We start from the raw sequence: 144,179 nt of genomic DNA, 5'->3' as shown, positions 1-144,179 counted from the left end.
AGCCTTGATGCATGCAGCTGAGAGGGATCTCAGGTTCTTTCCCAGGGGACTTCCCTAATGCTCATGAACTGGACACAAACACCTGGTAGCTTTTTACTCATAGAAAGCCAGGACTACGTGTCTGCTTGAAAGCTTCAAACCACATTTATTGTAAATTCATGGAAAAAAAAAAAAAAGGAAGAAACCACAGGTTGGTAAACTATTACATCTCAGTGTGAAGAACTTGTCCAGTGATGTGCAATTAGATATTGAAAAGAATATCTAAATAAGCAGCAATTTTTCAATAGAAATCTCCTTAAATAAAAAAAAAAGTATTTCCATATTTACAGATTACAGGGCAAACATATCCTTAAAGCATTGTTGCATATTTAGCAGGTTCACTTCTTTGAAATAAAAGAGAAATGGTTTGACTCTAAGAGTGTACTTTGGAAGCAGCTTGCTAGACAGTCTATGTTACCACCAGTGAACGGACAAGTAGCCTCCCCTTGACCACTGCAGTGCTTTGCTTCGGCTGTCATCCAGGCTTTCACCGAAGGGCTTCTGGTACCTCCACCTATGGAACAGGGGTGGGGTGGGGAGGGAGCTCATGATATTTGCTGTACAGTCTGGATGGCAAAATTCCTACCAGAGACACATTCCCAAGGGCCCCTGTTACACACCACCTCCTGTAATAGGCCTGGACCTGGGACAGTGCCCCAGCTCCTCTCAAAATCACAAACAGAAGTTGACGTGCTGAGAAAAGCCTAATCAGAGGAAAGCCTCCTCCCAAGCGCTTTCTTATGCTCACATTTCTACAAATGATCTGGGGGGGAGTGGCAATTAAATGTATTTGTACTAAAATTAATTGAGCTCGTGCTACATCTGAGCCACAATCACTTACTGAAGTAGGATCTCTGACTTACCCGCCTTAATTGCTTTATGCTGCTTGCCCGGATTGCTTCCATAAGGTTGTCATGGAGAGATCTTTGTGGGGTGGAGGGACGGGTGGAGGGTCGTGAACCTTCCTCTGATTTTCTGTCCGACACTGATTTTAGAGAATCTTTAATTTCTTTCAATATGCTGTTCTCATGTTTTTTGCTTTTTTTGCCTTTTTTCTTTTTCTGTCCATTCTGTAAGGTTTTTTTTGAGCTTTCTTGCTGTTTGATGACTTCAGCTATATTCCTGGTTGGTGCCTTCTTCTCTGGAATAACTGGAGGAGGAGGAGGAGGAGGAGGAGGCGGCGGTGGAGGAGGAGGTGGGGGTGCAGGAACTGAAGGCTGACTCTTCACTGCTGCTGCTTTCTTAGGGAGTTTTGGAGAGGACCAAGGTGAACTCTTAGGGGACACATAAGGTGAGGATCGAGGTGTCCCCTTCTGCAAGACTTTGGTCTTTAGATTGACGGCTCCGTCACACCCGGACTCTTGCTGCCGCTGCTCCTGCATACGCTTTTGCCTTTGTTTATCCATATTTCTTGTCAGGATACTTGTCATGCTCATTCTTGGGCCAGCAAGGTCAAAGTGGTATCCAAGCTTGACCAGAGTGGTGTTCTCTTTCAACAGTTTAACTATGTCCATTTCCACCTGGCTGCCCATGATGTGCCTTTGATTATGGAACCGCAGCTCTGTTAGAACCGAGTTATTCTGCAAAGCTCTCATGATGGCCAGCACTCCTTTGCCCGTGATAAAATTTGACTCAATATTCAGACTAGTGATGTGCTGATTTACCTTCAGCATCCCGGCAATGGCTATTGCAACGCTGTCGTCAGCGTGCGTGTTGGCCAAGCTGAACGACTTCACCACTGTGTTGTCCCTCAGGGCTTGGGAAAAATGTATGAGCATCTGGGAAGTGATGTTCTCAATGTTGTTCAGGTTGACCTCTGTGGTGTCAGGGTCATTGCTCCTAACTTTTTCCAAGGCATCCTCAATAACTGTTGGATTTCCGCAAGGGTGGATGGCACTGCTTTTTAAGCTCAGATTATCAGTGTCTTTTCCATCGTGGCCATTGAGTAAGTTTTCACTGTCCTTTGCGCCGTTACACTTTTTGCGTCTGATGTGGTCAGGACTCCTGCCATCCTCAGATCTTTCACCAGCTGCAGCATTTTGCTCTTCCTCATCCTCGTCATCACTCTCATCTTCATCTTCCTCCTCATCATCTTCTTTTTCTTCATCGTCCTCTTCAGTACAAGCCTCCTCAGACACTTCACTATTGCTTTCTGTGAAATACTCTTCTTGAATGTCTTCTGAGTTGTCTTCTTCTTGCTCAGAATCCTGAACAAGAACGCAGGTGTGGGTGTTAAGCATAATTGCAGTACTGTAGCTACTGCCTTTTTGCACAAAAAAAAATATCTTGAAACTACATAAGTTAATGTTGAGAGCTAAAAATAAATCCCCAGAAACACAGACAATTAGAAGAGCAGAATGTTTTAGCACCTAACACCGTTTTTACATTATTTCTTCCGTAATCTTTAGAAGACAAATGCTTAGCATAAATTGGAACAGTTCTACCGACTTCAGTGAGTTCTGCCAGGAGAAAATTTGATACAAGATATTGCGACGTGGGCATACTTGATGTTTTCTATGTGTTGGCATGCCCACAAGGGGATATTATTTAGATCCTTGCCAGCAGAAACACAAGGCAACAATTTCAGAATGGACGTGATCTATGAACGAGTTTCTCCGTTTCATAAGGATCAGACATCTGTGTCAATGCTCTGAGTCTCTTGCACATGTTAGTACCTCTAAAAAGGCTAAAGACTGCCACGATTTAGAATAGAAATAGTGCCTGCACTTGTAGACATGCATATCGACATGGAAAATAATACAGAATTGAAATGGCTCTTGTTAAAAACACTCTGGATGCACTACACGGCTATAGACACTTAGAAGCTATTTGTGAAGAAAAGATCCAGACACATTCCCACAGGTAGCAAGTAATCACAGGTCAATAATCCCCAGATTGCTTCATGTTTGCCAAGAGCTAAGACTGCGCTCACTGACAGCTGTCACAGGTCAGCTGCCATTCTGTAACTTGTTATAACTCATTGCCTACAGAGTAAATTGATTGCTTTTCTGAAAGCTAAGGTTATTTTTGTGTTTGGTGGGCACCAAGAAGGCAAATTTGGAACTACTCCTCAAAGCTCTGTCTGGTGTCCGTTGTAGTTACAGTGGCAGAAGGCAGTTCTCTGCGCAGTTCTCCTGCACCTCAGGAAAGTCTCACTCTCCAGCTGGAGGGCTCCTGGAGCATAGCAGTATTCTATGTGCCATGACTGAAACCATACACATGCTATGACCAACCTTAAACCGCTTTCCCAAAAAGATCTCCCAGGTCCTGTTTTGCCTCTTTATTTACATTTGTAAATGTTTATAAAATTTGGGAACATATATAATTGTTCTGGATGCACTACTTGAGTGACTTTCATATTTTAGTCTTTGTAAAATACTAGAGGGCATTTTAGAAAGTAAGTACACTCTGTGAAGACACAGCCATTTTGGTTTGTGCTTTGGAAAACACGAGAATTACTAATATGACAGCCTATTTTCGAAAACCTGTGCTTGATTATCTGGCTCTAAAAATGCAGGGAAAGGTTAAAATACTAGTAATGACAGACTTCATGGTATTGTTTCACAATCTTAAGCAGATTTCTGTGCTGCGAGACACACAAAACGGGGGGTAACTGTATTGCTGGCAGAAGTGTGACCCTCAGGAAGGAGGAGATGGAGCTGTTCCAGACTGTCACTGCTGCGCGTTGGGCTCCCAGAGCCTGGCCCCACAGCCCCACACATTGAGGGCTTGCAGAGCACGGCTTTACTGCCCCACACATCGAGGGCTCGCAGGGCCCAGTCTTGCTGCTTGACACACTGAGGGCTTCCACGGGCCAGCCCCGATGCCCCACACATTGAAGGCTCCCAGGGACCAGCCCTGACACCCTACATTGGGCAGGCTCCCAAGGCCCGATGCTTCTAATCCGTGGATTTCTGGAGGAAGAACCTTAAACTGAGAGATGCTGCGTTACATACAGAAATGGGGCTTTGCTTAAGTCGTGTTTATTATGGAGCTATGTTTTATATCTGCAGTTTCTATACATAAATGCAGAATTATAAAACCTGAAACCACCAGGAACATCTCAGCACGGCTATGCTTTTATCTATCCAGGAATATATACTACAGCCTACAGCAGAGCTGCAAATAAGCAGAAGTTGGTGCCTCTGACCAGGCTGCTAATAAACTTAGTGACACTAAGTTTATGAAAAGAAATATTTAGTTTCTTTTTTTGAGTAGCATTTCTGGGATAAAAGGGAGAAGTCAGCTTCCTGTCACATGCATTGTTTGATGTCATAATAACCTGCATGATAAGTTTTCAGTCGAGCACTCTCCTCTCTGCAGATCCCCTGAGGAACACTGTTACTGCAGCTGCATTTCCATACAGGACTACTGCAGGCAGCCTGCACGGCTTCATCTGGCTTTGGAGGAGTAACGATGAAAAGTTAAGGCTACAGTAGTCAATGCAGAGAAGTAAGTATCTTTGGAGGGCAAGTAATTCACCCTAAAAGGCTATGATCAGGATCTTTGCCTTCTGGAGGGGCTGATCTCTCACCACTAACTATAGAAGGAGCACAGATAACCATTTTAGGTAAGGTGTATAACTTTCAGACAGTTGAAGGCAAGAAGAAAGTTGCTTTCAAGAAACTCAGAAAGAACTTTCTTAATGCCTTCAATTTAGAGAGCCTTTGTGCCTTCTACATCAGCCCATCAACACTTTCATATTTACAGGTGCATTTGGGAAGTTTCTTCTCAGATCAGAAAGTATAGAGGCTTTTGCCAGCACTTTTAGTGTTAGCCAGTACCCATTGTTAACGCTGTATACATACAGAAAAAAGGAAAAACAGTAATCCTGCCATTATTTAAGACACCAAACTAGCCCTGTTCAGAAGGGTTTTTGGAACTCTCCAGGTTTCGAGTTCCAGATCTAGCTGGAAATAAACATTAATCTTGCCATTGCCTGCCTAGGACTTGACAAACAGGGAGTGAAGTTAATGTTTGCAAGCTGACACTAATGGTCTGATGACAGCTACTAGACTGTGCACTTGCCTGCAAAGACATTACACCACCATTCACGAGCAGGAGAAAGCACAAGTAAAGAAATCCTGGATATTATTATTGCAGGCTAATTTCATCCAGGTGATTTTTCTGCAGAATATTTTATCTAATACACAAACTGCCATTATTTCCTTGCAAATGAACCAAGCTGTTTATAAGTTCTGAGTTCAGTTTTGCTGTCTTTGCATTTGTTGTATAATTTTCTACTTAAAGATGGGAAAATCTGTCCTTATAAACAGAATCAGAGCTTGGTATGAAGCAGTGCTTAAAAATCAAAAAGGTACTCACATCTCCAAGTACCCACTTTGCTTTGAAATTTCATGGAGCAAACACAAAAACAGAAGTGGCTTTTTCATAGAGCTCAGTCTCACAAATTGTTTTAGCAAGAGCCCGGGGGATGCCAACGTGGACATTAACTTAGACTGAGAGCACTCACGGTCTGCTGGGATTGAGCCCTGAGCCCTGTTCCTGCCCAGCTGTACTGTTCATTTGCAGTTCAGGCACCAGCTCTTATTATTAACGTTTTCATTCTGGAGGGAGAATTGCATAACAAGCACTCTTGGTTGTTTTTTGGGGGGAATACAGATAAATGGTTTGGCTGATGACTCTACCCCAAGACACTTTTAAAATAACTTACAGCTACCCTCCAGCAGCAGTTGCTGGAAGACTCCTGAGCCGTGCCAGGGATCCTTTGCAGGAGCAAAGCAACAGAAGCTGCTGATTGCAGTACAGCTTCCTCCTGCTGAGCACCAAGCCTGGCGACCGCTTACCCAGCTCCTGACAGAAGGAGCATTCAAAATTGTCTTCCTAACATCTTTCTCAGTAGTCAATAATGATTTTTCTGATGGAAAGTAAAAGGCCCTTTTAAAAACTTTTAAACAAAGTCAAGTGTTACCCAAAAGTCCACATCGTTACCCAGCAAAATTTCTAACGTGTTCTGTCAATTCTTTTTCTATTTGAATCACTGATAGTAGTTTTTACGGTACTTTCTTCTGTTCTCAACTTTTAAAGTGTTAAAGTATCTCAACATTTAAAGTACCTCCAGAGGGAGCAAAAATTCTCTGAGCTAATATGCAGCACTTTATCAGGCACAAAATTGTGGCTAGGAATGTTCTTAAAAATGCTACAAGAGACTGAAAGACAATGAAAATAGTGAAATCATGCAGGGGAGGAACAAACCCAAATATTTCTAGGAGTCAGCCAATGTCTCAGTGTCTTACCTTGTCACACGCACCCAATCTTTCTTTTTCTAAGAGTTTCCTGGTCTCCCTCTCCCAATAGGCCATCAACGCTTCCCTGCTGAAAGTCCCTGTTGGTGTTTTCTCCGTCAGGCTCTTCTGACGCTGTCCCACTGGGAGGTTACGGTCGGGCTCAATGTCCTCCAGCTCCCGCTCCAGCTCCTTCAGCTCCTCTTCAGTGAGAGAAGCGAGGAGCTCATCTTCATCAATATCTTCATATTTACTGAGCTCTCTTCTGTAGCCAAAGGTAGACATGGTCCCGCTTGGTCAGGCCAGTACAAAGCTGGAGTGACTAGGCATTCAAGAAGGCTGAAGCAAGCAAACTGTGTCTCGTTTGGTCAGCAACTGTTTCCCTGCGTAGCGGAGGCACCCTTTTAAGAGTAATCATCAGGGGCTTACGACAATGCACGAAGCGGTGAAAGCATGCTCTGTTTTAAGCATCAGACGTCAGCTAGACATCTGAACAGTAAGAATGTCCCAACACTAGTGTTTGCAGGTCCCCCAAAGAGGGGGATTATTGACACACTGGCTATGGCCATATTTAGAGCAGGCGGCTAGCGGGAGAATACCAGACTGAAGGACGGGGGGGCAGCAGCAAATGAAACCCTGGGTGCACTTACACCGACGTCGTGTCCAAACTGCAGCAGAGAAAGAACAATGAAAATCCATTTAATCCTGAGCTGCCACAGGGGCTGGAAATAAAACACCCTCGCTGTTGCTCAGCGGACTTCCTCTCAATTTCACAGTTTTTGAGTAGAACGAGACTGTTACCCTGCCGAGGTCTGCAGGAGGTTGGGATCGGAGGGAAGGCAGCCCAAGGGGAGGAGGCCAGCATGTGGGCACCTACAAGGAGCATGGATCCTGCAGTGTCATGCCTTGCCTGTAACAAATCACACAACTGCTTTACTCAGTTCCCTCTTTTTTTTTTTTTTTTGCAAGGATGATGGGAGAGAGAATCAGCTTGACAGGTCCATTTGTAAAGCTTGTGAGATTTTTTCTTCCCCAAGGAGAACAGCAGTCTGCTGGGACTGAGAGCAGAGTGCCCAGAGCATCAGGGGCAACCAGCCCTGGGTGAGCAGCAAGGCTTCAACAGCAGCAAGCTCTGTCCTCAACACTTGGGACAGCCCCTGGCAAATGCAGGCCTCTAGTGGCTATTTCGGTTAATGGCTATTGCTTGCTGATGTGCAGCTGGAGAGTGCTCTTCAAGTCTTAATTTTAGATCTATATTATCATGTCTGATAATAAATGATACATTATTCTGATATTATTTGTATAGGCAGGTATAGTCCAATGTAAGAAAATACAGAATGAGAAACTAAGAAGGGAGTGATGTTGAAGTAATGTTTTTTGAAATGTACAGGCCAGCAATATCTGCAAAGCCGTTATTATGAGCGAGAGGGAGTGAGAGGAAGAGAGAAAGACAGAAGGTTGGGTTTGGTACAGGGAAGTAGGAGCACTTCTATAACAACATCTATCAGCTTTATCAAATGATAACACAGAGTGGGTTTATTTTTAGATAGGCGAGTCAGTATTTAATGGGAACGTAAGTGAAAATAAATGAAAGTATCATTGTTGTTCAATGTCATCTTTTTTTAGTTAGTATGAACTGGACACCTGAATGTATGACGTTTACCAAATAGCTCATTTTGTTTTATTCTCATGCATACTGCTTTATTGGCAATAGAGAGAACAGATTGAGCAGGATTTTCATTAAAAAGATTTTATAAAGAAATTACATTTTGCCTTCAATTATTCTTGTAAATTAATTTCATGCAGTTTATCTTACTCAAGAAGTAGGAGAAAAGCTTAAAAGGCTTAGTCTTCCCTTACACGTGAAACACATTTATAAAAGCAGACCAAAGAATACTGGGCATCTTAAGTAAAACAAATATTTGCAGGTCATTTACACTGACCAAAACTTTGCATAAAATAAAAAGGCAGAAGGCACAAACCCATTTGGCTTATGTAGCTAAGAGTGTTACCTTCATGGTATAAGATACTATGGTGAGTCACCTGTGTCTAGGCAAGGCAACAGGTCAGTGGAAGTTCTCACTCTGTCAGCTGTCACTTGCGGAAATAAAGCTTAAGCCAAAATCTGTATAATAGGAAACACCAGAAAGAAAAGATAAGTACCTTTTCCCTTTTAATTTTGCATTGTGAATGCTGACTTTGGCATTAATTAAATGTCTATAACAGAATTCCAAGCAATCTTATTTCTTCAGTATGTCTAGAACAAGGGTTCCCTTTGTTATCATAGGAGTTAGTCAGAGAAGCAGCACAAAGAAATTCTCTTCCTTGGGTTCATTTTTTGCAGACAACATTTTGCTGAGAACATCTTTAGATGGAGTTGGTTAGAAAATTTGTACTGGACAGGTTTTCTGTTAGAAAATGATGACTGAAGCTGAAATGTTTTTTGAAATGTGATGTGTTTTTTTAGAACAATGTTGACATGTGCAGCGCTGATATGTCCAATATTAAAAGCAAAAACATGTTGTTAAAAATGAAACCTATTGAAATATACCTTTTCCCCCAAAATTCTGACATTTCTGCTTTTCCTTTTTTCCTCAGATACAACAAAATTTGTAAGCCTCTTAAATTCTCCTGTGCTGACAGTCCGTAAGACAAAGTACAAACATACAGATACCTGAATTGTCTATTTAAAGTTTTCTATGTATAATTCAAATTTTCCAAACTCAAAGAAACTCCAAAAAGCAACATGCATTACTCACTCATAAAATAATATTCCAAAGGAAGATTTAGTTCAGTCCTTGGCAGCAACAAGAATATTAGCTTTGATGCTACACCTTGCTGAGGCATGATACAACACTGGGCCAGAGGTGACTTTTTCTATATATAAAATGTCAGTGATGTCTACTCCAGTCATGAGATAATTTAAAGATATTACTAAAGATAGGCAAGGTATTTTATTGTAAATGTATCCCCCAAAATAAGGGGCAAACTGACACAGTAGGGTGAGGTTAGGAGAGGTTTGGGTCCTTTCTTAATCCTGTACGTGTCACTGAAGGTAATTTAGTACCCATTCTTCATATGAAGATGGCCAGGGTGAAGACTCATGAACACTCTCTAGAATAATTGTAGTAAAAGTAATAAGGCTGTAGCACATGGCAAATCACACACACACACTAAAAGAGGATGATAAAACTGTAATGTAAAGTACTCAGAGGTCAGAAAATGAAGGGATAATATTTGTCCTTGCCTGTTGATGAGCAGTGAAACTACTGCCCATAATTCTGTAATCAAATACTTTCACCCTAGACCCATGAGTCCCCAAGACTTTTACCCTTGTTCAGCATATGAGAGAGATGGTGTGTGTTTAATAAACACCTTGTCAGTATTTTTCTTTGCCCCTGCTCTTCAGCATATCCAGACTACCAATGGCTTTGCTTGTCCAGAAGTCCATTCAGGAGATGTGAAGGTGTTACTGCCTTTGCAAGGAGGAGGAATAGAGGTACACACACCTTAAGACTGAAAGGACCTGTTATTTTGGAGTTTAGCATTCCCTATTTAGGGGTATTTGGCACTAGGCAGCACTTCAGTTGGGGAGGGCTCAGTTCCTGTGGGCACCAGCCACTGCTGAAGTTGCCCATCCCTTTGACAGTTCAGATCAGAGGTCAGCACTCAATGATTTAATTACGATTAAACTGGACTTGTCCAACATCTGAGAGGAACTCTGCTGCAAAGACAGGACTGATAGCATTTTCCTGTTATTAACATTCCTGTGTGACACTTTTTTTGTTCAAGTTCCACAGTCCCATTTCCCAGGCATCATACATGTTTGAATTTCTACAAAAAAACCCCAAGCAACAAACCCCCAAAACAGCATTCTGAGAATCCTGTTATACATCCCAGGCTATGCGCTCAATCGCACCATTATAAACAGCTTAGGATGGAACCATGTGCTAGTGAGGCAGCACAGTGAACTTCCTTTTGTCACAGAAGGCAGGGGACAAGAGTGTGAGCCATATGTAGTAAGTGAGGTTTACATTGTTTGTGTTGACAGCTGTTTAGGATGAATCCTCAGAAGTGCTTTGCCACCTCTTAAAGAAAAGCCAAATTCACCTCCCAAACACCTTACTGTAACCCTGTATGCAGGGAATAAAGTTTTTCATGTGTAAGTCATAGAAACTCACCAGTCAATCAACAGAAATATTAAAATGTTTGTTCCCTTCAGGACCTAGGCTAAGATGAGAGAAAATAAGGACTGGGTGCACTCATTTAATAGGAGCAGGATTCACTATGCCGTTGGAGATACTTGGCACCTAGGTTGCTGGCTTTGAGTAGATGTAGCCCACTCATCATCAGGTAGATTGCAGACAAGACTTTCACTTTTTCTACTCAGTTGATCAATTTTCTTGGTTTTAAAAGAAGTAACACCTGCAAATGTTTTCCTTTTTCCTTTACAAGCAACTATTTCAAGTAGCACCCTAGGAAACTGTTTTGCTTCGTGCATGTTTCCACATTTTGGGCATGTTGGTCCAATGGCTGAAAGGCTGCAAACAACACCTGAGGTGTGGTACTCACCCCCAGTAGAGCAAAACTCACCATGAAAATTCTACTTCCTTTTGGGTGAGGGCAGGGAAAACTCCAAGAGAGCAAAGAGAGGGCTGCACAACCTTGTCCTCAGGCATAGGACAGCCGTTGCTGGCGTGGTGGCTATTTCAGTCCTGGCTCCCAAGGACAGCCTGTCAGACAGATGCATTGGCTTGTACTGAGCTGCAGTCCCACGTTGCAGGAACAAGTCCAATTGCCATAGAGCACATGAAAAACAATGCACCACAGCACGTCTGGGCTTTCCTCATCTCTCCTGCTGCCCTTCTGCCTGCAGTACTCACTTCCACCTCCCCGCACAGCTTTTGCCCCACTCATGCCTCAACCAGTCCCTTCCCTCCTACCATCCCCTGATGCAGATCCCAAAGTGCCAGCCCCTGTGATCTCCCACCTTCCCACTTCCTGCCTTCTTGCTGCTTTACTGCCTTCTCCACCCCAGAGATCCCTCACCTGCCCTGCCTGCACAGCCCCTTGCTCTCCTTACCCACCTCTGCAGCCTATTTCCTGACCTCTCCTCATCTCCCTGTACATCCCCTGTCCTGCCCCCATGCTCCTCACTGCCTGCCTTCCCCCTCCTGCCTATATCAAGATAGATACCTGTGTGTGTGTGTTCATTTGAGCTTTTGTGCGCTGCTTGTCCAGGCCCAGGTTGAATGCAGAGGCCAAATCAGCCTGCAGAGACAAAGGGTCAGCCACCTGGCACCTCAGCGGGGCTGCGAGGCAGACTGATGGGACAAGCTGCAGCTCTTTCCCCCAGGAGACTCGTTTAACTTGTCAAAATTGTAGACACGGTACAGTTCCTGAAAAGGATGTGTCATCACCTACATTTAACAGTGGTATCAGCAGAGCAGATGGGATAAAGCATGCACTGAAGGCGTGTGAAGGAACAATTTTTCAGCTGCTTTTCGCTATGCCAGACGATTCTGTTGTCCAGTCCATCTCTCCTGGTGATGCCGTAAACAGAGAGTCACATGGGAGAAAAAGATCTTTCCCTTTATCCATGCTGAGGAAACAAGAAGAGGGGCCAGTTCAAAGATGATTCTGATCCAAAACTAGTCTTTGCTTGGGAATCAGACTCAGTATCCTTACTCAAAGATGCATTTTTCCCACTGATCCCCTGCAGCGCACCCCAGGCTATCAGGAGGGCAGATTCCATGTCAAGATTGTAGCTTAACAACTTGGACCCATCACAAACAGTGATCAGCTTTCACACAAAAACATGTGCATGTGGGCTGCCTTATTGCCCAGATTAGTTTTGAAAACAGCATTCCCAACAGCTGCTGAGGACATAACCAAAGTTCTGTGTACAACACTATATACCAAAAAGCCATGGGGCAACCACTAATCTCATGTGTTTTGATGGTGGGAGTGTTTGGATTGCCTTGCTCATCAGGAAGACAGACAAGTCATAGGAGTAAAGAAGTGAATGGGCTTTGAACAGTGCTGTTGATGGGAAGGGTGTAAAGATGCATCTTGGAAGGGGAGTCAGGATCTGCAGGGAAGCACCAGGAGAAAAAATTATCTAGGTGCAAATAAGAATGTTTCTGGAGTAGCAAATTCCTCAACCTTTGGAAAAAAGAAAGAAAACTCACTGCCTGCGTTGCACAGGCACACAGTGTCTTTTGTGCATGGATCCTGAAAGTCTGTTTGATTATGCAGACAGGCATACAGGTGCCATGAGTGCAGCCCACTTGGGGTTCATTGCCCCATTTGCCTATCCAAATCACATCAAAATAGGGAAGGCAAGAGGGCCAAATATATTTTACTGAACAAACATCAGTCCTAGTCCCAGTTTTCTTTCCCTCCTACACACTTTTAAATCATCTTGTGTCAGTACAATGTCATGTTCTGTAATAACAGCATGAGGTGAACCTGCTTATCTTCAACAGCACAAACTATCCCTGCCAGGGTTTTGCTCTGTGCAAGTGCTTCTCCACATCTCTGCAGACTGCCCATTTCCTCAGTGGCAGTTTTTGCCACACCGAAAAGATAAACTGCTTTGTACACAGTGATGATCCTAATGCGCTTCCTTTCAGATAAACCGTTCTCATCCCTCAGGAAGAATCTCAGTGTGCTTTACAAACAGTGCCAACAGATTTACAAACTATATATAGAAATCATTTCACTTGCTACTGATGTACAGACATAGGGTGACCAGAGCAGCTGTTTGGAATTACATTGTGATATTGCTCAACAGGCTTGGACAGGAAGTAGAGGCCAACGTATTGCAAAGAAAGCAGCAGAGAAACTGCTGCATGCACAAAAAAATGTGAGCTTTGGAAGTACAGTTTGAATGGGATGCTGTTTAGGCATCTGCAATCTGCCTACTCTTTCACAAACAAGCATGATAAAATAGGTAATGTCTGCCAACATCTGTGGTGGTTTTTCCAAATACACCATAGATGTGTGTCTAGGTCCAGTAGTTACTATGAGTGATTATAATGGACTTAATCCTTTGTTGAATGCCTTAGTCCCAGATGGTTCTCTCATGTAGCTGAGGCAAACCCTATGGTTTGCCATTCAGATAAAACATGTGCTGTATTTATTTATACACAGAGCAATACAGGTACTTACTTCTATATTTAGCATTTCCTTGTTTTTTGTCACTTTTTTAACAGTATGTGTTTATGAAGATTTTTTTTTAAAGGATATCCCAGCAATATAAACAAGTGATGTCATTCCTAGGGAATTAAATACAAGCAGCAGTACCACCTAAGTACATTCTCTACTTTCTTTATGTCTATTTTTTAAACAGTCCGTTTAATGATGATGAGAGTTTTGGGCATCATATCTACCACGTGCAGAATATGCAGAGAAAAGGCAATAGTTTTGCCTGATAAAAAGTAGAGAGTTCTACTGAAAATGCACATTTTGAACATTAAATGTAAATCCCTTGTACATGTCACCAGAGCTACAGATATACCAATCTTACGACTACCAACAATTTACTAATATATTTGTACAGCTTTTCAGGAGAACCACAAAACACAAGTTCCTCAGGGAATATTTTTCCTGATCTAAGTACCTCTTCTGCTGGTGTAAGTGACACTTAAGGGAGCGTTTCAGAGACAAAATGCTTCCCATAGCAATATATACCCTTAAATATTTATACAGTAATTTGCTGCACTTACCCATGTTCTTCTTTCTGATTCATCCAGCACTTGCCCTGGTGAAGAGTCAGTATGGATTTCTTTGAAGACCACTTCATGCATTTGGAGACAGATGGTGTATTTTTGAAACAAAGTCGTTATCTCTAGGGTGCAGACAAGACTCCTGAAGGACAGACATCTTGGGTGGCAAGGTGAGAGTTTTAATTACTACAGACTAAACAAGCAATTTGCAGTGGAAATGTTGGGACAGCCATTACGGTTGAAGATCACTTTGGCTGTAATTGCTTTTCTTGATACTATTTTCCTGAGCAGAGATCTATCCATTTTAGGAAAAAAAAAAAAACTTTGGGGGAAGCCTTAAAAAGACTGATTCAGAAGGCAGGGTACACCAGAAAGGCAAAGCTGGCTACACAAGACACAGAGGTGAGGGCAAGAGGCTGTTGCTGAGGTGCCTATTGAAGGAGTGATGGAAATGCAAAAGAGGCAAGACCTGTTCTACAGAGGTTAAGTGCTCATGGATTTATGCCACTTTTCTCCATGCAAATCATGAATATCTGGATATTTTAGAAGCCTTTTTCTACTGCAATGAAGAGTAAGAAAATTTCCCTTTTCCCTACCCCAGTGTAGATACAAAAGGACTTTGTGATTGTTTATCCAGGCACAACTGTCAGCAATAGCCTGAGAAAGGTCAGCTCAGGCACAAAGAACCCAAGACAGAACACCGACTGCTGCACTGAAATGGTAAAACTGTTCCCCCTTGACACCCAGCACAAGGATCATCTGTGCCAGCTCCCAAGATTAGAGGGTAGCCCATGCATGGAAGTTTTATGGAAGGCATCCAACATTATAGTGCCTCCAGGGAACAGCTGGTTATATACAGAGATCACTGCTATGGTTTGGTCCCTCACCCAGCTATGAAAACAGCCACAGAGTCCATCTCTCCAGTGCTGCAGAGGCTGATGTAACCACTGTTGAATGTCTGGCTCCTTGGAGAGCTCTTTAGTCTGGTGCAGCTGCTTGTGTCAGATTTTATGAGAAACAGAGACCAAATGATAGCCCTGCTTTCAAACATTGTCCCCAAACCAATGGGAGTCCCTACCCCAGAATATACATACCTGAATCAGTGCCAGAGCATTTAATTACTTCTCATCCATGTTGCCCATGGGGTGGGCACATCACAGAATTGGGTTGCAGTGGAACACCCCATGAGTCACAGCCGAATAGCAGAGAAAATTAAATCCCCGTGCTGCAAGGGTTCAATCAAAGTCCAAGCAGGATTAAAAAAGAGTAGTTTTTTCCTACCACTTTTTTCTTTCAGCTGGGACTGCTGCCTTTGCCTCTTTCCATACAACCACCAGTCCTCAACCAGTTACATTTCCTGCTTCCACGAGCACGTACTGAACTCATGAAAATAGCATTCAATGATCTGGCTGCAGAACATCCAAGTCAAAAGGCTAGTGTTCAATTCCTATCTGTGCCATGACATAGGCTAATGTCATGGTTCAGCCCCTTCCCTGCCACCAGAAATGGCTTCACACAAACCAATGACAGCTAAACAGCTCCCCTTCCCTGTCTATCTCACCTTGTATTTCAGTTAAAGTGAACTCTTTTCCCTCCTGTCTCCATTCAGTTCACAGATGCCTTGAAAGCAAGAAAGAAGCTCTCTCATAATGTTGTACTTCCTTTAGCATCTAGGGGGGAAAAAGTCTTCAATAAATGAACAACTTCAATGTTGAAGGACAGAAATGATTCAAAACAGGATTAGGCCACCTTTTGTATCAGGCTATCAAACACAAAGGGCACAGATGTATTGTTTAAAAGTGCAATAATATCATGTCTTTTTAGCTTACCTAATGATATCTTAAGCACTACTTTGTGGTATTTTTAACACTTGGCACAAACTGCTCTGTCCTACAGCCGAATGCTTTGATGCCACAGGCAATCTAACTATTGCCTGAGGTGTGTATAAACTCCTAAATATAAACATTGGCCCATGAACTAAAATTACTAATGGAATTTGGCTCTAGCCACAGGAGACGTTTAACGTCTCCTGTCTAAAGTCCTATTTGATCATGTTTCCTTTGCTGGTTGCAGTATACTGTATCAGATATGTGACTATCCAGATTCTTTGTGTGGTCACTGTATTCATTAAAATTACTGCTTTTGAAGACATTGTCATTAAGTCTGTATTTCTTTTCAGGAATTCCCAAATAGAAACATCAGTTTCTAGATGTGTCCTATGCAGGACACATACGTTGATGCCAGTATGTCCAGGATGTACTGCCCAGTGGAGCCTTGGCTGCGGACAGCTGTGCTGGGTTCACTGGGCACCCTGTGCTCAGGCCATGCCTGGAGTCACCAGTCCCCTGCAGCACCCTCCTGACAGAGGCCTGGCCCAGATATTTTTCACTAGTGATCAGGTTGTTTATCCTGGTCAAAATTTCTGACAAAAAAAACAGCCATCATGTCTTGGAAAGCCAGAAGAACCATAGCCATAGTGAGAGCAGGAGCAATTAAGCCTTCTGTTCAACCCTCTAAACATTCCAGATCAGTAATTTGTACTCCTTCCATTGCTCTTTTAAATCTGTTGTGAGGAAGGATGGACCCACAAAGGACTGATCATAAAATGGTAGGGTTGGAAGGGACCTTTAGAGATCATCTAGTCCAATCCCCCCTGCAGAAGCAGGTTCACCTAGATCAGGTCGCTGCTTTTGGAAGTGGAATTCACAGCTCTGACTGAGGTGTTAGTAAGTTATATATATGAGATCCAGCAAGTAAGAAGTTTTGAGGAACAGAGTGCCAGTGTTGGGAGCAGGGCAGAAGGATGCTTGAGCTGACTTTGGTTACGTGTGTGTATGTGTTGGATTCCCAGCATATCTCTTAAATTACATGTTTAGCTAAACTATTGACTATGCATGATGTAATCCACCAACTGAAATCTCCTCTCAGTTTAGGGAGTTTGGATTATTTTTTCCACAAATGGAAAGGATGGTTGAACAGTAAAGGGAGTAAGTGCAATTCAATTTTAATACAATAATGTAATCAGATGTGGCTTTCTTTAGAAGACCAGAAGCACACTATCAACTGCATCTCAGCATGACTGAGGGTGTCTGGTTGAGAAGTGATCCATCACAACTCTATAGGAACTATAAAGTATTACCTTGCAACATTTTTCAACCTGGGGGATATGCTGCTCTGGGTCCTGGTTGGTTTGTCCATCTGACTTGAAGTCCCTCAAGTTTTGCCAAGCCTTTAAACATGCAGTACTGGCACACAGAGCAGATGTACCGGGAAGAAAACCGCTTGCAAAAATAGCTAAAACCAATCTTTTAAAAGCCTGGAGAATTTTATCATAGGACCATGGTCTTTAGGGTAGAAAATGTGCTGCATCTCATGCCATTACATGACACAGATGTGCATTCAGTAGTTTAATTTTCTTTGCCAAGCTAAATTAGACACTTTTACAGATAAACTAATGCCATAACCTGAAAGTAGCAATTGTGTTTACCATCTCCATTGGGAAGTCCATCACAAAAATTCTTCTTTTATCCTTTATTCATCTGAATTTCCATTTAGAGTCTATGTACCGTTCTACGTAAATATTATAGTGTCCTTACTCTAATTTGAATCTATATTTGGATAGTACAATGTTGTGTTAAAACATGAACTTAAATGTACTAGTTTTGAAGAAAAAATTGTTCCCATAAAAGAACTATTAACAACAAATATCAGAATGTTGTGTTTATGAAACACCAAGCAGCTCTTTAGCTAGTAAAAAAAAGGTGAAGAAATTAGTCCAATTACAGACTGAATGTGGTTGTTTTAAAAAACCTATTCTAAATGTATTCCTTTCCCATACAGATCATATTCTTTATAGAGGATATAGTTCTTGAGAACTGTTGGGAGTGGAAGCTTCTTCATGGACGGCAGTTTCTGGAGTCTCCTTAGCCCCAAGAGCTTACGTATTTTCAGACGACACAGATGTTTCAGTGGGCGAGCATTACCTAAGAACAACAGAGAGAGAGAAATGGAGGAAAAATCAATGCCACTAACAAGGACCGTGGCACAGTTCACAATCTCAAAACATGCTCTAATAAAATCCGTATCAAAACCAATCACCTTGGGGCATTATTATTTTGCAACTTCTGCATAAAATACCATTCTTTTCACTTCAGAATTGTGATACACAATGCTGGTATCGACCACACTTCTGGCAGATATCTGTTTAACATTATTGTCTCAACCGTTGGAAATATGCACACTGTACTCTGTCTACAAAGCACCCATCTGAAAATCTAAGCCAGAACTTCATTTAACGTGAGTGGTAACTGGTACATAACAGTAATTGGTGGTAAGTGATGAACCATTTCTTCTTTCCCTAGGTGCAAATTTGTGAAAAACTGCATATTGAGGCCCACCATGGCACTTCCATTTCTGCTTTAAGGCACCAGGATCAGACCTTTACCATGCTCGGGACTGCTAAGTCTTCTAAACTAACTCTTCCTATCAGAATTTACATCAGTCAAAGAGCTGGGTATAATTTAGCCTTCCTGAACATAACAAAAATTTCAATGTACTTAAAATACCAGTACTTAAGACTACCAAACCACGTGCATGTTCCTGTGACACTAACAAAAAGCAATGTAAAATACTGAAGCAAAAAGGGTACCAGTTTTAAACCTAAATATTTAGCTTTTTAACAGACTATGTTAAATCAAATCCTATTTACAAGAAAAAAAGGCAACTAAAATTAATTAATGCAAAAAGAATATTTAATACATTCCCCAGCAGATTTTTTTTCAGTTAAGGTGGGTGAAACCCATCTCTGGTGCCACCAGTGGTGGAAGGTTCAACCTGTAGACTTTAAAAAGTAGAGCATATATAAGAAATATTATTCAATTGTACCTCAGTGGTCTTGCTTAGCTAAAAAGGCTGCCCACACAGCGGTGATATTCCTTACGAGATGAATTCCCACCAGGAGCACGTTTGCCATATTTCAATTCAATTAACTAATCCATGACTAGTGGCAATAAGTAAAGATTTGTCTCCATCTGAGGACTGGATGACAGGCACAATCTGGTTCTTAGCTGGCATGCATCCAGACTGCTAAAACACTTTGGATGAACGTGACCTGACACAAGCAGTTATAGTCTCTTATAATAAACCAGAACACCATTAACTGGAAGTTAGATATTTACCCAGTATCTGACAGATCTCTGTCCATTCTTCCTGCGTTTCTAAGACAGACTTAATTTTTGTGCACAGAGGAACATAATCCATGTAATCTATAAAAACACGAACCACTTTTCCCGCTAAATGTTTCAACCAAGGAACAGCAATAAAGTCACAGAACTGAAAGGGAAAACACATCAAGTCATAATTCCAAAATCTGTGCACAATAATGCCAAAATAACACACTTTAAAGCAATTAAAAAAGATAATTTAAAGTATTAGCAACGACCTTTAACAGTCATAAATTGATGCCTAGGTTATTTTAAAAGCCATTTTCTTCCATGTTTGTCTTATGAGATCCCTTAATTAATCTGGACAGGCCTGAAGGGCAATAATTATTACAATATTGCTAGAATTTGTGGCACTGTTTTGTTCAACAGTGATATCTCTTTGGAAATGCATCGACTCCACTGGTTAGCATAGGAATAGAATTCCCAGAACCTTGCCTCATTATTTCTTAAAGCTTTCTTCCCAAACTCATGAACCCAAACTAAAACCACTCCAGGTACATAACTTTCTCTTATCTCAGAGTAGAAAATTAAAAATGGCTCTTTCTCTTATCTCAGAGTAGAAAATTAAAAATGGCTGGTTTATTTTCAGGATGTTTTTTGAAAAAAAAAAAAAGGATTCTGCCAGTATGTTAATCTTAATTTTGCACAATCATGTGAAATGCTTAAAACTGGCTAATGAAAAGAGCAAAGTGAAGGAAGGAAGACTTTGTATTTACTGGATTATCCTTTATTACAGAAGAAGTCCACCCGGGGAGAATCTCTTCTTCTGGAGTTGACCATACAAAAGAATTTCCAAAGACATCTTGGTGCATACAGTCAAAACACATCTCCACATTATACCCATGATTGAGCAACAGCCTGAGCATCACCTCATCATTCAAGGCATACTGAATGGCGCTGGGGAAACGTGTATCGTTAACCAACATAAAGTAGCAATTGACGTTTGCTCCGTAAGATAGGAGCAGCCTTACAATTTCATGGTGTCCAGCTCTCACTGCCACAAGCAGACAGTTTAAAGGATCCTTGTTTGGATTCGCTCCTGCTTTGAGTAATATTTCAGTGCAAAGAATGTCATTGTTAGAAACAGCAAAATAAAGTGCAGTTTTCCTTCCGTCATCGTAACTATTTGAAATGTATTGAGCCAAGAGAGCATTGACATCAAACCCATTTTCAATGAGGAGCTCTAGACACTGTGAATTCTGGCCATCTGTCGCTGAGTGAACAGGGCTTAACCCACTTTTCTGGATTGCAGTTTGGGATGTGACTGGAATAAGATACTTCAGCGCCCTAAAAAACAGTGAATAAAACTAGTTAGGCATTGTTTCCCTGCATGAAGACAACAACTCTCATCTAGCTATATGATAAAGTACCAGCTGGATGTTTTACACATGAAGAGCCAAACACACAAACACCAGGTATGAGCACTGCCAAACAGGACCCTGTGTTTCAGTTGCTTCAGCAGTTTTCACTTGGTTCTAAGGAGCGTTTCACATTTTGCTTCATTTATGCTCAAAACCACTTAAAAGTTAATCCAACCTGATGTAACATTGACACTTCTGAAACAGAAATGATCGATGCATCTGCAAGTTTACTACAGTCATCTTCAATGTGACCTTGTGCCACACTGTATCTTAAGAAAATGTAAAGTCTAAGCTCATACTCACAGGTAATGCCCCTCATAAGCTGCTTTGTGTATGGGAAGCAGTCCCGCCTTATTAGGGACGTTGCCACTTCCTCCATATTCCAAAAGAAGGGCTATGCAGTCTGGATTACCTCCTCCAGCTGCTTCAAACAGTATCGACGCACCATCATCTGCTAAAGCCTGGACATCTCCACCTTGAAGGAGGATACAAAGTTTATATTTATATCCAAAGTGATCTGTAGATAAATACAAGCCCAGAGTACTTTCTTCTTAATTCTCAGATGTATTTCAGTTAAAACTTTATGAAAACAAGAAATATTCCTTGTGGCAAATTTAAAACTCAAAGGCAAAGCAAGAGTTGTACAGATACTAGTTAAAATGCTTACCTTAGTGAGGTCTATAAATGAGCATTCACAAAACCTCCAGCATACTTCAAAAATACTTCACTTCATTAAATAACACCAATATAATTCTGTACAAAGAAGGGAAGGGGAGGAGGAGAAGGAAGAGGGGGAAAAGAGGAGACTGAGGGGAGATCTTATTAACATTTACAAATATCTAAGGGGTGGGTGTCAGGAGGTTGGGACATCCCCTTTTTCTATTGTAGCTAGCAACAGGACAACGGGTAATGGGATGAAGCTGGAACACAAAAAGTTCCACTTAAACATAAGAAAAAACTATTTCACTGTGAGGGTGACAGAGCCCTGGCACAGGCTGCCCAGAGGGGTTGTGCAGTCTCCTTCCTTGGAGGTCTTCAAGACCTGCCTGGACATGTTCTTATGTGACTTGATCTAGGTGAACCTGCTTCTGCAGGGGGGTTGGACTAGATGATCTGTAAAGGTCCCTTCCAACCCTACCATTCTATGATTCTATGATGTATAGCAGTAAGTTCCCCTTTGACTGAAATGGATTGGTATGAACTCTGCTACTCCTCTCACATGCATTATGGAAATGTGTAAGCATCACACCAATCTAGCAGAAGCACTCATATGTTTGCTTCCCTTCCAAGAAACCAAATCCCATTCATCACTATTCTTTCCTTTTCCACGATCACCCTAAAATACCTCAGCAACCAGACAAGATGTATGCCAATGCAGAGGTGCATTCCCTTTTACATACCCTTATGGATAAGATGCTCCAGCACATCACAGTGACCATACTCAGCAGCAACACCTAATGGTGTTACTCCATATCCATCCTTAAGGTTCACATTTCCACCATTCTTCAGAAGAAAAGCAACAATGTCTTTGCGTCCCTGTTTTGCAGCTTCATGCATTGCCGACCAACGTTTGACGCACGGCTGGTGGATACTACAGTTGTGTTTAACCAGAGTGGACACCATTTCAAAAGAGCTCCTTCTAACAGCTTGAAGGAAAAAAAATAATATAATTACATTTTCAGGTATGTTGTCTTGAAAGTTAAAGACATCTAACAAGTTTAGCAAACGTTTTCCTTGTGTACTGACATGAGGAAATTAAAACGATTTCCAGTCCTAGAAATCTGGGAATCCAATTCACTGGTAAATAAATGGTAATGTCAGTTTCTTGCCAAATGAAGGTAAACCAATGCAAGCTAGAAAATATGTCAGTTTGGGGCACAGAGGGCAAAAGCAGCACCACTTTGCTTACAAGAAAGCAGAAACAGCTGCATCACAAGGAAAAGCAATAATAAAAAGAGTATGGCCCTTAGTTCTAAAGTTGGTGCAAACATTACAGTCCCTAGAAAATTACACCTGTGACTGTGTCACCTGGTAACTCTAATCCTTGTGTGGACTCAGTGGCTGCTGTCAGCCAAAGTACAGTTGACAGCTGTCACACTTGGAGGTCACGCTCTGCCCTTTTGAACTTTCAGATATGAAATTTTCATGGATAACTACACCTGCAAATTATTTATACATAAAACAGTGATCCTGAGTAAGAGTCTAATTTTACTCCTGAGGTACATTTTGGGATAGAAGTTCTCTCCACTGACTGGTGGGGCAGCTGAGGGAGATCAGTGTCATAGGGTTAGCAAATTAAACTTCTGTGAATGTCCCACTATACAGGTAAGAACATCTTTAAGAGGCAGTAATCTTTTTAATTACCCACAATTGCTTTGAAGCAGAGTATTACCAAATGTACCTGGAAGCAGCAATCACCCCACTATACAGATACCTTTTTACTGAAGAGTCCTTTAACCCAGAGTTTTAAAATTGAAAGGAGTAACTAAATCATGAACATCATCTATTTATTGTTAAGTACCTCATCCTGTTTCACTGAGACTAAAACTGTAATGTATGATCTACATCTTCACTGACACAAGCTGTAGTTACTCTTTGCAGGATTCATTAAAAGCAAAGTCAGAAAACAGCTCAGAAGTTTCATACACTTTACAATTATTGAAAAGAGCTGAAACAATGCAAAGCAAGACATTACAGAGTCTCTAGAAATGACTCAGGGACTTCAAGTGTAAACATTGTAATCACACATGATAGAAGTCTCACAGATTGATTCTCTTCAGAAGAGTGGAGATATTTTGACATTCAACAGAAACTAGAAGCTAACACAGCTAAGTTACTCATGCTCAGTAAAGGTCATTTAAGTCCACCAATAGCATAAAATCTTTCATTAGATTGGAGTATTACTTAGAAATGCAGTTGAAGGGTTTTTTCCATGCAAGAGGGGAAGGAAATGAGATGTGAGATTTTGAAACTGAAAATACCTGTCTACTCCTGAAAAAATCATCTAATAAAATGAAAAAATCTCCAATAACCTGCAGACCTCCAGAAAAAATACATTTAAGTTAAAGCAATAGCTTATTCTTGTGCCATACTTGTACCTTAAGACAGTCAAATAGGACCAGGTTGGTAAAGGTCTTAGAGCACCTGAAGATACACAGAAGATACCTTGAAATAAAAAGAATAAGTCTCATTTTCTTAGGAGCAGCTCAGCAATCACCTAAAGCATAAGGAGCATCTTTAAGATCTGCTCAGTGACCACCTAGAGCACAAAGACTGCTGAATTGAAGACTGGGTACATTTCACCAAGAGCAGGGCCTTTAGTTTAATCTAAAAATCTGACCAGCATCTAAACCACAGATGCCAACAGGAGTACTCAGGTGAGTAAGTAGTGGAGGGGAAGTGCTGCTGTCCACCCTGCTTAAATGCAGGGAGGAGAGAATTACCAATGAGAAGTGGAGTTTCTCCTTTGTCATTTGTGGTATTGGGCCAAACACCCTTTTCCAGCAACGTTCGCACATTTTCCACAAAGCCAGATTTTGCTGCCAAAGTTAACGGTGTTTCTCCATCGCATGTTTTGTATTCCCACATTGCTTTGTAAGATGCTAGAGGTAAGAAAGGGATAAAAGATAAAGCACAAAGCTGTTAACACATACACATATATGAGACATCCTTAAAAGCTCATCTTTATGAAAATTATTTGTAATTATGTTTAACTTTACCTGACTCCTATTGCCAAACACACTGAATATGCTGAACGGTAATTTTTGCTGTCTGTAGGTTTCTGAACAAAACGTTAAAAGCAGTCCAAGCTCTTTGCTATTGTAAATGGATGCAACTTTCTCAAAAAGAAAGTCTGCTTGAACATTTAAACAAAGTAATCCTCCATGGAGCATTTTATCACACTCTGTTCAGTAAGGAGTTCTAGTATCTTGTGGATAGATGGTTGATGTTTCTTTGCTGCTTCCCTTATCTTGTGGGACATTGCCACCTTACTCACCATCTAGAACAGTTTCAAGTATTTGCTGAATTGGCTGAGCTACGGCCTCATGCAGTGGAAACCACCCTCTTTCATCAGCTTCATCCAAAGCATATTTCTGCTTCACAAGTTCTTGGAGCCTAAACACTTGACCTGAAAAAAAAAATCCAACAAATAAATGAGAAGCAGTTGGAAAAATAATATACAGAAAACTCAGTTTTGCAAAGGGATTCTTTCATTGTAGGGCTTTTACCTTGCCTTATGGATGTTACAATTTTCCTGTTTTCCTCACTAGGTGGTATAAAACTATCCAAAAAGAGAGCAGAAAACAGAAAACATAAAAAAAGTACGTGTTACATATTTCTTCAATATTTTCCATTAGGTTCTCGTCTGAGCCAATGATCCTCTGAATACACTAGCTAATCTTGATCAGACTCATGACCTCCGAAGTTATATCTGCTCTGTGGACCTACAAAGTATCCAAAATTCTTAAGTTGGACAACAATTCCTGCTGTGGACTGACCTGATAAAACTCCTAATTTGGTAAAGAATTCTGATGTGGACTAAAAAGCTGCACTTCCCCACACTACAGGCATGAGCCCTTCAGATTCATAAACCTTCGACAGTGAATGAGAATGTGATGGTGTCAGAATGTCAGTATTGACTAATGAAGAAGAATTTGTGATACCATTTGTGCTACCATTTTCCCTGAAAAAGAATTGTGATGTTTTAATGATATAATTTAAATATCCATGAGATGGAATTGAAATGGTAGTACCTGTTCGTTCCTTGAGATATTTTGGTGATAAAAGCATATTTAAAACACAGATCAGACTTAATAAAAACCCAAAAGTCAAATAACAAGAGTATTCAGTGGCTCTGCTGAGAGCTTTCAGCAAAGCAGTCCTACACCAGGAGCCCTGTGAGGACCCAAACATTCCTGAGAATGTTAAATAATGGCCTAACCTCTAACACATACTGAATTGACAGTACCTGTCATAGCTGGAAGACACTGGTGGTTTGGACTCATTCAATTCTTGACTGCTAAGCTGTAGGGCATACTCTGTAAGTAGATCTTCAACCAAACCTTCTTCATCCATCATTTTTTATGGAGAGCTGTAACAACGATTTATTTTGAAATACACACAAAAATATACTGCTAAGGATCGTATTTTGCTTGAGGTATTTGTTATAACAAAATCAGGTGTTTCCATAAAATTCTTTAAATTTAAAAATGTTTTGGTAGGTTTAGTCTTATTTAAAAATACTGGACAATTTATGAACCATAAAAACAAACTCTTCCTCTTTAGAAAGCAGTGGTCATCAAGTCAGTGAATATATGCTTTCCATACAAGCATGAATAATGAACAATAAACAAAGTTATCACCTCATGAATGATTCCCATCAAATACAGGCATTCTCCAGGAATTCATGAACATCAACACAAAGACAATTAAAAATTAATAACACTAAACCATTTAAATTGAGAACTATTTACAGAGAGGGTCTGCAGTTCAGAATGCAACTCATGACCAGATCTAAGGGTGATCACACATTGTACGTGTTTGGGGATTTACACAAACATCAAATTACTTCAGAGAAGCTCTAAGTCACTTGACTCTTGCACATGGAAAGAACATTTTTCCTGCTTCTCTCACCCAGGGTGGCACTAGTAGCATATACAAGATGGATCCACCAACCTGTGCTGTTTGAACACAGGATTTCAGTATGCAAAACCTACGGTATTCATTAAAGTCTAGGTACTGACACATTCAGATCTGAATTCAGAACTTTGCTATCTCGCAGTACTTAAAGGAGGCTCATAAGAAAGATGGGGAAGGCCTGTTCTGAGGGTCTGCAGCAATAGGTCAAGAGGTAATGGCTTTAACCTAAAAGAAGGGATATTCAGACTAGATAGAAGGCAGACTTTTTTTTTTTTTTTTTTATGAGGGTGGTGAAGCACTGGAATGTGTTGTCCAGAGAGGTGGTAGATGTCCCATCCCTGCTAACATCCAAGGTCAGGCTAGACAGGGCTTTGAGCAACCTGATCTAGGGGAAGGTGTCTCTGCTTATTGTAAGGGGTTTGGATTAGATGATCTTTAAGGGTCCTTCCAATCCAAAACATTCTACGATTCTATGAAAGGTTTTGAGCTGTAACCTATATTCACCTCTCCTCTCCTGGAGCTGGATGGGGATGTTTACTCAAGTAAAAAAAATAAGGTATTTGAGAGAGACAATAACACATGCAAAAATTATTATATTAAAATAATAATATACAAGACTTTTTGGACTTCACAGACAGGTAGTTGTACAACAAAACATTACAATGGTCTTGGGTCATTAATTATAACTTTTAATAATCTTTAGTGTATTTAAAAAAACCCAAACCAAAACAAACCACTAACACTTCTTGTGTTATTTAAACACTGTCGAGGCATGGTCTGTCAAAGCAGACTAAGGTCTTTGGAGTCTCTGCACTACTTCTGCAGTCATGAAGTGTAATGGACATTCACAGGAGTTTGCTACATAAGCCCAGGAGATGTCAAGCCATGTCAGCTTTTATTTCCAAGGTGTGAGAGTAGTTGGAAGGCTCAGTGGATTAGTAATGGAGTATGTCAAGCCTTTTAACTATAGCCACCAGCTTAAATTCCATCTGCTCATCCCGCCAACTTTAACTATGCTTTTTGCCTGTGACACTGCATCAACTGAAGGCCTTGCTAGGAAATTATAATTGCAAAATCAGGAACGTTGCTCTTTACACATCTTCCTGAAGGTTCTTTAAGTGTAAAATGTAGTATGTACATATTGTGAAAGATATATAAGGAACAAATACTTCAGTAAATACATGCCAAGCTGTACCTATCAAAGTTTTTACAAGTGAGCTTTGAGTTTTGCCAAAATTTCTGTTTGATTTGATATTAGTGGCTTTGTCATTTGTCCTTTAATCCCACTGGGAACATCAGATGTTGAATTGTTTTTTAAAAAAAGTTTAAAACTACTGCTTCCACAATTTATGCAGCAACGTACTGTATCTACCACCCAGAACACCTACCATCTCAGTGTTGCACAAATATTCAAAAACCCTACTAAGCATCTGTTAGATGTTTCTCATGGCACGATGATTGTGGGGTGTCCTAGTCATTTTGCAAATAGAAAGGGAACATTGCAGAAATTATGTAGAGGCCATTTTCTGACAATTACCTTCAAGAGGAAGTGCTAATAAGATTTCTTTTTAGGCTAATTTCTGCACTGATCACATACATAAAAAAAGTACATACATCAAAGTACCATAGCCAATATCATAATGCCATCCACAAATATTTACTACTTAGTATATTATTATAAAGCTTGCAAATCAAATTTAAACTAGTAAGGGCTCAGAGTTAGATTGACTCAGAAGCTAAAGGTCTCTTGGATTCACATTTCCAAATAATGCAGTTTCCCACCTCTTCCAATATAAACTGGAACTGTGGCCTGGGTTTTTAACTGCAAGGATGGACAATCTGAAGGGAAGTGGAAAAAATCTCCACTTTGGTCCCATTTTCTTTGAAGCAAAAGAGAGATAACCTTGGTCTCTGAGAGGAGTGACATCTCAGATTGAAAAAAAAATTCCAAAAATAATAATTACAAAATATTCTCAGATCCATTTGAAAGAAATGTTTATTATTCACAGAATAAATCTTTATGTTATTGTATAAAAGACAATGCTTTTCTGAAGGGTTCACTGTTCCTGCAACTCCAATCAAGGCTTCAGTGTAATAGTTCAAAAGAAGATTTCACATACAGGCTAGACTCATGAACTGGTCAGCACAGTGCAGACACAGGTACCAAAATCTTTCACATAGTACATAATGTTAAATCTGCTGCACACCACATTAAGGCTTAGAAGTTTGCAAAGTTATCTTCTGGCATACTGAAGTTCAGGTAGAACTTCTCATGCACAAAAGAATTTTGAAATGACCAAGAAGGCTGATTGACTGACATCAGGATGGACAATATAAACCTCTCCATAACTCTAAAAAGACATTAACTTGTTCTGAAACTCTTATGATAAAAAAGCTTACAAAAGGCTATCAAGTTTGCTGCAGCAAAAAGAAAATCATAAGAAATTGTAGGCTTTTAAAAAAAATCATCTGCTTTGTGCAGAAAGGAAGGCATCTCGTGTCAAACTCCCAAGGTATAATACAAAATACAGTGACTTCAAAAAGCTACACAAAACAAAGCAGCTCATCATCCTTTTTTATTTTTCCTCTAAATATTACCACAAGTTTCTTATTAACCAGAATGTAAAATTCTCATCATCAGACCATGAAACAGAGCCTCTGCTCCTCCGCTCCTGTTGGCAATGCACTTCATTGACAGGCAGGAGAATTCTGAGTCGAGGTTCTTTTGAGCATGTATCTTCACATTTTCATAAACACTTTTCTAAATCTGATGGCACCTTAAAACTTCCATCACTTAACCCACAAACACAGACTGTTCTCAAGACTGACAAATCTTTTAGGCAACAAAGATAAAATCTCTTGAACTAGCAGTTTTAGAAGTACATCTCAATAAGCATATCTACATCCTGAACCTGCCATCATCTAAAAGGAAAGTACATTTTAGAATAAATGAACATGTCACTGGCAGGTGGGAGGTGCTACTAATGAGAGTAAACCACTAATTTCCATAAGATAACTAAGGAAAAATCTGTAACATTTATAAACTCTTGTTTTCTCAACAACAGCTTAAAGGCAAACAGAAGCTACATTCCCTTTCTTCACACATTTCATTTTGAAAAACCTCCATTTGAAGACGTCATGCCATTGCTGCAATTTCTGAAGATTCTTTTAAATGAATATTGTTCACCCATCAGATTCACATGGACGGACCTTCATGCCCTGCAAGGCCTACTGAAGTTGTCATCCATGAGAGAATTGAGACTGAAAATTATTATATTATAGCCCATCATATTATATTTACCCTAGAGCCTGAAGCAATTAAATTAGACCCCCACATGACAAACTCTCTCTCTCTCTCAAAAAAAAAAGGCTGTTTTGGTATATTACAGTATCTTCATGAAGTTCACATACTGTTTAATCTTGTGAGGTGCTCAACACCCTCCAATGTCACTGATTCCAAGAAGAGTTAAGATCACAAAGCACCTTACAGGACAGTAATTTAGCAAGAATATCCTTTATTTTTTTGAAAAAAAAAAAAAAGCTTTTCTACCTTTTTTATCTCCAAAGGACTACAGTAAGAAAACAGAAACTTGGTGGTTTTTTATCTTGTCATACAACATCCATATCCATTTTATCAGCTATCTCCTCTTTTGCTGTATTGCCTGGAACTGACTATGCCACAGGTAACACAGAGCTCTGCCTTAACAGATTTAACCAGAAAGGTCAGAAGTGAGAAGGGTTTCCGAATTGTTGTGTGTACTGTTTTCAAACTATCTTCTCCCACAAAAATGAAATATACAATAGAAAATCAGAAAGTTAGTAAGGTAGCAAGTGACTGTGACATGGTAGAGTAAGCATAAGGCAGATAGCTCCCTGCAGCACAAGCATTGGATGGGTTGCCAGGGGTTTATACATGCTCTGAGAGCCTGATTTGCTATATCACTACTGGTAATACACTGTGCTGAGGTGACAAGGTCTGGCTGAAGTGTGGATATTCCACTAGGATCACAGAAGAACAGAACAGCATGGATGGTACACTGAGCAGTAGCAGACACATCCCTGCTACATTACGTGATGGGGCAATGAAAAGGCTAAAAAGCTCAGCAGTAAAATCTTCCATTCGGTTATGGCAGTTTCATCTATGGAAGTTACCAGACCCAGGCACTAGAACCTTAGAAACAATGTCAAATGCTTATTCTAAATCAGTTTTATTTTTTGTATTACCACAAATATTTTCCTTAAAAGACATTTTTTGTACAATTTTTCCATTTATGCCTGAAAAACTAGATATTACCTCTTGCTGTTTCCCTTAAAACAAAAAAAAGTTTTGGTCTCTTGAATTAAGTTACCTTTTCTTTTTCATGGATCAGAACTCCTTGCTAATCATGGAAGTTGTGTCTTCCCTTGTAAAGAGTGTATCAAGCATTCCTTACTTATAAACACATAGGTATAAAGTTATGTGAGTGTTAATGTTATTCTAATTTCTTATCCTTAAAATAAACTAGACAATCCTAGCTTTGCCCTCTATAAATAGAAGGCCCTAAGGCATGCAACAAGGTTATTCATAGTGACAAAACAATTAATAGCAGTCTAAATTGGGCTCAGTCTATTAAACATTACAGTTTTCAGCTACTTCTGTTAGTCTAATCAATGACCACACCACATATTCTCACCTTTTCAACCCATTATCTTGCTAGTGTTACTCTGAGGCCTGCATTTTGAACAGCCAGGAATGGTGTCCCAAAAGCTGATGTGTCCTGTGATACTTCTAAAATTAAATACACAGTTGCTAGATAAATTAAGGCCTGACCTTGTACAACTGTAACATAAGCAGACTGGATCCACAGGAAAGTATTACACATGACTTCTCTAAAATCTCGTCAAATGTAACACGAGTTCTGGACGGTATAATAAGATTACCTGTGCCCTCATTGGTTCATCAACTCTCATTAAGAAAATAAATTATTTGCCAACTTAGTCTCAAGGGCTACATTAACAAAATCTGGCAACATGTTTACAGAAATTAAAACAAATCTGAGAAGGTTTAGCCTTTAATTAGCTGCAGATCCCATCACGTTACATCACCAAACACCTCTCTGAGGCTGATACAACACAGAGCTTTAGAGATCCAGGGACAGCCAGCTATAGCACTTATTTGACTGGATTCAGTAACTTGAAATCTGGGTGGCATGGCACCACAGACAGCAGAGATGCAAAAGCAGAGTAACCCAAAAGTAATGTAAAGAACAGCAGTGCCCAGCAAGTCAAATCACAGGTATAGGATGAGGAAGGAACTGGATACATATCACTGATGTAATACCTCTACTTTGTTCTGGTTTTAACTAATTAGTTACTCTCTTTACCAAAACAAACAGGCAATAAGGAAACACAAACTGAAACCTCCAACTTCTCTTAGATTGCTCTGATGAAATGAAATTGCATGCTCTGAACTCTTCCGTGCTCCGTGATTCACTTGCACTTATAGGACCATAAAACAGTAAGGCTTAACTAAGGCACCACATTCACCTCATCTTTGGCCGTAAGATTAAGAAAATCATTTAATGATGATAAATAATATTTGCTGTGTCATCTTGCCAGTGCAACGTAAGTGTTGGGAGTCTCCAAGAAACCCTCAGTACAACAGGAGCAGACACAAGCACTGCTGAGACCCTGTTCTACGGCTGCCTAAGAGATGGCAAGAACATAAATATATTCTTATATCATAAAAAAGAACTGAAATATATGTTTATAATATGAATTTATAAGAACAGAAATGTTTTAATTGCTTACCTTGATTTGTTATTTCCTTTATATAACCAGGACGCTATCAGAACTAGCACATATCCCCATTACAAGCACGGTATTGTTTTGCTTTTTAGGTATTTTCAATAATATTTTGCATTGCTAAGTAAACAGTGACCTGCTCTTACACAGTTACTAGATATAAATCCATCAGTCAATTATGTTCCATGCACGTAAAGCCAGAATAAACAAGACTCTTGCCCAGATACCAAATCATATGCCAATCTGCAAGACTTCATCATGAGTTAAGTTCATTGGTGAGACAAAAAAGGGAAGTCACAGCTATAGCAAGGCCCTCTTAGGGTGCCTACGCCACTGTGTATCAACACACGGCATAAAGCTTCTCACAGAATTCCCAGTGTTAAACAGATAATAAACTGTGCAATCCTATGTGGGTGGTTTGGGGGATTTTTTGGTTTGTTTTTAGAAATCACGTAATTATTGAATGGACTCTGATAAAATACAATTAGACCAAGACATAAGAAGTATTTTTAAATAAACTATGTATAAACATAAAATAAACTACAAAACAGTGTTTAGCAACTTCGGGAACCTCTCTATCACTTTGGAATTGATTTCATGAACTGTCTTACCAATATGGTTGTTTTTTACTCTTTGTATTAGAATGTGACACGAACACCTACATATAATCATAGAACCATAGAATGGTAGGGTTGGAAGGGATCTCCAGAGATGATAAGAGTCCAACCCCCCTGCAAAAGCAGGTTCACCTAGATCAGGTCGCATAGGAACATGTCCAGGCAGGTCTTGAAAACCTCCAAGGAAGGAGACTCCACAACCCCTCTGGGCAGCCTGTGCCAGGGCTCTGTCACTCTCATAGTAAAACAGTTTTTTCTTATGTTTAAGTGTGCTTAGGTTGTCTGAATAGATCACAAGAACTACTGTTTAAATGATATTAACTGAGCTAATTTGGCTACAAAAGATCTTCAGGCACAGGAAAAGTTGTGTTATGCTCAGTTAGTGTGATTATAATATAGATCATCTGGTTAGACTTTCACAGAGAAGGGGAAAATGCAGGGATGATCCAATCAAAAAGGCAGAAATTTTTAAAGAATGTTCTTTTCATAGGACAGAGATTCTCGGTGCCTTGGAAAAAAGATCCCAGCTTTCTCTGATGCAGTCTCAAAGAACACTTGGAAGTAGAGAAGCACAAACCCCCAATTCTGATATAAGTTGCATGAATCACTTTATTTTAGTTATGGAATGGCAGCAGTGTGTACCTTATTAAATGGCTTTCAGGGAGAACTCTGGGATATTCTGAAACTCGGATTATTTGGTTTGCTTACCAGTTACAGAAGAGATGAGTTCAAGAGCAGGCCAAAGGAATTATAAAGAAAACTTTCTCCTGAATAAATACTATCTCAAGTTGTCACACAATTATAATCAAACTTTATTTACTATGCAGAACTCACCCTTCAAATTAGCAGTTGGGTGATAAAGACAACACTTAATAGAAGGGCAACTGGATCTTCAAATGTTTATCTCTGGTAATAATTTAAACTGTCTTTTTATTGCTCTTCTCTCCCATTCTATCTTGACTCCCTTAATTAAGTTTTCAATTTTCCATCAGTATTTTACAGCTTTTAAAAAAATATCTGATCGTGTGACCTGAGAAATTACCTATGTGCCGTGTTCTGTTACACTGAACCTTATTTTTGACTCTGCAGTTAATTATCTACTTTTAACCCAAGTTCTTGGACAAACCAATTTCACAGTTAAAATTCACAGACGGTATAAGCCTGCTCCTGCTTATTAAACAAACTCCAGAATACTTATGACTATTCTCCAAGGCAGAAAATAACCAAGCTTAGGAAGACTTGATTGACAAATACATGGATGCACAACCCTCTAATGCAATAATTTTGCTAAAAAAAAAAAATAATCGTTTGTAAGATTCTGCATTATTTCTAAATTAGCTCACTGCTACACACTGCATCAGTTATTAATGGGAAAGTATTTCTTATGTATCTGTTGCAGAAGAATAAATTCATGTACTAGAAACTTCTGCAAACCCTAAACATGTAAGTATTTCAGGAAAGAATGACAGAAGCTGAGACATATTAAAATCACACCTACTACAACAAAATCTCACCTTGAGCATATATAAACAGCTTCATTTCCATTTACACATTATACAAAACTGCTCCTGGCAGCAGCCAAACATATTTCTGAAGCTTTAAGGCTTGATATAGTTGACTCAAGAAACCTTTGAAATCAGCTCTGAAACTCGGACCAAGCTTGGACTCTGCAACACATTTTGAAAAAGAAATAAAACACCTGTGATAGTTCTGAAAACTCATTACTGGTAGTTAGTTAGCTATCACTTGGCAAAATCAGGTCAAGTACTGCCACCAGCCATACAGAATGTATCTTCACTAGAAATGTGATGAAAAACTAAATGCAACATACAAGACTCAGGACTTCTGCAAGACGCATTTCCACTGATCTATCTTTCAACTGAGTATTTCTCATTTAGAAACTGCCAAGTTCTGCAAACCAACCACCTTTAGCAACTTTGTGTAGATGACTTCGCCAATAGAAACCATGTTTACAAGGGGATATTCTAATCCATGCATTTTGTCGGTGGAGCCATTATGAACTGTATCGTAACATCCTATCACACCCAGCCTATCTACTATCACTGCGCTCCAAAGCTCGGTCTGCCTTCAGGCCGGACACCGCTCCAGCATCAACACTACGCATGGCCCAGCGCGGTGGTTTCAGGGGCCAGGCTCTCACAGAACAGGGTAACAGCTTATGCCCTGGACGAGCCGCGCGGGAGAAACCAGGCCAGGCCGCCCCCCGCCACTGGAGCACCGGCCCCGCCGCTCCCTGCGCGGCTCCACGATAAGGGGCTAGTCGCCCGCTGACCACAACAGCCGCCACACTACGGACAGGCTTTCCTCAGAGAGGCAGACGAGACCGAGTCAAGCCGAGCCACAGCTTCTTGCCTCAATACGAAGCCACCACCGCCCAGCGCATGCGCACTCCGTACGCCTCGCGCCGCTTCCGCCCCTAGCCGGGATGGGGAGCCGCTGCGACGGCGGCGCATGCGCAACTCAGCGTCCTCGGCCCTGTCCTCGAACCAGCGGCCGTAGGCGCCGCGTCCGCGCATGCGCGTGGCTGCCCGGCGGGCGGCGCAGCGCGGTACTGCGCTCGGCATGGCGGGGGTGCTGAGGAAGGTGAGGCGCTGTGGGGGCCCTTGGGCCGGGTAGGCAGCCGTGTCCGCGTTTTGCGCGCCTTCTCTCCCTCGCCTACCCGGCCCTTGCGCTGCCCTGGCCGGCCTCCGAGGAGAGCGTCGGGGGTGCCCGAGCGGCGGGGTGAGAGCGAGCGGGTGCCCCGTGCGGGAAGGGCGCGGGGAGCGCAAGGTCACGCTTCCCCTCGCGGGGCTGCAGCTGCTGTTAGCGGAGGAGGCGGGCCCGTCGTGTGGGGAGGAAGGAGGCGGGTAAGCTCACCCCTGCAGGAAGGATTTCCAGCAGCCACTGCGTAGCGTAAGGTGCACCCTCTCTTTGCCCTTGGTTCGCATCCTGTGCGCTGGGCAAGAGACGGGAGGTTTATGGGATCAGGTGTGTGTGGTGGGAGGCAGAGGCTTATGTCACAGAATAGGCCCCGTCAGGTTTATGTTGAGCCAAAACAAAATAATGTCATAGCACGGAAGTGTATGCTTAAGTACCTCATGTTCATGCTCTCTGCAGACCACTGGACTCGTAGGACTGGCTGTAACTGAAAACCCTCATGAGGTAATGCTACGTCTCTTGCTCTGTGTTTAATGAACATTGCCAGTGATATCAAAGGTTATTGCTGTGTATTTGCATATATAGGTACACTATGTACCTTAAAGTGATGCCAGGTTAATGAAAGTATAAAAATGTTTCTTAGTGATATAGGAAAAAATTGAATTCTTAAAGGTTTAATTCATATCATTAGGAGTTATTTTGCACATGTACTTCATGTTGCACAGACTGATTTCAAAAAACACCCTTTTATTAACCAGTTGTTGATTTCTCTCATCTCCAGTGCAAAAGCAAAGAACTCTTTAAATTCAGTTCTTCACAAATGTAATTTCTGTTTCACAAGCATGCGGGTTTTTGCTGCCTTGTTGTGTTACCAGTAAGTACTGAAATAAGTTACACTCATGCTAAGGGGATAGGTTAGTCTGACATGATAGAGGCTGTGTAGTGCAGAGCCACATCAAGGCGCTGTGATGGAAGGCACCGTTGAGGTTGGAGTACTCCACTGGTTCTCCAGGCAATTTCATAGAATCATAGAATGGTAGGGTTGGAAGGGACCAACCCCACTGCAGAAGCAGGTTCACCTAGATCAGGTCACACAGGAACGTGACAAGAAGACCTCCAAGTAAGGAGACTCCACACCCTCCCTGAGCAGCCTGTGCCAGGGCCCCGTCACCCTCACAGAAAAATAGGGTTTTTTATGTTTAACTGGAACTTTTTGTGTTCCAACTTCATCCTATTACCCCTTGTCCTGTTGGTAGCTACTGTAGAAAAAAGGAATGTCCCAACCTCCTGACACCCACCATTTATATACTTGTAAATATTTAATGAGTTCCCCCTGCAGTCTCCTTTTGTTTTTCACCTTCTCAGGTTAAAGTCTTGTGCTTGCTTTTTACCTCCTCTAGCTCAGTGATGAAAATGTTTGAAACGTCTTACTTGCTGATTCAGGAGGCATAAACTTTGAAAGGATTTCAGTAATTCTTTAGTTTCTTCATGCTTCAAAATGTCACACTATGCAGTGATTTATATTTTAAAAAATGCTTTTGTCTTCTAAAGTTAGGAATAGTGTCAAAAAGAACCATTGAACGTGTCATAATTGTGCTGAACAAATGATTCTGGCTCAGTCTACAGCCTTGTCATACAGCTTCTGAGTGAACTTCATAAATTTGGTTTTTTTCAGTGACTTAAAGCCAAGAGTAAAGAAATCAATGGTACTGTATAGATCCTGCGCCAGTCCCCGTTACTTTTCCCTTTTTTTTCTGTTCTTTGTATTTTTGACATCTGTATTCTGCTTCAATTTCTTATTATTCCTGTAGGACATACATTGCTCTTCAACTAGATACAGTTACCCAGGCAATATGTGGTCCAAAAGCTGTGATTTTTTTTTCCCCTCAGTTATCATTCCCTTTAAATGCACCAATAAAAGTTTCACGTTTTACCTAAATCTGTCTGTCACTCAGAACTTTGCACCAGCATGAGGAGAAGTGCTCAAAAAATTGAATCAGGTTACACTTTGGTAGTTTACCTGCTTCTTTCTGTTTTTCCCAGGCAATTTTTCAGAAGCTGGTGGTTTAGACATAAATTTTTATCATTTTTAAAAGCTTGGTTAGGGTTAGAAACACAGCTTTTACGGTTTCCATTTTGCATCAAATATACTTCAGATTGCAGCCTTCTTTTTTTCCCCTTCTTTTTCCTTTGAGGAACCCAACAGTGGTAACTTCCCAGTCCTGATAAATCCAAGTCATACGTACCCAAGACAGTTACGTGGTTCAGATTTAGTTATTTTGTTAATCCCACCTTTCTGGCTTGAGTACCACAACCCTCCATATTTTGTATATAGACAGTTAGCCTAGTAGTTTAAGCAGGACAAGAAGTTAAAGAATTCAAATAATTGTGTATTTGTGTCTTGTGATCACTTCAGCGCCTGCGAATACTGTACACGAAAATCCTTGGTGTCCTGCAAAACATTCCCAAAGATGCAGCATACAGGAAATATACTGAGCAGATTGTAAATCAGCGCTTTAATCTGGTGCAGACGGTAAGTGCAGCGCAGCTGCAGAAGAGTTGCACATCAAAATATTTCTAGGATGAGAATGACTGTCCAAAGGAATAGCTCCTTTTAAGGAGTGCCTGTCACTTTCAGGTATCAGTTCAGAAGGAACTGAAGCCTTGAGGTTTTTGGTATTTGTTATTGACTGGAATATTTTGATGGCATATTAAAAATAATTGTTAATTTCTTATTTGTGTTTTCTGTGAAAAACTGTAGTTTCTTTGAAGATTGATGGAACAGTGGTAATTTCCATACACTTGCACAAAAATTGCATGTTTTCATACCCATGTAGTTTCTTAGCACAGTCCTTGTCTTCTACATTTTAAGACCCTTTGGCGTATTTAAACTATACAATACTGGTGTTGTGTAATTACAGTGATAATTAGAAGGTTGCATAATATTTTATAAATAGCTAAGGTCAAAATTTTCTTTCAAGATACCTACTCAAGTCCTTAGCAGCTGATGCTTCTTTGGATGTCATTAAGTAATACTGAGGTTTTTTTGTATTTGTCATTGAGAGTTTGATGTTTGTTTCCCAATAACAGAAATGTGTGAGATTTCTTTGATAATGTAAAATGACAAAAGCCAGATAATTTGATGGCAGTTTTGAGGAGGACTGGAGTGTGATCTGGTTAAATTATTGTTTTCATGCTTTATTTGGGCTTTATAGTTCTCAGTAGAATTAAACAGTCATTTATATGTGTTTGATTACACAGGAGACTGATGTGCAAAAACTACAGGACAAACTGAATAGTGGTCACATAGAAGAAGTCATCGTACAGGTAAAGCAGGGAGACTGAAGGTCAGGTGCAAAAGGGACCAGTGGTTGTCAGTGTTTCTTTGGCTGAGCTTCTATTCAGGAAATAAAGACATTTTTCTGTATCTTCCTTCACTGCAAAACAAACAGAAAAAAAAAAATCTGAAAATGAATTGTCATGTAGCAGTTGGGATGATCATGCTAAAACTGACCACAGTTAACAAGTTCACTATATCATGCTTGTATATATATCATGTATACATTGCTTTAAATCAGTGGAGAGGGCAGGAGATGATTGAATAATACTGAAGGATAATCCAAATGGACTGGAAAGTATCATGAAGTTGCTATGGGGAATGACTAGCTGAAGAGACTGTCTCTTTAGGTCTTTGAAAGTGATTCAGTATGCTTTTTAAAAACAAAATCCCCAGACCACTGAGTTCCTTTTGATGACATTTGTAGCGGTTCTTGACTCTGGTAGGTAGCGTCATCTCTGAGACAATGGATTGAAATAGAAGTAATGTAATACTCTGGCAATTGTATAGAATTAAAGAATTTGTATATGTTGTTTATTATATTAACAGGCTGAAAATGAGCTTTCCCTGGCAAGAAAAATGATACAGTGGAAACCATGGGAGCCTCTAGTTGAAGAACCTCCTCCTGACCAGTGGAGATGGCCAATGTAATTTTCCAAATGGTATGACCTATTGAAAGTAAAAAAAAAAGAAAAGTTAATAATTAATCCATGTTACTGACAGTCATCTTTAAATTAAAGATAATAACTTCATAAAACCAGGTTTTGTCCTAATTTCCACTTAAATATATTTAGCAACCTAAAGACTCCTTCCAATTTTTTGCAAGAATGGTTTTAAGAAAATTCTTTTCAGCTGTTGCACAACCTTTGGTTTGTTTCCTTTTGGAAGGGTTTTTGTGCCACATTATTTTTAAAAGTTATTTTTGTAATCTGTATATTTATGTTAACAAATACAGATAGTATAGGCTGCCTGAAATCAAAATCAAAATTGTAGAAAAGTGTGATCCTGTCTTTCTCTCCCACCTTTTGTTTGTCTATTGTTGCTGGCCACTGCCAGTGTCTGTGACGGTGCAGATACTGAGATCAGGCGTCTGATGTAATAAAAATGAGGCCTACAAAAAGTAACAGCTTTTTAGAATCATGGAATCATGTATGTTGGAAAGACCTTTAAAATCATTGACTCCAACCATTAATTGTGTCCCTGGGTGCCACATGAACGTGTCTTTTAAATATTGCCAGGGATGGTGTCTCCCCCACCTCTCTGGGCAGCCTGTGCCAGTGTCTAACAACCCTCTCAGTGAAAAAGTTCTTTCAATGTAAACCAACCTTGGAGCAACTTGAGGCCATTTCCTCTTGTCCTGTCACTCATTACTTGGGAGAGATCAACCCCCACTTTGCTACAGCCTCCTTTCAGGTAGTTGTAGAGAGTGATGAGGTCTCCCCTCTGCCTCCTCTTCATCCCCAGCTCCTTCAGCCGTTCTGCATCAAACTTGTGCTCCAGACCCATCACCAGCTTTGTTGCCTGTCTCTGGAACACTCCAGCACCTCAGTGTTCCTCTTGTAGCGAGTGACACAAAACTGTTAGATTACATCTGAACCACTGTATTGATCTGGCTGACTTTGCAGCCCACACACATGATAATTCTGGCTCAAGGGAAGCACTGGGAAGACCCAAGATTGGGAGGAGTGAGGGAGAGAAGGAAAGACCACCCCTGAAAGTGACATCAGAAACTGATTTCTTGGTTAGCAGGTAGGTTACCATGCTTATAGCATGATACACATGGCCCAGACTTTAGTTTCGGGGCCTTAACAAAGTCTTTACAAGTAAGCACGTATACTTAATAGATACACGTTATTGATTCAGATGTTGACTATTACATAGTAATATGAAAAAAATAGTGGATCTTTCTTGACACATCTGTCTAGTTTCTTTCAGACAATTAAATGGGAATAGTGTCTGTTCTGAGAACTTCAGTTTACAGAGACAAGCTTACGCTTCTCTATTAAAATAGCCACACTGGGTCTAAGGATACTGTCCAAGTGGTCCTTTCTTTTCTACAGGACTACTCTTGGAAGTTTAACAGTATATAATCTGCAGTTTTTTAAGCATTTATGATAGATTATAGATAGATTACATAACATACTTTGTCCTAGCTGTTTCTTCATCGTCACTAGACCTATAAGTTTACCAGTAACATTTGTATTATTAATGATTCATTACATCTTTATGTAATATTTAACATAATCAGGCTATTGGGGAGTAGGATGGTAGAGAACAGTAAGTATATGCAGGGTATGAACTAGTACCTATTTTCACTGCGTTCTTTAGGGTTGTTTTTTTTCAACTGTTATTACTGTTATTACAGATTATGTTAGATTTTGAAAATTGACAAATTGGAGAATATTTTGCTTTGTTGGTTTCAAAGGCTTTTTCGAAGAAGGTAGAAGCTGGTCACTTCTGAGGTAAAGCCACTAGGTGGCATTCCAGAACAGGCCGTTGCTGAATGTAATTTTCACATGAGAAATACTGAAGGATTACAAACTTGAAGGCAAATGATGTCAGGTGAGAAATGAAGATTAATGGCTTAAGGTAATAAGGATTGAGCTTATGTGAGAGGAAGCAAACAAAAAATAAACAAAACCACTTCAAAGTCTGATGTGAATGATACTGGCATGAAATACTTGGGACGGGGAAAGTTGCCAGAATATGGTGACAACTATTGCAGTACTTTCTACTGTCTCATAACTGAGACATGAGCTGAACTCTCTTTTTGCTCAGTTATTTTATCCACTTCTATAGCTGTATTTGTCTTGTGACAATAGCTCTCCTATAAGCTCATCGGTTGTGTTTCTGAGGAAGTTTTTTTCCTTGGCCCATTGCTGCTGAAATTTGATATCTGTTGGTTTAAAACTGAGTTTCACTGATCAAAAGTGTCCTTGCATCTTCTGTCTTTCACAGAGACACAAATACATCCCTGGCACAGACCCCAATACAAGTTGTTTACTACCTTGAGGGGACTTTTTTCTTCTTAGAGCTATCTTTCCTAATTTATGTTCTCCGTCATTTTCCTGGACTATATCAGTATCTTTCTTTTGACTGAGCATCATTTTCTAAATCCTTCTATCCGAAACACGGGATTAACTTTCACAAATGCTTTAATTTAGGAATCAACTTGAATCTTTACTGAAGCCAACTCTAGGAATTATTAATAAGATTTTTACAGCTTTTTGATCTTTTAATCAAATTCTTAGAAGGTGTTATGGCTTATTTTCATTATTCTATCATTGGTTAAATTTGGTTTCATTATCTTAGCATAAATTAATCATCTGTGCTACATAAGATTACAAAATTAATTACTATTAAGTTGTAACATCAACTTTAAATAGCAGTCACTGAGAATAAAGGAAGGAAACAAAATGGATTGCAGTTTTGAGATGTAACAGTGTGTGCCTTTTCTACAGTGTGGTGTAGTTCATATCATCCTTGTTCATGGGTAATTTAAAAATACGTCTTTGCTAAGAAGAGAAATAGTACTTTTTACCTTGCTGTTAACTCTGTAACTATGTATGTGATCTTTAAATTCACACTGCAGCAACAAAAGAGTATGCATACTCTGCAGGCAAGAGAGAATCTGTATTAGGAAGAAATTATTTATTTTAAGATAAATATGCTAGCAAGGTATATTTTGGAGACTGACTATAATGATTTTGCTTGATTTTTCTCCATTAAATGTTGGAAATATATGATGAAGCAAAAGATTATATCTACTGTAATTTGTTAGGTAAATCACTGGAAACCTGCCTTAGAGTTAACAAACTTTAGATTTTTAAAAACACCTTGAGGTCCTCTGATTGAAGTCATTACTGGATGTGAAAAACACTGATCCAGGGGACTTCAAGGAGACAAAGCCTGTTAAACCAGAAAAACAACTTCTGATGGCCAGGCAGCTGCAGTACTGAGCTTTTTGGTTTTCCTAACCTGCTGGCCTGCTGCTTAACCTCTTCTGAGTGGCTGTGATCTGAACACCGTTTTCATCTTTGACATGTGAGTGAAAGCTGCTTTTTTTAGTTAAAGCATATATGCTGTTTCGTAAGGAAAAAAAATCCTGCAAACTGAAAATGAGTTTGAATGTTTAATCAAGTTCACTCCAGAACAGTGTCAAAGTAACACTATTCTGTAATAGTAATAGAGTTACTATTGGTCTTATTCTACCTTGAGTTCAAGTTCATCCAGGTTTTAGCAAAAAAAAGCATAAACATCAGTAATGGGAATTTTCTGTCCTTGGGATTAGAAGCAAGCTTGTGTTCTTCAGATACCTAACCATGCCTGTGAAACTTGGTAACAGTGGTCATGGCATACTGTTAACTGAGTATGAATATTTCAGTGCCTGCTGACATGTAACTTTTCTCAGGATTCAGCCAGAGCTGTGACACAGGACTGTGTATTTCACATCTAAGATAGTTGTGTTGAAGTGAGTGTAGTCTCAGTTTTCCTGTAGCGTGCTGAAACACTCAGAACAGCATCAGGAAATTCAGCTTCACGTGGTTTTAATTCTGGTGTAATTGTGTTCATTTCCACTTAACAGCCTCAGCCTTCACACCAGAACCACACTTTCCCAGGTTAGCAGGATGCTGTTAGGCTGAACCTATTACACAGGGTAGTACTGACATATACCGTGGCTAGGAAGCCACGGTTCTTACAGCAAGGGCTGTCAACATCTTTTCACAGCTTCAACACTCATAGTATCTAGGAAACAGTTCTGGGTATTGGCATCGTTTCTGATGCTATCTACACTGTAAACAGGAAACATGATGTTTTCTTACATGGTGTTTCTGCTAAGAGTTGATCTTCACCCGGCTATGGATAACCGCATAGGATGTGGCAGCTGTCGGGAATATTGGTGTGCCAACACGGCCATGCCAGAGCACAATTACCAACCCAAACACGGCCGGGCAAGGCAGTAGTAGCAGGCAGAAGGCGCTGCAAGTTCTGAGGTGCTTCTGTTAACCGCAGTAGAGTAAACGACACCGGAGGAGGTCTCTCAGCCATTGTCCTTTTACATCGCTTTTCCCCTATTTCTGGCCTTCCTCGTCCCGGGTTCCTGCAGAGCAGCGAGGGTTCGCAGCAGACGGCGGCCCAGCTAGTCCCGGAACAGGCGCTGAGGAGCGCGAGCCCGCCTCCCGGCCGTCCCCTCCCCACAGCAGGCTTGCGCCTGCCCTCTGCCCTCCCCACCACTCCCAGGCCCCGCCCAGGCCCCGTTGCCATAGCGACCCCCAGACGCCGCCGGCGCGGAGCGGCCTGGAGCGGGTGGCTCTACGGGAGGCGTGAGGGACAGTAACGGCCCGGGGCCGGGCGGGGGATGCTGGTGGAGCCGGGAGGTCAGAGCCGTGCACCGGGACGCGCGGCCGCAGCTCTCCCTCCCGTTTTGCGTCCGGTGCCGACGGCCGCTGTTCTGGCACGGCGGGCGGTGCCTGCGCACCGCCACGGGCAGAGCAGCGGCCCAACGGCCCGCGCGGCGCGGCGAGGCCAGGCCAGGCGAGGCGAGGCCGGGCCGTGCCGTGCCCGCTGGGATTTGCGGCCGGTGGGGAACGCGCCATCGGACGGGCTCCTGCCCGCGGCCGCTTCCCGGCTGTGGCTGGGTGTTTTCATGAATAGGGGGTTTGGGTTCTTCCGGCCCGTGTCTTCAGCGGCAGCGCGGGAAACCTTAAGAGAATGCTGTCTCTGAGTAATAGTCCTCAGCAAAGTCATGTTATGTAGATGTGTATAAAGAATTATGCTGATTGCCTGCTGGCAACGCTGTGGAGTGTTATGCTTGTTAAACACCAGTGAGAAAATGTGAGGTATTTTACGTTTGGTGGAAGCAAATATCTCATGTTGTTCTAAATAGGGTGTTTCGGAAGAAGCTTTTCAGTATGTTAAGTCACACGGATGTTTGGTATTAGTAACATGATAGTATGCAATTTTAAATAGATACTGTGATTATTCTTGCAGAAAAGTACAGATGTGCAACTGATACCTTAGGCAGATACATCAGAGAGTTGCTTTGAAGTTGTTAAAATGGAAAGGTCAGGTGCAGAGCAACCATCTGCATCCTCAAGAAGAGTCATTGGACAGGCCATGAACAGAGACCTAGCAGAGGAGACTGTGCTTTCAGAAGCTACAGACACTGTACAGCCAGAGGAGGGCTGCAAGCAGCAGTTTTCTTTGGAGCAGTCAGCTCTGAAGGAACAGGAACAGTCAAGTTTAGCACAGTGTGAGTTACCTGGCGAAGGACCAGGCAATCATGAAGTTGTTGAAAATAACCAGCAAGATGTATTTGATCCAGATCCTCTGTGCAGCACATCATTGGAGAGTGCATCTCCTGTTACCAATGGGACTTACTCTACTTTAGTTGAATTAAGAAATTCAGAAGGAGATGAAGAACCATTTAAAAACTCAATACTATCAGAGAATACAAGAAGTGAGACAGTAACAGGTAAAGAAATTATTAAAGTTTGGGACATTAAGGCTTTAAAGAGATTTTTCTTTCAATTTGATTATGGCTTCTTGCACACAAAACAGCCTTATTCTGTTCAGGTTTTCTGTTTTTTGGTCTTGAAGTGACTTTTTAATTCTCATATAAACATACTTGAAAAGACGAAGACTATTTGCTTTATCTCCAGTTGCACTAGAAATGTGTAGGCTAATATGGCATTTTATAGGGATCTTCATTTTCAGAAACACATGTGAGTATGTAATATGTGTTTTGGACACATGTTTGAAAAACAGCAGAGTGTAATTCACATTAGTACCTGGGCTACTAACAATTTAGACTAGACCACAACTGTCTTCTCTTAAATTCCTTTGTAGCCTACCTGCTACTCTGTTATCTGTGTCTTTCTCTTGTAGTCTCCAAAACACTCCATCATTTCCTGCGTTTGTTCCTCTCCACTCTGAGTGTCCTGTGTAACTTCCTTTTCCCATTTCAGTGCCTCATTTTCTTAGATCTTTGAAGCAGAAGGTAGCACGTCCTGCTCAGCAGGTGAGCACAGTGAATGACCCTTCAGAGTATAGACCTGCTGGCTGCCTTCCTCTTGGCTGAGCTGCATTCAGATACTCTCACTCTGAGTAGGTGGCAGTTGCTTCCTAGGAGGGACACTGCACCAAAGCCAGACAGACACTTACCTCCAAATCAAAAAGAAGTAATTTCTGGAGCTTTGAGTTAAGTAGATCTAGTTCAGAAAGTAGTCTTTGAACAAACAATATGTCAAGTATCGTGTGAGAGACAACAGCAATTCAGCCATCATATGCTTAGATCAGATCTAAATTGGAGCAGGTTTAGGTAAGATTTTTTGGTAACTGTTCCCTGTATAAATGGGTAACTTTGATTTAAAATCATGCATTTGCAAATAAAACACTTTTAAATAATTGTTGTATTAATTATTTTTTTATGTGGTTACGGTGTTACATTGGCTATCTCTTTAAAAAGTATATGATTAAGACCCTTTCAGCTTTTGAGTAGACTATCTTTCCAGCTCAAAACCTGTGATTATTCTGTGTTGCGGTGTTTTGATAAAACCATCTCAAGGTAGACTTGATTTATTTTATTTTTTTGATTATTTTGAGAAGCATATTAGAAATTAATATTAGTTTTATTTTTAGGAAGTGTGATTGAAAACGATGAAGCTCTTTGGAAGACGTTGGCTAACTTTGATGAAACTATCCAGTCTGAGAAGTTATGTCTTGATGAGGAACACTTTCCTGGGAAAGCAGTTCAACAGGTTTACCACATGCCTGACATAATAACCGTCAGAGTACAAACAGGTAAATGCTGGGGTTTTTTTTAGGTGTATCAACATATGTAATCATGCTCTAATCTCAATCGTTTACTAAAAGAAACAGTATTTCTCTTCTGGAACTTCTATTTTAACAGATTCTGATTCATTCCAAGATATAGTTGTAAAAATTGAAAGACCTATGTATCAGAAACCATTTCTGGGTGGATTTAAGAACAGGATAACAGGAGTGGAATTTCATAATGCAGGATCCCAAACAATACCCAAAAAACGACCTGACAAGGGAATTCAGTTATTTTGTAGGGAAACGCAGGTAATGCCTTTGTACTGTCTTTTTAGAATGTTGTTTTAACCAAATAGAATAGGATATTGACACAATTATTTCCAATAAGAGTCAGGAAGTAGATCAGAAATGTGTGCAATTGAAAGTATTTAGTGGATGAATAGAATTAGTTTTATGATTTTTTGTTGTTGCAAATAGCTGTTTTTTCACTTAATATACAGATATTTTTCTTCCTCATTACATTACAATTGCAATCTGATGTCCATTTTTTCCTCAGACAGTTTTTGAAAAAAATAAACCACAGCAAACAAAGAATACAATGTCAACACAGATGACTAAAGTTGGCCTGTATGTGTCAAACAGGACTGACAAAATAATAATTCCTGGAAAGTATCTTACAGCAGAAGAATACCATAAACGTAGACTTGAAGCAGTAAGTTCTCGTTTGTTTGTATCTGTACAGCAAAGTATTACGAAGGTTATCTGAATATTTAATGAGTGCTCAGAATGTTAAGAAAGTGAATTTTACTGTGAACTGCAACATGTCAGCTTAATCTTCACATTTTGTATTCTTTCAGATACGAGGGAAGAATGTTTGTGCTCATTTCCAATATTTAGTATTTTTAGTGACATTTGAGACTACGTGGTTCCTTAAGTATTAAGAACTGTGATTTTACTGGTTTCTGTCTTACTGTGACAGTTAAGCTTCCATATAGAGTATTAGGGATTAAAATAGACTTATCCCTATAGCATTCTGCTGATCTCTGTAGAAGGAGCTAAGCTACAGATCAAATACAAAGAAAGAGAGTAGTGAATCACTTGATCAGGTTGCCTAGAGAGGTGGTAGATGCCATTCAAAGTCCAATGGGATAGGACCTCGAGCAACCTGATCCAGTTGACTAGATGACCTTTAATGGTCCCTTCCAACCCAAACTATTCTATGATTCCATGATTCTATGATTTTATGTGCCTAATGTGTGGCATCAAATGGATAGAGTATTTATTGGGTTAGGATTTAAGAGACCTGCATTCCGCTTATGGGTTTTGTGGTTTCCTAGTTTGTTTATTTGTTTAGACAGGCCTGACAGGATACCTTTGGTAGACTTCTGTTTTGGGTTGTGTTTAAGCTCCTCCTTTGGCGTTAAGGTAGAACCTGTCTGTTCACTCACGTGGATGGGCCTGTGGAGTTTTTTGGTGCACTAGGTTGCCTCATGCAGGCGACTGATGAGAGATTCTGTATAGTCATTATGCAGAGGATGCTATTTAGGCATTCCAAATTGCTTTTTGAAAACCACGTATTTAGTGACTGCACACCTAACTTAAGTACCCCCAACATCATGTTAGGAGGGATACTGGCTTGGAAATGATCTCGTTAATAACTTGATTACTTAAAATAGTCTGAATCTAACTAAATGGAGAAACAGCTGGTTCCTCACATGTCCAATTAGGATAATTCTGTTGACATGGTTGGCAAGATGCTTGGAAATCTTCTGGGTAGACATTTTCTGTAAGTAGTTATTTGGTCAGCATCAACTGATGACAATAAACATCTTGTAGAAGTGTTACCCAAATAAGTAGCTGTTTCCTCAGGACTACCTATATGTTTCATTGTGGTCATTACTGCCACTTGCTGAAATCGATAATGTGTCTGTAGGTAATCTATAATGCCCAGTTAGAGAGGCATCAGCTTGGTGTTGGTTCAAGTTGATGGATTCCCACAGTGCAGTGTAGTTCCATGTTGAAATACTAGCTGAAGACCTGTTCAAGAGAAATGTTAGATTATGATCTCTAGATGCAGTGTTAGTGTGGCTTTGTCCTTGATAGCCTTCAATGCCGAACAATGTTAATCAGGTCATGGTATTGACCTGGCTAAACTGCTTATGGTGCAAGTACTAACTCAGCTGGCTGAAGCTCAGGTTTGTGTGTTGTGCTCTCTAAGTTTAGTGTAGACATTTGCCTAGTCTTAAATGGCCATACTTGGGAAGATGGAGTTTTAAATCTGCCTTTTTACATTCTGTCATAACAGCATTGTTAATTTCCCTTTCATTATTTGTTTATAAATAAAGTGCATTTGATTTTGTGTATATGTCTGCTGATTTTTTGTATTTAGGAGTCCAAAAGAAGTTTTGCAAATATATGTCTAAATTCCCAATATAGAGGGTATACAAATCATAGAATCATAAAATAGTAGGATTTGGAAGGGACCTTTAGGGATCATCTATTCCAACCCCTCCTGCCAAAGCAGGTCCACCTATATCAGATCACGCATGTCCAGGTGGGTTTTGAAGACCTGCAAGGAAGGAGACTCCACACCTTCCCTGGGAAGCTTGTACCAGTCTTCTGTAACCCTCACAGTGAAGTAGTTTCTACTTATGTTTTAATGGAAATTTTTGTATTGCAGCTTCTTTCCCTTGTGCTGTCAGTAGATACAACAGAAAAAAGGGATACCTCAACCTCCTGACGTCTACCATTTAGATATTTGTAGCTAATGATATCCCCCCTCAGTCTCCTCCAGACTAAACAGCCCCAGTTCCCACAACCTTTCCTCATAAGAAAGATGCTCCAGTCCCCTGATCAGCTTAGTGACCCTGCTCTGGACTGTCTCCAGAAATTCTCTGTCCCCCTTGAGCTGGGGAGCCCAGAACTGGACACAGTACTCCAGTACTATGGAGAGTAAAATGAGGACCCCTGCCCACAAAGCTGAAAAGAATAAAAATACATGGCAAAAGGTGATTTTTAAGGAGAGATTTGAAAAAGAAAGATAGACTGTAATTGCAGTTTATACTTGATTATTTGTGCCTAGTTTGTCCACTCTACTCACTGATTAAATTCCTGCAGTTACCTGAATAAGTAAGCACACTAGTGTTTAGACATGGCTGTTTTTGTAATGTTTAACTTGGTAATTAATGAGTACAAGACAAATCTTAGAAAGTGTAGTTGAGTAGCTAGAAAAAAATAACACTTAAGAAAAAGTATTATGGTGTATTGTTTTACATTTACAATTCTTTGGTATTGTATCCCATATAGGTAATAGTATTACAGACATATTTCCGCCGTTGGTATGCTATAAAGATAGTTAAAAATCTGAGGGAAGAAAGGAGGTTAAGGCTGGTGTGGGAGGCACAAGAAGAGTTGCGGAGAGAAAAGGAGAAAGAAGAAAAACTGAGAAGGGAGCATGAACGAAGACTGAACCCTAAAACAAAAGAAGATTTTGAACTACTGTACCATGCTTTAGAATGTAAGGTTGGGTTTTTTCTTTTAAAATGGATACTCTTAAATCAGCAGAAGTGTGTAGTTAATTTAAAACGAACTCTTCTGGTTTTGACATGTTTCTATTGATACTTCCTTCATTTTATTTTCCTTACAGTGGAATTTCTTTAATTTTTAAATAATTCTTTGCCTTTCATGTATTTCTAGAAGCAGGAAAGTCCTTGACACTGCAGAAGCACTGTTTTGTAATAACTAAAACATCCTAATGTTATCAGTTCACTTTTCATCACAAATCTAAAGCACAGCCCTGTACTAGCTGCTATGAAGAAAACTAACTCTGTCTCTGATAAAACCAACACACCTTTTCAGGAAACAATCAACTTGTGGAACAATGGCAAGGGTGTTTTTTTGGCGTGTGGTTTGTTTTTTTTTTTCCATATATCTCTAACATTAAGGTCAGTTAGAGGAATAGGAGCTGTGTTTTTTTTGCATCAGTTACTTTAATCTTACTGCACATTTAGAATGCTGAAAGTAATATAATGAAGAAACTGTTATTAAGGTCCATCATTTGTAATTTAATGTAGACATTTTTTATAAAGGGTGACATTTTTGATCAGAGTTTTGCAATATATTACTGATGTTATTCTTTTTGTCCTAGTCTTCTGCTCCTTCAACTTTTTCTCCTTTCTAATTTATTACGTTTCACAAAACTGTGTGGTCGAAATTTTAAAACCTATTAGGAGCCCTGCAGGGCATTCTGAAAGACTTACTTTTCTTGTCAGACTGGTTGATGTCTTAGACAAGCATTTTTGAACTTTCCTGGAGAAAATAAGGTGAATACTGCAGGTAATTGATACAACTTACAAGAAAGTAATGTTACAAATGTAACAAAAAACCTAGAGTGTATCTTTCTGGAAAAAGAAAACGAATAGAACGCATTGGACTTGTACCAGCGTATAATGAAATGGCAAGAGTTTTCTTTAGAATGGCACCTTTAAGCAACATGCTTATATTGTGACTTGTTAGAGCTCATGTGTTATGTAAGACTACGGTGCTTGCTTGTGGTATAACTCTTTGTTTGGACACTACTGTCCCTATAGCAGAACCAGCCTAACAGATTATCTGCTTCATTACAAAGCCATCTGATTTACCTTAAGCCAGCCCAGCTATTTCTTCCGTAGTAAACTGGGCATAAGTTTGGTGATATGTGTTATTTGTAGAGCTTAGGACCATGATTTAAGAATCTTCAAGTTATATGCTAATCTAATACTGTTATAATTTGTGTGGCATTACACAAATTACTTTGTCTGAATACATAAATGACTCATAAATATAGCAGTTTGTAACAAATGTAAGAATTATTACTGTCTTGAACTTAGGAATTTTGGGAACAGTATCTGTATGAGATTTGTGGGTTGTCAGGGATTGTTTCTTCCACCCCACTTTTTCTTCAGGTAGTTAGTTTCTCACTTCACAAGAATCAGCCCTTTTAAAGGTATGGATGCCTAGATAATCAAAAGCCAAGATACTCAGATGATGGTATTTTCCTCTCCACTTATGGCAAGTGCTACTATTTGGTGTCTGGTTTTCTGCAGTGTTTTATTTAAAAAATTATTTCTAGCTAATGTGCTATCAAATATATGCTCCACCTTTTTAAAATGTGATGAGTCCTATTTGGAATAGAAACAACAAAGCTGAGTTGAAGTTGTGAATGAGTGCTGACAGCCCTGGTATTTTTATATTTATTATTTTTGATTATGTAAGTATCTGTCTTGCTTAATTTAGTGTCATTGGATTCACAAATAAAAAACCTCTCAGCTTTGCATTTTCATGAATTTGATATCTAGGCAACTTGAAAGATCATGTACCACTTCAAAAGTGGAACAGAACAAATTCCAGTATTTGAAACATTTAACATTTTGTTAAAAGTAATGGTCTAGTATCAGTGTCTTTTGTTTGTTATTATTTACCGGTATTGACTAGTTGCTTCTCTGCATGGAGACTTGCGGTCATGCTCTTTATTTTCATAGAGCTTAGTAGTTCTAGGAAGTTTTTTTTCTACCTGCATATGAATCTACTTTTACATTCTTACAGTGTCAACAGCCTACACAAGCTAAATCATTGTGACAGTAATAGAATGAGACTATTGTCCTCTAGAGATCTGTGAAGGTTATTGCTGCCGATCACAACAGGGGGATATTATTACAGGATCAGCCAGCACAAGCAATTCCTGTTGGTACAAAAACTTGCCTGTTGACTGTAGGGTGCAAATGAGATGTATCTATATATTCCGTGTGTCTGCATATAGAGACATTGATTATTTATTTGAAAAGCATGAACTACTCTGTTTTATAACAACAGTAATGGAAATTATAATAAATAAAATTTCTCTCTGTAGAAAAGATAATCTAAGATGAATGTTTCTAACTTAATTGCATGTAAATGGCGAATCAGGAGGTGAATATTGATGGTAATTGACAGCTTCTTTTCTGTAAAGTTCAAAATTGCTTATAGTATTTATTAGCTCTACCTTTGAAGTTGCTGCCCCCTTCAGGCATATAAAACTTCGTGTAAATTAATACTATACAATGCCTTTGTTTGCTGAAATGGCTTTATTTAAGAGTTTGTCTTTGGGTACTCAGAGCTTGTCAGACACCTGTCATATTAATACCAAAGCTTGGAGAGCTTTAAGGAAATGAACTGAAATGTTTTTAAATGGAAAACATGAGGTATTGAAGATAAGGAAGCCACAGGCAGAAAACCAACCTTCATCCTTTCCCTCCTCCAGCTTCTAATATTACCTTATATAGGATGTTATAGCTTTTTCAGTAAGTATGCATCACCTATTAAATTGTTTCCTTTATGTTGGGTTTTGCTTTTGCATAACTGTTCCGGAATAATAACAACACTTTGAGATATTGTTCAGAAATGTTGAAATGTTGCATCTTATAAAACTCCCTATGAAACTCCAAGTGTATTTGAAATGGAACAGACTTTTCAGAAAAGCCAAGAAATGTTACAGTATATGTAAGGGAAAACACTATTCAGTAAACAAAGTTTGATTTTGCTAACAGATTTCTGTAAAGACAAATAGTCTGTTTACCAGCACTTTTAGTAAAAAATATGAGTACTTTAAAAGAAACCATGATAGACACATATGCATACATCTATATGTTTCTGTCATTAAATAGTCTAACTTGTAGGTGCATCAAGTACCTGTGGTTTGGTGATCCGACCCTAAAAATCAGAAGGCCAGATCCTTACACAGTGTGTACTGATGCACATGCTACTGTCTTTATTATCTTGTGGTTTGTGTGTCCCTTCCACTTAAGGGCTCTATTGTGGAAGAGGAAAGGGAGAGTAAAGTAGTGACTGCCTAATTATTAATGCACATCCGTCTACCTCAGATGGTACAAGATGACACTACTCAATTATTCAGTGTAAGACCTGGAGTACTAAATGTGACTGTCAATCAAGTTTTATCTCAGTTTTGAAGGAGTTTGAGCTTCTTTAGGTTTTTCTCATTTATGGAGGGAGAAGCAGTAATTAATATTCTCAGCACTGAGTGCTAGTGGTACCACAGTAAGATGCTGTCCTTAATCTGTTGAGAAGATCTCCACAATACCTTTTCTTGTGAATTTGATGAGCAATTGTTTATATAAGCAGTAGGAGCTTTTAACCTTTTGGATCCGTTTGAGACTGTTATTTTAGATGCAAAATCGTGAAGAAATTGTTTCATCACATGTTTCCATATTTTCTCAGATGGAGCTCCTTTTTCTCCTGACCCATCTTTGAGTTTGGGGTATGAATTGGCAGTTGGCAACTGATGTACACACAGATTCTCTCACAGAAGATCTATATTATTTACATTCCTTTCTAGGCTGTTTTGCATGGATCAAAAATATACATAACAATCAATTCCCTAACATAGAAACTGGCTTTTAATGAATATTGAGAACTAATTATGTTATTTCTTAAATATCAAAGTAGAGATTTCACTGAAAAACATCTTGTAAAAAATACCCAACTCTTTGTATCTGTAGTATGGAGGCAGGAGGAGACTGAACGGATTGACAGAACTCTCACTGGAGCTGAAAGAAAGGCAGCATTTTGTGGACTTCTGGAACAAGAGACACAGCTGATTTCTTCCATTGGGAGACATAAACTAAATGCAGATGAGGAGAATCAACAAAAAGCAATACTCCACTTTCTATGTAAGGTCAGTGATGTAGTTTTAGGCTGGACATAATGAATACCAAAATACAAGAGCAGAAAAGACATTTGCTAGCTACCTGACAAAAGTAACTTTTATAGCTTCAATAATTAATCATGTGAATGCCAATGTTGTAAATATCCAAATTATCTAGGTGCTCCTTTCAATACAATTCCGTAAATGTCTTTTTCCAAGCTGAGAGTTTCTGAGCTCTGTAACTGATTGAGAGACTAACAGCTCATCAATAAGACTGTTAACTACCCGTGTCTCTGGTAAATCTCAGGTGTGTGCATAGAATATTAAAAAAGAACACTGAGTGGAGGAATTTTGTGTTACGTAACTGTTCTGCATAAAGAAGTTGATTCTGATGGCACTGTTAACAGCCTTAAAGGCTGAAATTCTAACAATTTGGAATGGTTAATATGAGATTGTAGAGCATCAAAAAATTGCATACCATTCTATGTGTCATACTGTGTTCTTTACAGCGAGGTGGGAATTTGTGCGTAAAACTACGTTTTCCTAATCTATCTTTGAACCCTTGAAAATCTAAACTATTAGTTTATCTTTTGAAGCTGCTCATTTTCTCTAATCAAAATTAATGACAAGGTGATTTTCTTTCTTGTCTATTCTGTTTGTTGTCTCTATAGAGAAAAGTTTGCTATCGCATTTAAAATTAAATGCAAATGTTTCATCAAGTATTTGCAAAATTAAACTCTGACCCTGAAGAATGGCTTAATGGATTATTTTTTTTCTCCTTCTTCTCCTCTCAGAAAAGTTAACCTCAGGAACTAGATTTGCTGTTTCCCCATCAAGCACAGGCCTCTGGCCATTTATTCTGGTTGCGTGTACAGGACAGTAACCCAGAAGAGCTTTAACTGATTCTTATGTCATGTTGAATTTGGTCATTAGTTCATTAGTTCCAGTTGCACTAGAGATTTTATTCTTGTATAATCTTGGAGATGAAATTCAATGCAAGTGCTCTTCAGGCTTTCATCTTTAAAACAAAAATGAGAATGCATTTGTATACAAAGAGGATTTAGAATGGCATTAGATTCAATGACACCTTAATGTAAAATACAAAAAAGTTGTTTTTTAGTCCCAGCAATCCATTTCCTTAGAAAAAAATATTCTGGCTATTTTCATATTATGTTGCAAAATTATGAAAAGAAGTACTACACAGAAATAGCTTTTTTACTTTTTTAAGATTTTGACTATTTGGTGATCAAAGTAAAAATGACATCTTTATCTAAAAAATACTCTTTTTTCATTCTTTTTATTACTGGTATATGGGAACTGCACTACAAAAAGTGACTTGATAAAATTATTACCTTTCTTCATTATGAACAAACTACTTATCTGAAATGTTGGTGGAACTCTCACTTTATTGCTCTGATATGATTGTGTTCACTGTTACTGCTTTCAAGAGTGCAAAAAACCCAGAAAACTAAATACTTACGAATGATATCAACACTTTGAATCATTTCTACACATTAAATGCTATCATTAATTAATCATTAAATGTTTTGCTTCTATTGTTCTTTTATCTTCTCAGAAAAATAATCCTGAAACAGTCAAAGCAAATATATTTCTCCCTTAACTGAATCTCCATTTTTCCTTTAAGGACTGCATTCCAATGTCCTACCCTATATATAGTACTCCCAATATGTATTCTCACAAGCTATACAGTTTTCCTACATCTCAGAACCAGGACAATTTTCTTCAGTACCAGAATTCTTAGTAACAATAGATCAGAAAATATATGAAACAAGAGATGCTCTCTTTCCAAACAGTGGACATATGTCTAAAGCACTTTCTACTACCTTATTTGTATTTTAAATTTTTAAACTATGTTTTTCATTAGAGATTGGTCTCTTTTTGATTTGAAAAATCTAGTCAGCTTCAATCTTCTCCAGACTGAACAGCCCCAGATCCTGCAGCCTTTCCTCATAAGGAAGATGCTCCAGTTCCCTGCTCATCTTGGTGGCCCTGTGCTGGACTCTCTCCAGAAGTTCTCTGTCCCTCTTGAGCTGAGGAGCCCAGAACTGGACACAGGACTCCAGATGAGGCCTCACTAGGGCAGAGTAGAATGGGAGGAGAACCTTCCTTGACCCACTGGCCACACTCTTCTTAATGCATTCCAGGATGCCATTGGCCTTCTTGGCCACAAGGGCACATTGCTGGCTCATGTTTAATTTATTATCAACCAGGACTCCCAGGTCTCTCTCTGCAGAGCTGCTCTCCAGCAGGTCAACCTCCAGCCTGTACTGCTGCATGGGATTGTTCTTTCGCGGATGCAGGATTCTGCACTTGTCCTTGTTGAACCTCATGAGGTTCCTCTCTGCCCAACTCTCAGTCTGGTCGAGATCCCGCTGAATGGCAGCACAGCCTTCTGGGGAATCAGCCAGTCCTCCCAGTTTGGTGTCATCGACAAACTTGCCAAGGGTACACTCTGTCCCCTCATCCAGGTCGTTGATGAAGATGTTGAACAAGACTGGCCCTGGAACCCATCCCTGTGGAACTCCACTGGCCACAGGCCTCCAACTTGATTCTGTCAGAGCCCTCTGGGCTCTGTCATTCAGCCAGCTCTTGATCCACCTCACCATCCATTCACCCAAGCCACACTGCCTGAGCTTTCTGATTGAGTGTGTTATGGGAGACAGTGTCAAAAGCCTTGCTGAAGTCCAGGTAGATGACATCCGCTGCTCTCCCCTCATCTAGCCACCTGGTTATGCACTCATAGATGACTATCAGGTTGGTAAAGCAGGATTTCTCCTAGGTGAATCTGTGTTGACTCCCCCTTATAACTTTTAAAAGTAGTTGTGTGTTCAGGGGAGTTCTATTATATGCTGAGCTCATTCCCCTTCAACATTTGTATTTGGAAGAGAAAGTACTTGATTAAGCTTTGATTTTTAAAGGTGTAATCATTAACTATCCCACAGTTCATGCCTTTCATTCTTTGTGCTATTTCTGCACTCATCCTATGGATTTTTACTTACCTTTCTCTACTTTTTTCTGTCTCTGGTGGTGTGTTTCTCTCCTCAGATGCTTTTTTATTGCTTTCATGCATTGGCAGCAGAGTGCAGTTACAGTAGTCTTGCTCTCTGAAGTAATACAGATAACAGGATTATTTTAAATTCTACAGCACTGCCAGCAGACTAAAAGGCAAGGAAAACCTGGCAAAACCTGGAATACATGAATGTAGTCTTGAAATCAGAGAGCTCGTGATTCTTTCTGAAATACTGAATATGTTCATATTGATGAGTCCTCTGTATGTTTGAGTTTGGGTTTGGTTTTTTTTTTTTCACTAAAAAGCTGAATAATTCCTTTCTTATAACATTATTTTCTTTTCTGTATTACACAGCTATGATGAGATAGTAAGAAATATTAGAGAAATTACAAATGCATCTTGCTGTGGAGTAATTTAGACTTTATCGTAAAACAGTTGGTCTGTGTTAAGGGTCATTTGCAGAGTGGAATACCAGGACTGCTAGCTCATATATGGCTTGTTGCACATTTATCAGAAAAAAATAGTTTTAATACCATTTCCTAGGGTAAACTCTGCCTGTTGACTCTCCCTAGCATAAGTAAAAGACTTGTCTAAGAACATGGTCAAACGTAGGCAGTGAATTAACTGCTCCATGGAAAACAGTAATTTTTGCCAGTGTACCATACAAAGGAGTTACAGCATAACTGGTGATGGGTTTTTTTTTTACTGTTTACTTGGGGGGTTTTGGTTGATTTGTTTTAGAATTTCTAGTACTGTACAAAGACAGGGAAACAAAGTCATGAAGGAACAGTAGAATGCTCCCTATTTATGACAGAGAAAATTACCTCTTTCTATTATTGAAGAGGTTCAAAGATTTTGCCAAGATATTAAGAGTTTTGATTTTTTCTAATGCCTGGTTTTTCTATTGCATTTCTTAGTCAGCTTTGACTATGAATTGTGAGCTCTGATGAACCATACCTCTTTTAATTAGAGTTCTACCCCTACCAATAATGTAATTAAATGTCAGTTGTGCAGTGTTAAATTCTCTTTCTCAATTATTTTGCCAGTTTTTTTTGCTTACCAACTTTATAATTTATTTGTTTAAAAGTGAGGAAAGCTTTGTTTTGATTGTGATAGTAATTAATCATCTCCGTTCTAACTGTCTAATATTTTTGGTATTTTTATGACTTATCACCATAGCAAGCCTGTGTATTTGGTCAAAATAACGATTACATCAATTCTTGGGTCGTATCCAGAAAACTACTGGACATATGAATGCTGCATGAAATGTTGCTGTTCTTAACTTGAACTGAGACTGCAGAGTGAAGTTCACAAGTGTTTGTGAACACTCAGTTTCCAAATACAGTGAAAGAGAATAGTTAATACACAGAATACGATTCCAAATAGCTGCCCTAGTTAAGGAAAGGGAGTGGTGTTAGGTAATGATGGGGAGAGGGCTTTCAATACTACCTTTCTGTTTGATTTGGATACCTGCCTACCTATGTAAGAGTGTGGTTTGCAACTAAAAGCAGGCCCCTTAAAAGAGAAAGATGGCTGAGTGGAGCAGCTGACACCATATAACTTCTCACTGTCTACAGAAGTTAAAAGATATGCAAAAAGACAATTGAAGTTTTAGGCTCGTGGTATGTAGTTAAGTTAGCAAAGAAGAAACTAGGTGAAGTATCTGACAAGCCATATATCCATGCTTTGCCTTAGTCAGCTTTAGCAAAGTCTATGCCTTCTACCTGGATAGGTAACATAAATAGAACAGTTCCCTGGAGGTATTTTGTACTGCAGTAGACACTGAGGCCTTAAATTTGCAATCTTTACACAGTCAACAGTCCCATTGATTTTTACTGATAGTTTAGAGGGATTTATGACCACAAGATGAAACACAGAGCAAATGTATTCTAACGCTACTGTCAGTAAATTCACTTTAAAGAAGTAGAGCGTATCCCCGTAGGAAAACCTTATTTACTTTTAATATACTGTAAGCCAAAATTTTCATGACCAGCAACTTCGAACAAAGTATGCAATTCAATACTTGCTCTGGTAGAAAGGGTTTACCCTTTTGTTAATGTGAAGTCCCTATTTGCTCTGGTGAAACTTGACATGACATAATGCACTTATTCAGCTGGTGATCAGATTATATCAACTCAATGTTATACAAATTGTTTCTCAAGTGTGCACAGCCTAAGAGATGGAAAGCATATGATGGAAAAATCACTGAAATGGATACACAGTACACACTGTGTGCCAGAGAACTGTTAGAAATCTACCGCAGCATTAGCATGAATGACATCCCAAAAGACGAGAGGATCGATGTGCTGTTAACACTCAAATGTACAGTGAAGGTATGGTTCATTTCTCTACTTATGTTTAGCTTGAAGCTGTACTTCATAAAGATGTAGTCAGTTAATTATATTGACACATAAGCAATGCTTCTTGTGGCAGACAGGTGCCAGGATGGTCAGCTTGCAGCTAGAGAAAGCCTGGCATGAGAGTGTAATTTTCTTTCTGGGTAAAGTCTAAATTCATATTTCACTTTGCAGTGTGTACTTTTTTCTTCGAGTTGTTTGACTATTTATTTTAAACCTATGGTTTTGGACTGTTTTATACATTAATAAAGCATAAAATTTTAGTACTAAGTTTACCTAAATATTTATAACAACTTGATGAAAACATGGCAGAGATGTAAGTGGCTGTTACTATTTTTCTTTCCTCATTCTTTGAAATGCTCATTTAGAAACTTTTCTCTCTGTATTGTGAGTTACCAGATTTATGGGTGACAAATACTGAATTAAATGTTTTTTTTTCTTTGTCCCTCACTCCCCACCCTCATTGCTGCCAGTGTTCCCAATGAATTAGAAGCTGATTGCAGTTCTTTTTGTCTTCATATTTGTTTTATTTATTTATTCTTGTACAAAAAAAAATAATGTGAGTTTCAAGATACATTCAGGATGATACTGTTGATGTCAAGCTACAATAGAATGCTGCTTCCTGGTCTTATTAAAACAAACAAACATCTTGCTGTTTGCTTTGGTAGTGCCAAAGTTTGATCTAAAGCCAAGATAGTGTTTGGAGCACTGCTATTTTATGAAACCCTGCCCATCTTAACACAAGTCAATATTGCTGCTGGGAAAAAAATATACAATTTCTGTAAGTTAACAGTTTAATTTAGGTGAGAAAATGTTGAACTCATTCACCTCTTGGATCTGGAGAGTTTCCTGCTGAGCATTTGAAACACTGAAATGACCAATACCCAAGCATACTCCTAAAGTCCCCCTTGCCTTTTGTGTAGTAGATTGGTGAATTTGATTGAGTTTTTGGGGTTTTTTGGGGGGAGTTGGGTGTTGGGTTTGTGGTTTTTTGTTGGTTTGGGTTTTTTTAATATACACAGTAGACAGTTACACATTATACCTCCTGTCATGCAGCCAAAAGAAGCTTCTCAGACAGTGATTTCTTGGGGAGTTTGGAGACCTAAAACTTTTGTGCCTCTGCTTAGCATTTTTTAATGCCTCCAGGTTTATGTTTCCTCACAGCTTTGGTATATATGCAGACACCTTGAAGCAGAATCTGTAAATCTTGCCAGTTTTGTAGTTCTTTACATTAATTTTCTTGGAGGTTGTTTTCCTAAGACACCAAGGGGTTCTTTGAACATGTTCTTATGTGAACCTACAGAAGTATAAATGACAATTGCCATAGAAGCCATGGTTTGCTTTCATATCTATGTTAGAATTATTTTGTTTGTTTTGTTTGTTTTATTGTTGTGGAGTTTGTTTTTCTTTGTGTTTTCTTTCAGAAACATGAATGCAAATTAACACAGGAAATAGTGGAACTAATTGACAGGGAAGTTGATCTTATGTCGAGAGAGGTCAAAGAATGCAACTTAGAAGGACTGAGGAAAAGAATTTGTACATTATTTCTTCAGTATATTAAAACTCCAAAGTTTAACCCTGAAGTTGCTAGGGTACTTAAGGTATTATTCCTATTTTGCAATCTGTCATAGTGGCCATCGAACAAAGGGTGATGGAGAAGTGGAATGGGAAACCATGAAAGCTTATTTATTTTACATTTTGCTGTAGAGTTCCTCAAGAAGTAAAATGTAGCAAGTGCACAGGCTTCACTCAAAAAAAGCTTGGTGTATCTTATGGGAAGGTAACAGCAAAATGAACCAATAGAGAGAGCAATTATCTTTTTTTTTACTGGACAAGGGTCAGCATCCCATGCATCCAGAAAGGAGGAACATTGCCATTGTCTAATGAGTGATATCTAATGAGCTTACCCCTAAGCAAAAGCAGTTACAAGCTTCTGTTGTACAAGTGGTTACTACATAATGAAAAGAAGATTTATGTAGGAAGTGGAGAAAGTGGCAGAGACCTCTCAATTTGCAAGTTGTGCGATTATTTTCTTTTCTGACTGCAAATTACAATTAGAAATCTGATTCACTATTGCAGCCACGTGTGTTCTGCATCCATCAGAGAAGAATTTTTCTCACAGTGGTTGATATTACCCCAGGAGTTGAGAATCTGTCAGTGAATGATGATCAGATTTAGAACCAACTAACAGTTACTTTACAGTAGGTTTATAAACAGGGTTACATAGGTGTGGCATAGCAGAGACTGGAGAGGAGAGATTTTTGTCTTCTGTATCTTTTCGTTAACTGTATCTTAAAAGAAAGGCTGAATTGCACCTATATTTGTATTTAATCTTTTAACCTTCTCTAAACCATAAAAAAGATGGCAGTTGTCAACACACGAAGTGACCAAATCCTTCAGGATTTTAAAAAAGGGCAGATGACCAAAAGAGATAGCTGGATTATCAGGCTACTCAAACTATTCAATAATAGATTTGCACAGATTACAGATTGCTCTGCGCAGTCATTATAGTCTTTCTAGATCCCATGAAGCAAGATGAGATGAAGAGACCATTAGCAACTTTAGGTTATTATCTTCTATAGTATTTTTGGACATGTCGCTCTGATGATTTTATGTTTTTTGCCAAAATATTAATATGCCCATAATCTCAGGGTTTTATTATTGATGTAAAGGGAGGGGAAAAAAAAGCAGAGAATTAGTTTCTGATTTCTCTGTGCTGTCATCTTTCCAGAATGGCAGAAATCTGCATATATAAAAGCACCAGCAAGAGCCCTGGAGCATAATGTCTGGGGTCTTCATATAGCTTAAAAATTGTCTGATTTATGTAACTAATTTTCACAAATACAGTAAGAAAATACAAGGGCTTTTGATCTTATATTTTTTTAAAAACCCACTTTATTGAGTATTTTAAAATAAATATGACTGACTTTTGCATATTAGAACACTTGGATGAATACATGTAGAGTGTATTCCAGCAGATTTAGGGTGGCACACAAGCAATACAAATGAACTTTGTAGTAAATTAATTTTTTTAAAAATTCTTTCAGGTTCCACCAGATCCCTTAAAGCTTTATAGAAATGTTAACTTCTGTCATAGTTGTGAAAATCACCTGCCATCCACGGAGTTTCCGTTTCTTGCTAATTCCCGCACTGCTGGCAGATGTCACTCCTGCTGCAAGCTTGATAACGAGGCTCTGCGACGAGAATCATTTCTGAAGTACAAACTTATTCTAAAAAATCTCAGAAAGTCTGAAGCTGATTATCAGGATGATGCTAAAATTGTTTTCTTAGTTCAGGTACTGTCTGAAAGAGCATTGTTGCTAATGGAAACTAATGATTTTGACTATAATTTTTCCTTCATTTGTGTATGTTATTAAGTTGAGAAATAGGCTAAAAGCTGCATAAACTTCCAGTGTTATGGGATATTTCATACTATAAAGAAGCAGCATTTAATCTCTTGAGGTATTGCTGTGTTTCAAAAGTCATTACAAGCTGTGGATTAAAATAAGTTAAAAGTCTAGCTAACAGGTCCAAGAATTGGGTGATCCAAATTCTTCTTCTGGTTCTGCTGTGGCTGTTTCCTGCTCTAGAGGTTTTCAGAACCTGCCTGGACACGTTCCTATGTGACCTGATGGAGGTGAACCTGCTTCAGCAAGGTGTTGGACTGGATGATCTCTAGAAGTCCTTTTCAACCCTACCATTCTGCAATGCTGTGATTGTGTTGCTTAACGATACCAGCATTATCTCTAAAGCAACAATAATGTTTTTGTAACTGTAATATTGTTCACGACCTGATGCTAGTAAAATATTTTGATCCCCATTATTGTTTTAGTATACAACAGAATTGTTTTGTGTTCTCCAATGGAAAAAAAATAAAGGAGCTGAGGTCCTGACATTCCTATTTTATGTCAGCAGAATGTCTGTTTGGTTGGAAGTTGTACTGTTTTACATTTGTTAGGAGAGAGATTCACTAAATATTTTAATTTTCTGAATTTTTTACTGTCATCTCTAATCTTCTGCAATATTGCTAAGTAGCTAATGTTTCTTAACAATCATTACTGGAACAACTTGGTGCAAAGAACTTCTTGCCTCTGAGTTCAGTCAATTCTCTCTTTTAGTTGTTATTACTTATTTGTCAACAATTTGATATCCAGTATCTCCTGGGAAAGTTTTAAATGTGAGGTGAGTGCAAAGTGTTTTTTTAATTGAAAATCTTGCACAGTAGAGATTTCTGTGAACTTTCTGAGATTTAATAACAAAATTCTCTACAGCACCAACATTCATAGAAAAGTTTTTTGAACTGTATTTTCAATATGCCTGAAAGAACAACCAAGCAAACAAAAGCCAATCATCAATATTCCACTGCTACCAGAACAAGCCATTCTGTAGTTTAGCATTTTGCCACTGGCAGCTCCCAAAAGGAAGACTGGGATTCTTTAGTTATCATACCTGTGTTAAGAAATATTATCAAAGAACCTGGATTTTGAAGATGTTCGTCCATATTGGTTTTCACTTAAGCTGAGAAGTGTTTTGTATGCATCTTACTTAGTTTATCTTAATATGTAAACATTCTCCAGAATCATTTGGATTTCTGTTGCGTCACATCACTTGTGATGGCTGGTGGCCATTGGTGCCCTAAAACATGACTGCTTCTTAACTTCTGACACCAGAAATCCCCACTTACATTTCTGTTTGTGGTTATACCACTGTACCATCCGTAGATACTGAGGCATTTTCATACAAATTAATTCAATTTCTTTAGAGTTACAAATATCTAAACAACAGAGGTTTGTATCTTAAATCACTTAATTTTGTTGGGTTTTTTCCCCTAGCATTTCCTTAAATTATTCAGGTTTTTTTATGAGCTGCTTGCTTTTTTCCTTTCCACTCCCAAAAACTGTCTGCACTTATATCCAGAGGCATTGTATCTGAGGCATTTAGAAACTACTTGGGGCACAACTCTAAGTCTTTTACAGCAGCTGTGACCGCTTCATTCATTGCCCAGTGCAGCACTGTTACTAGCTCTGATCGTATTGTCTGTGGATAGATGTAAGACTTCTGTGATAAAAGATTTTTGTTCAGATCTCTTGCATACTGACTCTATTTGGATTGACCACCTATATGAGTGCTGCTAAGGTTTAAAAGGCAAAAAACAGCTGGTGAGAGTTATGGTAACTCCAGTTGAGTTCTGCTTACTGCAGCTAAAGACCTTTTTAATATAAAAATGAACTAGTTCATTAAATATGTCAAGTCCTGAAGTTGCCTTTTATTCTTTCAGGGGATTTAATTATGCCATGCTCCTTATTATCAATGGTACATACTATGGCTTTGATTTTTCTTGAAGAGCAGCATCCTGATGTCAATGTTGTATTCATATGAAGTTATACTTAATTCCTTTATGAGTTTCCTCCCTACCTTTGTTTCCCAGGCTTACTTGCAGAGCATTCAATGATACTTTCTCCCAAATTGTCAGATGACAGTACTTTTGAAGGCTCTTTCTTACTCTTCCATAAGAGTGCAGAACAAATTGGGGTTGTGAGAAGGGAAGCATCATTTGAAATTAATGAACTGCACAATTTCACAGCAAAATGCATGCCTACCTTTAGAAAGTGCAGTAGTCTCCTAAATCAAACTTTTCCTCATAACCTGAGAAATTCTAACATAGAACAAGATTTTGCCTAATTTTCAGGCAGAAGAAAAAATGAAATCCAAGAAAAATGGAGAGTCAAATTATGGATCTTTTTTACATAGACCCTTATATGTCTCAGTATAGATTTTTACAAGTTCTGGTAACTTTTGAGATGCATAGATTAGCACAAAAATAGTAGCACTTGCTAATATGTCTGCTTGCAAATTTCTGGCTTCAAAAAAGAAGATAAGCAGTTACTTCAAATTTTGTGAAAAAGAGAAGATATTGAAAACAGAAGCCAATTAGCAAAACCTAATGAAGGAGGCCCTGTAGGACCAGATTTGAGACCTGAGATAGGACCTGTCCTATGTTCTTGGAGTCAGTAGGCACAGATGTATTACCAGTGGAGGTTCTAAGACCAGCTTTTACCTTACATTTTCCCTGGCAAGAATTTATGTGGGCTCTTGGATTTTAGAAGCATGGGGGATGAGAATACATGAGGCTACATTTCACAAAAGCACTGTTTCATTCATCTTTTGTCAGGAATTTAATAAGCAACATGTAAACACCATTATTTAGTGTTTAGTATTTAGTTAATTGAGTCAAGTTTTCTTGTTAGAGGAATGAGTCTTCTTCAAAGGGCTGGTTTGGAAGAAAACCTGTTTAAAAGTATTTGTTTACAGACTCCTGTAGATAAAAATCTTCTAGTAATTTTCCATGACTAAAGCAGAGAAAATTAATGCAGAATGACAGAGAAACTTGACAGAGTTTAGTGGTAACTGCCATCCTTCCCCATTTTTTTTCTTTCGTTCCTGAGGCTGTGTTTATCAAGGTATGGTAATGATTTCAGATGGCTGGGAATAAATAAAAAAATATTGAGATTAACAGAAATTAACCTTAGACACAGGTTAAAAGTACATTTAAAGGCTTTTATGCACTAGAGAACCTGTGCAAACAGACCTTCTGTTATTTATGTTAATATTGTAGCTTATCTCATTTGGTAAAATGAGCAACAGTATCATGAGCACAATTAGATCTCGATGTATCAACAGCAGAGTGAGGGGACAAAAAGCAAAGCACGCAGTTCATTTGGGGTCTGTCACAGGTGGGAGTTTTTCGTGTTCTAGTTTCCCATGTTTTCCAGGCCAGAGTGTTCTGATTATATGTAACCTTTAAGTAATTTAGTAATGTAATAACTCATTTATCAAATGTTAATTCCAAATTCAAGAATGAAATGGGGAGGTCACTTTTATTAATGATAGAGGTGGATTATTGTTATTAACCAAAAAGGTCTGAACAGGCTTAAGCATGCTATATGATAAAGACTGTGAGATTTAGGAAGCTTTATAAGAGTAGGTAAGCAATCAGGATGTCAACAGAAGATATCAATTGCAAATAGCAGAGACAAAGTAAAAATGTAATATTTCAGAGATGATTCAAGAAAAATGCAGTCAATAATTACCACACCATGCTAAAGGAAGATGTGTATGTCTTGATGTTCTTTAACCAAGTGGTTATAGGACACATGCATAGAAAAAAATTTTTGAAACCTTTATTTGGATACTTATATGGTTACACTGCTTTTGTTGTAGAATGAAACATGCTGCTTCTTTCTTAACCCTGTCTTCCCTTTCAGCATCAAGATCTGCAGTACATGATTGAGAACATATGGGGCTGCCAGTCAGCCATCAGTGCCTGCAGTGACCTCTATGACTTGGTTCTGGTCAGATGGGATAAGCAACATGAGTGGTCTCCGTGGAACACTATTCTCCTTACTGAAGATGAAGCAGATGCACATCTTAAGCTGAGCAGCCTTGAGAAGGTAAAATTTGATGTGCTAGATTTTTTACAATATTATGTGTTAGTAGAACTCTGTGGCTAAAGATATTTGTCAAAATTTAGTCCTTACACTCATCCATGTTGAAATTGGCCCACTGTCACTATTTAAATAGTTGCATCTGTACTATTAAATGAAACAGATGCTAGTCCAGAGGGTAGCTGGCACGTACAACTCACTACCATGTACCTGAACTCTGTCTTGTCATGGTTGTCCCTCCAAAACAAAAGAAGCTAAGTGGTCTCATCCATGCTGCCTACTAAGAACAGTGCCATGCCTGTGCTCTTCCCTCAGCTGAGATCGGAGAAGAGCTGTCCTGGATGAAAAACATACTAAAACCTAACCATAAATACTATCACAGTTGTATGCCTGTGCTCTTGCACATGCTCTGATGTTATTAGTTTCTGGCCTTATAAATTTCTCATCAAATAGCAGAATGGCTTTTTGTCTGGAATTTAACCATTTTGTCATAACAAAATGTCTCAATTTGCATTCTTACGTAGGTGTCATTTAAATACCCCCAATAACATAATCTTACAGTTTGCAGTTAAGCAATAAAAACATAATTACTGTTTTGAGTTTAAAAAAATAAAGAATTTGTTTAAAAAGTCATTGAAACACCACTTCTCCCAAATGCTATATCTAAATATATCAGTCTGGTAAATGTCTCACTCCACTGGACATCAAATGGTGGAGTGTTTAGTTTTCCAAGGCGAGGGAGAATCCTGTGAGCTGTGTTTGTCCTGCAATTAGTAACAGATTGCTAAACCTTTCACCTCCAGGTTATTGATTTATGTAAGTTGTGATCTCAGGTGTTTGCTGTGCAATGTCCTTTTGTTCAAGGTATTCTTAATTCAGTTTCTGACTCAACATGTGTATATCACATGCAAATTGAGCTGTTATGCATTGTGCTTCTTTTTAGAAGTCTTAAAGAGGATAAGATAATCAAACTGACATAGCAAATGAATTACTTTCTTAATGAAAAATTTGCTTTGGGGACAAAATATATAAGTCTGAAGATTCTGAAAGTAAAGGGAATTCTAGCGCCCGTGATAATTTTTGTGCGTTCCCAACTTGTGCCTTCAAACAGACACATGTTTACGTTAAAAGATAAAATCCCTTTCCAGGTGGAAATTCCTCTATTGACTCCTCTGTGTCACTTTCAGCCAAGAAGGCTATTCAGGCAGTCTGAATCTAGCCATGCTTCTCTGCATCCATACAATTGTGTTGCTAGCATTATGGCAGACGAAGATTCTGATTATGCACTTATCTGGTTTATCTTCATAAGTCTGGATATTGTAGTCAAAGAGATGCCATTAATTTCCAGAGCTTGAGTGGAGGTAGGAGTTTGGCCAGAAGAAAAACATGTGAGGTATGCAAGCCTACCTAAAAATCGTAAGGTATTTTCACTTAGCTCTTGCTACAAAAGTGGAAGTAAACCAGATATAGTGAGGAGTGAACTTTCAACGGTGGTAATGGCTAAAACTTTGTTTAAAAAAAAAAAAAGTGTGAAATAGGAAAATGAGGAAAAGGTAAAATGTCCCATAGTTTCTTATTCACTGAAACAAAAAAAAAGGCATCTGAAGCACTCTCTTTAATAGCAATTACTCATAACGATAACTACAATAACTATAGAGGTAACAAATGTTTTCAACTAAATATTCTGGTTATTACATCATCTGAACTGCTACATACCACTGGAAACTTAGGAAAATGTCACCACTGAAAGAAAAGGCTGATTGAAATGCTGCAGAATTCAGAATCTTGCTGCCATGATTACCTGCAAATCGCTCTTATCAAGGAAATTTTCTGTAGTCATCACTTTATAAATGTTTGTATTGAAACATTTGCCTTTTATGTTTTCAAAGATAAGTACAAATGTTACTTGAAAAGATTAAATAAGTTTTCTCTTGAATGTGTGAAAAAATGCTAGGAGATTTTCTGGTTTTAAAAGGTGATTAATATTTCACAAGGAGTAGTTAATATTTTTCACTATTGGGCCATAAGGTAGCAGTATAGAACTACAAAACTTTTCATTACGTATCATATACAAATAAATTATCAGGTTTAGTGTATTAAAGGGTCATTACTTATACTGTCTAAAATATGAAGCAACACATACATTGCTGGATATTTTCATTGCATTTAATGGGATTTGGCTTTTTTTTTTTTTTTTTCACTTTCAGGCTTATGAAGCACCATTTATTCACAGAATAAACCATAAGCATATTCAGGCAAAAAACTACTTTGCTCAGATTCCAGCAATGGCTCCATTTTTACATCGGAGTGACAATCAGGCTAGTCCAAATGAATTTTTAACAACTACTCCTATCCCTGTGGGTACAAAACCATAATTCTTAGGCAAAGTTAACTGAAGTTAAAGAAGTTAACCAAATTATTGATTCATACAACTTCCTTGCTTTAAAATATATATGCTTTTACATCACTACCTTAATTGTATTACACAGATAAAAATAAACTTCTGAGGATAAAATAATTGGGCCTTGACCAGGCAATATAACTGCATTTCATGTTTTGTAAACTTATTTAAAAAGCTTAATGTTGTTGATGAACTTTGTAGATACTAAATTTTTTGAGCAACAACTGTCTTTCTGTGTATGCCTCTGTTGCTTGGAACATTCTGTCTGTAGTGTTAAATTCCTGTTGGAGAAATTTAGCTAATTCTTTGTCAGCTTTTAATTAAAAAATAGTACTATACTACCATATTAAGCATATAGGCAGAAAACCTCTCAAATCATAAATTCCTATGGAACAACAGAATTAATATGCCCTTCCAAATATACCTGTTCTACTCTACAAACATTTGTGAAAAAGAATAACTTTACCTTTTAGAGTAAAGTTGATTATATTGGAACTACCAGCATGTAATCATTGGATCCAAGATCTTGAAATTAATGTAATAATTTTAAATACACAGTGCAGACAGTTTGGAACATGTTTATGTTTTTGAGGAGCTTGCATTATTTAAAGTAGAAGTAAGTTTTTTCCATAAACTTAGTTATGTTTACATTTTATTATAGTTGCTGAGAAAAAGAAGATACACTGTACATTCAATAAAGTCTTACAGAAAGTTGAAAAGTTCTGCCTGAAATCTCTATTTGAGACTTGGTTTTGACCTAAGACAAAGACTTTTGCTCTGACAAAACTGTCTATGAAAAAACAGTAGCATTTACATATAGAAATAAGCATGTATTTGGCAGCAAACAGCTGGAAACTGTATTGATTGACCAACAGAACATGAACTGTAGAACCAGTACCGGTCTGACTGATCAGTGCATTCTAACATCAGTGGAGTCTTTCTGTTGATTTTACCATTAAATTCAGATTCTGGATTTCAGTTCAGTACTGAACTAATTGTAGAATTGCAGCATCTGAGCATTCTGGCTGACTTATATGCTTTCCAGTATCTAAACTTTAAGATAGCAATGGCTGCTAAGATTGGGCTTCTTACAGAGCTATAAAGAAATTCTGAAGAAAATTATGGGTTGAATGATGAGAAGGAAAACATGAAACATAGGTAGGAACCTGCCTCTTTATAGATTTGTCACTTTTCATTTTCTATATATAAATTTTTAAATGGAGTTTACAACCTCTGGAGTATGATTTAAATAGATAGTAAGGAAATAGTTCAAACAAATGTGAAAAGCCACCAGTCCATTGACTTTAATGCTATGCAATGTTAAAGATTTTTGGAATCATTGAATTATTTAGGTTCGAAAAGACCCTGAAGGTGATAGAGTGCAACTAACACTGCCAAATGCAGCACTAAACTGTGCTTAGAAGTGTTAAATCTACATGTTCTTAAATACCTCCAGGGGCAGTGACTCCACCAGCTGCCTATTCGAATGCATGACAATCCTTTTGCTGAAGAAATTTTTCATAATATCCAACCTAAACCTCCCCTGATGCACCTTGAAGCTATTTTCTCTTATCACTTGTTTCTTGGGAGAAGGGACTGACCCCACCTTGCTACAGCCTCCTTTCAGGTAGTGGTAGAGAGTAAGGTCTCTCCTCAGCCTCCTCCAGACTAAACAACCCCCAGCTTCCTCAGCCATTCCTCATGAAACTCCTGCTCCAGACCTTTCACCAGCTTTGCTGCCCTTCTTTGGACACACTTCAGCACACCAATGTCTGTCTTGTAGTGAGGAGCCACAAGGAACTCATGCAGGTGGTGGATGTCTCAAACCTTGTGTTGAAATAGGGTTGCTGTGGTATTGCTATGAGTAGGGGCAAGGTTGTCATGGTATGTTCTCTCCCTGCCTAACCACAAAAAGGAACAAGGACTGAGGCAGGGGCCTGAAGAGACAGGTTGCAGACAATATTCCCAGTAAGCTCCTAGAACAGTGATCAAAATAACACAATAGGGGACAGGCTGCATTGGACATGAACACCATCACTTTACTTAAGAGTAAAGTATCTACTGTCTGGAACAACCACCTGAGGCCCTTACTGAGCAAGCATATAACTGCTCCTAAGAGACTCCACCTGTCCTTACCACATAACACAGGCATCACCCACTCTCCCCTGCTATGCCAATTACTTAATAGGGCTGGACTTGTCAGTGGAGAAAAGATGTGCCTGCATTGGGTCCAGTAGGACCTTCTCCACTGAGACACCCAGGGTGAATTCTGGACCAGCAGGACACTGCTGGATTCACAGATGGTGAATTCTTTCACTTACTCTCTCTTTCTCCCCTTCCCTCTGCTCTTGCCAGACTTAGAAACCTTGTGAAATTAAACACTTTTGTGTCATGCCATTTGGCCTCATTTATGTCTTAATTGGACTCAAGGGGCAGATAAATTTATGAAATTTTGCTGCATTTAGAATGTGACAGAAACTAAAAACTGAACATAGCATTTGAGATGTGGCCTCACCACAGGCAAGTACAGGGGGATAATCACTTCTCTCGTCCTACTAGCCACACTATTTCTGATACAGGCTAGGATGCCATTGGCTTTCTTTGGCTACCTGGGCACACTGCTGGCTCATGTTCAGCCAACTGTCAATTAACTCCCCCAGGTCATTTCCACCAGACAGCTTTCCAGCCACTCCGCCCCAAGCCTGTAGCATTGCATGGGGTTGTGGTGGCCCAAGTGCAGGACTCAACACTTGGCATTGTTAAACCTCACACAGTTGGTTTCCAGAATACAGACTAATGGAAATTAGAATAAAATCCTTCATGATCATAGAATCACAGAATCATAGAATGGTAGGGTTGGAAGGGACCTCCAGAGATCATCTAGTCCAACCCCCCTGCAGAAGCAAGTTCACCTAGATCAGGTCACATAGGAACACGTCCAGGCGGGTCTTGAAGACCTCCAAGGAAGGAGACTCCACAACCCCTCTGGGCAGCCTGTGCCAGGGCTCCCTCACCTGAACAGTGAAATAGTTTTTTCTTATATTTAAGTGGAACCTTTTGTGTTTCAGCTTCATCCCGTTACCCATTGTCCTGTTTCTAGATGCAATAGAAAAAAGGGATGTCCCAAACTCCTGATACCCACCCTTTAGATAACATTTATAAATGTTAATTTATAAATGTTAATAAGATCACCCCTCAATCTCCTCCAGACCAAACAGTCCCAGTTCCCGCAGCCTTTCTTCGTATGAAAGATGTTCCATTCTCCCAATCATGTTGGTGTCCCTTCACTGGACTGTCTCCAGCACTTCCCTGTCCCTCTTGAGCTGAGGAGCCCAGAACTGGACACAGGACTCCAGATGAGGCCTCACCAGGGCAGAGTAGAGAGGGAGAAGAACCTCCCTTGACCTCCTGGACACACTCTTCTTAATGCATTCCAGGATGCCATTGGCCTTCTTGGCCACGAGGGCACATTGCTGACTCATGGTTAGTTTATTATCATTCAGGACTCCCAGATCTCTCTCTGCAGAGCTGCTCTTCAGCAGTTCGACCCCCAGCCTGTACTGGTGCATGGGGTTGTTCCTTCCCAGATGCAGGATTCTGCACTTGTCCTTGTTGAGTCTCATGAGGTTCCTCTCTGCCCAACTCTCAATCCGGTTGAGATCCCTCTGAATGGCAGCACAGCCTTCTGGGGAATCAGCCAGTCCTCCCAATTTGGTGTCATCAGCAAACTTGCTGAGGGTACACTCTGTCTCCTCATCCAGGTTGTTGATGAAGATGTTGAACAAGACTGGCCCCAGAATCGATCCCTGTGGAACTCCACTGGCCACAGGCCTCCAACTCAATTCTGTGCCATTGATCACCACCTTCTGGGCTCTGTCATTCAGTCAGCTCTCGATCCACCTCACTATCCACTCATCCAAACCACACTGCCTGAGTTTTCTGATGAGGATGTTATGGGAGATAGTGTCAAAAGCCTTGCTGAAGTCAAGGTAGATGAAATTTGCTGATCTCCTCCCATCTAGCCATCCAGTTATGCACTCATAGAAGACTACCAGGTTGGTCAAGCAGGATTTCCCCTTGGTGAAGCCATGTTGACTCCCCCAGATAACCATCTTATCCTTCATATGTTGAGTGATAACATTCATGATAGTTTTCTATAATTGCTGTTTTGATCACTGTAAATGTTTTGTTGATATTGTTACTGAATTTAAAAACATTTGATTTTTACCCCTTTTTGTCCATAACATTTATAATTGTATTGCATTTAGAAAAAGAATGAAGGGGTTTTTTTTTTCTCTAATAGTAACTGCATTGCTTCACCTGCTTCATCATTTAGTGTAACAAATAATATTTTAAAAGGTGCTGGACAAGTAAATAGAATGAAAGCTTTCTCTGTATCAGATAGGGCTGAATACTGGGAGAGCTGACTAAAAAGATTAGAGTCAGATTAAAGATACTGTATGTCTAAGAGAAGTAATTGCGTTTTATCAGAAAGATAAAACTGTTCAGATGAAGGGTCAGTTCTGTCAGTTTCTATTAGAAATGAGTAAATTCTTTAAACACACAGCTGATCATCTTTGCTTGAATTTCAGAGAGTTACAAGATGGTTTTGGAATCTGTCGTTAAAAAAGCCTCTGCTTTGGAGCCTAGATCTTTCCAGGATAATGAGAAGAAATGACTGCAAAGTGGCAGTGCCTTGTCAAAGGAGAATAGACTGTAAAATGAAATTCTAACCTTCCCTCTTCTGAGAAGTGGCAAAAGTGAGTCGTAAACTCACTTAAATCATAGCTTAGAGCTTGAAACCCTGAGGAGTCTGCAGTCTTGAAATACTAGTGAGAAATGCTGGGTTTGCCTCAGTTCTTTCCCAGATGTAGGTAGTTACCACCAGGAAGATTGGTCCATATGGCTTGTGTTTCTCCTTCTGTACTAGCTGAGACATGTGGCCAATTAACACCTGCAGCTTATCTCACAGAACTCTCTTGTGAGCAGGACTCTTCCAGCGTGAAGGAAAATTTGCCTTTTACCCACCTCCAACACCACTGGCAGAGGGAAAACTTCTTGTTTTCTTCCCACATACACAAGCGGGCAATATGATAATCTGGCAAAGAAGCACATGAGCACAGGCAGTTTGCCTCCCCAGTCTCAAGAGGAAAGTCTTTCAGGATGTAAATTTCCCTACTTATGTCTCAAAAGAAGAATAATTGCAGAGTAATTGCACTGTAAATTGTCCTTGCTACAACAATGATTCCTTTTAGCCTGACTTACGGTCCCAAATTTACCTCATCCTACACGAATCTGGCATTCAGACTTGTTTTTATTGAAAAATTTTTACATCAGGTATGTAGAAGTCTGAAGTTGAGAGGATTTTTTTTGTCTTTTGTTTGTTTGTTAAAGAAAAAGAAGAATTCATAAGCAAAAGAAATTGAGCCTCCATCATCTTGATCTTTTCTTTCCAACTATTTTTTACGAGTTCTAGATCTCAACTTCGACAGGATAAGAAATACGTAGGGTATGTGATAGACATACAATTGGAAAAGAAAGCGTGTATAAATCCATTGAAGTGGGTAGGAGTAGAATGTAAATACACGCTTTGTCAATATTATACCTTCTCTTAATATAATTATTCTAGTTAAGTGGAGATACATGGTAATGGAGGTATTTCTTTCTTCATTGCAGTTTCATAATGATTTCACAGTAGTCTGAGTTTCAGTATTTTGAATTTGTATTGGATATTAAAAAATCTTCATGACCAGGCAGTTCTAAAGCCAGATTCAAGATCACCTATTGAGTTTTCAAGGAAAAAGCCTTATAGAAAATGCAGCAGTAAATTGCAGGTGCTTTTGAGTATACCAACAGACATAAATCCATAATGTTTTTATATTCCTGCTCACAGGTAGAAGAACCACTGTGATCTCATCTCACATTAATTAAATAAAAGAAAGGAATCTTTTTGAAGAATCTCTTTGCAATTGGTATCTTTTTTTCTTATCATTTGGTAAAAAAATCTTTATTTTTAGGAGTGAAGAAAAAAAAAGGAAAAGGAGAAAATATATGCAGATGCATTTGTGAGCCAAATTTTCTGAGGGTGGCAAATTAAAATCCCACTCAATGCGTTCTTCTCATTCCTTTTTTTTTTTTCTTTTTCCCAAGCTTTCTTCACTTCAGTTGTTCTCAAACTGTGGTTTGTGGGGAAATATTAAAAAGGAAAATTCAGTTTGTTTTCAGTTAAAAGTTTGCTCATAAGATATATGGTTAATCTGAGAGAAAACAGTCTGGTTTTATTTCAAAAAGTTTTAAGGCTGTTTCTCTAAGGCAGAATACAGAATCTACTCACCAGCTGTGCTCCATCTCACTTGGGTGTGATTTGGTTAACAAGTGCAAATATCTTCCCAAAGATCCAGCTCAGACCCCGAGATTATCTACTTTTAGAGATGTTATCAGCTGGAAAGAGACAGGGACAATATAGCTTCCTTCATAACCATCTCTCTTGTATTAGCTTCTCTTTTGTTTTCATTAATCTACATAAAGTCAGCCATTTCAGATGCAAGAAGCCAGGAATCTCTTACATAACTTAGGTTTTTTGTCCAGGGTATCAGCATTTGAGTATGAACTTGTGTAAGAAGTTTCACCTGCTAGCAGTGAGAATAACAAATTATTCTGCTTTTGTTGACTCAGCTAATCCAATTCATACTAAATTCTTCCCAGGATGTTCCAGTTCTACCTCCGTCTTTCTGCTCTGGATTGTTGTCTTTAAACGGCAAAGAAACACCAGCTTGTGAAAAGGGAGATGAAATTTCCAAAAAAATTTAATTAAAGAGTTAAATTCATTGTTATGTAACAGTAACACAGAGAAGAAAGGAACATGTAGATGATTGGCTTTACTGCTTCCCTCAAAATTATTATTTTTGTCTCAGAAATCTGATTTCAGACTGAAGTGATGAATAAAGTGTCTCATGTTAGACAACAGCAGTTTAGCAGTATGCTGTGAGTTAAGGCAAATGGATTTAATTAATCAAGCTATGTGTGCTGAGCTTCAGAAGGGCATGCCTTCTGACATCAGTTTATATCTTCTCTTACATGTTTTTATTGTGCTTTTTTACGTTGTTTAAACATAGCTCATAATTTCTTTTGTGTATTATCCATAACATATTGCTCTGATCGTGAAGAGATACCCATGCCCTGTGCTGAACACTCACTGAGTGACTACTGCTGCCTAATATAGTCACAAGGTATAGAAACAGCTCGGTGCTTCACAGGAGCAAAAAAGTACACTGGAGGAATTGGCTTCCCAGCATGAGGAAATTCTCTGTGACTATTTCAATCTTGCATGAGACTTGTGAAATACTGAAGTCATGTCAGGTTTTGAAGTGGTTGTCATTTGCTCCTGACTTTTGGTATTTTTGGGACAGCATTTCTCCATGCAAGATAGCTGAACAATTCCATGTTTCAGTGGATACACTCCAAGCGTACTGTTTTCTCACTCCCTTCCTTCTTGCTGGAATCTGCAATGGATACATTTGCTGCAGATTTCAAACCTGTCAACACCCAAATGTGTCACACCAGCTTTCAGTACATGTGAAAGTGCTAAGCTGAGGGACATAATAATATGCATCAGGGAGAGAATACAGAAGTTCTGGTGAATACATTTTGTGCAGTACAGAAAACTTCTACAAACTCCATTTTGAAGTTGAAAAACTGTGTTATCAGCCCGCAGTTATCAGGAAGTAAGAAAACAGTAGGACAGGAGCTTAGAATTCATAACTCTTCCTCGTACTGGTTTGTTAGAGGACTCTGTGCTCTCAGTGTGGAGAGCTTTATGAGCTGCTTAACTCACAGACCTGAAAGTTATTAAAAATATGTGTAGCTCCCAGCTTCAGGCTGAGGAAGTCCATGTTTTGAAAATTGCCAGTGTGGTTAGAGAGCAGCCTCACCCAGCTGCCTGGCTGAACCCGGATTGCTGCAACTGAACCAGGAAGTGCAGCTGTGCAAATGCTGGGACTTCCCTGTGCAGACAGCCAGTTCCCTACACACTTGCCTGGAGCCATGACACGGCTCTACACTGCTGCTGCAGCCCCACTGCTCTGCACCCTTGCTGTGCTGTTCAAAACCTCTCTGTCAGCAGACCATGTACCGATGCTGCTTTGGTCAACTCAGAGGTAAGAAATCTAGTAAAAAAGTATCTCTACTTATGCTGTTGCTCTGTGTGTGTGTGTGCAGAATATACAGAATATCATCAGCTGTGTTAAACAACCTCTGGGCAACAAAAGTACCCAATAAATAAATAAATTTTCCTTCTGGCAATCAAACAACCTAACAGATGAATTTGCCTGTTTTTATTTGAAGTTTTAGTGTTCTAAGATGGGCAGTAGGAAGTAAACAAAATCCATATTCTTCAACACTGAAGTAGATACACTTTATTCATGCTAAAGCAACCTGGAACTACACTTTTAGACATGTCACGAGTTAAAGGCACAATGTAAGGCAGTGTCACAAAAAGAGGCTAACGAAAAACTGTGCCGACCACCTTAATCTGCATTTTCTGACTCCTCAATCCTGATTTTTCACTTTAATGTTCTTTTTAATGCAGTTATTTGTTGTTTGGGGGTTTTTTAATAGAAAATGTTGCTGTATATGTAGATGTGAGTTGTTAGAAACAACTGCAGAGTCTTGACAGATACAAAGAAACACATGAAATTCAGGGGTTCGCATGTACTCATGAAATAAGACTTTGAACCTGACTTGAAAAATACAGATATAGACTTCTTTTTTTTTTTTTTTCCCCAATCAGGAATTTCATTCCTGCAGACTTCAAGGATTTTATATAATGAATTGGTATTTCCAGAAATACATCAGCTTGGGCAATGCAGTAGCTTCAGATGAGGTACTGGGTGTGTGAAGTTGTCAGGACCATGCGCTGCTTACTCACAAGGCTGTCGCTGCATGTCATACACATTGGTGGTACCACTCCACAGTTCAGTAAGCGGATGTCAGAGATTTGTAAGAAAAGGCTCCTGAGGGGCTTACGGGATCACAAGACTGACTGGAAGAGTACCAGTTTCTAGGAAGAAAGGAATTAACCCTATCCTGGCTGAAACCAGGACAAAGAGCTAAAGGCAAAATTCTATTCTGAGTGGGAAGGCAACGACAGGTCTGCTGCACTCTTATGTTTGCACTGAGTGTGTTTTGGCCTAAATCACTTGATTCTCTCCTTCTAGTTCCTAAATCAGACTCATTCTTAGCGTGGTTTATCTAAATTGTAAACCCTTTCCTAGAGAATTCTCTCATATCCACTGCAAGCACATATGTATTTTACCTAGTTCAACATGCCTGATCACAGCTGGGTGTTTATTCCTTTCTCTAACACAATTAATCTGTAACATCAACAGTATTTGAAATTTTTCACAAACTAGCTGGGTGACTTCATAAGCACGAATAGCCTTGGTGCAGAGGTTAACCCTCACTTTTGTTGTAGGGACAAACAGAAGGGACTGCAGTGATGGAAGAGTCCTGTTGGTTCCTTTGCTGGCATGAGCAAGCTCTGTGTGCCTGGGCAGGAGTAGTTTTGCTTCTGAACTCCTTTGTTCATCAACTCTTGCCAGGTCTGAATTCATGGGATTTGATCCTTTTGTATCTTCATTGCTCTGTCAATCCCCAGAGCATTACTTGTGATTTACTCTTCTGGAAACTGTGATTTACTTCATTCTGTAAAAAGGAACCAAGACAATGGCATGTTGGGAGGTAATTACCCTTTCAGGTAGTTGGGCTGGATTCCCTCTACCTTTAATGAGGCTTTGAGCCATTCTTCAACACATAGGGGACATTGAGAATTATCTAACTGTCACTAGGATGAGAATTAAGCTAAATCCTTCTCTCGTTTACCCCAGTGAAAATCTTTTGTGTTTAGACAAGATTATAAATGCTTAAATCCTAAATCCTGCTGATCTTTTTTTTTCTTTTATCTTTTTTTTGATTGCTTCTTAATGTGTTGATTTTAAGACAGCAATACATGGATTCAGAAATTTTATATTCATCAGGAGTTAGATTAAGTTCTTTGGGAGATCCTTCTCCATGTGTAGTGCCATATAGACAAGCATGCTCCTTTTCTAGTTTTTCATGTGTTGTGCTGTAATGTTGAGGGCCCTGGAAAAGAGATGTGCAGGATGTGTTGATTATGTTTCCATCATACATACTCTGGACATAGTATTCTATTCCCAGCAGTAATTAATACCAACTTTGACATATGTCTATCTATCTTTTGAGCTTTTCCAGAAAGTGAAACTCGGGTTAGATAGCTTATAGAAATCTGCACATTTTGATAGTTTAATTTTGTACATCTGACTTTTACAATTTCTTTTGAAAGAAATAATTGGATGTTTCAATGTCAGGGCTTTGAAGATTTATATTAAAAACACTTAATCAATTTACCTCTATATATAACAGGCAAGTGTATGAGTACTAAACTTCTGTATTTAAAAGCAAAGTAAATGATGGAAGGAGATGTTCTTAGGATAAAAGTGATCTCAAGAGTCTAAGAAAAGATCAGTCCCTCATTTGTCCTGCTTCCTAGATTATATAAACAACACACCTGTTGTCAATATAAGCAAAAATCTTATCAGTTAATCCTGAGTGGTTATAAAAGCAAATTTTTCACCAAGATGCAATTAGCAACTTGCTCTACTGCAGATTGTTCAGGTTTATACAACTCTGGAGCAAGAAGGTCTGCATAGTGGACTGTTTAAACCGGTTTCATGTTTCCACAAATAGAACACTTTCTGGAAGAGTTGTTCCTCCTACCATGACCTTTGCATTTTTGAAAGCTGAAGTTCTGCCAGGGCAGAAATTAGTTCGGCTGACAGTCAATTTAAAAACTGGAAATATATGTTGTTTTAAAAAGTAAATAGTAACAGCAATGTTTGATTGCTAATGCTTAACTCTCTGCTCTAGATCTTGGTATTTTGTGGTGATGCAAGGTTTGCAATGTGTGATCTACTGGCTTATGAAACCTGGTAACTGCTTAGAGATTTAGGAACAAGAACTAAAGAACTGCAGCAATTATTAATGGATTTCTGTTCACTTTCTGGAAACATGTCCCACCAGTTTAAAAGTTCAGTGACTGATTGGTCAACAGTGACTGACATTTTCCTATCTATTCCATCACCCTCTCCCAGGTTTTCTGTTAGGACATGATATCAAATAGCTGAAGGATAATACATTTTGTTGTCCTTTAGAACTAGCCAATGTTCCTAAAGCCATATCTCAAAATAGCTGTATTAGAAGAATGCACCAATTTAATGTCTCTCTTTTATGTATTATTATTGTACTGTAATCATGCTATTAATGTTAGATGCCAGATAGAGGTGAAAGCTTCAACTGACAGACACCTCAATGTGCAAAGCATAAGGGAAGTGAGATAGAAATCCTTGCAGGGACATCAGTAAATCAAATACCTCTTTCCTCCATAAAGAAAAATGCAGATCTCTACTTTGGGAAAAAAATGTTTTCTACTAAACAACAATCTTTTTTCCATTGAACTTGAGAGAAAGATGAAATGGGAATGACTCGGTAGGTCACACTGTCTTTCTTTCCACTAAGGAATACTAATACAGCAGTGGACATTCTCCAAATAGCTTTGACCTGGAAAAACTGACTTTTATCTTAAATTAGCCTTTAAACTGATATCCCCTGGTTGCTTTTCAAGGCAGGAGAGATGAAGAAGTTCCTCTTGCATATGATATACAGCAGAAACTGGGTTTAGCCATTTTGAATTAATATTCAAAAGAATTTTTTTCCCTCTGTAGATTAGAAAGGAAGCTTGAGGAAATAAATTAATTTAAATTAGCTTATGTGATTGCCCCTTGTGTTTGTTTTAGGAATAGTTTTTGACTACAGTCATTGAAAATATATTACTACCTTCATTTATGCTATGCTTATATTGGGAAATTAATCCTTTTCTGGCAAATCCAGACTTTTAGAAGGCATTGATGCCAGTTAGTACCTTTGCAGTGTTTCTTAAAACTGCAATGAATTTAATGAAAAATACATTTTCTGGCAGAAGATTGAAATAGAAAAGGGATACAGTGGAATTTTAGAAAACTTTTAACAATTTTAGCTGTAACTTTATTTGACTTCTATGGAGGCACCGTATACTAGAATGCATCACAGTTTACTTCTGTGCAGGAGAACCTATTATTTCTTATATGCCAATCACAAGGTGACTGAAAGAGACAAATTGACAGAATGTCTTGTAGGAAAGGGTTCAGAAGCCAGCTACAAAGTAAAAATGTAAGCTCACAACTTGGAGAGATAGAAGTCCTGTTATTATCCATCCTGCTGTTGGGTCTAGACACAAGAAATCCTGAAATCTTTGCTCCCATGAAAAATAAGTGCTGTAAAAATAATTTTGCCTGGTCAGAGAAGAATATATATATGCTTAAACTTGTTATGTCACAGCAGTTAGGGATAAGAAAGAAGAAAACAGCAAGCTAAGCTTTTTCCTCTCTTTCTTTATTGCATTGTCTGGCTTTTGGAGGAAAGAGAGAGCAGCTGAGTTTTAAGTTTCCATCTTTCTAGCCAGCGGGAAAGCACATACATTAACAGAGATGCTTGTCATTGCAAGCCACCATGGCTGAGGACCCCAGGATGGTTTTACAGTGGGGAGGTTGTCTGACATGCTTGTTATGCAAATGACTGCACAAGTCTGTGCATCTTCAGACATAAAGTTTTGTGTGAGAAATCAATAGTAGCAATCAATATGTTTGTTGGCCTACTGCCTGTTTCATCCTAAGCTATCCCTTACTGATCTCTTGCTGACTGCTTGAGGTGAAGAGTTCAAAGGGATGGACAGGATTGTTGCACTCACCATCAGAGTATCCAGAATACACTGTCTTGTGACAGTTCAAAGGAAACCAACTAGTCAAACATGCTGACATTTCCCCTCTGAACCATGCTGTGAATATAGTTGCACGCATCTGACAGTAGCAGCCCATTCAATGAAGGGTGTAACCTGGCCTACTGCCAAGCGTAGTGTTTAGAAAGCTATTTTAAAAGAGGGAATTAAATGCGTGTATTGTATGGTGAATGTAAGTATTAGGAAAATGCTGCATTATAACAGAATTAGTAACTAAATGATTGTAGTGGTTTTGCTTGGGCCAGGTTTTGGTAGTGGAAGGGGAAGCTAAAGGGGTGGCTTCTTTAAATGGAGTTGCCAGAAGCTTCTCCTGTAGTTGATAGGGTGGCCTAATGCCAGACAATTCTAAGATAGACCCACAGCTGACCAAGGCCTGGCCAATTAGTGACTGAGGTAACGCCTCTGTGAATAACGTATTTCAGAAGGGGAAGAAGTTGCTGCACAGTTGCTAAATGTCAGCAGCAACAGGGAGTGAGAATGTGAAGACATCTCTGCAGAAACCATGGTCGGTGGAGAAGGATGGGGAGGAGGATGCTTAAGCCCTGGAAGAAAGACTCCCCTGTGTCCTGTGGTGAGTACCATGGTGAGGCAGCTGTGTCCCTGCAGTCCATGGAGGCCCCTGGGGAGCAGAGATCCACTCGCAGCCCGTCGAGGAGTCCATGCTGGAGCGGATGGATGCCTGAAGGAGGCTGTGACTCCATGGGAAGCTCACCCTGGAGCAAGTTCCTGGCAGGACCTGGGAGTCTCTGGGGAGAGAGAAGCCCATACCAGAGCAGGTTTGCTGTCAGGACTTGTGAGGGACTCAGGCTGGAGCTGTCTGTCCCTGAAGGACTGTTCTCCTGGTGGCTGACTCACGATGGGGCAGGGTGTGAGGATCTGCCCCTGTGGGAGGTCCCATGCTGGAGCAGTTTGTGAGGGACTGTAGCCCATGGGGAGGACCCACCCTGGAGAAGGTTGTGGAGGACTGTCTCCCATGGGAGGGACCCTGCAGTGTAGCAGTGGGAAGTGTGAGGAGGCCTCCCCCTGGGAAGAAGCAGCGAAAAAGTCCATCTGTAATGAACTGACCACAACCTCCATCCCCCATATCCTGCGCCGCTGGAGGGGAAGGAAGGAGAGTCCTGGGAAGAGAGAGGGGTAGGGGAAAGTGTTTTAAGATTTGCTCTGTTTTGTTCCTTAATAAATCAAACCATTTCTCGACTCACAAACCTCTTGTTATATTTCAATCTCTCCTGTCCAGATAAGGAGGGGGAGTGATAGAATGACTCGGCAGGCACCTGGCACCTAACCAAGGCTAAACCACCACAATGGTGTAGATTTATTTTTCTAATGATGTTATTGGATTTATTAAAACTGACCGCTTGGAGACTAACAGGTCTCACAAAAGGCCCTTTTCAAGATTAGACAGCTAGCAAGAGCTGCTTCAAAGAACAGAGAATATCTTAGAAGCAAGTATACTTTAAAACAGGATCATTAAATTTTAGAAGTTTCGAGTTCACAACAAAATCCTTTGCCATTGTGCTACTGCAAATAACTTAGATTTGTTTCACATGCTGTTACCTTTTATTTTTAATTGCAAGTCCTAAAAGCTCTCAAAATGTTCACTTTGTTTCTAATATTAGATATGAATTAGATTATTATTTAAAAAAAATAAATGTACCAAGATATTAACTGTCATTTTCTTATACACAAGCCATTTGTTAATATCTCTTAATTTAATCCATCTTCTTTCCCTTTAATACCATCAGTATTTTGGTGTAACCATGCAATGCATAAGGTCAGTATGAAAGTCAGTTTCTGAATAGTCATATAGAATCTTTGTGAGTTTTTGTGTTTTCAAAAATCTTATTTTTAAGTATCGTACTTAAATGTTTGAGATTATGAGGTTTGGCTTTTCTGAGATATTGAGGTGTGCTTGCTACAATTTCTAAGGTGTTTGGCTTCATAAATATGGAATCCATGTGGATTTCCAACCAGAAATTAACAGAGTGAAGATGCTGAGTAAAACTAAAAACATAAAATGGTATTTTCAACTACAATAACAAAAAAATAGTTCCTGAACAAGATTTACTTCTAAAGCCTGAAAAGTGACAGACAGAGGAAGTACTAGAATTTATTTTTAACTTCTGCAGCATATTTTCCTGAAACAGTCTTCTGCATGTACAGTGTGCTGTAACACTCTCCCAAACCCCCAAATTTGAAGCGGGCTAAGTATCTAGGACTGCAGGATTGCACTGTTTTTATCTCTGTCATGGGTGCAATTAGAAGCTTTTGATTCATCCTTGGCAATTTTCGTTGGAATTACTGGGAAGCCTTGAAGTAAAATACAGATTTTCCTTATCCAAGAAAAAGCATTGAAACCCCCCTATCTGTTCATTACCCCTGTTCTGCCTCCATCTTAAGAGGCTGCAAAGATTGTTCTCATTAATAAAAACTTACTGTGCAAGGGTCATTTTGAATTGCTTTTGGGTTAGAAAATTTAGTCAGTATCTCAGCTTCACCAAATTGCAATCATATAATAGCTGATGCTACAGCACACAGCAGTTCTCTATATGCTACTCTTTGTAGTTAGAACCAATTAGGGAGTCTGAAATACCTGATTTCTCAGGCTTTTGCAAATGATGTGTATTTGTGGAAGACAGGAGATTACACTCCAAGCTCTGGGTTTTCTACAGAATGGTAATTTTACCTTAGTCAAAAGAACCTGGATGAAAATTTTCGTAATAAATTTTGTCCCTATAGACCCGTGTCCCATACTGTTGAAATACCTATCTTGTGTTGAAAGAATAATGCCATTTCTTGTTTTGTCCATAATTGATTTTTTAGGATTTTTTGTAGCAGCAAAACTAAAAATATGAGTTATTTCCCTGTCCATTCTCATAATGAGGCATTGGCGAGAGAACCCTAAGCTTTTCTTGCTGTCTTGAGCCATTCTGTTCAGAAGATCTGCTTCTGGAAGTTTGCTTTTCTGAGCTGCTTCTGCGGAATGGTTCTTTCACCATTAAAACCTTTGGAGAGAACGTATGTCTTACCGTAATACTGAAAAGCCACTTCTACTTAACAAAAGGTATGTAGAAAAGTATTAGTTTATGACAACTCCTCTTGGGCCACCAAGATGTCTGACAGCACTGGAAACTGTTTGGGGAGTTGAGATTCTCTCTGGGAATTCTTTCTGATGGTTTTCGACTTATTCCGCTGTGTTCCAATTTGTAGCTAACCATGCTGCTGTACACAAGCAGGAGAGTAGAGAGAGAGACAGTTGTCTTGATTGGACTAATTTCATTCCTGTTTCAACACAGTAATGTGATATGGACATAAACGGGCAAATTCTTCTCTTCTTGAGTAGAATGAAAGTTAACTGAACTGTAAAGCTGATCTTAATTCAGACAAGATGTCATTATCTGCAGCTGCGTATTTAAAGAAAGAGGAAGTGTCACGAGGTAAATTTTACAGAAAAAAATAATGTCTTTGTAGGTCACTGTGGAATCCAGACATAGCTTTGCATGAAGGACACGTTGTTTCAGCACAGGAGCTGACTGTACTCTTGCAACATATTTTTACCCAGGATTCCAGAAACCTCATCTTGTTCCTGCAAGATACAGTATGTAATTAATTCCTTTTCTCTCATCAGTGCTGAGTACAAGTCTGTTCCTAAGTGAGATGCTGTGGTTCCTTCTCACCAATCTACTCTCTTTTTCAGCTTAGCATAGATGATTTCACATACCTCAGTGAAGCCTACGATAACAAGAATCCATTTCAAAATGTTCAGGCAAGTATTTCTCTCATTTATTTCTTTATAAGCAGTATTTAAAATGAAAAAAAAAAAGATGCAAACAAACAATAATTGGGAAAATTATCTTGAATGGCAGCAGTTTTCCTATTTAAATTCTTTATTGAGATCATTCCCATTTAAGCAAGTTGGTTAAAGGAAATCAACTGAGTTTCCCAAGGTGTGGTTCGTAGCTATTTAATTTCTGAAGATAAGTTTTCAGAATTCATTGTGACTGACAAAATCATTCCTAAACATGTGCAATTTTCTATTGAAAAAATGGTGTAAACTCCAAGACTGACCCTCCAAAATTGTGTTTTGAAGCCATAGGAAGAAAGAAGTTATAAGAATCAATTATTTATTCCTGATTTTCAGAATTGTACACACTTTTTTTTTTCCTGTAGAAATCAAAGCTCATGAAGGGAGCTGTTTCAAATCTGAAGGTAGTTAATATATGACTAGAAAGAGGATTGCTTTAATCTTCATGAAAAATAAGTCATGCCACTTGAAATTTGGAATAAAGTCCAGCCATAGAATCTAAGATGGAATCCTCCTGAGCCAGTCAGCAACTTCAGCTTCTGTCCTCACTGATGAGGTTAATGGATTTTGTTCACAGCATCTATGGGTGTACTTACATGCCAGTTTATTGTACTGTAATTAGACAAAGAAAGTGTCAAATGTGGAAGTCATAAAGGCATTCCTGCAGCCAGTGCAGGATGAACAGAGATATTTTTCATCGTAACATATCATGAGAGATATCGTAACGTTATCTGGTATCAGAGCACATTAGGAAGTGTAAATTCCGAAGTACCACACAGCAAGAGATACGTGTAATTAAATACATAAATATTCACATATAACGTGTCCACAGGCAAATGTACTGGTACTTCTCTGGTGCACCTTATCTTCTCTGGCTGTAAAATCTATGCAAGGCTGCGTCTGGAGCAAATTTTGTTGCTGCCTGACTGCAAAAGACGTACACCTGGCATTGCAAGCTCCTAATGATGTGGATGGTCTTATCTAAGTAGGCCCCATATGTTTGAGAAGAGGGATATTAAAGTATATAGAATTTTCTTCTATTGCCTTGTAATCAGGACTCTGTCAGCACTGTATATAGAGCTTATAGCCAAAGGCTAGAGATGAGTCCAGAGACTGATGGGTTTAGAAATTGCATAGTACACTGAGCAGATTGGGGACCTGCCGAGGGCTAGTGAGGAGCTCTTCAGCTAATGTTTAAGTAAATCTTTGGTCTGTATTTGGCAGAGCAAATATTTAAATTCAGGTTTTAAACAAGATGAATAAATGTCAGTAACAGCTTGTTTACTTTCTGACCTTGCCTCTCTTCCGTTTCTGTTGTGGAGCTGAGAAGATGTTTCTCATTACAGCTTCTTTAAACCTGGGAAGTTTCTTTTGACAAATCACTCACTTTAACTCCTGCACTTCCTAGATTTGATCTGTTAGACTTGGAAATCTTAATAACTTTTCTAGCATAATTGTGTGGGGGTGAGGTACTGTAATTGGAGTGAAGAAAGAAAGAGTAGGGGTTTTTTTTCTTCACCTAGGTGACCATACGGAGAATTTTGTCATTATCTATTAGACTTGTAGCTTGTAGAGCCAGAAATGTTCTTTCTAATCATCCAGTTCCATCTTGGATGCAACAGAGGTTACAAAAATTTGCTCAATTACTATCACATCAATTTCACTCTACTTGAGTTACTTTTTTTGAGTTACTTTACCATTCTTATTCATGCTATGAAAAACTATGTCATAACATTCACAAAACACAGGGAAAAGTGAAGGTCAGGTCTGAATTTTATCACTGGGAACATCAGAATCTTTAATATTGCATAAACACAAATTTTACAGCTTCACACACTGTATTATACAAGTGATTCATTAAGTTGTAATAGACGATTCATGTCACTTGAGTATTCTCCTTTTGAACTTGAGAAATGCAAATTCATTCACAAACCTAAACTGGAGATCTCATTTAGAATGTATATGTGTATGTAGCAGCATGTGTACTACAAGAAAGAAATGTCATTTGTAAAAATGTTACAGGCTTGTAAACCACAGAGACATTTGCAGATACTAGATTTTTTTCAGCTCCATTAGCAACTGTTTCAAGCTTTTGGGATCAGTGGGTTTGTATGAAGTAAAAGAATTCTATTTCCAGTTAATAGAAAAGGAATCTTATAGGTAGATCTTTTATCTTAAACATTGAAATAATGTTTTAATTAAATAATAAAATACAAAGATTAGCATTTGGGGAACTTTTCATCAAGCAGTTACATACCTTACAAACTATTTTTCTTTAATATTAGCTTTGCCTTTCACCAAATAATGATCAGGTCTTTAGAACTGCAGTGTATTGTAATACACTCTAATTAGTGGCCAGCTACGCAGCTGCATGATTATTATTGTAAGTCATCGCCATTCCTGGTTCTGTATCTCCTTTGTATCCTCACTCAGTGGTCATGGACTGAGGAGTACTGTTTAGTCACGTATGATACAGAGGGCCTACTACAGTTTTGATTGTGTAGTTTCTCGTTACCTCTTTATCTCTTTCAGTTTTATTAATTTTTGACAAAGGGGCATGCAGAACTGCATAACAATCAAGATATAAGTTCATCTTAGGTAAATAAAGAGAATAAATGTTTAAATAAATATTATATCATAAATATTCAGTGACATGAAATTTTGTTCTCTAGCCTTTTCAAAAAATATACTAATATTTGATTTATGAACTAATGATCACTATCAGCTACTGAATCATTACTTTCAAAGTTTTCATTGATAAAGAGTAACACTCAGTTCTGAGTCTGTTATCTATTACTATGTGCTTAGAATAAGTGTTGTTTCTTTTCTTGCCCAGTGCTCTACTAAAATCAATTTACATAGACTCTCAGTTACTTTTGCCCAAGAGGCTGTACCAAAAGCTTCTTCTGCTATTCATCACTGAGCCCTTGCCTTTACTATATTGAATAATCAGCATAATCAGCAGATTTCATTAGCCCAGTATTTCTAGCTTTTTACCATATAATTTAGGAACATATGGAACAGATCAGACCCTAGTGCAGTGACATATCCATTTTTCTAACCTTCACTTGCTATCTCTTATCTTTTTCCTATGTCCATGTGAAGACTGTCTCACCTGTGCAAAAACATGAATTTCTTTAGGAGTTTTTGCCTCAAGACTCTGTCCAAAGTGCCTTTGGTGGGTCTAAGCATGCTGTATCAGCTAGAGCTTCCTAGTATATATGTCTATAGACTCCTTCAGAGATTTTCAGCAGAATTGCGAGATCCAACTTCAATTTGCAAAAGCCATGTCAGCTTTTTCTCAGTATAATCCTTCCTTCTTGTTATAGTCTATATTTTACTCTTTGGAACAGTTCCTCCCACTTTTGGACTTCAGGTTTGCTTCTAAGTAGTTCATCAGATCTGTCCCTCAAAAAAATTCTGGTGTCATGTTTCCCACCATTCAGTACAGTGATATGGAGTTTGTTCTACAGCACTTTCTGTAGCTGCAACATAGTCTATCAGCTAAAGGACAGCAAATCAATTTTCATTAAAATCATTTCATTTGGGGAACACAAGTACAGTGCAAAAGCCTCCAAGTTTAATAGTAATTGGAAAATGTAAATGCAATAATGATAATTTTCTTTGGACTTATCACACTCTGCAGGAACAGATGTGCTTTAGATTTTTCTCTTTTTTTAATAGAAAACCGATTGGCCAATGCTGTAGAAAAGAAATACAATACTTCAATGTTCTAAATTACATACTCATAGGTAAAAGATGAAGATTTAAATAATCTCTTTTACATGGAGGAGCCTGCCTACTTAAAGTGTAGGTTCACTTATTTTTCCAGAGCCAACACAGGAGCCTGTTTCATAACTAATATTTTTATTATAGGACTGTCTATCAGATTTGATTACAAGTATAAACTAGTTCAGAATGAGTATGCCTACATGATCTTTTATAGATAGATGCATTAGTCTTTAACAAAGAACAGTTTTAGAATATTTTTTTAATGACAGACCTAAATGTACTCCATTCTGGTTCCAGATTGCTTAAGTGTAATATTAATTGAATAAATATAACACTGAAACCAAAGCTGAGCATGTAAGTCCAAGCACAGCTTTATTATAGTGCAGCTACTTGGATGCAGGATGGCTAGAAAAGTGGACAAATTCATCCCACACCTGCCTTCAAAAAACCCTGAACAGCAATATATCTGTAATCCAAGAGGGAGTTTTCTTGTAATATTTCATGCAGGAGACATGTCAGGGGACGCTAAAGAAGGTAAAAGTAAGAATAAGCAGAGTAAGCTTCCCATGGACAGATTATAGATTCTGGCATTTAATATAGGAAATTCTGCTGTCAGTACAATGGCTCAACAGAAGGTTTTCTTCCCTCTCCCAACTACTGTGGCTGTACCTCTTGTTTAGTTCTTTAGCAGAATGTAAAATCGAGTGTTTCTGAGCAGTCCTCATCACTTTCCACCCTCTTCTGGAGTTCTTGGATATGCATCATAGCTGAAATCTTAAAATTCACATGCAACATATAGGTATTGTAAAGACAAGTGTGCGGTGGCCAAACGTCAAGAAGGACAAACAAGATGCATGTCATAGCTCAGAACAGAGTAAATATCTAGTTGTGTCTGCTCTTCAGATGGAAAATAGTTGAATATTAGTGGCTGGAAGCTGAGACAGATGGCAGGGCAGGATTGGTTAGGAGCAGAGGCACAATTCAGATATTGCTCAGTAATGAGCATTTTATATCTTATTCTACAATAAATGAGTAATCTGCTTCATATATATCCTTGGAAGAAATGGCTGCTGCCATTCTGGCTGGTGCTAGGGGGCAAGAGATTAAAATGTTGAAAAGAAAATAATTGACTATTGCTCGGAATTTTAGGTCTAAATTCATATGTGCAAACAAATCAAAATAAAATGTACCATCTTTTCCTTCCAGGCAGTGCTAAAAATGGTGCTTAAAGAACTGTGAACCAGATCAGTGCTTTCTGCTCTATTTTAATTTCTGAAGTGATTTTGCTGTCGTTCTGGCAAATCATACAATACTGCATAATCCTCCTTTATGAACATCTACAGAAATGTGACAATAACTAGTCTTTGCCTAGGAAGGAAAACCTGGGAGCAATTAGAAAGAACTGGAATGGGTCACAAAAGTAGTAGGCAGAGGGAGAACAGATAAAAAGGAAAAAAGAGTAGGAGGAGAGGCATGTTAGCAACACCACAACACTTGCATCAGTCAGAGGAGAGAGAAGATCTATAACAACTTGAGTATCTGAATGTTGGATCAAGTGACAGACTCAACTTAGACTCAAATATATAAAAATGGGAAAACAAAGTTAACAAGTTAACTTTGGACTCAATGAAAAGGTACCTTCTGTCACATTAAATTTGGGGTACATTAATTTTAAACATTCTTAAGTCTCCATCTTGCCTTTTCTTTCCCTGAATGTTTCAAGTTAATTTTATTATCAATTTATATATTATTGGATTTTTTTTTTTTTACTATGCAAGTTTCCAATGTGTAGAATGAAAATAGTTTCTTCAGTTAATTTCACTCAAGTGTTTTCATCAGAAACTCCACTATGAGGTATCTGACATTGATCCTTCTCAGCTCTGAGGGCATTTAGTTAGATGGTCACCTGATGAACTTTGCTTGTGGCAGCGTTCATAACCTGTCACCACAGTTCACTCTTAGCTTTAGAACTTCTACATTATCCCTCTCTCCTCATCCACCGCAAGTGCAGAAAGGATGGTAAGGATGTGATGTCACTTAGGGCCTTAAGCTTGCCCAAGTAGGTGCAGGAGTAAGAGCAATGTGTGTCCTTTCACTACCCTTTTGCAGGAGCAGCCCACAGCCAGCATCATCAGGCTGGTGAGAACTCATATAGTGTTTACTGTTGTGGTTCCTCACCTTGAATATTAAATTAAGGGTACATTAAAAAAAAAGTTTTGTGTTTAATTATTAATCAAGTAAACAAACTGTTCATAAATCTGTTACAGGAAATTCTTCAGTCTTCTGCTTCATCTTTAGTTTTGCCAGCTGTTGACTGCAAGGCTACCAGGCATCTTCTGAGCTTTCTTCAGGAGTCAGGAAATTGGAAGTTAACAAACTTAACTGATCATGATGTCTCTCAGCTGGAAGTGAATACATCTAAACCAAACTTAATGGTGGTTCAGCTACAACCACTTTTCAGGTAGGAACTTGTCACAAACAAATCTGACCCACATGTGTGCATGATTTTTAAAGCCTTTGAAAATGTCACTTTATATTCAAGAAATTTAAACACTAAAGTGGAAGCTTATAGGGTTAGCCAAGTTATTTTTCTTGGAAGGGTGAATTCAATGTTTTTTCAAGTCCTTTGATGAGCTTACCAGGTGTAATAGATGAATTATGTTGAGAAAGTCAGTCAGGCATTCCTATGTTGTCTGCCTCATTATATGAGAACAAAGGAACAACTAATAAAACTAAATGGCAACATACTTTTAGCAGAAAGGCTGAATTATTTTATGCAACACATGATTAACCTGCAGAATTATCTGCTAGAAGGCATTCCAGGAGTCAGAATACCTGGCAGGAGAAATAAGCAAGCAACTAAACATGCAAAGCTGAAGTTAAAATTAATCAAGAGACTGGTTTTCATCACTCTGGAAGGAAGAGGTAGGCTATAATTCTGCATGTTTCCAGGCCTGTGACAGGCCTCCATGATCTAACAGAGTCAATACCTATTTAGAAAATATAAAGCATAAGTGTATCAAGGCCCTCTGCTCAGCTGCTGCTCTGTGTTCTTCCTAGCTTGTTGTTTGGGCATCTGTACATGTCAGTATATGGTGCATGTACCAATGGAACCTAAGGAAGTGCAATTACATATTTGTAATTATTACCATTACATATGTAAGTGCAATGCAATTACATTACAGGACACTACACAAAAAAAGATGTGATACCCACTTTAAGGAATTGACGGGCAAATGTTAGACAAGGTACCAACCCCAGGTTAAAAAAAAAGCTGCATAGAGGTTGCTCAAAATGACATCAGTAGTCTGGATTCTCTGCAGCTAAGGAAATCTGAGGGCTTCAAGAATCAGCTGAAGCTGTGGTCCATGTATTGTTGATGGCTTTGCAGAAGAAAAGGGTCAAATCAAAGAGATGAGAGAACAATGGAGGGATTGCTGCTGACAGTAATCTGTTTACTATTCAATATCTTTGCACATTTCTGTTTCACAATGTTCTGGCCTAGGAAAAAAAAAAAAGTAATTATTTCTCCCACTCTTTTTGTATCAGTTCAAATGAAGTTTCCATCCTGGAAGCGATTGCTGAAAATGGTAAGCATATGACCAAGGTACAACTAACATTTAATCATTTAAGTCTGTATTTTCACTTGAGCAGATTGTATTCTCTAATTCCTGTTGTTTGTTCTAATACTACTATTTAAAACTTTTATTTTACTCACTCCATTTATAGTACTTACAAGCAGTCAGTTATCATGGTGTTGAAATGCTGAATATCTGATTCAAAATCCACCAAAAAGGTTACAGTTCTGTGACCCTCAATGTAATAATTATTCACCTCTTCTTCAGACATGGGCCTTTGCTCATGCTCTGAGACCCTCCCAGTTCAGAGTACAAACCCTGCTTCTCTCTCCAGTTTTGACTGCCTCCTTGGATCTCACCTCAGACACTGACAGCTGGAAGCATCAGGCTCATCCAGCAGTTTGAAGGTCTTGGTCTCAACAGAGGATAAATGAATGAATAAGAAATATTTTTCTCATCTTTGTAAAACAATACTGATGCCCTTCACAGCCTTTGATTTTAGAGTCTTTTATTGGTTTTGCAAGTATTAAAGACTACTTGTTAAATCTGCATCATCGTACAGCACTATAATAAAACTTTACCTTCTATCTTGCTGAAAGAGAAGTGCCGTACACAAAAGAGGCTCTGAGAGGCAGGGCTTTTGCTTACCACTCTGAATTAGAGATCATAGAATCATAGAATCATTTTGGTTGGAAAAGATCTTGAAGATCATTGAGTCCAACCACTAATCTAACACTGTGAAGCACATCACTAAACCATGCCCATAAGCACCTCTTCTACACATCTTTTAAATATCTTCAGGAATGGTGATGCCACCACCTCCCTGGGCAGCCTGTGCCAGTGTCAAAGAGTCCTTTCAGGGAAAAAGTTTTTCCTAATCTCCAATTTAAACTTCCCCTGGCACAACTTGAAGCCATTTTCTCTCATCCTGTCTCTCATTACTTGGGAAAAGAGACCAACACCCACCTCGATACAACCTGCTTTCAGGTAGTTGTAGAGAGTGATCATGTCTCCGGGCTTCTCTTTTCCAGCCTAAAGAAACCCAGCTCCTTCAGCTACTCCTCATCAGACTTGTGCTTCAGACCCTTCACCAGCTTTGTTACCTGTTTCTAGACAAGCTCCAGCACTTCAGCATCTCTCTTGCAGTCAGGAGCCCTAAACTGAACACAGTACTTGAGATGCAGCCTCACCAGTACCAAGTACATCGGGACAATCACTTCCCTGGTCTTACAAACGACACTATTTCTGACACAAGCCAGGATGCCATTGGCCTTCTAGGCCACCTGGACACACTGCTGGCTCATGTTCACCTGGCTGTTGATTAACACTCTCAGGTGCTCTTCTGCCAGGCAGCTTTCCAGCCACTCTGTGCCAAAGCTGTAGCATTGCATGGGGTTGTGGTGGCCCAAGTTCAGGACCCAGCAGTTGGCCTTGTTGAACCTCATAGAATTAGCCTGAGCCCATTGATCCAGCTTGTCCAGGTTCCTCTGAAGAGCCTTCCTGTCCTAAAGCAGGCCTACATACCCGCCCAACTTCATGTCATCAGCAAACTAACTGAGAGTGCATTCTATCCCCTCATCCAGAATTAACCCCAACACTAAGCCCTGGGGAACACCACTGGTGATGGGCTGCCAATTGGATTTAATGCCATTCCCCACCAATCTCTGGGCTGGACCATAAGCCAGTTTTCCACCCAACAAAGAGTACATCTGTCCAAGCCATGGACAGACAGTTTCTCCATGAGGACGGTGTGGGAAATGATGTTGAAGTCTTAAATAAAGTCCAGAAAGACCACATCCACAGCCTTTCTCTCATCCACTACACAGATCACTTTGTCATAGAAGGAGATCGGGTTAATCAGGCAGGACCTGCCTTTCATAAAGCAATGCTGACTGGGCCTGATCCCTTGGTTTTCTTGTGTGTGCCTCATGATGGTACTCAGGATGATGTGTTCCATGACCTTTCCCAGCATCGAGGTCAAGCTGGCAGGTCTATGGCTCCTCAAATACTCCTTCTGGGCCTTCTTGTAGATGGGTATCACATTTTCTGACCTTCAGTCCACTGAGACCTCTCTGGTTAGCCAGGATTGCTGGCAGATGAGCTTGGTGAGCACCTCATCCAGCTCCCTCATCACCCTTGGGTGGATCCTATCTGCCCCCATCAACTTGCATGCATTGAGGTGGAGCAGCAGGTTACACACCATTTCGCCTTGGGTTATGGGGGCTTCATTCTGCTCCCTGTCTCTGTCTTCTGGGATTTATCAAGTCTAAAAATCCTGTAGTGGTAGTTTCATGGACATACAGTGTAGTGTAGCATATTGTAGTGTATTGTATTGTAGTGGGCTGATAATTAAACGGTATTCTCAGTGCCTATGACTGTTGCTGCCCAGAGCTGGGAGTGTAAAATCAGAAGCAGGTTTGAAAATCAGGTGAAAATACCTTAGTTCTGAAATCAGTTGTATGCCCTTTTCTCTTTGTTTTTGCACCACTCCAGAGGGAGTGTGGTTTTTATACTCAAATAAGCAGCTGTATTTCCATCTCTGAATTTCAGACTAGTTGTTTAGTTTTCTTGTCTACAGAACATATTAGATAGAAAACACCTTGACTTAATGTTGGCCTTGGCTAAACTTTAGCTTTTTCTTTATGGGGCACTTCCTTCAGCAGTTGCACAAACTCAATAAGCTTCCCAAGCCCTTGCTCAGACCACTTCATTTTGGAACAAGTGAAGTTAACAAGGGTCCTGTGGGATGATGAAGGAACAGTCTATACCAACTTTCCCACTGTATGACCAAGTGCAAAATCTGTACTTAGTATTTTGCATCTCAGCTGTACTCCAGAAAAATGAGTGTGATCTGTCACCTTCTGGTTTGGCTGAATCCTCACCTTCTAGTTTATTTGCCAAAGCAACGACTCTATACTTTGCTCAATAAAACTAGAAATAACATCAGCAGAAAGTTTTAGTTCAAATGGAAGTTACTGAGCCACAGTGCCCTAAAATTATCCCAGTGAAGTTCTGTGCAGCAGATGAGGGAAAGTTGGAAAAGAGTCATTCCAAAAGTAGCAGATAAGTGTTCCATGCACCATTTCCCAAGACATGCAGTCTATCCTCCAGCAAGTCTAAGTGTCTAGGTACAGTTTGCAGCACAACCACAGCCTTTTGCAAAATATTTCTGTCAGGAGACCCTTCAAGGTCAGAAGTGCTTACAAGGTCATGAGTAATTGGTGTTTGTTACAGAGGGGTTGCTGCTGGATCCTACCTGGGTAAGCAACAAAAAGTACTATTTGTCACATGTCTGCAATGTGACAAGATAATCATTAACCCATAAATGTTGCCTGTAAATATTTTTTTCAGCATCAACAGTAAACCCATAGAAAAACACTACAGACCTGTTGTAGACTGCTTAGAACTTCACAAAGCCTCTTATGTTTGTCACAGCAACTTCTTTCCTTACTGCTGTAGAGGGTTTTAAAATCTGATGTAATAAAATGTCAGAGAAATCTCTCCTGCTGTTTTACTCATCGCAGACAGGAAGCTCTATAAGAAAAAATGGGCTCAGATTCTGCCCAAGGGAAATGGGCTGTTCTGAAATACCTACAAGCTGGAGTAAGTACAGGTTTTTAGCATGTTATTAAAATGAGTCTTATTACAAAATCCAAGCTGGAATTCAGAATCAAAATCTGCTCAGGTTTCAAGGGATTCTGATTTACCGGGGTTTTGTGCTTCTTTTCAGTATTTCTTCTTTCTCTCTTTTGCATGAGGTAGATTTTGACACTATTATTCAGTTTTTGCCAGTTTTCCTAAATGTCTCCTTGCTCAGGAGTTGCATTTTGTTATGTCAGTCTTACCTGCTGGATCCAGCATGCATCAAAATCATGGCAGAGCTTCCTGTGACTACAACTGTATAAGATTAGGCTCCAATTGCCGTTGCCATGTATTCCTTTTCCCACTGATTCTCAGTGCATTCCTCTTGCTGCTTTTTCTCTTCTCTGCCATTTTCCCCCCTCTTATCTTGCTCTTTGCTGTTCTTTCTCTCTTGTTCATACTTTATACTCTTCCTTTCTTTTCACTTTTCTCCTTCCAGAACATTTCTTCACAGTTCATTTCTTCTATCCTTTCCATTCGTGTGTAAAATAACACAAAGATTAGAAATTAAGAATAGCACTTATCCTCTCTTGTCTTAAGAGTGTTCACAGCAGCTTCTCCGAATGAGGGAATTGTCTCTAGAATCTTCCCAAAGCCAAGAGTTATAGATGTTACTGGTAACTATAGTTACATGTAGCTCTTTACTGATGTGAAATGCAAGTAATGTGTTATTTCAGAAAGCAATCCATTGTTTTAATAAAAGAAAAAGCAAAGACTATCTATGAATTTTTCTATGTATCATTTTTCCTTCCTCAGATTTTAGCTAGGGCTGCTGAAAATTTTCAGTGAGTTGCATTTTATGTATATAGAATACAAAATCTACCTTGCGTGATGCCTTGGACCTCCATACCCAATATAATTACACTGGTAGTGTATATGCAGTTGTTATTCTGAGAAAGTCCGTTTCTTTTAGTAGATCCTTTTAGCTTGAGTAATACGAGGGAATCAATTTGGTCATAAGCCTGCAGAAAACAATGCTGTTGTTTTTACAAAAGCTACACATTTTACTTAGAGAGACCATAGGTACTGTAAATAGAAGGAGTTAAAAAGGGTAATAATATAAACTTCACTTCCACTGTATGAAAATTAAATATAATTTCTGTAAAGTATAACCTTGAAATGTGAGAAGCCTGTATGTCCAGGCTGTAAAATACCCATTCACCAGAGTGCATGGATGAGAAGTGGTAAGGCATTGAAACAGTAAATGTGAGTCTGCTTGCTTATTTCTTTATCAGTCCCAAGGACAACACTAATAATGGTTCTTGATTCACAACTATTACACTCATTATATCTCTGCAACCACCTTAGGACATGTATCAGTTGTAAGTGCTTAGGGACATGGTTTAGCAGTGGACTTGGCAGTGTTAGGATACTGGTTGGACTTTAACATCTTTTCTAATCACAACGATTCTATGATACTATGATGCTTGTCACAGCTGTCTGTGGTTTCAGAACTAAAGAAGGATCTTCTGTAGAGGTGTCTCTGGACCTCTTTGAAAGATCCCTTGTTCCTTATTTGACTTTTCCTTCCTTTTTCAGAAATATTCCACTGTATTTCTCCTTTGGTCTCCACTGTAGTCAACAGCAAAATTTTCTATATCCTGTTGATGTTGCAGATTCAAGCATTAAATTCACTGAAGAAAAAAGGAATATTACTGCCAGTATTATGCATATCATGCCTCAGACTAAGCACGACATTTTGCGTATTGTTTCCCAGTGACTTGTTCTGTGTACTTCGTAATACATACAATAATACTACTTAAGCTTTATTATTTATTTATTAAATGATCACTTGGCTAAAAGTATGTGCAGAGTACTGTCATCTCTTGTTACTTCTTTTGCTTTCAATTGCCGGATCATCAGCTTCTCAGGTGTTATTTCTATGATATATAAGTTTTGAAATCACCCCTTTTTCTAAACTGTTGCAATGTATTTGTTTTGTATTATCTCACTGAAATTATGCATTTTTCAAGACACTGAGTGCGTCTTATCCCATTTGTACCTATTGACATATAAATGGTATAAGCACTTCAATTGCTTAAATAAACCAAATAAGCTTAATTATCTAGCTCTTTACTTCTCCAGCTACTGTTGGATTTTAGCTTCCTAGGCTTACAGAGTTTGTTAAATTATACATATTTCTATTTATAGACAAAATAATTGGACGACTGACCACGGATCTGCAGGAACGAGGAATTCATTTTTCCGTAGTTTATACTGCAGTGAGACCTTCAAGGGTGAGTAACCTTCGGTACCTGGAACTGTCAGAATTTTGACTTCTAACAACTTAATGTTTATAGAGGAATGCTGTAGATGATTTTCAAGATTACACAAGCAAGCGATCTGTGTTGTATGACGTTTTGACCGTAAATGATTGGATGAATTTTCATGTACTGTAGCTGTATCAGATAACTATTGAAGTTTTACTGTTCTAGGAGACCACAAGTCTCCTGTTGTCTTTAAAACTGATTTTTATTTTTAAGGACTGTAGGTTTGGGGTTTTTTTTCCATTTAATGGTTATATTGTAACTTCTACATGCAACCTTACCAAGCTTCCCGGTTGACTAGTCAATAAAGACAGAATGTAACTGAGGGCTACTGATGTATCCATTTCTAAATTGAGTGAAAGGAATGAAATTGGTTAATATTTGGTATTTCCAAATGAAAGATAAATTTTTTATCAGAACATCACTTATAGATCACATCGTATTATATCTTACTGCTCTCTACAACTGTCTGAAAGGTGGTTTTTGGTCTCTTCTAAGTAACAAGCAATAGGACAAGAAGAAATGACCTTAGGCTGTGCCAGGGAAGGTTTAGATTGGATACAAGGAAAAATGTATTCACTGAAAGCATTGTCAAACACTGTAAAAGGCTGCCCAGGAAATGGTTTGTGTCACCATCACTGAAGGATAGTGTAGATGTGGTGCTTAAGAATATGGTTCATTGGCAGCTGTGGCAGTGCTAGGTTGGTGATTGGACTTGATGATCTTACAGATCTTTTCCAACCAAAGTGATTCTATGATTCTATGTTAGCAGTAAGGAGAATAGTTATTTATGCAGTTATCTGTTTTGTGGAACATACTGGTTGTAATCAAGAAATATTAAAATTTTAGTTTTAATGCAGTTAAGTGGAAGACAGTCATGCCTTGAGGAAAACAGAATACAGTTTCCATTAAGAAGAGACGTGTATGAGGGATGGGCTGTATCCTAAGAATCAGCAACTTTGAAAGAAACATATCTATCATTTCCAGCGGGAACACATCTGAGCTCCTAATATATTGCTTATTTTAATTTCAATTTTCATTCAAACTCAAGAGAATGTTATTTGAAGATACAGAAGATACAATTTCCTTGGGTTAGGTGACAGGAAAGCCACTAGGGAGATGGTCTAGATCTAGTGTGAGCACTGCAGACAGAGTCTTGAGGAGCTGGAAGGTTTTCAGGAGCGAACACCATGAAAAATTTACCACAGTTCTTAATACAAGAACAAAACCTAGAAAACCTGTTTTAAATGGGTATGAAGTGAAGTCCCCTTATCTTATCCCAGAGACAGCTTGATCGTATTTCATAAATGTTCCATAAGACAAAATTGGATGAGGCCCCCAAAGCTGTTCAGTGTTTGATCAGAAATAATCCGTGTTTTTGCAGGTACGTAGGATCTTGAACATATGACTATCCAATAAGATGAAAGGAAAAGTCCCTTCAGACTCTAGGAAAAAGGCTAGTTCTACTGAAAAAAAACAAGAACTTTCTTCAATAATACACCATGTGAAATTCATTTCCACAGTCTGAGTTTTGCAGACCAGACTTTGAATATAAAAACAAAGCATCATGAAGAAGGAAGCTCACATTAATATTCACACTGCTGTATGTTTTTGTGGTAAAGGAGAGGAAGTCATGAGTCCAAGACTTTTTATCTGCCTTTTTTGTATTTTTTTAAAAAGATACAGAATCATTTTCTTTTGAAAATTGCTTTGTTATTGTAGCTCTGTACTGTTTGAAACCAAAGAGACATATACATTCTTAGATGAAAATTGCATTTAAAACAATTGGAATGAAAAATATTTTTGATTAATGAAAGAACTGGTGCCAAGAGAAGGAATCTTTTGAGCAATTTTAAAAGTTCATTGAATTTTAAGTCTGTGCATATTTCAATGGGCTTCCTAAATTAAAGTGACTAGGTTTCAGCAACTGGAGCACTTTTAAATAATTAAAGCAATGTATTTTAAGATGTTCTACATTTCTGAAAAATAAACAATTTAAACTTTTCTTAATTCTGTAAATTCAATCCATATAAAACCATTTGAAGCATATCTTTTTCCCCTCATAATAACTTTAAGTTATTTCGGTGCATTTGAGGTTGTCATCTGTACAGAGACAGAAAAAGTGAAATGGAAAGTACCTTTGAGGGTTCGTTGCTCTGTGCATTTGCATGTAACCCCTTCTTGGTATACATCACATATCTTTGGCTGTGCTTGAACTGCAGCAGATGTGAACTGTTTTGTTACTTTAAGCTAATAAGCTCCTTTTGCTTAAGCTATGTGTAGCTTAAGCTATATATTCCGTGATCCAGAAAGGTCACTCACCAGTGATAATCAAGAGCACGATATAGGACAAGTAAAAGACTTTGATAATGTAGGTACAATGTTTAGTACATTTGATAATCAATAGCAATCGTTCAGCATGAAAGATTTGCATTTACAAAGAGTGCTTTTTCACACTAATGAAGGAAATGGGCTTTAAGCATGACACTGTAAAAAATGAAAAAAAGAAGACATCTCCTGATCAGCTAAATGAATTTCATGCAATGAAGCTCCCAAAAACTGGGCTGTGAGGTACCTCTCTCTCTTGACAGCTCTTCTTCCTTGCTGTTCCGAGCTTCATAGCATTGTCTTTTTACATTGGCTTGTTCCATTGCTTTAAGCACAGAAAAGTAAACACGAGCAATGCATATAATGGAAGATTCCAGACTGCTATTGGCTTCACAGAAGTGAGTTAATGAGAAAGGAAGCAAAACTCCTCTATGACTGAGCCTCTTTTCTGATTTGGTGAGAAAGAGCTGTTGTTCAGTGCAGCTACAGATGCCATTGGGCTATCATAGTTATCAATTAATTACCCCAATTCATGATGGAGATTTATTCAGGCTGGTTCCTGTTCTCTTCCAGTTTCAGCATTTGAAGCTGGAAGGCAGAATTAAGACCCTAAAGCAGAGGCTGTTTGGTGACCTACATGAAAGGGTGTCACTAATCAGTTGATTCCTCTGGACATCCTTTCATATCATAAGGAAGCTGCCTTCCTTCAACAGGGCATGTGCCACATCTCATGACTCTTGTTCCAAAATGCTTTGCTTTCAAGTTCTGGCTGAGTTTGGCTGACTTTGAGAGAGTAATTTATGTCACCTAATTGTGGGCAAATAAAGTGGAAATGCCTACATCAGAAGTCATCAACCAGGGTTCTGTTTATAACCAAAGACATTTGATCCTTCTGACCTGTTTGGCAGGGGACTGCTGCAGGATGAGATGAAACTCAACCTTCATAATCTCCTTTGTCTTAGACAACCATAAAGGCAATCATCATACTTAGCCTATATATTTAGTCAGACAACTCTCAACATTTCTCATCTTCTTTTCCATTAAAACTCAGAAACTTATCCCGAGAATTGAGGAGTTTCCTGCCAAGATCTTTTTTCCCCCTTGAAACTCATTTGTCAGCTTTTTATTGCCCCCCTCCTGCCCCCCTCCCCCGGGAAAATCAACCCCCCCTACAGTCCTTATTTCACTTGTGCATCAGGACTTTTCATCAATCTATGAATTTTTGTGTTCTTGGGGACTAGGATCAAAGCAGCCCCTCTACTTGTGCCTGCTGCTAGTTAGTTTTTTGAACTTGTGATTGTAATGTATCATTTTATCTGTGCTGTTGTAATTGAAGAGGTTAAAAAGGTTACCATGATCAAAAACTAGATATGCTCTGAATCATAAATCTCATTCTGTTTCACATCATTCATATCCTCATGATGTCCACGTCACACTTTACAAGTTTTCTTCTGAAATTTTTGCAAGAGTTTTATAGTTGTTATCTCTTCCCGGTTAGATTGAATGCTGAGGAACCAAATATCGCCAAAAGGAGCCTTGTGGCTACTTCCCAGCTGGTATTCATTTTGCTGACTTCGTTTTTTTACAGATGCATTGTGGAGCGCTGTTTAAACCGTCTCTACTGCCTCCACATTTTCAGAGAACTTCAGCTACCGTGGGCTTTTGACTGCTTCTTTCTACAAGCTGTCTGCTCTACTTGGTGTTTAAGTGTGTTGAGTCTTTTATCCCACTCAGAGCCAAGTAATATGAGTTACAGGAACTTTATTCAGCCATAAGTAACAGGGATGTGCAGCACAAGTGGTTGCATTTGACTCTTAAAAAGTGTCACTTGAAGGTATCTTCAAGTGCTATTGATGTGATCCCCAGATAAAAAGAGTATGAAAAGTTTTTGTCAGCTTTGACAAGTGCTTATGGTTGCATTTTCTTTGGTTTTGCCTTCTACCTAATGAATTTTTTAAATGCAGTACATTTTGCAGTGCTGCATCTTCCACTTATATCTAGCTCCTCTCTTTTTTCTTGACTATTCAGTTCACCACTGAGGAGACTGAACTCTGCAACAGCCACCCCACTGACTTCACAGCTTCTGATTAATGGAATACTTTTAACTGTTTAATATAATCAAGCATTATATAACAGGAGCTTTCTCATGAACAACATGTTAGAAAAATGCCTATAATGCCATTTGCAGGCGTTGGGGTTGTAGGGTTAATATCCTCATGCATCCTTGAATATAAGAACTGCTTTATTCATTTACTGTTTTCTTTTTTGTGTTTGAGGGAGCAATTATAGTTTGACAGTATAATAAAGCATCAGTGGTTCCAACCTAAAAGAAGAAACCATAGGAATTCCTCATACACTAGTTGTCTCCTCTCCCCACTTAAAGGATTCCATTATAATGAAGAACAAACCTTAGCCTGTAAGAATTTGCACATAATGATTTCCTAGATATCTAAGGGCTTTTTTTTTAAGAGTCGTCTTTTTTTTAGGTAGAGGCTTTTTAAATAATTTCAGAACTGCATAAGGCTCTTTGAAGCCAGTCAGTTGTCATTCTAGAGGAAGAAAAATGAACTAACATTTAGCCAAATTAGCTTGGAAATTGAATGCCAAGGATGTGAGAAATGCTTGCTAGCAATTCTGTGTGATTCATTCCATGTCTTAGTGGGGAATTCAGGGAAATAACTGAAAACTAGTGCTTTACCTTGACCCTAGATTTTGCACTAGAGCATTAAGATTCTCTGACTTTTTTGCAACTTTTATTTTCATTTTATATTTATGTCTGTGTGTATGTGTATGCTTATTGACTTAACTGGGAAATGAAAAGCATCATGGAACTAAACTACTGTTCCTATCTGATTAGATTTTTTTTTTCAACTTTAAGTTGCTAACTAAGTTTTTAAGGCATAGATGAAACCTCTACAAGTGTTCCCTACACACCAAATTAGAAAAGTGTATTTATTTTGCGTTTAAAACTAAGGAACAGGAAAACTGATGTCCAGAAGGGATGATGGAGAAGGACACAGGTGAGGATGAGAAAAAATCCCAAAACTGGTAAAATTCAAATATGAAAATAGCAATGAATACTCTTAAAAATACAGTCATATAGAGGCAGAGGTCATAAACTAAATAATTCAGAATAAAATTAAGGTATAAGGCTAAAATAGGATAGAATAAATGAAATAGATAACAGTAAACAAGCATATTGATATGGCACATTTTGTAGGCATGCATAAAACTTTCTGGAAGGAAAATGCCAATGTAAAAATTTATTAGAGCATATAGATGAGAATAGATGTGTAAAGGACTGCTGTGGTGTCTTAAAGGAAGTTTGGATACAAAGAGACATAAACATTCTGGGAATTCTAGAGTCCTATTCTAGAAACAGTCTTTGAGATTTCAGGCCAAACATAGCATTCAAGTGATACAGCTTTAACCTAGAGATCAAAATGATACATGTATCTCTGATTTGATGAGTTTCTGGGTAACCTCTGCTAATTACTTTGACACTGTTTGCAAATGGAATGCAAACTGTTTAACCACCACATATTGAAAGTTCAAACTATATGTCAAAAAGTATTTTTGAAAGGCCACTTCTTTCTTTACCCTTTTTCCACCATTGAAACATCCCAAACTGTGTTATGAACAAGAGTGAAAGAAGTGAAGCTATTCAAAGTAGTAAAGCTGTGCTTTGAAAAGTGAAGTCATGTACGCACACAGAAAATGAAAAGCTATATAAGTTCTTGCAATTTTAGTGCAAAAATCATATGGCAGAGAGTCAGAGGAATAATGTGCAAAAGACATAAAAAATATTAATAAAAATGTGTTAGACTTTCAAAGAGCATTGGACCTAACAAGAAGAGGAATTCAGAAAAATAAATGCCAACACAAAGCCAAATGTGTCAGTATGTTGATCATCGCTTTACTGGAATATTGAGAAGTTTTAACTTCGGAGACTTTTCCAGTAATCATAGAGCCTCAAAAAGTTTTTTTGTTACTGAAGTGGCAGTAGAAGAGACTTCAGAATAAATCAATGAACTGAATAGTATCATGTTATTAAAGTAATGTAATTTTCACCTAACTTTTAAGTAAAAAAATATAAGAAATTGCCAAACTATCAATTGTCATGATTTCTTATGCACAACTTATAAATTACAATTTATATATGTATATCCAAAAATTATAAATTCATTTGGCCTTTATCCCAGAGGAGCAGGAATCAGCAGGTGTGACATGGGGTTTGAGAAGAGGATCCATACCTTGAGAAAGACAACCAGGGAACCTACCTTCTGTACTGAAAAAATTATTTGAAAGTGAAGTAATAAATATGTGGATATATGAAGAAAATAAGAATTCAAAGTTCTCTGAGAGGCAGTAGGTAGGTAGCTAGGTAGGGAGGATTGGCTGATTCACCAGAAGGCTGTGCTGCCATTTAGCATGATCTCAACCGGCTTGAGAGTTGAGAGTTGGGCAGAGAGGAATCTCATGAGGTTCAATAAGGGCAAGTGCAGAGTCCTGCATCTGTGGAAGAACAACCCCATGCACCAGTACAGTCTGGGGTTGACCTGCCAGAGAGCAGCTCTGCGGAGAGAAACCTGGGAATACTGGTTGATAACAAACTAAACATGAGCCAGCAATGTGCTCTCGTGGCCAAGAAGGCCAATGGCATCCTGGCATGCATCAAGAGGAGTGTAGCCAGCAGGTTCTTCTCCCCGTCAGCTCTGCCCTAGTGAGGCCTCATCTGGAGTCCTGTGTCCAGTTCTGGGCTCCTCAGCTCAAGAGGGACAGGAAACTTCTGGAGAGAGTCCAGTGCAGGGCCATCAAGATGATCAGGGGAATGGAATGTCTTTCATACAAGGAAAGGCTGCAGGAACTGGGGCTGTTCAGTCTGGAGAAGAGGAGACTGAGGGGAGATCTTATTAATATTTACAAATATGTAAATGGTGAGTGTCAGGAGGTTGGGGCATTTCTTTTTCCTATTGTATCTAGTTACAGGACAAGGGGTAATTGGATGAAGCTGGAACACAAAAGGTTCCACTTAAACATAAGAAAAAACTATTTCACTGTGAGGGGGAGGAAGCCCTGGCACAGGCTGCCCAGAGGGGTTGTGAAGTCTCCTTCCTTGGAGGTCTTCAAGTCCCACCTGGACACGAGTTCCTGTGTCACCTGATCTAGGTGGACCTGCTTCTGCAGGGGGTTTGGACTAGATGATCTCTAAAGGTCCCTTCCAACCCTACCATTCTATGATAAAAATGAACCTGTTGCTGCAGTAAAAAAAGGTTAAAAAACAAAATTAGCTTGGGGAAAAAAATTAAAAAGGCAGGAAACTGCATAAAGGGTTACTGTTTACAGTGGGGAGTGATTGTCAGTGGGATTCTGTGGAGATTGATGCTGATGCGTGTCCTGTTCACCAGAGTTGTTAGTATGGAAAGGAGGCTGAAATCGGAAGGTGACGAAATTTGCTGCTGTACTGACAAGTTGGAAAAGCCACTCACAGCACTATGTTACTGGATGACAAAATGACAGATGAAATCCAGTGTGAAGGAAAGTAACACACATAAGGAAAACCTTACATATGAATATTACATATTACACTGTGGGTGGCTGCTGTTTCTCAGAAGAGAGATTATGGTGCATATGTGGGTAGATATCTTGGAACATCCCAGCAGTCAGTGGTGGGATGAATACTTAATTAGTGTTACCAATCATTTGGAAAGGAAGAGGGCAAAGCAGCAAGCATCAATTAGTTCACTAAGCCCTTGGTGAGTGCAAGTCTACCAGTGGAATAGTGTGTTTGATTCTGGCCACCCCATCTCCAAAGGGATAAACTAGAGCTATTTTACCTAGGAAAAGTGACAATTCAAGAGTGAAATAGTGAATAAACCCACCAATAACATGGATGGGATAAACAGGATATCATTGTTTGCTATCTCTGGCCAGTATTTGTGATTATCACCACTGACAGACCATAATGCAAGAATTCAGCAGCACCAAATTCCTTCATAGATACAAAATAAACTAGTTTTGGGTGACAAAAGTACAGAGATTTTGGTGATTTGGCAAACTAAAGGCAGAAAGACAGGAAAAAGAGATGGAAGATATTATTACATGTATTCCTTTGAATGCAACCTTCAGCTCTGCAGATTTCTAACCCAAAGATTACTGAAATCAAGAAGGGTAATCTGGGACAACTATTGTTTATATTTACCCTTTTTTCCTATTTTTACTTTTAGCCATAGTTTACTAACACTGGCAGTGAGCTAGAAGGAACTTTGGTTTCAGAGAGTTTAGCTGGTCTTGTGTCTTGGCAGTGGAAATTCGGGGTATTGACATAGCATTTCTCTGTGACAGGAATGTGAAAGGTGATATGTAACTTATTTAACTAAAGACCATGAGCCAGAAGAGGTAGCCAACAACATATGAAACAAAGCTCTGCTAAAGGAAGCTCACAGACTTTCCTTCTTATGTTTGCCTAGTAAGTTGTAGAACTGCCACTTTTGAAAATGAAAATAATTGCTACATCAAAAAGAAAAAAAAAAAGCCTCTTGCATGTAAATTGTTGTTGTACTGGCCACCAGGAAATCCATAACAAAAAGTGACTGGCAAATGGAAATGGAATAGGTAGCACCCCAAGCTTTGTGCAGTTTTCCCTGCTTTGAGTGCAGCAAAGTGAGTTGGATTCCTTGCAATCTTCAAGTCACCTTGAGGAACTCTGAACCTATTCCCTATTCATTGCCACTGATGAGCATGGACTCTCGTATCTTCAGCAACTTCTCCAGACACCAAAGTCCATAGGCATGATCATTTTCAGAGGCAGATCTTTTGGGGAAGCAAAGGATTAGGAACATGAAATGAGCCCATCCACCCACAGGATCACAGTCTACGTGTCTTCTCTCCATGTGTTCCTGGAGCTGAAGAGGCAGGAGCTCAGTGATATGTGGCTATATATGCTCCTGCATGTGGTCAGAGCAGCCTTGCCCTAAACACTTGCCTGAATGAGTACCTGTCTCTTTTCCTTTGTAGGAAATGAAATGACTAAAGCTGGTAAACGAACCAGCTGGTTCAACCACAGGGAAGCCCCATGCACTGGCAAAAACATTTATATCCTGCACCATTTAGTTTCTATTGCAGCGTTCATTGTGCTAAAGGAGTAGCTGTTAGAGCAAGAGACACACTTTACCAACACATGACGTAAAAATTTGCCAACACTTGGTAAAATGCAGATCCCTGATCCTGGCAGATGTGTGTGATCTGATGGCAGAAAAAACAAACACTTAAGTTTTAGTGCATCCAATCTGTAACATAGTTAAGACGAATAAGAAGCAATTTGGATTATTTTGTTTCAATTTCAACTGGCATATCATATTCTATCTTTTCACTTTAGAGAAGAACACAGTTGCTTCATGCAGTGCCACAGAAGGTTTTGATTTTAGAAACTCAGTGGTCTGTGGTATGAAGACATTTTGTTGTGCAGTTCTAACTTGTACCTTACTTGTGATCCCCCAAAGTATTAGACACTGTTCAAAGCCATCAACTAATGATTTTCAGCCACTTGAAACAGAAAAGAGGGACCATCATTATTCAAACATAGCCACTGTGCATATGCAGTCATTAAACTTGTAAGTACAGCATACGTGCCTCTAGAAGTAGGATAGAGGATTATTTTTGTGTATGTGTGTGTAATTTTCAAGCATATTTATGACTTTAACAGAGAAATAGATCCTTATATGTATATATATCTATATGTCCTAGTGATGTATAGTTCTATTGAAATGTTCTTTATAAAATTTACTTCTATGAAATTCTAGAGGCTTTTCCATAAGAATCTCTGAACCTGGAATTGCATGCAAGCCTCTATTCACAAAGTTTGCACATTAGAGCTTTAGCAGACAAAGCTAAGAACTAGTTTAGGGTGTTAATAAAATGTTGATAGATTGTTATGGCAGTGTTTGTGTACTGAAGTACAGATCTTATTTCTTTCTGGGGACTGTATTACCCCATCCCTTGTAACTGACAGCTTGAAATTGAATGGGATTTCATTCACCTATTACATGATGTATCTTTTTTTAGAAAGTTGTCTAATTAGAAGATTGACTGATTACAGAAATGTGACGGTAATATTTTTTGAGGAAACAGCCCTATAAAGTCACCTGTGTTAGCACCAGCCAAATTACAGGAGACCCAGAGGCAATGGTGGGAGGGCTCTGGGACTCACTAGTGGACCCCATGTCTTTTAGCTGGTGATGCTGTAAAACAAGAGGCAAATTTGCCCAGCGTGAAGTTGACAAGTCTGTGTTTCTTCTGGTAACCAGCCTAATATCATAGCACTATACTGATTCATGTAAGCTTACCAGCTCACTCTAGCCTCGCATGAGAATCTCTGTAACTGTGGTGTTGTATGGTATGTTTCCTTACTGTCACTACTAGACAAAAAAAAAAAGACAAGAAACTCATACTTTTCCTGCCAAAGTGACATGAGCCTCTTACTAAATTTGTTAATGGAAGAATTGCTGTAAAAGACACACATAAAGTGGTGCTTGACATAAAATTTGATGTTAATGGCATATTTTGTTCATGTTCTGTCCTCCTCATTTTAATAAAATCTCAATGTTCACAATTTTATGGAAACATTGCAGCTGTTCTGTGGTGAGATTTCTCTTTTAGCTCAGATGATTGAGTGACATCACAGATAGGTATTTAATAAATCATAACAAGTACCATTCTACATTTTAGTGCACTATAGTATGAAAGTTAAAGACCAAGTATTCTAACAGCTAGATATCTCTTCCTCTAGATCTTTCAGCCAAGTCACTTGCAAAACCCTGGAACAGGATAAGGAGGATTTCCTGTCTTACACTGAGTAGAACTATTGTAAGGTGGATGTTGGATTCTGCTTTGCTTCCTCATTGTTGAAAACTCCTTCCTCCTCCCCAGTACATGATTTCTTTATGATCCTAACAATATTTCTTGTTACTGCACCACAGTTTTTCTCAGGATCTGGACTGCCAGCAGCAGCAATTAATTGTGGTTGAACCAAATCCCCAGCCAGTCTTGCCATTGCCTGGCATGGAAACTTGGCTACAGTGTAGGAACAGCAATAGCCATCAGGCACCCAAAAACAGACACATGGGAGTTATCAAAGGAAATTGTTCTTTGTTTTCTAATATCCCTTAACTTAAAAAGTTCAATTTTCCAAAGTTTAATACCAAACCATTGTGACAAGCATTGGTAACTACACCTCAGAGGTGGCAATTCTCACAAAGATTGCATGCTTTGGCCTCGTTTTGTTTTAGTTGATGGGCTGGAGATTGGCAGGAGATGAAGAAAGTATGAAATTGAGATTGATGACATTGGCCGAGATGTGTTAACAGGAAAGGTTTGGTGGAAATACATCTATTTTGAGACAAACTTGGAAGGGGAAAAAAAGGTTTATGAAGAGAAAAGAAAGCATGGTAATCTCCTTCAAAAAAGTGTGGATGTTATTTCTAAGATTAGCTTTGTCTAGACTTTCTGACATGGGTTTCATTTATATAAATACCTACTATCCTATGTGCACTACTGTCAGAAAAAATGAGTGGATACTGGGTGCAAGAAAGCAGAGTAGAAACTAAGCACCTTTTTATTCATTTTCTATGAAGAAAAAAAACCCCCACCCTTGTTTTATCTTCCCTGCCCAAGAGATCCAGTTTGCTAGAATTATTGGCCTTTGCCTTTTAATTCAGCACAACTTGGAAAACAGAGTCAAACTCCCTTCACAAGTTCCTGCAGTGCAAGCTCTAGTACTTTCTGTTTTCTCCAAAAGAGTTGTAACACACTGATGGAGATGCTGAAAGCTGTTATCTGTCATCTTGTCCACACCTCTTTCTTCAAATTGGGAAAAAAGAGAGATGAGCTCCCCACTTTTTCTGATTAGTCCTTCAAAATGTTGCAGGATCAAAACATTAAGTAAAGGGAAGGAGACTTTTATGGATTTTAAGACTTTTTGTTTCCCTGTGACTAGCTTTCATATGGGACGAACAGCATCTCTCTGGGTACTGTGAATAACACATTTTGGCCCCTGTCTGCGTTTTTCAATTAGGTAACCCATCAGACTCCTATCTAACCTCAGTCCAACCCTCAATACATACCAGTTTCCTCTTCTTGAAACAGAGGCTCCTCATCTTTTTCCACATCGCCTTTGACAACTCTAATTCCACATATGGACAGAAGAAAGTGGGAAAAACAACAGTTGGAGTGGGTATTCCCCTTAGCAGTTTAAAAATGATGTAAAATCTGTAACTTCTTTTATCTTTATGGCAGAATTGCCTGAAGCAAGGCCCAAAATCTAGTGTTAAAGCTGGGGAGACTGGCATCACTGAATACTCCTTGAATGATTCATCTGGTAGATTCCTTTTAGGATTAGTTCTGTTTTACAATGCAAGCTCTTAATACAGTATTTTTTCCCTCTTTTTTACACTAGATTGAAAAATCTGATTAGCTAAAAAGATGTACATGTCTTTTAACATCCTGGTAGATAACCGAGACATCATTTTCATTGTTGTATTTGGGTTATTTTGCCTAACTGAAATTTAAAGTGCAAAGTGTAGCAGCTCCTTCCACTGCTACTCCAGATTGTATATATATTCTGTTTTACTTTCTAAAATCAAAATCTTTTTATAGGCCAATCCATGCTCTTCCTGAAAGTTAACTGAAAAAGTTTGATATAAAATCTGTTAAGAGCTAGAGTGAGAAAGTAACAGAAAGTATGCACATTTTCTTCAGAATATTGGGACTTCTGTGGTATTTATGGATGCACTTGTATGTTACATACATGCAAAAATTCCTTCCCTCATTTTAAGGTCTTTCAAGCAGAATGATTACCACAGCACCTTCCTCCACTCTAGATTCTGTCACTTTCATGATCCCTGCTAACTTACTCCCTTCTGAACCATATTTAGTTATACAGAGTAGTCACATTCTCTGTAAATGGCAGTCAGGAGATCTTATACAGCCCAATGCTGCAAAGAGACAAGCCTGTAAGGAAACGGATCTAGCCACAAACATACAAGCTGACACTGCAGATTGTATTTATACAGGTCATTGAACTATGCAATGTAATAAATATTGCAGGTTTTTGTCCCTTCTAGCTTCTCCAAGTGCTTGGTCATGACTTGGATACTCTCCACAAGTCATAACAGCATTATCAATTTAAAATAAAATATTATCTTTTGCAGTGAGATCATTATCTCTTATAGTGAGACTTTCATAGAATCTTAGAATGGTAGGGGTTGGAAGGGACCTTTAGAGATCATCTAGTCCACCCCCCCTGCAGAAGCAGGGTCGCCTAGAACAGGTCGCACAGGAACATGTCCAAGCAGGTCTTGAAGACCTCCAAGGAAGGAGACTCCACAACTCCTCAGGGCAGCCTGTGCCACTGCTCCATCATTCTCACGGTGAAATAGTTTTTTCTTATATTTAAGTGTTCCAGCTTCTTCCCATTACCCCTTGTCCTGTTGCTAGCTGCAATAGAAAAAAGGGATGTCCCAATCTCCTGACACTCACCCTTTAGATATTTATAAATGTTCAAGATCACCCCTCAATCTCCTCTTCTCCAGACTAAACAGCCCCAGTTCCTGCAGGCTTTCATCGTATGAAAGATGTTCCATTCCCCTGAATAGTCTTTCAACTCTATTTGATTTTGACTTTAACATTTGTGTCCCAGCCTTGCTTTTGTGAAAAACACTGGGAGATGCAGAACACTAGGTCAGAGCTGCATGTCACAATCCCCAAGTCATTTGGCTTTCTGGCAGAGGGATGTACAGTTGGGCAAAGGAGCCATCAGATGATAATGTGAGACAGCAAGCCTGGCACGTAGTGAAGGCCACTAAAACGATAGCAGTCATTGTTATTAAATGATTGCTATTGATATAATGTACCTCATTTCTGTGCAATCTTTTTCCCCTGCTTTAAAGGAAAATTAATTAAAAAGGAGAAAATTGGGTGAAGGGCTCCTCTGGGCAAAATGTTATGCTATTGACATTTATTCTGATGTCTTGATTTGTCTTACAGTTGCTTTACAAGTGTGTATGTAATTCACTTCAGTGTGATAAAAAGCAATGGCCTAATAATTCCCTACCAGCTGCTGAAGTGAAAGTAGAAAGGAGAATGCATAGTTGTAAGAAGGAGAGCATTTTCTGCAGATTTAATTTCCATTTTTTATGCAGAGTTCATTCCAGATTCAGCAATGCAAACTTATACTTGCTCTGAAAACATTTTCCTTTTTGTGTGCTTTTGTCTACTTTAAGTTCCTTCTCTTGGTCCTCCTGTAAATGTGCTCAGACCTGTATTCTCGATCTGAATCTATCTGTAGGGCTGTGTGATCAGCAGGGAAAAAATGACATTTTTTAGACTTTCTCCACTTCTGAGTGTATTTTCGCTCTAATCTTTAAGTATATGTGTATGTGTAAAGGCACATATATGTATGATGTCAATTCAAACAATAGGACTTGGAAAAAGTAGTAGGTAAAATGTGTGTAGTTCACTTAGGAAAATACATCCTAACAAGATCAAGCTTCTACAACTTCTGAAAATTTCCTCATCCTGCATCCTACTCATATCATACTGAGGTCTAGATCTGTAGATGATTTAGGAGAGAACTGGACAGAATCACAGAATAATTGAGGTTGGTAGTGACCTCTGTAGGCTTAGTCAATCTCCCTGCTCTAGCAAAGCCACCTAGAGCCAATTACCCAGTACTGTGTCCAGCTGGATTTTGAATGTCTCCATGGATGGAGACTCCACAATTTTAGGCAACCTGTGGTCAGTCATCCTCATAATAGGAAAAGTGTTTCCTGATGTTCAGATGGAACCTCCTGTGTTTCAATTTGTACTCATTGCCTCTGGTCTTGTCATTGTGCATCACTGAAAAGAGCCTGGCTCCATCTTTACAGTCTTCCTGGTACACATTCAAGAGATCCTCTTCTTGAGCCTTCCATTCTCCAGGCTAAACAGTCCCAGTTCTCTCAGCCTTTCATAGAATTATAGAGTCATTTCAGCTGGAAAAGACCTTTAAGATCATTGAGTCCAGCCTTTGTCCTAGTCCTATCAACCACTAGACCATTTCCCTAAGCATAACATCCAACCATCTCTTAAAAACCTCCAGGTGACTCCACCACCTCCCTAGGCAGCCAGTTCCAATGCCTGACAACCCTTTCAGTAAAGAAATTCCTCCTAATATCCAGCCTAAGCCTCCCTTGGCACAACTTGAGGCCATTTCCTCTTGTTCTCTTGCTTGTTCCTAGAGAACAGACCAAACCCCACCTTGCTACAACTTCACTTCAGGTAGTTGTAGAGAACAATAAGGTCTCCCCTCAGCCCTCTTTTCTCCAGGCTAAACAGCCCCAGATCCCTCAGCTGTTCCTCATACGAAACGTGCTGAAATACTTTACTGGCTTGATTGCCTGCCTCTGGATCCTCTCCAGCACCTCCATGTCCTTCCTGTAGAGAGGGGCCCAAAACTGGACACAGTATTCAAGGTGCGGCCTCACCAAAGCTGAGTACAGGGGAATGATCACCTCCCTCTCTTGCTGACGACACTGTTCCTGGTACAGGCCAGGATGCCTTTGGCCTTCTTGGCCATCGGGGCACACGGCTGGCTCATGTTCAGATGGCTGTCACACAGCAAAGGTACTCCAGACCCTTGCTTATCCTTTGGTGTACTTTGTTGAAAATGTCCATGTCTCTCCTTTACTGAGAAAACTAGCACTGGACCCAGAACTCCAGGTGTGTTCTTAGCAGTCCTGAGGAGAGGGCAAGGATCTCCTGCCTTTGACCTGCTGACAATACTTTGACTAAGGCAATCCAGGTTACCATTATCCTCCTTTGCCACATCACTAGCTCATCTTCATTTTGGCGTCCACCAGGACTCTCGGCTTCTGCAAAGCTGCTTTCCAGCCAGTTGGCCACCAGTATGTACTGGTGCATGGGGTTGATCCTCCCTCAGAGAAGGACTTTGCATTTCCCCTTCATAATGTCCCTATCAGCTCATGTCTTCAGCCTATGGAGGTGCCTCTGGATGGCAGTATGACACTCTGGTGTATGAGAGGATGAATCCAGGATGAATCCAGAGTCTCCTCCATAAAAGAGGAAGACTGCTTGAAGTTTATATAGAATGAAAGATTTACCAAATCTAAGGCCAAAACTGAAATGAAATTTTAAGATAGCCTAGAGATGAAGAGAAAATGAAAACCCACATGCCAGTAGAAATTATTGCAATGTAAACAGTTCATACTCTCAAAACCAGAGATAATTGGTGACTCTGCTTAGTATTCTAGATTTTGTTATCTCTAAGTGCTGTGATGCTACTGTCTTGCACTGACCGATGAATAAAATATGTGTAATCAAATACATTCTTTCTACTTTCTATACATGCAATTTTATGTACTTGACGCTGAAAATAACATGTTTGTGGTGATACCAAATTGTAGTGCTTGCCTTTAAAATTTTTGCCCTTGAGGAATGATGTACAAATAGGCATTGCCTGCAATCACAGATTTATGGTACAGTGTCTATCAGAAAAGCTGTTCTATTAGCAGATGTGGTGGTGATGTTGCCCATAGTGAGTTCATGAGGCTACAGCAGTTAGAAAACATGGAGGAAAACTGACCTGTTTACGTGAGAAGGAGACTGAAATGGTCATTTCAGAAAAAAAGATTTTAAATGTGCTGATACTGGGATCACTGGAAATGTGCTGGGATGTGAATGTTGAATAGCTTCTGATGTGCCACAGCCAAACCCCAGCAAGCAACATGATATTCCATTCTGCTAGGAGCAAGCACCTCAGAACTCAACACATGGCAACCTTCTAGTGTCAGTTTTTAAATGGTATCTTATGAAAAAAAAAAAAGTTAAAGGTCCCTATTAAAGCAACATCTGTTTCTTAACTGCACTTTTTTTTAGTAGAAACAAAGATTTTTATGTAGTTTTGTGATTCTAACAACTGGTTTGTGTTATGACTAAATTTGGAAAAATGGATTTGCCATTTTTCCAAAGTATATCCAGAGTATATACAGAGAATGTGGTTCACAGTACAGTAAGGAGGTAGAGACTAGACTAAGATGGAACCTAAAAAGAGGAAGGGAGTAGACCTTTCTTCCTTCTCTCCTCTCCCCTTAAAAGCACAGAAAGACCTTCCCCTTCCTCTAGCTGTTACAATAAGAGGGACAACCCCACAGAGGGGATGGGGTCATGGGTAAATGCTGTTAGGAATGAAAAGGAGCAACAAGCAGTACCAGAACAGAAAGGTCAAGAAGTACAAGGTTGAAAAAGAAGGTGTAGCTATCTGTTGAACTGATTTTCAGAAATCTCATGTTGAAAGTAGTGTGAAATGTAGTCTGCTTCTATAGTTCATTGCCATTCATCATTTCAGCCAGTGAAAATTTTATTTTTGCAGTATTTTGGTGTGATTTTTTTCATATATTTGCAACCATTCAACATATTTGTTTCTAATTTCAAATATATAAAATGTCTCCATTTTTTTTTTCCTTGTCTCTAGCCATTCTGTTTTGGAACAGCCAACAAAAGCCTAACAGCAATAACAAAACAAATGAATAATTTTGGATGTAAAGTCTGTTTGCTTTGAAAAAGATCAGTATGTTGGTGCATCAAAATGTTGCCAGATCAGCTGTCTTTCCAAGAGAGATGATTCTAAATTGGGAGGCTTACAAAACAGATCAAAGGGAAGAATTTTTTCTAGGCTACTTCTTTTGAAGGTTCAGATAGTCATTACAGTATTCAGTTCTGATCTAGGACAATGTGAATGACACCTTTACTACATCTTATTTAATCAGGTCTCGTGATTATTCACTGCATATCTGAGATCAGAAAATGTCGTTGAGAAATCCAAAGGAACAAGACAGTGACTCACAAAGCCCGTGGTTCAGGTTAGGTAAAGGCAAAGGGAGAACTAAACAGCTGAATAAAATATGGTTTAATGATTGACAACACTACCACTGTGGTTTGTTCCAAAATAATATGATTTACAAGAATTAAGTGTAAATATAATCATTTTCTCAAGGAAGTACCTTGTCATTTATGGTTCAGCTTTAAATATATGGCACAAGGATGATGATTTTGGTTCAGTAAGGTCATGTTTGTGTAGCAACAAAAGAATAAGAAAATGTGCATGAAACAGAGAGGCAGGGATGTACTGGGTAAGCTCTCATCTCCAGGCTAAAGAGATGAATATACAGGTTGGTGAGTGTTTGGGGGACCTTTCTCCAGAGCTGACACTTTTAGGCTCTCATTTAGTGCAGTTGCCCTGCCCGCCTGTAGCTGTGCAAGTGAGGGCTTGCTGGGATCACAGTCCGTGACTGCCTGTATTTTCAGCCACAAATATGACTGAAACAAAGGTCATTTTAGAAATGGTTTTGGCAAGCTGTGTTGCCTCCCTCTGCAGCACAGGTAAATTTGATAAAACAGGTTTAATAACAGGAAACAAGTGGATGTCTTAGTCCTACATCCCTTCTTCACAGGCAAACACTTTTTCAGTTCATATGCTTTTTTAGAGACTAAAGGGAATCTTTATGTGAGAGCCTCATGACAAAGTACTGGTAGTAGAACAACAGAAATAAAACTGTAGTCTCATGATTATATTCTAATAGCTTTCTTTTTATTTTAAGAAATTTAAACCTCATCCCCCAAGTTAGTCCAATCACGGTCTCCAATGTAGCATTGTTTTCAGCTATTAGCAGGTGGTTTTTAAAGCCCTCTTTGGATGATACGTGGGGCCCACATAGTGAAGTCAATTGTTAGACAGGATATAATTTAGACTTCAGCTCTTTCTCTCAGTTTGAAATAAAATGATTACATTTCAGGAGAGCCTAAGGGAAGATTAAAAGTTTTATATCAAAAGTTGAATATTTTCTTTTGTTGTACACTCTTAAAGAAAATGGTATTCATTTAAAATAATGCATGTTCAGATGTATTTGAAAAGGCACTACTCGTAATTAGAAAGAAATTCATAAAGTATGCATGTATGAGAGAAGAAGACTGCAATCTTCATTTGAGTGTTTAGTCAAAGGTTTTTAACTCGGCCCTTTCTACTTTGTTCATAGAGTGAGATATCTGCAATGATGTGTTGTAAAGAACAAATGGTCTGTACCATTTAGAGAGCAGTGGTTAAGGTGACAAAAGTCTTCTGGGGCTCCTCTCCACAGGCAGGTTATAAAATCATATTATGGCCTCTGTTCCAGACTGGAAAATGGTCCTTGCCTCTTTTAAAAAGTGGTTCCAGGCAATAGCTCCACGTAATTATAGTTCTGGTAACCGCTGTGATGCCTCTCATTTCTTGTGTCCCAAAGTTATCCAAAGGCAGAGGCCACTTGTAGAATACAAAGTTGTAAAGCTGACATGAGTCTTAAAAAGAGATGGAATAGTCTAGATATGAACAGAGTAAGAAGTGAAGAATAAGATATGACCGACAGGATAAAGTTATTGTTTGATAAGGTCAGTTAGCTTTTACCGTTGATACCAGTGGGGCTATTTTACCAACCGTTTAGCCTGCTTTCATGGCTGATGAAATAAAAAGTGCAAGAACTGCTATCATGACTAAGGTGAGTGGCCGCAGAGTTGGCATCTTGAAGTTTTCATTTGACTTTATTGCACACCAAAAAAAGTTAATTTCTTACAGTATATTATTCTGTATTGAAAATCTTTATCTATTAGCATACTACTCTCTTAAGGCAGCACTAACAAGGTTTCACATTCATTTGCCTGATACCAATGATGCTTGTTTTTACATGTGGACACTTGACCATGGGAACCTAGGTTAACATCACCTCCTGAGCCTCCATGCTGCCAATTAAATCGACAGACAATAAAAAATATTGTGATTGACTGAGGATTTAAGAAGGGTGTGTACTCATGGTACAGAATGGTGACGGTCTGTGTTCAGTTGATACTGTCTCTTACAAAGGAGATGAATTGTTAATGTGCTGTTATTGTAGATAATGCACATTTCTAGAAGAACTGATGTGATGGGGAAGTTAAGACGACAATTAATGGCCACTGAGGAAGAAGACAGTTTATCATATCCTCCTTTGAATGTGACCACTGGAAATGATACATGCATCCTTTTTTATGCGAGTAATTTCAGCCTCCAAGCCAACAATTCAGTTTTTATAGATTTGACAAATGCAACATTTGTAACAGTGAATGTGACTACTACTTCGTCTGAGTGCTCAGATGTCAACACAACGTGAGTAGCACAGGAAATTTCATATCATAACACTGGTGATTCTGATAACTAATCAGAAATGGTGCAATGGCAAGTTAATAATTTCATTTTCTTCTTCTGAAGCATCCAAAACAAAAAACAAGAAATTGAATATTCTTAGAAGAAAAAGATTGGGTCAAGACCACAAAAATTGTTCAGATGCAGCCTCTCATTTTCACTTTTTTTTTTCCCCGACTTACCTGACTTCCTTCTTTGTTTATATTTGCTCAAAACAGGTTTCCCTGTGCCCAATCACATGGCCAAAAGAATTTCCATTGGCATTAATTGGATAATCATTTCATTGTAAAATTCCCTTGAACAGGTGTATTACCAGTTACTATGTAGTAATTCATCTGAAAGTACATTAATGAAACTTGATCTCTGTTTCCCTTTACTTTGAAGCACCTGCTTTAGGGTAAAACAACCTTTAAAAATATTTTGTCATATTTTTCTGTGTACTGAACCTTTGCTATATGACTTTTGTAATTGCCTGTTGATTTGGAATATTCTATTCTATATTAGAATATTTCTCTTAAATGTCACAATGATCTAATTAACGCTGACTACTCTAACATTAAAAATCTCTTTCTTATTCTTAGACTGTCATTAAAATACACAAAGCCAGTGAATGGAATCAGCAGCCTAGAGATAAGGTAACTTGTGATTTATTCTTTAATAGATCTTTGTGATGTGCAAAGCTTGTTTGTAAATTAGGAGGGGAAAAAAAGAGAAGTGAAAATGTTTTTCAAATTATGATTTACTTTCTATTCTGAGGAGTTACTGTGCAGGAGAACAATAATACAGGCTTTACATAGAGAATATATAAATATGCTCAGATGAGGTTCTGAAAAAGTGGTGGGAGCAAACAATAATACTGTAAGGTGCTGGTATATGCAAAACTGTGATTTGTCAATAGGATCAACCCACTATCCTGCCTCTGGGAAATCCAGCTGTGATTTCTAAGCACTTCTAGGTCTATTTGCATGACCAGGGTTGTATTTGGTCCTAATGTGGATTGTCAGTGTACTCTGTCAGAGCTAGCTGGTGGCTTGTAATTTTTTCTGCTCCGTGGCTGATGACGAGACCATGTTTCTCCTGTTATGAAAAGAAGGGAGAAAAATGAAGGAATGGGAAGACTTCTTAGGAAAACTCAAAGGGAGAACTTGCAGTTGTTGCTCTCACTCGTGGATTCTAAGGATGAGTAAAGCAGCTGCTACTGTTTGAGGGGTGCTATATGGCTGCATAGCAATCTCCATTATTTCCTCAGTGGCAGGAATAGCAGTTTAAATTACTTTTCTTAAGCTCTGGAAAAGATAATATGTCTTGTTATTGTCATTTAGGCACCTCAGTTAATCATTTATATTTATTTGTGAGGACTTGCACTGAATTAAATTTGCATATATCAGAGGATGAACTGAATGTTTGTTTGGGCAGCCGAAGAAGAAATGACTTTTGACATCTAAAATGCTTTTGACACCTTGAATAAGGAAAATTGAAATCCAAGGAAACCAAAGAGATCAAGTTTAATGTTACAATGTAGGAGACAATCGGGGCTTGAACAATATTTTGGTAGAAGAGTCGCATTGCACCAAGATGACCAGCACAAATTAATAAATACCATTATTTACACTGAGATAGGTCGTCCTACATTTAGGTAAAAGGACTCCCAGAAGGACTTAGGTTGAAAAAGTTGGTGGTGTGTTCAGAGTTGTATTTGGAGTACACAGACACACTTGCAATCATCATCATAGAAGATGATAGGTGACAAAACCACTGTGAGTGCTTTGTTATTTAACGTCTCCCCTTCCCTCCACTCACCTAGACCTTTGTGAAAGAACATAATGCACAGATAAGATTGCTGCTAGTATAGTATTTTTACTTTTTTTACTGTTGTAATTAGTGGTATCTAGGATCCTTGAGACTTGTCTTTGATTGTAGGAGTCAAGCATTTTTTGTCTTCAATACTGTGAATTATCAAAGGGCATGCATTTCCCTAAACACCACAGGGAATGAAGGAAACACTTTCCTCAGATCCTATTCCAAAAATACTGCTCTCAAACCAGGAGTCTGTCCAAGTTTTATCTTTACTCCAAGTCACAAAATATCACTTTCTCTGGTGCTGCCCCAGTGCTTCTCTGTCTGCTGTTCCCATCTCATTTTCATACAGCCAGACCTGCCAAAATAATGCCCTGGATTCTCATTCTGCATCTTTGTTCATACTAATGCAGGTCTTAACTGTTCTTCTGTAATGACTTTCTGTATGAATGAATCTATCTGCTTTCTACATTTGTCCTGAATTTGATCATCCTTAGCATAATACCATGCTTTATACTAAAACTACAGTTCCAAGAAAATATTATGAGTCATAGAGCACTTGAAAATCCTATGGCCACTGTGCTCCAAAACTAGCTACGAATGGATAGATCTTAGAGAGGTTTTCTTTAAAGTAATCAACAGGTTTTGCTCAACTATACAACAGCAAATTAAAAACCCCAGGGTGCTACTATAGGAACAAAATACTTCAGCAATTGGAACATTGATCTTGGATTTTGATTGCTGCAGCAGATCTAAGAAGATCAGAAATGATGGTAGTGCACACAACTGGACTTAATGAAGGTTAGTCAGATTTACAGTTAGTCACCTTTTGTTAACATCTTTTAATTAATCATAGAATCATAGAATGGTAGGGGTTAGAAGGGACCTTTAGAGATGATCTAGTCCAACCCCCCTGCAGAACAGGTCCACCTAGATCAGGTTGCATAGGAACATGTTCAGGTGGGTCTTGAAGACCTCCAAGGAAGGAGACTCCACACTCTCCCTGGGCAGCCTGTGCCAGTGCTCCCTTACTCTCACAGTAAAATAGTTTTTTCTTATGTTTAAATAGAACTTTTTGTGTTCCAGCTTCATCCCATTACCCTTTGTCCTGTAACTAGATACAATAGAAAAAAAGAGATGTTCCAACCTCCTGACATCCACTATTTAGATATTGCTGAATATTAGTGAGATCCCCCCTCACTCTCCTCCAGATTAAACAGCCCCAGTTCCTGCAGCCTTTACTCGTAAGGAAAATGCTCCAGTCCCCTGATCATCTTGTTGGCCCTGTGCTGGACTGTCTCCAGCACTTCCCTGTCCCTCTTGAGCTGGGGAGCCCAGAACTGGACACAAGACTCCAGATGAGGCCTCACCAGGGCAGAGTAGAGGGGGAGAAGAGCCTCCCTTGGCCTGCTGGCCACACTCTTCTTGATGCATCCCAGGATTCCATTGGCCTTCTTGGCCACATTGCTGGCTTGTGTTCAGTTTATTGTCAACCAGCACTCCCAGGTTTCTCTCTGCAGAGCTGCTCTCCAGCAGGTCAATCCCCAGCCTGTACTGGTGCATGGGGTTGTTCCTTCCCAGATGCAGGATTCTGCACTTGTCCTTGTTGAGTCTCATGAGGTTCCTCTCTGCCCAACTCTCAAGTCAGTTGACATCCTGCTGAATGGCAGCACAGCCTTCTGGGGAATCAACCAGTCCTCTCAGTTTGGTGTCATCAGGGCACTTGCTAAGGGAACACTCTGTCCCCTCATCTAGGTCATTGATGAAGATGTTGAACAAGACTGGCCCCAGAACCGATCCCTGAGGAACCCCACTGGCCACAGGCCTCCAACTTGATTCTGTGCCGTTGATCACCACCTTCTGATCATCACTCTGGGCTTTGTCATTCAGCCAGCTCTTGATCCCTTTCACTGTCCATTCATCCAAGCCACACTGCTTGAGCTTTCTGATGAGGATGTTGTGGGAGACAGTGTCAAAAGCCTTGCTGAAATCAAGATAGGTGACATCCATTGCTCTCTCCTCACGTAGCCAGCCGGTTATGCTGTCTTTATTGTGTCTGGGATGGTGGTGATTTTCCACAGCAGCACTTGTAGTGGTGTACCTTCTGTTGGTAGCTAAAAATGTGTATTGATAGCACATCAATGTTTTGGCTACTACTCGCACAGCATCAAGGCTGTCCCTCCAGCACTCCTTCCCCCACCTTCACCAGTAGCTGTGAGTGGGCAGGATCATGGTTGGGGCCATGGCCGGGACAGCTGACCAAGGAGATATTCCGTACCATATGACATCAGCTCATCAATATAAACTAGAGGAGAGAAACAGGAAGGGGGCCGTGATTCATTTTGGTCTTCCAAAGAAACTGTTACACATACCGAAGCCAAGACCCTGCTTGGGATGTGGCTGGCCATCGCTGCTGATAGGAAGTAGAGAGTAACAGCTTTATTTACTTTGCTTTGCATCTCACACACGCAGCTTTGCTATTTCTTTATTAAACTGTTTTTTACCTCGACCTACAAAGCTTCCATCTTATTTTCTCCCCTCCCTGGCTTGATTGAGGAGGAGGGTGATAGAGAAGCTATCTGGTTGGCCAAACAGGACGTGCCATTGGTGAATCTGTGTTGATTCACTCTGATAACCATCTTTTCCCTCATGTTTATTAACAACATTGAGGATGAGCTGTTACATCACCTTTCCAGTGATTAATTATTGGAAGAAATAATTCCAGGAAATAATTGTTGGAAGAAAACTTCAATGTGGTCATGAATCTGAGTTGCATCTGAGGAGAAGAAACTTGAAGCGACTCTGCAGATATACTGACTGTAAATTAAAGCAGAACATCAGTACAAAAGGTGAATGGTTCATGTTTTTTCTCTTATTCTGGAATATTTTTTACATCCTTTGAGCTTGTAGAAGTACTCACTGAGGTAGAAATAATCACAGTTTATCCTGACCTAGGCTTCCACTTGAGCACATTATAACTAAATACTAAAATGCATAAACAGCTGTTGAAGCTGCGATAAGAAACTCAGGCTCAACAATAGGTGAAGACTTGCAAAGAGAGTAGGTGAATTACTAGCTGCTGTTTTACCCAGCAAGTAACTGAAGTAGTGTAGGTTGTCTGTATTTTGCAGAATTTTATTTATTCCATTGAGCTAGATGTGATCCAAGTTTTTAATGGGCCCTCAGGACATTTAGACACAAAAATGCCTAAACTGATAACTTTTTTGTGTGTGACACAGATGCGTCACAACACAAGATGAGTAGATGAGGAAAGGGAGAGGTTTCCAGAGTAGCCAGGGCTTGAACATTCACTGTGTATTGGCCTGCCTGTAGGAAGTAGAGAGCAATTACTTCTGTTTCACTTGTTTTCCTCTTTCCTTCACTTAAGTTGTCTTTATGTCATACCACAAATGGCCTAATTTTTGCTCTGTTCTCCCTACCCTGACTTTATGGGGATGGAGAGTGAGTAAAGCAGCTACAGGAGTGCTTAGCTGCTGTCTGGCATCAACTCCCAACACCTCAGAAGCCTTTATAAAGAAAGCTTTCTGCTAAAGACATACCTGATTATTTTTTATGTTTTCTGTTGGATTACTTCTTGATTTAAGAGACAATTTGTAATTTTAGGCCAGTATTAGCTACCATAATGCAATATTGCTTGCCATATAATGCAAGTATTATATTCAACAGAACCAGAAAAATCCATTGATCTTTTCTTGATTCCAGAACACTTTGTTTGCATTGTTTATGTCAGTGTATCTCTTGTCAAGAGCTTCTAAATCCCAGCAAGATACATTAGAATTTCTGTTTTCCCCTTTTGGTTCATTTGATGACTTTACTTGTTCAAGATGACTGAATGGTAAGAATACAGTGCCTCAATAAAAAAAGACACAAGCAGGGCAAAGACATGAGAAGGAACAAAGCTTAGGGCCACGACTGCATTTTTTTTCACCTGTAAAGGCCACTCGGGTGTAGGGGAGCATCTCATGCTGCACATTCAAATAGCTCAATTTATTTGTAAAAAGAGGCTCTAACTGCAGCAGCATGAACTGCCCTTACTACCTTTAGTCTAGTACTTCGTGCTGAGCAGCTAGTCATATCCCACCTCTGAATAGCAGCTGCAGTAGCTCCTGTTTTTGCTATGCAAACAGCTGCCATCTCCCTCTCCCTGGCAAGAGCATCAGTGCCATTTGTCCTCCTGCACTTGCCACTGGTTTGTGAGCTGATAGGGAGTGGTTGTAGAAAGCTTCTGGTTGTGTGAGGTTTAGAAATGTGAAGTCCTGCTGCAGTAGGTGTAGGAGCAGTGTACAGTAGCTTTTGCTGGAGGAGGCATCATCTCAGCTCTCACACTAACTGTCGACATCCTGCTGTTCAAACATCTGCCATCTTCTCTGAGAAAAGGTGTCAAACTGGACAGAATTGCAGAGCATTAATATATTCACTGTTGTTGCCACTTATAGCAAGTATAGAACAGAATTATCCCAAGAACAGTGCTTTAAAGTCTTTTACCTAACAATTGTGTTTCTCTTTGAATTGTTGAAATGGTAATACTTTCAGCTAGCTTCTTTTTCAGAAATATCTCTCCTTGTAATGAATAGCTACTTGAGGTGACGATCAGTAACAGAGGCATTTAGAGTGCATATGGTTATCTGGCACAAAGGGAGTCTGGCCTATTCTTGGGAATTGTTTGTGCCACAATATATAAAGTGCATAACATGTGTGTGAAAGTTTGCTTCCTGTATTGGTTCTAATGTTTAACATGAACATATTTCCTATAAAAGCCAAGGTACTTTCAGTTCTGCAGAGAAAATATTTCTCTCTCCTTCCCTTCTCATTCATTTGCTATATGTCATGGTTTTGCCCTGCTAGCAAAGAAGCACCACAACAGTCTCCTGCTCGGTGTCCCCCATCCACCCCCACCCTCTTTAGGATGGCAGAGGTCCCAGTGAAATGGGAGGAAAAGAGATAACTGAGGATATTGTGGATTGAGATAAAGGCAGGGAGAGCTCATTGCCAATTACAGTTCTGGGCAAAACAGACTCCACTACTCGACTTAGAGAAAGTAGGCAAGTTTACTACCTACAAGAAATAGAACAGAACAAAAAGCAAAAAGAGAGCAAGATGATGAGAAAATTACAACCGGCACTTTAAGATCTCCCTCCCCCATCCCTCCTTTCTTCCCAGGCCCAGCCCACTGCTCCCAATATCTCTACCTCCTCCCGCCTCGACAGCTCAGGGGTGCAGGGAATGTGGTCAGTCTCTCACAAATGGGCTCTGCCACTTCTGTCTTCTCAGATGAGGATGACTCCTGGCTTTCTTCCCGTGCTCTGATATGGAGTCCCTCCCACAGGACACAGCCCTTAATGAACTTCTCTGGTGTGGGTTGTTCCCAACAGCTGTGGCTTCTGCCAATACAGGGTCTCTCACATGGGACGCAGTCCTTAGTGAATATCTCTGGCTTGGATTCTTTCCAACAGCTACAATTTCTGTGACTATGGGGTCCCTCCCTCAGGACACGGCCTCCTCTGGACATAGTCACTGCCTCTGGCACAGGGTCTTTAACAAAGTGCAAACAAATCTCTGCTTCACCAGTCCTCTCCACAGGATGCTCCAGCACACCTCCTCTTCTCTTTCCTCACTGACCTTGGGGTCCTCATGGTTGTTTCTCTCTCTAACTCCTTGCATCACCACCAGCTGGAAAAAGAAGGAAGAACAGAACAAGAAGAAACAGGAAGAACCCTACTCTTGCAGCTGCTTCTTCTTAAAAAGTGATTGTGGAGGCATCTAATTGGCTCAGGCCCAGAAGTGGGTCTGGCTCAGAGCTGGGGAGAGTTTCGAGCAACTTCTTAAAGGAGCCATCCTTAAAGCCCTTTCCCCCTTACCAGAAACGGCTTTGTGTCAAACCATGACACTGTTGTGCTCATTACTTGGTCTCTACACATCTGAGAAAATATTAAACAACATGAAATAACTCTATTTATTTCTGTTATTTGGATGTCTTTTTTGTAATTTAATGAATTACAGCTGTATCAGTTATCAGTTAAGCACTTGCTTGTTAGAGGCTATCCACTATCAGTTGTTTGGAAAAATGCTAAGGAAAAAGCCTGTATTAATAAATTAATCACGCTCATCTACTTCACTAGTTAGAATATGAATTCTTATAAATCTGCAAATAACATAAAATTTTAGTCTTTGGTGCAATGTGAAGGGATATTTTTCTCTTGGAGGTCATTTTAGACTGTACTCACATATATAGCCTTATAAAGCTTGTTTGTTAATGTGGTGAGTCCCCAAAGAATTTCCTTGTTTACCACTTTTCTTATTTTCTCAGAAAATGTCCAGAGCACACCTAGCATCTGTGTCTGGTACAAACATTTAAGTAAACTTCTCTGTGCATATAGCTGGCCTTCAGCTATTGCCTATAGCACTGCTACTGAGACACTATGGAAATTCTGGTTAGATTTTGCTGTACATCAGGAAAAGATTTTTTTCTTCTAGTTATTATATCTAGGCTATTACATGTTTTATTTTTATAATTTTATCCCTGTAAGTATAAAACATTTTCCATAAATATTTGCAAATGTGTACTAGATGAAATTAAAGTTATTTTTTTCTTTTTCACTGATGCTTGCAGATGACTGTTGTATGGAAAGAGCTCTTTAGGCTTAAAACGTTAAGGACAGCAGTAAGACAAAACATCCTTTTCTCACCTGAATGACTCTTTGAGTTCTAGAATTCCTTCTGAGCATTTTGAAACTCTTGAGGATGATGAAGTTATGTGAATTAAAAGACACAGATTTAAACAAAACAGAATGGACTCAATTATTGTAGTAACCTAACCTGTCAAATTGTATGTGTTACTCCTAAGTAGCAATGTGGATAGACGTAATATTTAATTTTGTAGCAAGTCTCATTTATTGCTGAAAAGATTCCTCTTCTAAAGTCTTTGTGTTCTTAATAAGTAAAAAAAAAAATCCCCCAAAAGCTCTTCAGAAAACTGTATAGAGCAATACATATATAGATCAAGTAGGTTAAATTATCAAGCAACATGCAATAACGAGAAAAAAGCTATCATTTCCTTATGAGGTAACTGGAATATCTAAAAGTAACAGAGTATAACGTGATAGAGACTACAATATAGTCCTAGTTTGCAAAAGATCAAGATGTACTTCCATGTGTTCTCAATTACTTTTGTTTCAGAACATTTGAGAGGTGTTCAGAATGCAGTGCTGGTAACATATATATAAATCCCATGATCGTAAGTTGCTGGAAACTTCCGCAGTAGTGCACATATGCAAACCTTTTCAAAATGAAAAAGAACTTATTAGTGTCTAACCCACTACAGATTGGGAAGCTAGGGCTAACGACCCTCCTCACCCTCTGGTGAGAGAAAACAGCTTTCTATCAAAAATTAAGACATTTGCCAAGGAAATTGCCATTGAGGTATCTGAGCCAAGGAAGAATTGCAATGATAAATCAGAACAGTTATCATGCCTGTACCTATCATAAAGGCAATTTTCAAAAAATCCCGTAAAATGTTTATTGAGAGCCTCTGCAGGCCTACTGAACATCTCTCAGGTTCTGCTCCACTGACTATAAACTGTTGGTAACTGATGAAATATGGCACTGGCAGAGGCTCTTGAAGAATGAAATTGCATTTGCTCTTTGCCTGCCACAGCTATGGAAAGCTGTGCTTGTGAGGTGAAACTCTTAAGAACTAGTAAAAATGTATTCACAAAGTCTCTTCACTTATTAACCACCATAATAACATGGGAGGACAAGCTAAGATACCAACTGTGATGTTTACCTCTAGCAAGAGTGAACTTTTATCTGCCACCAGTACTTTATTGAATGAATATTAACTTTTTCCTTCTGTCATTTTTACTTTTTTTTCTTATCTATTGTCTTTCTAGGTTTTTAATGACCAACAAGTTCTATGAAGGTTCAGCTAGAAATTGGTCCACTTTGGATTCAGTTGAGATCATACAAGACGAAGAAAACACTGCGAAATTTAACGTTTCTGTCATCTCTGCTCCTGCAGAGTATTCATTTCATTGTCAGCTGGTGGGAACAAGCAATCTCTATCCTGTAAGGCTGATTCCATTCAACGATGAGGCAAAAAACTGGGATGTTTTCATTTCCAGGTTGCAAGTGAGTACACGTTGCCATTTCAGAGATAATTCCAAGAACTATTGCTTGCTATTGTAGATGCTGAATGACCTGCATTCATAATGCCCTTGCTTTCATTTCATCCTGAGGGAAAACGAAAAAGACAAGCTGATCCCCCTAGGTGAGCTCTTCAATAAAGGGGTAAAAAAAAGACATCTGAGCAATAAGAACATGAAAGCACAGCTTTGAAAAACAAAAATCTATGAAGTTGTCCCCAGAATAGGAAAAACCACTAAAACAAAATGTGCCTAATCAGGCAAAGAATTACTAAGTCCCCATGACTGTTCAATAAACCGGGCTGCTATTGGAAACAAGGACCTCTTAGGTGGGTGGCTTTATGCTGCTTACTTTGTTTCTGTTTGATTTCTTTGCACTTTGTTTACCTAGGAAAGAACAGCTTAGTGTGGTTACTGTTTTCAGTCATACAGACTGTCTGTACTCCTACAGATAGAAGCAAAGCCCGGTGCTATTGGATTTAACGGAAGGTTTGACCCGGACTTCAATCAGGAGCTGCATGGCCCAGAAGGAAAGCAGCTGGCTTTCTTTTTTTGTGTAGCATCTCCCTGATGATGAAAGTCTGAGGGAACTGGGGCTCTTTAGCTTGGAGGAGACTGAAGAGTGACCTCATTAATGTTTACAAATATGTAAAGAGTGGGTGTTAGGAGGATGGAGCCAGACTCTTCTCAATCATGTCCAATGATAGGACAAGGAGCAATGGGTACAAGCAGGAACACAAGAGGTTCCAAAGAAACACAATGAAAAATTTCTTCACTGTGAGAATGATGGAGCACTGGAACAGGCTGCCCAAATGGGTTGTTGAATCTCCTCCTCTGGAGACGTTCCGAACCCACCTGGACGAGTTCCTGTGTGACCTACTGTAGGCGGCCTGCTCTGACAGGGGGATTGGACTAGATGATCTTTCAAGGTCCCTTCCAAATTCTGTGATTCTGTGATTTTCTGTGTATTTTATGCAGTAGTGTGGACCACATATGTGAGGTACAGATGACCTTTATTCTTTATTCTTTTGAGCATTGATCTTGACCTAAGAGAAGTACACCTGCATTTATAACTTAAACCAATATTGCACTCAGAGATATCTTTAATTAAAGAGATCATGGAAGTTATAGGAGTAATTACAATCTGGACTCTACTTGTCAAAGATGAACTAATTTCATGATAACTGGATACAAATGCTGATATAGTTGTATTTACAATTTAAATAAGAAACCAAATCTCAATAGTCCTGATTTGCCATTTCTGCTTAAACAATGGAAATCTCAAAGAAATGGAATTGGTGCCAAAAAAGATTTATTTTCCACAAATTCCAGGATCAAGTCCCACAGATTTTTTGAGGAGCAATGTATCAGTACACATCAATGCTGTGAAAGTTCCTCATGATGGTGTCTTCAATGAAAAGACCTGAAAATACCTGAGCCCATACAAGTATACTTTGCCTAGTCAACTCTTTGAAGTTACACTTTGGCGTCACTAGGCTGTGAAAGTACATGGGCCGTGAAAATACAAAGCGTCCACTTACAACTTGTCTTTTCTATGAATCTCTATATGCATTGATACCACTGACTTCTCAGACCTTGGAAAGAAGCTTGCACCACCCTTTGTAGGCATCCTTTCATTGAAGTCTTGATCAAGAGTAAAAGTAGGAAGGTTTCCCACCTTCTTTAGTGATTTGGAGAAGCAGCTTCTTCCGCTGTTGAGACAACAAAACTTCCAGTTCCTCTTGAGAAAAGTCTTTCTCTGATCAAGTCAAAAGCATGGAACACAAACTGAAAGACCTGTCCCGATCTTTTCTGTTGTGTGAGAAAACCAAAAGTCCTCTTTCTGAGCTCATTTGCAAGTTCTATCTGAACTAGCTCGTATCTTTCCAGGTATCTTCCACTGATACATAGTGAAACTTGATTGATCTCAATATCAGTCTTTGTTCTAGAATGAGGTCTAGAAACCCTCAAACTCTGTTGCATGGTGGTTGCAGTCAGCACAAAATCTTATTGCTGAAATAGACACGTGACTTTCAGTTCAACATTATGCCATGTGTTAGAAACCAGGATCCGATGCCAATCTAGTTGGCATAACTGCACTTTTCCACAGTGAGTCCTGAAAACAGTGTCACTGTATTAGAGGAATACAGCCTATGAATATTCTCATGAAGCCTATCACAGCTTGTTCCAAGGCAAAGCTTAACTGATGCAGCCTTTTACTTTATTTCTGGAACTAGCTCAATCACCACCACCACCACCTAAAGAACTGATATGGGATGCTGTCTAGGAGTGCCCATAGCCTTGAATGTCACCACTCATAGCTGTACATAGTACCAGTTTTGGTGGGATTTTTTGTTGGTTTTGTTGTTGTAACAGGAATGGTTGTTCTAACACAATGCCTTTTATCCTTTGAGGATCTCAGAATTCTCTGTGAAGTTAAAGAGGAGGCTGCCATCAAAAGCACTGTTTTTATTTAGTATGTGGCATAGTGGTTTAGAAGCCCCTTTGTTCATAAGACAAACTGACAAAACCAAAAATTAAAATCAAGAATATTAGTATTCTTTGTGGCTAAAATATTTCTACATTAAGAAGTTACATGTTCAGTGTCCACAAACCCAACAGATTTTACTTGAAGGCTTTGTCAAAAGTGAAACTATGAGAAAACCCCACTCCAAAATTTGTTTTTAAGTTCTACTGTAAATGCAGGCTGGTGTACCCAAGACAAATGACACTAGTCCAAACACTAAAATTAAAACTTCTGCAGTACAGAGGCCTGTATCCACAAGGCTTTTACATTCATAAAAAGTAGAGAACCACATGTAAGTATTTTTAACTTTTCTATAGGTAGAAATGCTGCTAGGAATCACATTTTTATCTCCAACCTGTGATCTAACACCCCCACAGGAATGATAAGGCTTCAAAAAAACAATAAGGGAACCCTGCATATACTTCCTCTCCCACCTAAAAGTAGACACAGCATTTTAAGAATGTACAATTAAAGCTTTCACCTTGAAGGCTCAATAAGCATAATCCTGCTTCAAAAAACTCTCAATAGGATTGACATAATAAAATTCAATATTCCTGGCTCTTAATCAGAAGTGGTAAAACCTTTCTAAACCAAATCTACCTGTTAAGGGCTTCAGAGAGTTCTTGTAAATGTGGTAACAAATATACATTGTTTCCCAGAATTTCAATCAATTTTTTTGAACATAATTAACATAAATCAGCACCTGCTTTCTATTTTTATTGTAAATTTGTCTTTTGGACTACATTTCATGGCTCCTATTCACATTCTCATCTGTTGTCAAAGCAGTAGCTTAACAAGTGAAGGCTTTCGTAATCACCTGTATTCTCTAAAACTGTGCAAACAGTTCTCCAACCCGAAAGCTTATTTTCACTAATCCTGCTTTAATCAGAAGTCTGATTACCTAAAGTGAAAGCAGGCAGTCTGGGCACATTAGCTATCATGATCTGACTTGGAAAGATGTTTCCAAGAGGCCCAGAAAAGCTTGATTTGCTGAAATTGTCTTCATCTCCACAGTAACTAAATAGCCTTCAGTTCTGTGTATGATAATGGTTTTATTAATCAGCATTCTGGAAGGAATAGACATTGATCTCAACAAGCATGTTATTTACACAATAACTTTACATGCCTGAGCCAGAAGTGAACTCAAACCCAGAGTGCTTACTGGTGTAGCACAGTATGCAAGCCACCATCGAATTGCTGCAAAGGTCATATTTCTTCACTGGTGGATTTATGATGCTTGGTGCTTTCTTTATACACCCATTTCAAAGAATGTGTGAACACGTAAGAATCCCATTCTTGATTTTTCTCTTTGAAATTAGTTGAGAAATAGTGAAAACCACACTTTCTTTCATCAAGTAGATTCCTTCAGAAGAAATCAGTGTCATTATGTGCATGTGTGTAGAGGGGGAGATTGCCTTCCCTTCATGGTTTTCTAATCCTTTGACTGATTTTGACAAAATTTTTAGAAGGATGGCTGTCTCAAAGGCATTTGGTTTGTTGATACTTTTTGCAAATTTGGTGGCTAGGCAGAGAATAGATCTCCACAGTAGTTGATTCTTCTGAGGAAAATAATATGTTAGGAGCTCAGTCAGTGGCAGACATCGAGAATACAGTCAAAGAAGATACTATAGATTTTTCTAACTGCTGGAAAATTGTATGTGGGTTTTGTATGTTAATAGACAACACAGATCCCACAGCTCAATAAAGCAAGCCATCTTTTCTCTTTTCACTCTCTGACATCCAAGGAGAGGGAAAGAAACATTTCACAATAGTTTTCTCCTTGAACTTCCACTAAAACTCAGTCAGATGGCTTTCATTAGTAGGTTTCAGGAGTTCTGCTTTACAAGGAGTTGTTATCTAAAATTCTATTTCAATAAATCTAATGATTTGGGGAGCGGGGCGGGGGGGTGAAGGGTGGAGGTAGGGGTTGGAGAGGAAGGTCTTAATTCTCATGCCTTTTGAGTGCTTTGAGTTGCCTGGGTTTTAAGTGGTCATTGAGCAATACTGTTCACAAGTGTCCTTTGGGACTTTTAAAAGTAACAAAAGTTTCTGAAGTGGGAAACTTCTTACCAAACAAATGAGTTCTGCAATCTTTCCTTTTTCTGAGTGAAAAGGAGACCTGAAAAATTGTTATGTAGAAGGTTTGATTCTCATTCTTTTTTAATGGGCGGAGTGTAAGGGGTATTTAACAGGTGTGCTTTTTGTAATTACAACATATATCCTGAAAGCAGGGCCTATTCTCCATGCTTAATTGCACTCATCTATCTAACCTTCTTCATTTTCAGATTCAAGGCTTTAACATTGAAAACAACCAGTTTTCCTATGCAAGTGACTGTACAGGTTTTTTCAGTCCTGGAATCTGGATGGGCTTGGTGACATCAGTACTTTTCCTGTGGATCCTGACCTATGGAATTCATATGATCATGCAGCTCACAACAAACAGTAGATTTGATGATCCCAAAGCTCCAGGTCTGTCAGTTCCTCAGACAGAATAGCCACAGATTGAATTAATGCTGCTACGGCTTTTCCTGGTCTGATATTTATGATTTTTATAACCATTGTACTTTGTGATATGTGTAACTTCAAAGGTTATGTAAACAGAAAGGAATAATTAAGTTGTATATAAAAATGATCCTTCTGCTTGACAATAATTATAATTCTACTTATTACTGTCATTTGCTAACAGCTATCTGTGCTAAGGGTCTGAAATGAGACTGTAGAGGCTATCACTCTATCTGGCTATCAGAAAAAGCAGTGCAGACAAACTTCAGGTTAAATATTATTGACAAAGAAAGGCTATCACAACAGAAATAAATGAGAATGATAAATAAGCTTTGGTAGAACACTATGTATTGAAAATTACCAGTCTCTCTAAAGGCTCTTTAGCAAGTATGCCATGTTGATGCTATGTCTTAAGAAGGCTGAGCTGTGTCTTCTCTTTATTTTTCTCTTGAGAAAACCATTCAGAAATGTACAGAACCAATAAAGTATAAGTCACAAAATAAATGGTCTTGAAAAGTCTTTTCAAAATACGTGACTTTGTTCAGATGTGATATCACAAATGAGAATGAGTGGATTAAGGTTTAGCTTACCTCTAGTGTAATCTTATGCATGTGAGAATTGAGTTATGCTAACTCATGCGTTTGTTTAAGCAGTGGACAGCTGATGGAGTTACTCAGCAAGATAGATCCGTGTCCAAAGTGGTCACAAAGTTGTATTTGGTGTCATGGCAGTGACTGACACTTTTTAAGCTCATAACCTAGTACAATTCAATGTACCAGTGCAGACAGCATCTTAATAGAGGTAAGGTAATTTTCTCAGTATCCCTCCTTTTGCGGGTGTCTTTGGAGTAGTTACAAAGCTTGTACAAAAAAGGGAAAAAAAATTGTATAAAGTCATTAGAAGTGTTAGTGTTAGTGTGCTGTTTAAGCTTGAGCATATTTATGGAATCTCAATGATTCCAGAAGCCTGGAAACATTTAGGGTGTGCTGAATTCTTCTGCAAATAATAAAGACAATACATCTTCTCACTAGGCAATCTTAATATGGAGTGAATTAATAAATATTATGAAAAACTAAGAAATAGTAAAAGGACAATGGTAAAATGGTAAAAAAATATAAAATTAACATTTTCCTTTTTTTTTTTCCCCCACAAGGTTTTGTTATGGCTGTGTGTGTTCCTTTAGTAGTTAAAGCGGAAAAATATATCAATTTAACAAAATTACATTTGTCACATGACAAAAATTCCAACTTTTCTGATCTCAACCCATAGGACCCATTGTCATAGGATAATGATATAGAAGAAAGACCGTTAGAATAAACTATTTAACTAGACCAACAATAGTTTCTACCCATCAATCTTGGACGTCACATTTTTATTATGCAGTTGAAAAGGCAAGTGAGATGCTACCTGAAGATATTCCTCCTGAATCATTCAATCCTGACCTGTAAAACAGAGAGAAAGCTGGCATGTAACTAGCAGAGGTGACTCCACTGCTGTAGTATTTTTCCCAAATGTTTTTCCAAACCTCAAAGAATGTTGGCATTTGATCTAAACAAAAGTGCTTTTAGAAAGGCATATTTTCTTTTAAAAAGTTAGTTTCCAGGAGAGACAACTGGACTTGTTTTATTAATTCTACCTTCAAAGCAAGTTACATGAATGTGGCAACTGAAAATTGATATAATATTCATGTAACTGATAACTAGAAGAGAGGAAGGCTTTACAAAGGACTTAGTTTGTAGAAGACAGCTTTCTTTTTACTTTTTTCTAGATTCAACAAAATTTGTAACAGATTTTTTTTTCAACAGTAGTGGTACATAAGTACTGAAGTACAGCTTTACAAGGCCACCCAGCTCAAGAGTCTATCTCTAGCAGTGGTACAAGTGTGGTGAGCACATAGTATCCTGTACTTCCTGCAGATGTCCTCAGCCATTTAAGCTCAGAGACTTCCTCAGCTAAAGGTGGTGTCTTTGTATTTAATAGTTCTGGGTACAGTTACAGTCCATGAATTTGTCCAGCCTTCTCTTGATCCTGTGGACTCCCCTAGAGATCACAGTCTCCTGATTGTGCTGTGACACTGGAGATACCTGTATCCTCTCTTGCTTGCCTGGCCTGGACTTTGGAGAAGAGGAAGTAGAGTCTTGTATAGTCTGTACCATGGGGAAGAGATAAGTCCCTTTCAGAGGAGCTTAAATTAGAAGAGATGTTTGAAGAAATGTTTGCTGGGTTAGTTTTTTGCTGATTCAGTAAAACTGGAGGCCTCTACAAAGGTTCAAACTAAACTGCTGTGTTTGAGATTACACATTCCAGGGTGAAGGGAATGACATTTTTTGTGAGAAAAAAGCATTTTCCCCTCACAATAACGATGCCATGATTCCTTTGGCAAACAGAGCATAATGAACACATTATTTCCTTAGTGAGCTGGGATATCCCTGTGATGGAAAGCTCAAGCTATGTGTTGCAGCCCTTGATGTGGTAGGGTTATCCTTGTGAGGTCTGTGCTGGGAAATACATCAGAAAAGGAAGGGACCTGCCTCCAACCCTAACTGTCCTGGAGGCCAGCTCAACTGGACTCTGGGGGCAATGGCCAAGACCTCTTAGAAGAGGATCACCTGCTCTCTGTCCATATGTGGTGGGTTGAGTTTGACTGCCTGGTGGATGCCCACGTACCCCACAGAGGCCACTCCTTCTGCCAGCACCCAGACACAGACATCCAGTGGACCTGCTGGAGTCCCCGTGCTGTTTTGAAGCCCGGCAGCTGCACACCATAGCACCCTGTAGCTGAAGAAATGACACTGTTCACTGATTTGATCAGGGCTCGTATTCTTCCTTTTATATAGGACCGGGCCTCAAGAAATTCTAGCAGGATTTTTCATCTGACTATGTTTGTTTACCTCTCTGAATAAAGTTAGGAACCTATCTGGGGCCTTCCAGTTCTGTATACGTCTGACTTTACAGTTCTTCTTAATGACAGATGTACTTGTTAAAACATGCCTGCTTTGGGAGCTGTTCCAGACAGAATATTAGCTCTGTCTGGAGGGTAAAAGCCTTTAGGACTTTCCTCAGAGCTCATTGAAATTATCAGAAGTACCAACTTTCATAAATGCTGGCTCATTTTTCTACAAACCACAAAAAAGACAAACCTAAACATAAAAGTCCTGAAGCCATAAGTTAAAGTATTTCTTCATAAAATTCACCAGCAATCATTTGTTGGAGGAGAGAGCTGAGATGGAGCTAAAACCTAAAACCTCCTGAAGTGATACAGGTTTGCTCTGTGTCCTGGTCTATTTCTTTCTCTGTTTGCAAAATTATTTATTTTCAAATCATGTGGAAACCAGAAATTGCTTACAATGAAACAGAATTATGATCGAAATAGTCCAAGAGTAGTATTTTTATGTAGGCAGTAAAGGAAGATAAGCCATTCCATCTGTCAAGTGAAGAATCAATAAAGTAATTGGTTTCTCCTTTCCATCTGACTGACAAATAATTAATATACAAATCAAAATCAGCTAATTGTTAGGCAGTGTCCAAGCATTAGAGGGCTCTGTAATTATTTCAGCAAAAGGAGAGTCAAGCAGGGGAAACTAGAGATGCTGAAAATGAGGAATGATCATGTTCCTATGTGACCTGATCTAGGTGAACCTGCTTCTGCAGGGGGGTGGACTAGATGATCTCTAAAGATCCCTTTCAACCCCTACCGTTCTGTGATTCTTTGATTCTATGAAATGCTAACTCCTAAGATAATCAAAGATACTAGAAGCTGAGAGTGTTGGATACTTGTTCCTGCTGGCAAAAAAATAGCAGTAGTCTCAGCAGGTGGTGATGATTGTGGGGGCAAGTGTAGTGATAATCTTATCCTTACATTGAACAAGAGGGTGAGACAACCCACACAAGGAGAGCGGGGACTCCTTTCCTGCAGGCTGGTTTTTTTTTGCTGCATCCTATGGTGTATTAACCTTGGCCAGCTGTCAGACACCCACTAGGCTGCTCTCTCCTCCTCAACAGGACGGGAGAAGGAAATAAGATGGAGAAGCTTGTGCGTCAGGATAAAGAGAGAGACACCACTTTCTAGTTATCATCATGGACAAAGCAGCAGAAAATTAAAGTATTACCAATTAGAAATGTTGGATAGTGAGAAACAAAAATACAGAATTAAAACAATAGCTTCAGTCTGTTCAAATGCCAAAAAAAATCCTGTTTTATATAACATCTTCCAGTAAAACAATCCGATCTTCAGCCTGCTAACAAAGGTTCTGCTATCAGATTAGTTCATTCCCTATCAAAATTAATACAAAATCAAGGAGAAAAGAGCTGTTTCCTCAGAACTCAGATTTCTGAAGGCTTAAAAGTTATTGAAGTACAGGGAAAAAAAAAAAAAAAAAAAAAGAGAAAGAAATGAGATCTTGCCAAGGGGTGGTTCCCTAAGTAAGCAGTCTCTCTCTTCCACAATGTGGGACGGTGTCTTTCTTAGTCTTCCTACTCGTGTGGGTGGAAAGGAGACTTGCAACAGTGACTGAGCCCAAGGGTGAATCATCTGCTATTGATGTCCCACAAATGAAGTGGCTTCTCTGTCTTCACAACTTTTCAAACCTCCTGTTTGAACACGAGTTCCCTGCTCCAGATTGACTGGATTTCTTTATAAACCCTGGACCTGGTATGTTCTTCAATTATTATATCATTCATTATACCATAATAGAAGATAATTTACTGAATGATCACATATTTTCTGCTTCGCAAATGGCAATGTGGGTGTCTAAGGGAAGGCTGCTATAAGATCTCCCCAGAGGCCTCTCCAGGCTGAGCCACTCTCTCAGTTTATCTTCACAGGAGAGGTGCTCCAGCCTTTGATGATCTTCGTGGCCCTCTGGATTTGCTCCAACAAGTCCATGTCCTTAAGATGGGGCTCCAGAGCTGGATGTAGTACTGCAGGTGAGGTCTCACAAGATTGGAGCAGAGGGGTAGAATCACCTTCTCTGTGTGCTGGCCATACTTCTTTTGATACAGGCCAGGAGACAGTTGGGTTCCTAGACTGCAAGTTCACACTGCTAGGTCATATTGAGCTGCTCATCAATCAACACACCCAAGCCCTTCTCCTCAAGGCTGCTCTCAATCCACTCATTGCCCAGCCCGTATTTGTTCTTGGGACTGCCTCAACAAATGTGCAGGACTGTGCTCTGTTTTTCCACCAAGGATGTAACATATCAGATTTTGCACTAGAGTAGCTGAGATGCAGGTGCTTGTCTGGGACTGTCACTTCTGCTGCTGAGTAATAAAATCCCGGCAGAGGAGAATACCAGATAGCTGCAAACACTGATGTCTTAACACAACATAGTGATATTGGGGAAGGATTTTTATTACCAACCATCAAAAGTGAAAACCAAAACATGCAAGCAGCCACGTGTGTTGTCAGGATCAAAGACCACATTGCTGACAGCCTGAGAAGCAGGACTGGCTCCACTTTGTGTGGTGTATTTTCTGTTTCTGCATGCCTGAGCACCATTCAGCTATTAACCTATGTTAGGGCAAGCCCGGGAGTGCTACAAAGATTATATCCTGCCCCAAAGACCCCTAAAGACTGTCCACAGCAGCATATAACTAGAGGGCACCAAAATCCATTTGTGGCCTTCTTCTCACTCTTCATCTTCTGACTGAAATTGAACAGGGATGTCTCAGGCCTTCAGTGGATTTAACTCTTCAGTGAAAAGGAGCAAAAACAAGGAGGGACAATAAGGTTCCACTTTTCCTCAGTTGACAATGAGAGTCCTTGCACTTCTGAGCAGTCACCTGAGTTCTTGCCTGGAAAAACAAGGGTGGTGACAAAGGGCCCCGCCCATGACAGTGAGGGTGTGCACACCTGTGTGATGCTGAGCTGCCTTGAAAGGTCTCTCAAGGCTTCAGCTTTGTCTCCTAGAACCATTCTCTGGGGCTGTCTGCGAACTAAGACAGGAGGCACCACTTTGGCTACCCTCCAGAAACTCTGAGATATCTGAAAGGGAATGGAAGAAGGGAACTCTACCACTATACTATATTTAGTTTACCACGTCTGCAAAACAATGGAATTAGACCCCAGAGCATTTGAGACAGGCAGTTGAATTCTGAATGGAAAAACCTGAGGTTTAATCTATCTTTTTATAACTATCGAGCATCACAATTAGATAGTTTTCACAATTGTGTACTCATGCAGCACGAGTGGAATGGTTACACCAGTTTTCACTGTTTTAGAATTTTACAGAAGTTTTTGTGAGCATACTAGTTGGTTTTGAGGCTAGAATTTAGACCTTAATGGCTTACCACTACCAAGTGGTGTGGTCTAATAGTGATTCATAGATACCTAAATGGAGAGAAATTGAGGGAGTGGGGAGTGTTGAGAGTTTGGGGTTTTTTTTGCCTTAAATAGCAAAACCAATTTTTTATTGTACACATCAGGGAATGCAAAGTTTATTTCTATTCTGACATAATTTGAACTCATTTATTTATAACTCTGAAGTTCAAGGGGAGAGAAGGGGTTTAGTGGTCACAGATTGCTGGGCTAAGCACACTTCTGGCAACAGATAAATGAGCTAAAGAGTAACAGCTGGTTTTCTTAGCTATAATATACGAAACACTTCCCTGCATAAAATTCGTATCTAAGAATTAAGACATAGTTCTTTGCCTAATGAATTACTATCTTCTGTCTGTTATGAAACTCTTGGTTAACATGTGACACAGTTACTTTTACCACCTTACCTTATCAGAAAGGTGAAGGACTTCTTCAAGAGGGTAATTTTTTTCATCTGGAATAGCCAAACGTTTCGCTTCAAAGATTCAGTGAAGTTGCACGTTACCCATTAAGTAAAATCTGCAGCTTGTCTAATCAGCAGTGTATGAGTGTGCTGCAAATCCTGAGCTGGATGCAGCTGCTCTGTAGTGGGACTCTTGTTCTGTGGTGAGATTGTTGTTGGATCTGGAAATTACATGGAGAGCAAAATTATAGCTGCTGTGTTCCACTAATGTTGTAATATACTAGTCTCCAGCCATTTGCACATTTTGTAGGAAAAAAAAGTCTAAAGTAAAGAAGATAATGTCTGTTATTAGTGTTCTAAGTGGAAAATTTCGTTATTGTCATTACATACTATTGTTTTAGTGTACTTGGAAGGAGAATGATCTTTTCCCTTTATACAATAACCCCAGTGTTAAATAATTACCTATTACGTATTTCTGTTAAGGAACTTAGTAACCTTGCCTTACCAGTGGTGCTGTGGTCATTGTCGTGTCATGCCAGATACTAATACAAGGCCCTGATACAGAAAGAGTCTCTTATGGTGGTTTAACAGCAGTCATCAACTAAGCACCGTGAAACCACTTGCTCACCAGCCCCCACTCCCCACCCTTGCACTGGGATGGGGAGGAGAATTTGGAAAAAAAAGTAAAACCCATGGGCTGAGATGAGAACAGTTTAATAACTGAAATTAAAACCAACAACAACAGCAGTAATAATAACACATTGTAATAATTGTAATAAAAGTAAATGTAACAGAGAGACAAACAAACATAATTGAAGACACAAAAAACCACAGAAACAAAACCCACACAAACAAATTATGCCCAATGCAACTGCTCACCACCGACTGATGTCAGAGCAGTGATCCGCCTCTCCCCACCAGCTCCCCCTAGTTTATACACTGGGCATGACATCCTGTGGTATGGAGAGGCCCTGTGGCTAGTTTGAGTCAACTGTCCTGGCCAGGCCTCCTCTCAGCTTCTTGTGCAACCCCAGCCTCCTCACTGGCAGGGCAGAGCAAGAAGAAGAAAAGGCTTTGATGCTATCCAAACACTGATCAGCAGTAATCAAAACATCCACATATTATCAACATTGTTTTCATCAGAAACCCAAAACACAGCTCTGTAGCAGCTATTATGAAGAAAATTAACTCTATCCAAGCCAAAACCAGAAAAATCTCCAAATTAAAATGTATTGATAGAAATTGCTTCATGTGTGTGGAAAGACTGCAGCTTTTTGACAGAACAGCCTTTATTTGCTGATGTGCTATAACGTGATGTGAGATTGTCATTAAGTGAAGAGCACAGCTTATATCTGGGATGACACTAGTTGTAGAGGCCATCTATTTTGACTAAGATGCTAAAATTAGCAGTTTTCCTCCAAATCCTGAAGGGTTAACATGAAGAATATAACTAGCAACAGGACAAGGGGTAATGGGATGAAGCTGGAACACAAAAAGTTCTATTTAAATACAAGAAAAAACCTATTTTACTGTGAGGGTGAGGGAGCCCTGGCACAGGCTGCCCAGAGGGGTTGTGGAGTCTCCTTCCTTAGATGACTTCAAGACCCACCTGGACATGTTCCTATGCGACCTGATCTAGGTGGACCTGCTTTAGCAGGGGGGTTGAACTAGATGATCTCTAAAGGTCACTTCCAACCCTACCATTCTATGGTTCTATGATTTATATCTCCCTTCTCTGCAGTGTAGTGCTTCCACCACCTGTCAGGAACACTGCTGGCTCCAGTGCCACTCACTAGTGCAGCTCCCAGCAAATGCCACTCAGTCTGCTAGTCTCACTGACTGTGCCTGACCTTACTTAGCTTGTTCAGTCCTAGCCAAGGTAGTTAAGACTGTAGACCATGAGTCATTGTCAAAGTTTTCTAAAGTTCGATTTTTTAAGCTCAGTAAAAGCACAAGCAGCCCAGAACTTGCATCTAATAAAAAACACTTTAGCTGAAAAGCCGTAAGGATTGACAACCAAAGGCCAAACTTTGAACCTTCCTCTGATGGAAAGAGCTCACATATAGATAAATTCAAATTAGGAAGTAAAAAATTGAGGAATGGAGAAAAATATTCCCTCTTACGTGCAGCAGCTCTAGAATAAGATTGCATGACCTGCACAGGATACAGGACTTGTGTATAAATCTATGAAATGATGCAAAAGTTTTAACAAGAAAACTGTAAAGAGAATGAAATTTCAGTTTCCTTCCAGTGGGGAACAATACATAATTAAATAAATGGGAAAACATAGCAACTACCTTAATATGTCAAGATGTTCACCACTTGTTCTAAGCCCAAGATTGGTGTATCCCCACAAGTAGAAAAGTGAGAAAAGGAGACAGGAAGCCTCCATGGATGAACAAATATCTGCTAGGACAACTCAGGGAGAAAGCAGACATCTATGAAAGGTGGAAACAGGGACAGGTTTCTTGGGAAGAGTATAGGAACATTGCCATAACATGCAGGGGTGAAACCAGGAAGGTTAAAACCCTTCTAGAATTAAAACTGACTGAGGATGTAAAGGAAAATAAGAAGCGCTTTTTTCAGGTACATCAGCAACAAAAGGAAGATTGGGGAAAATGTGG

At 39.2% G+C, this 144,179-nt stretch overlaps 5 protein-coding genes across 9 annotated transcripts; 3 read left to right on the top strand and 2 right to left on the bottom strand.

Annotated features, from left to right (window-relative positions):
• Positions 1-526: 526 nt before the first annotated feature.
• LMOD2 (leiomodin 2) lies at positions 527-6,569 on the bottom strand. Its single transcript, XM_010198752.2, has 3 exons — positions 6,297-6,569; positions 903-2,237; positions 527-553 (listed from the first exon to the last, which is right to left on the bottom strand). The coding sequence occupies exons 1-3, from the start codon at positions 6,567-6,569 to the stop codon at positions 527-529; spliced, it is 1,635 nt and encodes a 544-aa protein (XP_010197054.1).
• An 11,245-nt stretch (positions 6,570-17,814) lies between these two features.
• Positions 17,815-34,301, bottom strand: ASB15 (ankyrin repeat and SOCS box containing 15). Its single transcript, XM_010198750.2, has 11 exons — positions 34,153-34,301; positions 30,911-31,005; positions 25,567-25,689; positions 24,827-24,879; positions 24,595-24,726; positions 24,041-24,199; positions 21,998-22,243; positions 20,901-21,072; positions 19,953-20,523; positions 19,192-19,345; positions 17,815-17,997 (listed from the first exon to the last, which is right to left on the bottom strand). The coding sequence occupies exons 3-11, from the start codon at positions 25,674-25,676 to the stop codon at positions 17,825-17,827; spliced, it is 1,770 nt and encodes a 589-aa protein (XP_010197052.2). The 5' UTR covers positions 25,677-25,689; positions 30,911-31,005; positions 34,153-34,301; the 3' UTR covers positions 17,815-17,824.
• An 861-nt stretch (positions 34,302-35,162) lies between these two features.
• Positions 35,163-46,360, top strand: NDUFA5 (NADH:ubiquinone oxidoreductase subunit A5). Of its 4 annotated transcripts, none has more exons than XM_062017964.1 (6): positions 35,163-35,242; positions 35,756-35,800; positions 37,713-37,829; positions 38,558-38,623; positions 39,183-39,295; positions 46,275-46,360. In XM_062017964.1, the coding sequence occupies exons 1-5, from the start codon at positions 35,174-35,176 to the stop codon at positions 39,282-39,284; spliced, it is 399 nt and encodes a 132-aa protein (XP_061873948.1). In that variant the 5' UTR covers positions 35,163-35,173; the 3' UTR covers positions 39,285-39,295; positions 46,275-46,360. The 4 variants fall into 4 exon arrangements, with proteins under 4 accessions (XP_061873948.1, XP_061873940.1, XP_061873933.1 ...); XM_062017956.1 differs by lacking the exon at positions 46,275-46,360 and adding an exon at positions 40,098-40,248; XM_062017949.1 differs by lacking the exon at positions 46,275-46,360 and having other exon boundaries at positions 39,183-39,390.
• On the top strand, positions 40,260-69,980 carry IQUB (IQ motif and ubiquitin domain containing). Of its 2 annotated transcripts, XM_062017935.1 has the most exons (12): positions 40,260-40,382; positions 41,059-41,195; positions 46,275-46,436; positions 46,546-46,721; positions 46,969-47,124; positions 49,719-49,929; positions 53,945-54,120; positions 59,284-59,454; positions 60,903-61,079; positions 62,526-62,774; positions 66,744-66,929; positions 69,131-69,980. In XM_062017935.1, exons 2-12 carry the CDS (start codon positions 41,186-41,188, stop codon positions 69,296-69,298), a joined length of 1,842 nt encoding a protein of 613 aa, XP_061873919.1. In that variant the 5' UTR covers positions 40,260-40,382; positions 41,059-41,185; the 3' UTR covers positions 69,299-69,980. The 2 variants fall into 2 exon arrangements, with proteins under 2 accessions (XP_061873919.1, XP_061873910.1); XM_062017926.1 differs by lacking the exons at positions 40,260-40,382; positions 41,059-41,195 and adding an exon at positions 44,453-45,108.
• Positions 69,981-77,319: 7,339 nt separating this feature from the next.
• On the top strand, positions 77,320-135,534 carry LOC104563193 (V-type proton ATPase subunit S1-like). Its single transcript, XM_061988777.1, has 10 exons — positions 77,320-77,480; positions 85,703-85,829; positions 85,929-85,997; positions 92,036-92,229; positions 93,318-93,358; positions 99,140-99,225; positions 119,562-119,812; positions 120,430-120,483; positions 129,556-129,793; positions 134,620-135,534. Exons 1-10 carry the CDS (start codon positions 77,368-77,370, stop codon positions 134,827-134,829), a joined length of 1,383 nt encoding a protein of 460 aa, XP_061844761.1. The 5' UTR covers positions 77,320-77,367; the 3' UTR covers positions 134,830-135,534.
• The last annotated feature ends 8,645 nt before the right edge of the window (positions 135,535-144,179 follow it).

This window comes from Colius striatus, chromosome 1 (genome assembly GCF_028858725.1).
Source record: "Colius striatus isolate bColStr4 chromosome 1, bColStr4.1.hap1, whole genome shotgun sequence".
In the NCBI taxonomy this organism is placed as follows: Eukaryota; Metazoa; Chordata; class Aves; order Coliiformes; family Coliidae; genus Colius; species Colius striatus.
The sequence above is the reverse complement of the archived record's forward strand: the minus strand, read 5'-3'. Positions and strand labels throughout refer to the sequence as shown.

Bases quoted from the DNA above. Each gene is read 5' to 3' on its own strand.
- LMOD2 (XM_010198752.2), bottom strand. From the start codon at position 6,569: ATGTCTACCTTTGGCTACAGAAGAGAGCTCAGTAAATATGAAGATATT. The intron at 2,238-6,296 runs GTAAGACACTGA...CAGGATTCTGAG, and splicing joins GATTGGGTGCGTGTGACAAG to CAAGAAGAAGACAACTCAGA. The intron at 554-902 runs GTAAGTCAGAGA...CCTGTTCCATAG, and splicing joins GCATAAAGCAATTAAGGCGG to GTGGAGGTACCAGAAGCCCT.
- IQUB (XM_062017926.1), top strand. From the start codon at position 44,691: ATGGAAAGGTCAGGTGCAGAGCAACCATCTGCATCCTCAAGAAGAGTC. The intron at 46,437-46,545 runs GTAAATGCTGGG...CTATTTTAACAG, and splicing joins AACCGTCAGAGTACAAACAG to ATTCTGATTCATTCCAAGAT. The intron at 47,125-49,718 runs GTAAGTTCTCGT...TATCCCATATAG, and splicing joins ATAAACGTAGACTTGAAGCA to GTAATAGTATTACAGACATA.
- LOC104563193 (XM_061988777.1), top strand. From the start codon at position 77,368: ATGACACGGCTCTACACTGCTGCTGCAGCCCCACTGCTCTGCACCCTT. The intron at 85,998-92,035 runs GCAAGTATTTCT...AATCTGTTACAG, and splicing joins ATCCATTTCAAAATGTTCAG to GAAATTCTTCAGTCTTCTGC. The intron at 129,794-134,619 runs GTGAGTACACGT...CTTCATTTTCAG, and splicing joins TTTTCATTTCCAGGTTGCAA to ATTCAAGGCTTTAACATTGA.
- ASB15 (XM_010198750.2), bottom strand. From the start codon at position 25,676: ATGATGGATGAAGAAGGTTTGGTTGAAGATCTACTTACAGAGTATGCC. The intron at 22,244-24,040 runs GTAATTCTCTCC...TTTTCCTTCAAG, and splicing joins AGAAACTCCACTTCTCATTG to CTGTTAGAAGGAGCTCTTTT. The intron at 19,346-19,952 runs GTAAATACAAAG...TTTCCCTTTCAG, and splicing joins CTGTAATAAAGGATAATCCA to TTCTGTGACTTTATTGCTGT.
- NDUFA5 (XM_062017964.1), top strand. From the start codon at position 35,174: ATGCGCGTGGCTGCCCGGCGGGCGGCGCAGCGCGGTACTGCGCTCGGC. The intron at 37,830-38,557 runs GTAAGTGCAGCG...TTGATTACACAG, and splicing joins GCTTTAATCTGGTGCAGACG to GAGACTGATGTGCAAAAACT. The intron at 38,624-39,182 runs GTAAAGCAGGGA...TTATATTAACAG, and splicing joins TAGAAGAAGTCATCGTACAG to GCTGAAAATGAGCTTTCCCT.